Here is a 144,179-nt window from a genome sequence, read left to right as displayed (position 1 = left end):
AATTTCACAGCTCACATTCACCTGAGTGACACTCTTCATTGTTCTTTGATCCAACAACTGGTACCCAAACAAAGTAATCACACAGGCTCTTTCTTCTGTGATGTATACCTCCGAAAAGAAAAGAGCTTCATTTTTATAAAAATAACAAAATCCTTTAACTGCCTGGTCCCCTTGACATTTAATCATGATAGATTCAGTCTTCTGGATTTCTGTGGTCAGGAGTTTGACTTCAGCATTTACTGAAAAAAAAAGAAATTATTTTTTAAATCCTGAGAATAGTTTGTGAAACATACATTTCTGGAAACTCGTTGTGTACTCCATAAGAAATGGAATTAAAGCTTATATTTAGAGATCTTAGGATTAATTCTAAGTGCTGCATAGAGTTTCTTTCTTTCTTTTTCTCTTTTTTCTTTTACTTTCTTTCTTTCTCTTTTCTCTTTCTTTCACATTTTCTCTTTCTTTCTTTCTGTTTCTTTCTCTTTTTTCTCTCCCTTACTTTCTCTTTCTTTCTAGCTTTCTCTTTTTTCTTTCTTTCTCTTTTACTTTCTTTCTTTTTCTTTCTTTCAGTAAATATGCTTGTCTGTTATTAATGATGCACAATTTATTAGATATTCTAGATTTTCTATGGCTGTCAAAGAGCATATAGAATTTGCTGCTGACAGGAATGAGAAAAAAAGACATCTCCCTGTCGGGTACATGGCTTGTGTATATTTATTTATATTATATGTGGAGAGGTTTTCAGCTGTAGGTTACTGGACTTTTACAAGGCATCTTGTATTATAACTTTAAAAATTCCCTCTTCCCATTTGCATATTTTTTTCCTGTTTTACAGAAAGCTTTCACTCTAGATTATAATAGAGCTTTGAATAGTTACTTCTGAAAGTGAGTTACGTTGAAAGAAATAACCCTTTCTCATCCATAATAATCCATATCTTTTAGACTGCAGTACTACCAAAGTGGTCAAACCCTCCCCAACATCATAACCAACAACTATATAAATGTTGAAATGAGTCAATATTTATGTTAGTATTTACTTTCTGTTTTGCAAATTTAGTATATATTATAAAAAATTTGTGTGCTGAACAAAAGTGATCTCGAAACACATTAAGTTAAAAGTTAATACCTTCAGATATGGCATTTCTATTTGTACTTGCGTTATAAAATGGCTTTGAACTGTGATTATTAAAAGGATCTTGTTATACTATCCGCCCCCAAAAATCCTGCTAATTACAGACTGTAATTTAACAAAAGTGTGACTTAACTCGTTTGTTTATTATTCAACCCTTTAATTAAGTCTACATTTATAATTGGAATGATCCTTTTTGTTTTTATTTATATGCATGCCTGTAACATTATCCTTGATTTTTTGTAATATGCATATTTTATGCTCTACACATATAAAAATACAGTTTAATATTATGTTCAAATGAAATAATTTAATACTGTTATCATTTCAGATTATTTATATGCAGTACATTTGTTGAACTTGTTATTATTGTTGCTTTTTATTCATTTATCATCTGTTCATTTATTATCATGTGTTCACTTGCCTGTTATTTATTTTTTATTGATCTATTTAGAGAATACTTCATTTCTTTATCATGCCTTGCACTTACCCTGTTTATGAATACGTTGTGGTTCTGAGGAACATTGTTTCATGCCACCATACATGCTTCAATGCTGTGTATGTGTGGTATTACAATAAAGCCACTTGACATGTGACACTTGACACTTTATTTCTAGTGATGATCAAAGTGTTCGGGTGTTCGGTCCGAACACATCGCGATGTGTAATGTAAGTCAATGGGTGACAACCAGGCACCCCCTTACTCTGAATAGGGGAGGGTGCCTGGTACATTGGAAAAGGTCAGAAAGTGACAGAAACACCACCCAAATGGACTGGGAACAGCATGGGGACAATGTCTGGATGCATCTTGGACTCCCAAGTCGCTGCTGGGAACCAGTTTGTCCGAGTTGTAAGCCACTTTTACAGACTGACAAAGACACGCCCAAAAACCCCCAAAAAAGCAATTTTACAGGAAAACTGATGCTCTGAAACATTATTTGCCAGTGCCTGCAGGTGAGCTGACGCTCTAAAACACTGGCAACCGGTGCGCAATTTTTCTAGGGGCGCCACGAAAACTTTTGTAAACTATTTAAAATTGCTAGTGTTTTGGAACTTTTGGTTGATTAAAAAGATAATGTTTAAAAAAATATATATATGTTGGAAAAACTGATAACGGAACATTTACAGAAATGAAGTCTAAGAAACGCGAGAGACTTCAAATGATCGACAAGGAAATGCGCGTCTGTCTTTCAAAAATTGATCCTCGCATCAATCTCATATGTGCTGAAAAACGATCTCAACGTTCACATTGATTAAAGATTTATCCTTTGATTCCTTTATCAATAAAATGTCTTTCAAACTTGTAAAATTAACTGGTTTTATTGGCGATTGTCCATAGATTGTGTCGTCACGACTTTATTTATGTACAGTTCCTCAGGTGCGCCGCAAAAGAAAATTTTTGGACTTAGTGCGATGCAACTCGAAAAAGGTTGGCTTTCACTGGTCTAAAACATGATATGGGAGTGCCGGCAGGTGAGCTGACACTCCAAAACATTATATGCGAGTGCACGCTGTTTAGCACCCAATGACTGTTTCACAGGTTAATAACGACAGTAGTCGGGCAATTAGTTCAAAGCTGGTCATGTTATAAACTGCTGCAAGAAATACACCGAAGCAAGCCCGTGCTGACCCAGCCTGATGACATCATCATTAGCCGCGCCAGCCCGCTAGTTAACATCCCATAACATCTTTCCCTTCTGAACAAAATTGGCCATCAAGTGTATAACTAGAATTACCATTGATGCCAAGTAAAGCTATTATTATTATTATTATTATTATTATTTTTAAACAATGTAATAGCAACAATAACACACGAGTAGGAACAAAACAAATTACTGAGAAACAACTTCAAGAACAAGGGGGGGGTACATCACAAATTGACTCTGTTGGGAGGCCTGGACACCCGACCAAAGCGTGAGATGACGGTGGTATGCGGTGGCATCACTAACATCAGCACAGGAGTCATGAACAGAGGGTGTTGTTGCTATTGCAGAAGATGACTGCTCCTCCTCCTTGTGTTGCTCTGCCTTGCCATTTCCTTACGATTGACTGAAAGTTGACGAAGTTCCAGACTTTAAATCTGAATTTTGCATAGAGGACTCTGCAGGCCTCAAGTCCACCCTATTCCGACGATACAGTGAGCCATCTACTCCTACTAAGTAGGATCTCGGGGCTACCTTCTGCACACAGGATCCCAGCTTCCAGATGCCCGTTTGATCACCTGGTGGCGGCTTCATCCGAATTGCTTCCCCCACTAAGAGCTCTGGGAGATCTTTTGCACTGCGACCATAAGTAAGCTTTGCTATCTGTTTTCTCTGACGTAGTTTCTCCACAACACCTGTCACAACACTGGGCTCTAACAATGAATTGGTGACTGGAAGGGCAGTCTTCAAATGCCTGGACATTAGGCGCTGTGCTGGGCTACTGTCCATTGTTTCAGTTGGTGTGTTACGCCACTGGAGTATGGCAGTGCCATCACGCAGTGCTTTTTTGATCAGATTCTTTGCTAGTTTCACGGCAGCTTCAGCCTTGCCATTAGCCTTTGGGTGTCGTGGGGAAGATGTGCAATGTTCAAATTCCCATGCTGCAGCAAAGCGTCTGAATTGAAAACAAGCAAACTGGGGCCCATTATCGTGATTACTCTATCAGGCTGACCATACTGGGCAAACTGTGCCTTACAACGTTTGATGGTTGTTTCTGCAGCCAAATCAGGTAAGAGCTCTATCTCCCAAAAGTCCGAATAGTGGTCAGCCAGCAGCAGAAAATCTTTACCATTGTGATGGAAGAGATCGATGCTGATGATTTGCCAGGGTCTGGTAGGAAGTTCATGAGACATCATTGTCTCTTTTTGCTGCTCTTTAGCGTATTCATTGCAGACTGTACATTTGCTCACAAAGTCTTTAATCTCACTCTGCATGCTGGGCCAGTATAAGGTGTCACGTGCCTGTCTGTAACAAGCTTCTCCACCAATGTGACTTGCATTGATTTTGGGATAATCACTCTCTGACCTTTATAAAGCACGCCATTTTGCATACCGAGTTCTTCCCTGTATGGCCAGTATTCTCTGACTGCTAAGTTGGTGTCTTCTTTCAGGTTTGGCCAGCCTGTTAGAACTGTGGATTTAAGCGCTTGGAGGTTTTCATCTTTTTCTGTGTGCTGCCTTTTTTGAGTAAGGCGCTGATCCATGACATTGAGATAATCGGCCTGATTCACGTGTTCGAGATCGAACTGCTCCTGCTGTAGCGCACAGACTGAGTGCCATGCTTCACCTGAACCACTGTTCGTGTCCGCTGTAGTGGCTCTGCTGAGGGCATCACTCAAAAACATTTCAGGACCCGGTTTATATACCACTTTGAGGTTGTAATGCTGGAGGGCAAGCAGCATACTCTGAAGACGTTTTGGTGCACAGATAAGGGATTTACTGAAAATTGAGATAAGAGGTTTGTGATCCGTTTCTGCTATGATTTGATCTCGGCCATATAAGTAGTGGTGAAAACGCTGGCAAGCAAATACAATACTTAGGCATTCCTTCTCTATCTGTGCATAGTTTTGCTCAGCTGAAGTCAATGCTCTCAAGCAAAAGCAATGGGCTGGCCCTCTTGCATGAGGCAACAGCCAAGACCGTGTTGGCTTGAATCGCCTTGGATGGTAACAGGTTTAGACACATCATAGTATCGCAAAACTGGAGTTGTGGCGACAAGCTTCTTAATCTCTTGCACAGCAGCTTCATGTTTGGGAAGCCAGTGCCAAGTTACATCCTTGCTCAAGAGTTTCCTTAGGGGCTCACACACTTCTGAAAGACGTGGTAAAAACTTGCTCAGGTACGTGATGAACCCTACAAATCGTTGCACAGCTTTAGCATCTGTTGGAGTTGGCATTTCCATGATTGTCCGCACTTTTTCTGGATCAGCTTTTAAGCCACTGGATGACAAAACATGTCCATGAAAGCGAACTTCAGGCACTTTAAAGCGCAACTTCTTAACGCTAAGCCTCAGCTTGACCTTTCTGCATCGCTCCATGAAAGCAAGCAGCTTCGCGTCATGGTCTTTATTAGCCTCGACATCAGTATCACCACAACCTACAATGAGGATGTCGTCTGCAACTGGCTCCACACCCTTGAGCCCTGCCAACAACTCATGCTGCTTACATTGGTACACTTCTGGTGCAACACTAACGCCAAAGGGAAGCTTCAGCCACCTCTTCCGCCCCCAGGGTGTCCAAAATGTGGTCATGAAGCTACTTTCTTCATCTAGCTTACACTGGAGAAAGGCATCTCTGGCATCCACTAAGGTAAAGAGCCTAGCCTTAGGGAGTTTGTACAGTACATCCTCCAGAGTGGGCATAATATAGTGAGAACGTTGCAGTGCTTGATTCAGAAATTTTGGATCTATGCACACCCGCAATTTATCAGGCTTCTTCACGATTATCATGTTGCTGATCCAATCAGTTGGTTCTGACACTATGGTAATATGGCCATCAGCTTCATATTTGTCAAGCTGGGCTTTAACAGCATCCTTCATAGCAACTGGCACATTACGTGGGGAACATTGAACTGGCTGTACTAACCTGTCTAGGTTGAAATGTAAAGTGCCTGGGAGGTAATCGATTGGTCCTGTGAAGACATCAGCGTACATTTTAATCAAGCTACTGCAGGTGAGGGGCACAGATGAGGCACTGTCTATGAGGTGTATATCTGCTGGAATGGTAAAGCACATTAGGCCAAGCCTTTCACACGTTGAGCCTGACAGAAGAGGTTTCTGACTGCCCTCTACGATCTCAAACTCCAAACTATGCTTACGACCGCGAATGACACATTCTGTGTCAAAGAGTCCTAAGGAGGTCATTGTTTGACCCGAGTACAGTTTTAACTTGGTATTACTGGGACGTAGTTTTGCTCTTGGTGCTAATCTCATTTTGTCATTTAAGCACATAACATCACAAGTGGCCCCAGAATCTAATTGACATTGCTGTAGTTTCTTATGAAGCTGCAGTGTAACAAACCACTTCTCACCTCTAGCACCCATAGTGCCAATGCGTTCAGTAGAATAAACATCATTATCAGCACAGCTGCCTGCTTGGTTTACCTCTGGTTCAATGGTAAGAAGTTTACCTTCCATTTGTCTTCTCTTGCTTTTCAGGCACACTCTAGCGAAGTGGTTGGCTGTTTGATATGAGTTGCATGTTTTTCCATAGGCTGGACAGTGCTCCCTCCCACGTCCATGTGGACTGCCACAATATTTGCATGTCGGTCGATCTGTATCTGAACCTGAAAACTGACTTGCCTGCTTTGCTGCGGTGATGGGTGGTGACCTCCTAGTAATTTGCTTCGAGGTGGCATTAACACTATCCATGGAAGGTTTATCCAACTCCATCGACCTAAGTCTCATGTCAGTGAGCTCTGCCGATTGACATGTCTCCACGGCCATGGCCAAGGTGAGATCTCTCTCTCGTAATAACCGTCTGCAGGTTGCTTCATTTGTTATACCTAGCACAATTTTATCGCGAACAAATTCGTCTCTTAATGCTCCATACTCACAGGTGGCGGATTTTTCTTTTAACCGTGTAAGAAAACTGTCAAATGGCTCCCCTTCCTCCTGCTTGCAACTCCCAAATACATAGCGTTCATAAATCACGTTCTTTGTAGGTTTAAAGTGCCCCTCCAGTGCATTTAGAATAGCCGTTACATTGGACTGCTCTGCTGCTGAAAGATTCAAGTTGTGCTTGTACACATGTCTGCACTCTGCGCCCATGATTCTCCGCAACGTAGCCATTTGAATTGCGGTGTCCTTCCTATTAAGCTCGATAGCAATGGCATAATCTTCAAACTCTGACCTGAAAACATCCCAGTTTGTGCCCAGGTCGCCACTCATTTTCAATGCAGTAGGAGGCGGAATGTGTGTTGCCATATCCGCGGATAAGTGCGACTACTAACTTGAATTGATTCGAAGCGGTGCAGCCCTTGTCTGTGTTTAAGATGCAAAAGAAAATCAGTGCGTTTTTTAAATCTTCGGAGCAGTGGTTAAACTTCTGACACCATGTTTCACAGGTTAATAACGACAGTAGTCGGGCAATTAGTTCAAAGCTGGTCATGTTATAAACTGCTGCAACAAATACACCGAAGCAAGCCCGTGCTGACCCAGCCTGATGACATCATCATTAGCCGCGCCAGCCCGCAAGTTAACATCCCTTAACAATGACGTGTTCCGGCCATTACAGTGAGGGCAGTACTTACCTGTCCCTTTATTGGCTATCTCCAACTCGTGAAACATGCGGGGCGGAGACTGGAGCACGAACACATGTGGTGCTTGTTCGAGTAGCGCCATGCTCCGGGCATAGCGATGCTCGAGCCGAACACATGTTCGGCCGAGCATGCTCGCTCATCACTAATTATTTCCCAACAGCCATCATTTTTTACTGCCATCAACGCTGGTTCACACTGATCTCATAAAATACTTGGCCACTCATAAAGACATATCTGGTGAACCATAATGAGTAATACAAGAATTTTATTTTATATTTATATTTTATTTATTTAGCTCCTATAAAATGAGTATTCATGTTTTTTAGATCAAATTTATATTAAATATAATTAGAAATAATCAGTAACAGGAATAAATACATACATAAAAGAAATAATAAACCCAAATAGTGACCAATATGCATATGTCTCACACTAACACCATATTAGACATTTTTGCTAATAAAGGATTTGACTGGGGAAGTGTCTGAATCATAGTTTCTAAAGGTCCATTTTTTAATTTTTTTTTTATTATTTAGTAATGTAGGTGGCTATGAATGAATTAAATTCTAAATAGAGGTCACTGAGTTCTTCAAAGAGATAACTTCGGGAGCCTTCCAACAATGGTGGCAGCTACTGTACCCAAGCAGATGAACATACAATGGTGTACAAAGAATGCAAAGCCTGAGAGGCTAAGGAGAATCAGACTTTGTGGAAAAAGAAAAGTTGTAATTGACAACATCACACACAGTATGTAGAAGAAAGCTGGAGCAGGATCTAGAAGAAAGCTAGAACAATACATGTGTTGTGAAGCTTTGGCAATATACTTGAAAATTTAAATTAAAGCACTCAAAATTATGATGTGGGGCGGCACGGTGGCGCAGTGGTAGCGCTGCTGCCTCGCAGTTAGGAGACTCGGGTTCGCTTCCCGGGTCCTCCCTGCGTGGAGTTTGCATGTTCTCCCCGTGTCTGCGTGGGTTTCCTCTGGGCGCTCCGGTTTCCTCCCACAATCCAAACACATGCAGGTTAGGCGGATTGGCGATTCTAAATTGGCCCTAGCGTGTGGGTGTGTTTGTGTGTGTCCTGTGGTGGGTTGGCACCCTGCCCAGGATTGGTTCCTGCCTTGTGCCCTGTGTTGGCTGGGATTGGCTCCAGCAGACCCCTGTGACCCTGTATTCGGATTCAGCAGGTTAGAAAATGGATGGATGGATGGAAAATTATGATGTATAGTAGCATTCATTTCAAATTGGCCAGATCAGTTACATTTTGAATTGATTTTACTTTTTTATCTGATAGAAGTTATAAAGTTATATCAGTAGTACTAAGAAAGACAGAGTTGAAAGTCAAATTAAATATGAAAACAATGAAAATCTGAACACTGAGAAAAAAAATAACCTGTGTAAGTACCTGTAGCTTTTCTGATACATTAATTGTATGTGTTAGCTATCTTTAATTATCATTATAACTATAGTTTTGACCAAAATTAAACTCTTGGTCCAAGAAGGAATACTAAAGGATTCATCTGTGGGCTGAAGCTACCAGTAGGTGTTGGCAGAGTACATGCAGCATATGTCTGTGTAGGTAAGGACAAATAACATCAACTGTTTATGCGTTCCTCTTCCTGTTTAAAACACCAATATGGTGTCCTTGAAGAATAAGTAATTGATGTCCTAAAAATTAGGAGGCAGGCAAGTGACAAGCAGCTTTTATTTGAGTGTAATTGAGGTTGCAGTACTGACCGAGGACTAGTAAAACATATTTGCACAATGGTAGCCACTGTATTTTTGTAGTTTCCCCTGAGTCGGGTTATGAAATGTCTCAAACAGCATAAAGGAAGGGAGATGCTACCAGAGTTAAGTTTCATATGAATAAAATAAACTCAGGTAGTAGGATAGGTGGGCAAATATTGGAGCAACAGCAAATTATTGTAATAAGACACAAGAGGAAATAGTCTTACCTGTAATTTAGGAAAACATTCAATATTTGTTTTGTTTCTTTTCCTGTCCGGTGCAAGTTTGTGTATCTGTGTTGAAACACTTTCATAGTATATTTACATTACAGTAACGCCACCGTCCTAGTTAAAATTGAAAAGTTTCATCAAGTGAAGCTGTTACCAATATATGTTCTGTAATTAATCTTTACAGTTATTATTCACATACCTGACTGCTGCACTTTGACATTGTGATTGTCACTTCTTTCAGAGGTTGTACTGTTAATAATGGATTCATAATCACAACTGTAATGCAGAATGCCTTCACTCTTTAATTCCACATCACCCAGCAGCTCATCTCCTCTTGCAGTGAAGTCACATTGGTGGCTGTCTGAGCTCACTGATCTGAATGGCTCTGATTCAGCTTCTTTGTAGAAGTGGCACCTCACACCATAGACACACTGTGGAGCTAAGCAGCTGATTGTGTGTTCATTGCTCATCTTCTCAATGACATTGGGTGTAAACACCATTTTAGCTTTCTGGAGCTGACAACCAGTACTACCTACAGCACAAAAGCAAAAAATTATTCATACATGTGGGCTATGATTTAGCTAGACCATTTTTTAGTTCTTCTAATATTTTTCATGAAAACTATTTAGTTGAGTAACTGCTAATATAATTATTATTATTACTATTATTATTTTCTTCTTATTATTATTATTATTGGAGGATGTATTTAGCTCATTTGGTAATTTTTCTTGTGTGTCTGAATTGCACTATGTCTATCAGCACAATGGAGGGGATGTGATGTAGGGTAGGAAACAAGCCACAATAAGCCCTAAGGATGAATTAGATGTTGATTATGATACAAAACAAGACAATCATTCAGTTATTTTCTATGAGGGAAAACAGTCTAATGTAGGGACATGAATGACAGTCTTGTAGATTTTGAGCCAAAAGTTGGCTTGTGTGTAGTGCTGCCAGAATAAGCTCCAGCAACCTGCACTAATCCTTGAAGTTGATTAATTAGGTTTGTGTATTGTGTATTCAAAAATCATTTTTAATCTTCCTAAGAGCATTGTGAGAAATACACCTTGGCACACAGTCATTTTCAATACCTTCAAAGAGATTACATTAACTTTAAACTAAAACTAATATATCTACTAGTGGGATATTGTTATTAAGCAACCCTACAAATAAAGGAGTAAATTTAAAATCATATCAAACACAGTTTCCCTGAAACAATAGTAGTAGAATTTATGCTCACAATGAGTAGAAATCCACTCTCTAAGGGATGCATTCTTTATTATTTTGTAATAGATATGGATGAATAGAATTTAAAACTGTACGCTAAGGACAAATCATTAAGCTCAGAAAAAAATCAATTAGTATTTATATATTTTTGTTTACATACTGCATGGTAATTTCGCATTCAGCATTGTGCTGAATTATTATTGCTAGTTACTTTTTACATTATTTTAACTATATCTGTCATGATTAGGAGTTAAAAGGGGTGAAGCTACCAAAATGAACCACAAAAGTAGGCTGGTCCAGAAGATGTTCACCCCAAAGCAGCTTGTCCTCCCAACTCCACTGGCTGGCTTCGAACTAACTACGCCCAAAGATGAGAAAAATGGAGTTTAAGGTTTAAAATGTACTTTAAAGTCCCAAAATATCCTCTCAATGGAGATAAACTGGGATAACTTTAGCTTGCAGAGATATACTGAAGCAAAGACACTTTCTAAATGAAAATATTTATCAAAAAAAAAAAAATAGAAATAAATAGCATTGCCAGTATATTTATTAAATATTATTTAAAACTGTGCAGTTGTGAATCTGGTTAGGAATGAACATTGATTTGTGTGCATATAGAGGTACCCCATGCTGTTGGCATCTGAATCTGTGGACGTCATTGGTCATTTCATCCATCACTTAAGCTTTTACATCTCGAACTGACAGTGAATTCTAAACCCAATTTCATTAACAGCGAATGGTTGGCTTTAAAATCATGAGCCATTGGTATTTCACAAATCTGTCACCGTGTATTCATGGCTATTTACTGTATGGAGCTTGCTACGGATCTAAATAAAAAAGGTTCTTTCTGGATCCTTCATGTGGATGGATCTTTTGGGATCCAAAAATGGTTCCCCTATGGCATCCAGTATATTCATTCATCTGTTTTTCTGCTATTATTAACACGGCTGAAGTAGTAAGAATTCCCTGAAAAAAATATGCTTACAAAGTTTCGAAATGAATAGATGATATAGTCAGTGTGAGGAGATATCAAAAATAAATATAAAAGAAGAGCATATGTCTGGTGATCTTATTCCTTAATATGAGGATCTCATATATTAAAAAAGAAAAATGTGTTTGAAATTAAATAATAATTTTCTTAAAGTTTTTGCAAGGTATGACAACAGAGTGCACTGGCTAGATGTTTCTTACATTTTTTAGTTATTCCTGCAGCCTTGAACTGTCATATTATCAGGAGGAAATGGAGTTCTGTCACAGACAGTAAAATTGCATGTATTAAGTTGAAAAGTACACCATAAATAATATACATTCTGTCAACTATGAAGAAAACTGTGTTTTACACTTGCAAGAATGTGTCCATGTGGGTATTGTTGGTGTGACAAAAACTGAAAGGGTAATTGCTGAAAAACAAAGTTAAAAAAAAAATGACAAAAAAACAAAACTAAAAAAACCCGAAATAATTTAAATTAGAAAATGATGAAAAGCTAAAACTAACAAATATCTTAGAACTAGAAGAGCAATGCTGTTGAGTGACATAGCTAAATCTGGCATCTTGTTAAAGAAATTGTTGATATATAGAATTTATTAACTTAATTTACAATAATTTATGTATATAATTAATCTACAGTTATATCAAATAATTCAGTATATTCATGCACTTGAATTTACATACATGCTGCTTTATCATGGAAAGGCCTTTGCGGATGCCTCTCTTCAAAACATAAACCTCTTTCCATATGTGCATATTTTTCTTACTTTAATTTGCCCGGTGTTACACCTACCAACTTTTGTGGACATACAGTTCACAATTGCAATGCACTTGAACCCAGGACCTTACCATCAGTAGTTTCTTAAAGCTTCACATAGGTATGACTATCACTGTAGAATTCATATCTCCCTCACCTCTGATTGACCAAGCTGAGAAAGGAACTTGGCCCTAGCCCCAGTGGTTAAATAGAGCTAACATGCAAGCTGGGAAGCAGGCTTTGATACCGTTAATCTTTAAGCATTGTTTAAATATCTAGTCCCATAAAAGATAGCAAATAAAGTGCAGCTTGCTTGTTTAACTTAGAAACATCTTATGAAACCATGTGTGCATTATGGTGTTTGATTTAAACCAATACTTACCCTATATCAGCAAAAACATACACAACCAAGCAACCCAAAAACACTATAGAATTACAGTTTTGTTTTTTAGACTTTCAACTTAAAATAATTATCAAAGCAATCAGATAAATCTAAAAAGAAATACAAAATCATTAATAGACAAGGTACATTTTTCAGTAACCTAATAAGCTAATTTAACATAACAGCCTGTCTTAGGATATATTAAAATATTCACTCCTTTTGTGGAGTTTTTTTGCATTAATTATATCCAAATACTGATAACATTGAATACTAAAGGAGAGCAATTATATCACTTGCCATATCTATTTGCCTGCTAATTTACAAAAAAAACTTTATTTATGAAAAGTTAAACTATAAAAGACAACATTGCTCTCTTTTAGCATTTGGTGTCATTTGCATCCGTGTTTTCACTGGTCATTGCACAATCATCAGGATTTGGTTACAATTAAGATTGTAAACTCTACAGAACAGGATGAATTGAAAACAAAATGTCAAAAGAAATGTAAGCAAACAGTGCTTTACTTTATATTAAATTTTCATGAATTACATAGAAATACAGTACATGTAGGTCAGCGAACTCAACAATGAGAAAGTAAGAATACTTTCTTCAAAACTGCAACCAGTAGTAACCTTTAAAAACACTATGAAAGAATTTTGTTGTGACCATGTATCTTTAGGCAAGGACAAAATCTGCTCAACATAAAAATACTGACAAGCATAAAATCATCGGTTGAATGAGTATTTTTTCGAACATTTAATTTAAACTTCAGAGAAGGCATTCATACTGTGAGCTGGACTGTCTATAAAAACATTAGAAATGACACGATCCAATCTGTTTATTACAATGTCTTCAATAATATACTCAATGAAAACACTGTATCCAAAACATTATCCATTGATCTGTCCATTTTAAATCGTAAGGAAAGGAAAAGGAGGAAATGAAGCATTACCAACATACCTTGTCTGGGTGAGATCATGAAAATGATGTCCATGGCTGTAACAAGATCATAATATCATAAAATGTAAGACTGAATGAATATTTTTAAAAAATAAAAAGGGGATTATTATTATTATTAAAAAATAAATGTGTGGATACTTACTGTATAAAAATAAACTTTTAAAGTTATGCATAATAAGTTGTAGAGAGGCCCCCTTGTGTGCTGCAGCTCATTACAAACTGACCTCTGTGTTTAAGAAAGACTTTAATCTGCATAATTTGGGAGTCAAACAGGAAATTAGCAGATTGATCAGCAGATAATATTAAAAACTGTGCATTATAGACTTTGTCACAATTTTCAGTTATTTTTGTGCTTTCGTGCACACTGCAACCACAGGATAAGCTAAGTCGCAGCTCAATCAACAAATAGATTTTTCTGTGTTACAGCCAAGAGTTTATTTTTTCCTGACTTGTATTTCTTTATTTTATCATTGTTTTTGTTATTTTAAGTCACAGCTCAATTAGCAAATAGATGTTGCTGTGTTACAGCCAAAAGTTTATTTTTCCCTGACTTGTGTTTCTTTATATTATCATTGGTTTTGTTAGTTTTGAGTTATTATTTTTCTGTTATTTCTGTTAGTTTTGCTTATTACCTGCTCCCTCCTTAAAGTGGCTTCCATTCCTTGTTCTTTGTGAATCCAAAATGTGCTAGCTTCCTTAAAGTTTCCAAGTCTTGCCTCAGTTCTTTGCTTAAAATATTTTTAATCGGCATGGATGAATTTATGTGTTTGCCCTTCATTTGCTAGCCTTCAAATCAGTCGCCAACACTAAGATCACCCTTTATACTTGGCAGTAAATTGTTCAGTTTGACAAAGCTAACCATTTTCAGTTCTGTTTCTGTTATCTAATGGCTCAGCTCTTTCCTTTTCTTTCTTTTCCAAATAAATTAACTATTACTGACTTTGGGGTTCACTGCTAGCATGACTAAGTACATCCCTTAAACCACCATAAGCAATTGAAGAAGTATTTTTGCACAATATTTTAAACCATATGCATTTTTTACTGTTTTCTTTATCTGCATTTATGCATAAAGTCTGGCTTTTTAATCCAAGCCATCTGGAAAGAGCAATGTCTCACTTTCTTTAGTATACCTTGCTGTGCTCACATAAAATTATGTAAGAAAATACACTTATATTTTCGCTGTGCATGGCTGTTATTAGGTGGATTAAAATGGTGTTCTTCTTGGCAATCCATGAGAAAAAAATAAGTTAAAAAATGTTGTCCTAAAACAGAAAAATGCGTTGAATGGATGATTATGTAATTTTTGACATTCAACTTTTTAAGTGAAGTGTACTTAGTCAGCTTTTCAGGTTTGACAAAAAATACATGTTTGATGAGCAAAATACTGGTACTTTTCATCTACTGAGTATACGCAAATTGAGGAGCAAATTCAAACATCCTAAGATTTTTCCAAACAACCAGATACAAAATTTCTTTGCAATAATCCTTCAATAGCATCATTAAATGAATGGTCAAATATTAACAGGTAAAAGAAGTTGTACACTTTTGCATAATTTACTTCACTAATGGAAATTCCATACTTTGTTGATTATTATTATAATAATTAATACTTTTACTTGTACTAATACTGAATGTTAACTAGGTCAACAAGGTAAGTTAGTTTTCAATTTAGTTTTCTGTAAAGTTAATATTATTTGCTTATTTTTTTTTTAATATGGCTCTGCACGTCAGCAATAATATATCACTTTTATGATTTGCTAACTACTGTCTGCCTTCAGCCACATTTGCCATTTTCTAGTAAGCTGCCGTAGGTTTTTGCAAGCCTCTGTTCAAACTTTGACTTTTTTGAGAAACTATGGTGTAGGTCTTTAATCGAGCTTGCTAATGTAAGGTACAGGACTTTGGTGGTTTACTGCAAAGGTGCGTTAGCACAGCAGTGGTTTCCTGCATTATTTTGACATCTACAGTAAATACAGCAGTGAATACACAACATGTCAGTTATGTTGTAAAGCCCATTCTAGTATCACAGTGGAGGAGTGCAGTGCATTTTCAGATGTGAACTGCTGTTTTCCCCGTGTATCTCCATGTGAAACGAGCACTTTATGTATGTAGGCACTTTTGAGGAAAAATGGTGGCCCTATGCTGACCACTTTATCCCGGCCAATACCCCCAAGCCGCCAGGTCGAGCCCTCCTTGCAGTATGGAGGTCCCCAGAAGACCAGCAGGGCATCATGGAAAATGCAGTTTTTATACGCAGCCCTGCTGGATGCCATGGGGGCCACTAGGGGACGCTGCAGGGAGGAATAACAGATATTTTTTCTATGCCCCGGAAGCACACATGGACAAGGGGAATGACAGGCTTCCAGGGTGAAGAAAAGGACTTGTACCTGACCTGGAAGGGATTGAGAGTCATATGGACTGGGGATTGGAACACTTCTGGGTCAGGGAATATAAAAGGATTGTGGGAGCTCCCAGACGGCAAGCTGAGCTGAGTGAAAGAGTGGCACCGTGTCTGGGAGTCGGAGGATTGTTTATTGGATTAGTATTGTGATTTATATGAGTATTGTGGAGGAGAGGGTGCTTTGTGCACTGTGGCAATTTAATAAAGTCAACAATTGGACTTTTACCTGGTGTCTGGAGTCGTGGACAGGGGTTCAAGGGAGTGAGAGTGTCCCCTATCTGTCTCAATATATATATATTGTGAAGGACAGCCGGGTCCCATGCCCGGCAGGGACGCCCCTGCTGCTTATGTTCCGGGGGAGCCATCATGGGCACTCCAGTACCTCCCCTGGGACGCTTGGTGGCAGCCTCCATGGCTGACAGTGATTCCCCAACCACCTGCAGGGCTCCATGGGAGATGGATTCCTCCACAGCCTGGTTGGGCGCTCGGATGGCCGCTAGGGGGAGCTGCATGGACTCAGCAGCCTGGCTGGATGAATCTTCAGCCCCACCCGGAGGTGCAATTAGGACCAGGGGGTCAAGCACCTGGAACACTTCCGGGTGGGTTATAAAAGGGGCCAGCCACCACCACTCGAGGAGCCAGAGTTGGGAGGAAGGAGACGAAGCTTGTCTGGGAGGAGTGGTGGAGCGATGTGGAGAATTGTTTGTGTTTGGTGTTAAGTGCTTTTGGGACTGTGTTTGGGCTGTGTGGCACGGGGAAGACGTGTCCTACAGCCGAAGAAAACGAATAAAGTATTTGTGTTTTATACGTGCCTCTGTGTCGGGTCAGGTGCCTATACAGCGCCTTTGTTACAATATATATATATATATATATATATATATATATATATATATATATATATATATATATATATATATATATATATATATATATATATATATATATATATATATATATATATAAATATTTTTTTTTCTTCTATTTAACCATATATACATATACATCTTTTAGTAATCAACTTTAAAATTGGGTTACACATGCATTTTAAGGGGTAAGTTTAGAGATATGTAGTGGGATGAAGCAATGGTGTTCAGGATAATGAACTGTTTGTATGGCAAATCGAAGTTTTTGAGACTCAAAGACACTATCTTTTTAATGGATGTGAGCAGCACTGGGGCACCATAAGGAAGAGTCCAGTCTCCTATTCTCTTCACCCTTTATACCTCGGAAAACTGTCCAAAACCATACTGTGTAAGCAGAATAGACTTTTTCATAAATAAAAACTTGCATAATGCACATACGCACATACATTAATGGGGTAGTGGGTATTGCTGCTGCCTTGCAGTTAGGAGACCTTGGTTTGCTTCCCGGGTCCTCCCTGCGTGGAATTTGCATGTTCTCTCCGTGTCTGCGTGGGTTTCCTCCAGGTACTCCGGTTTCCTCCCACAGTCCAAAGACATGCAGGTTAGTTGCATTGTTGATTCTAAATTGTCCCTAGTGTGTGCTGGGTGTGTGTGTATGTGCCGTACGGTGGGCTGGCGATCTGCCCGAGGCTGGCTTCCTGCCATACACCCTGTGTTGGCTAGGATTGACTCCAGCAGACCCCCGTGGCCCTGTAGTTAGGATATAGCGGGTTGGATCATGGATGGGTGATAACACTTATGTTGTGGTAATTACAATTTTAAAAGTAGGTGGTTGGCTTTATTGCTGCCCAGTGTAGTAAATGTTGTAATTGTCCTTGAAGAGGAGGTTGTTATGGAGAACTTTACAATCCTATTTGGCCTACTTTATCCTCTTAACATGAACATGATCTCAAAGACCTTAAATACACATTTGATGTGGTCCAGAAAGTGTTCCTACACCTTGGAAATGACTACACTGCTAGAGTGCAATCTCTAAAAAACAAACTATTTGCAAATTTGATACGGATTTCTGTGTGACACTTCCAGTCAATTTCTTCAGTTTGGGCATGTATCGTGCAGCCGGGGCTGAGACGCCTCCACGCTGGGAGGACTGGGGAAGCAAGTGAGGCCAGAGCATTACCTCCCCTGGGACGCTAGATGGCAACTCCCCTGGGTTGCAGCAGTGCCTCAGACTCCCGTAGGGCTGTATGGGAGTTGAAGTGTGGTGCAGCCCTGTTGGGATCAGCAGGTGCCACCAGGGGGTGCTGCAGCAGGAGCTGCTGAACCCTTATGGGCAATTCTTCCGCCGCACCTGGAACTGCTGCCAGAAATGAGTAATTAAGCACCTGGAGCACTTCCCGGTACATTATAAAAGGAGCCAGCAGCCACTACTTAGGGAGCCAGAGTCGGGATGAGGAGCAACAAAGCTTGACCCAAGTAGTGAAGGAGAAAAAGGAAAAGAGTAAAGGAAGGGATTCATTGTTTGTGCTGCGCTTGTGCCAGGACTGTGTTATACTTATGGGTAATAGGGAAGGTGCTTCCCACAAGGAAAAAAGAAAACAAAATCAAGAGTGTGCATTGAGCTTGTGTCCCACACGTGTTTGTGTCGGGTTCGGCTGGAGGACCACAGGGCACCTGTTTTTGAAGAAAAAAAAAGTCAAATCACTGTTTTAAAAAAATTTTGTTAAATGGAATTGACTGTTAGATTGTCTGTTGACTGTTCATTTTCTAAATAAGTCTCTAAATCTTGATTCCAAGGAGATGAATTCTCTTTTTTGCTTGTTTGGTAATGACCTTGAGTTAAACAAGATGAATGCCACTATTTTTATTGCTGCACTATTATGATTGGTAAATTCTGCGCAACTATTTTTAACATAATTTTTTGGGTTAAAATGTTGTTCACTTGTAGTGTAACTTTCCTACTGCCTTTACATAAAGCATTTTTTCTGTGCAGCTTAAATGCACAGTAATATTGCAGCTGTAAAGTTATAAATGTTGATAATACTTTAAAATCATCTGTTAATAAAACATTCTACTTTTTCCTGCATTATTCAATAAATGCTATGTTAGTTTTAATTTGTAGAGGATAAAACTTACAGTTGTGCTTGGTTTTTGAGACTTGGTTTATAGTTGACTAAATTAAACAACAGTAGTTAATACAATACAGAATATATAATTAGAACAACAAGCTGGTTTGATGAGTACCAAACATTTAACTGACACAACTTATTAACTTGTTATTTGACCCAATGTGGTAAGGATGTCAACACAACCCAAAATAATCAATTTACACAACTTTAATTAGGCAAGCTAAAATTTTTGAGTGCAATAGGTCAGTAGAAAATTTAAGTTGGAAAGGACAATTTTTTTTACAGTGCACCTTTTCAGCCCATCTGAAATGCTGATTTAAAAGAATAACAATAATGTAATTTAAATAAACCCTGTGTTAGCCTTTGTCCACAAAATATTCAACTCCTTACTTCATCATAGGTTATTTTACATTTTTGTAATTTCTCGGAGAGACATTTCTCTAATGCAGTTATGCCCATATCTTAATAGGTATATGTCAAAACAACACGCAATATTCATGATGAGACCTCTCACATATTAGTGTGTTCAAGTGTAACTTTAGGATTGCTTGTTTCATATAAATATCACCACTATACTATACTACAAGGTCTCGTGTAACTGGAGCATAGAATCCTGACTATTTAGTATAATGCAGCTCAGTTAATATTTGGGTAGTAAATGTCCATCATGGCTTTAATATCCCCAGCTAAACTTGCATTTTGAAATTATTAAATATCTGTACCTATCACTTTATGCCTCATCAGCCTCCATTGTAAAGTGCCAGTGAGGACAAGATACATATTAAAATTAATAAAAATAAATGCTTAACTTTAGAACAAAATTTAATGTGTCATATATATGTATATACAGTGGAACCTCGGTTCACGAATGTCTCGGTACACGTACAAATCGGTTTATGACCAAAAAGTTTGCCAAACTTTTGCCTCGGTTCACGACCACACACTCGGTATACGAAAAAGCCAGTTTCCCTTTTGGTTTGTAAATGTTCAGTCTCTACCTGTGCATTTCCTGTGCAGCGAGCGAGCAAGCAAGAGAGAGAGAGCACGATACACACACAGGCACGCGAGAGAGACACACACACACACACAGGCACGCGACAGAAAGGCACACACACAGGCGCACGAGAGAGAGGCACACACAGGGGCTCCAGGCTCGCGAAAGAGAGAGAGAGCGAGCGAGACAGGGAGGGCTGGACGCATAAGGTAGAAAAGGCTTGTTTTGTTTTCAGTTCTGTTTAAAGCAATCGGTTCATAACGTGCATTGTGGCAATGTTACTTTTCTTGGTGGTTTATTAAATTACGAATTTTTCAAATGTTCATTTTTTTCCCTGTGCTTAAAACTCATTAAAAAAGTGTTTTTAGTGAGCGGTTCCTAGCACTATAGCGCAAACTATTGCAGTGTTAGTTTTCTCTGTTGTTCAAGGTTTTCTCAGTGTTATTCAATGTTTTTACATTTAGTTTACTATTATGCTGTGCATTCTGTGGTATAATTAACTATATTTGTGCTTAAAAACTAAAAAAATATATATTTACATACAGTTCGTACGGTCTGAAATGGATTAATTGTATTTACATATAATCCTAAGGTGGAAATTGCTTCAGTTCACGACCAAATCGGTTTAGGGCCAGAGTTTTGGAACAAATTATGGTTGTGAACCGAGGTTCCACTGTGTATATCTCTATATATATATATATATACTGTAGCGTTCTGTTCTTTATTGTAGAGTTCTGTTTTGCAGTTTGTGTTCTGTGATTTGCATCCCTCAGTTATTTATTCTGTTGTCCCTGTTATTTCTCATGTAATAGAGTGGAAGGTAAAGGAGGTTCCGGAGGGATGGGGGGGTGGAGCCAAGGCGGGGGGCGCTGGGTTGTAAGGAGGAGGGTGGAGACAGGAGAGAAGTTCGGTCATGTCGCTCTCGCTGTGAGATTGTTTTTTTGAATTCTGCCTGTTCGGCGTGGTTGCGGCCAACAGCAACCGTTTTTTTATTTAATAAAGAAAGAACTAACCAAGTGACCGTCTCGGATCGTCATTACGTCTGGGAAGACGCTACACTGGTGTCAGAAGTAAACACCGGCGGATTGTGCTCGGCTTTCGGGTGAGCTATCTAGCAGCTTCCAGCTAACCCTGCTATCACCGTGAGCAGCATGGCGCGCAGCGGACAACGCAGGCGCTCACCAAAAGTCAAGGAGGAGGTGGAGTACGGTGATAACGCTGATTACCGGGACGTAGGATAGACGCTCTCTGGGATACGGAGCACGTAGCTCGCCTGAGGCAGACGGCCAGGAAGCTAGCTGCTGACGCCGGATTCAGCGCGGGTTGGCGGGGGGGCGCGGGCGCGCAAATACTCACCAGGAAGGAGGGGAAGCCGAACGGAAACAGAAATGGCGGCCCCCTATGTGTCCAGCCGCAGATGAAAACGCCGAAATATTCTGGTAAGACTGACTGGGAGGCCTTTTATGCCCAATTTGAACTGCTGGCGAAGGCTGCGGGCTGGTCCGAAGACATCAAAGCACTTCAGCTGGCTCTGTGCCTCACGGATGATGCCTCGCGCTGTCTGCTGTTACTTAGCCCAGAAGAACGGGGTGACTATGAGGCCTTAGTTGGGGCCTTGCAGCGGCGGTTTGGACAATTTAATCAGCCCGCTGTCCTGCGCTCTGAACTAGCTAATAGACAGAGACTGACAGGGAGCCGCTCCGCTTTTAGCTGCAGAGATTGAAACACTGACGAGGAGGGCTTACTCGCACATGCCAGCCGTGGTGCAGAGCGAGCTTGCAAGGGACCAATTCATCCGGGCTCTGTCCCCGAGGGATCTGCGGGTACAGACGCAGCTGGCCCACCCTCGCACGCTGCAGAACGCTTTAGAGATAGCGCTGGAGAGGGAGCTGGTGGGAGCTACGGTTGAGACTGATGCCTTCACCTGTAGCCCTGTTGCAAGGGCCGTGGGTAGCGAAATTCAAGGACCAGAGAGGCCGGCGTGGGTCAGTGAGCTGACAGAGATGATTCGAGCTGTGTCACTCCAGCCCCCGCAGAGCGGCCGACCTCGCCGCGGAGATCTTGTCTGCTGGGCAGGGCGGCCACATCAGCGTGCGGTGCCCAAAGCGTGCTGACCGACAGGGAAACGGCCCAGGGTCTGCGTAGAAGGGACGGCGCAGACCCCTACTCATCCGTCCCACTCCGTGGGTCCGTCGGGGGATAGAGCCCACTTGCAAAGCCGGGAAAGTATGGCTCAGCTTTCCCCAGAAGCAGACGACGGCGCGGAATGGATCAGGGTCGTCGGCTGGACTCATGTTGGGGACTTCTGCCATGTCCCTATCACCCTGAAGGGGGCGCTCTGTGTAGCTCTAATAGATACGGGCTCCACTGCCACGCTCCTCAGACCCGACATGGTTCCAGCAGGGACGCAGTTGGAAGCCACATCAGTCAAGCTTCGAACTGTGACGGGGATTTAACTCCCATGCTGGGGTGGGGGCTGGTGAACATCCGGGTAGGTGGCCTAGTAGTGGACTTTAAGGTGTGGGTTGCAGCTGTACAGGATGAGTGCATATTAGGCCTAGACTTTCTAAGGGCAGCTCGGTGTGTACTGGACTTGGGGAAAAACACACTACAGTTCCCGGGGGGTCCCATGGTGCAGATGGTCCGACCTGCGCAGTCCCAAAGCTCACCTCCAGCGGCATCGAAAGCAGCGGGGACCCATCAGATGGAGGACTTACCCCTGCAGGTGGACCCGCCTGTCCCGTGCACCCTGTCATCCACACCAGGGGAGATGTACAGCCACAGTCCTTGGTCCAACAGCCGGTGTCGGGGGAGGCTGACAGGTTGACGGCGGTGAAAGAGATCTGGAGGCGCAGCTGTGATGGCCTGCAACCCGAGCAACAAGAGCAGCTGTGGCAGGTGTTGTGGGAATTCAAGGACATCTTCGCACTCTCAGAAGAGACCGGCCTGACACACCTGGTCCACCATGAGATCGACACAGGGACGCGCGGCCGATCAAGACACGCCCCCGCCGCCTCCCCCTGGCACATCAGGAGGCCGCTGACACGCGATTGAGGAAATGCTCAACGCAGGGATCATTGAGCCGTCCAATAGCCCGTGGGCTTCGGGGGTTGTGATGGTCCACAAAAAGAAGAGTCAGAAAATGAGGTTCTGCGTAGACTACAGGCCTCTGAACAGTGTGACTAAAAAGACTGTACCGCTACCCGCATAGATGAGTCCTTGGATCTGGTGTCGGGGTCATCGTGGTTCTCCTCATTAGACCTACGCAGCGGTTATTGGCAGGTCCCACTCAGCCCAGAGGCCCGTCCGAAGACCGCTTTCTGCACCGGGCGGGGGTTGTGGCAGTTCAAGGTCCTCAGCTTTGGCCTTTGTAACGCCCCAGCCACATTTGAGCGGCTAATGGAAAGGGTCCTGGATGCCATCCCCGCCAAGAATGCTTGGTTTATTTGGACGATATTCTTGTGCATGGGGGCTCCTTCGAGGCGGCACTGGGTTCGCTGAGGAGAGTCCTACAGAGGATAGCAGCAGCAGGACTGAAGCTGCACCCAGAAAAGTGCTGCTTCATGAGGAAGGAACTGGAATTTTTGGGACACAGGATCGGGGGTGAGGGAATCAGCACTTTGGAGGACAAGGTCCGATCGGTAAGGGACTGGTCGACGCCTACCAGCATCAAGGACTTGAAGAGCTTCCTTGGGCTGGCCTCCTATTACAGGCGGTTCGTTTGGGGGTTCTCCTGTATAGCTGCACCCCTGTTCCGCCTGCAGGGAAAGGGCTGTGACTTTGTGTGGACACCAGAGTGCGAGCAGGCCTTCAGCTCCTTGAAGATGGCACTGACAAACGCTCCGATCCTCACCCCCCCCGACCCCAGTCGGCCGTTCATCCTTGACACGGATGCCAGTGGTGTTGGGATGGGGGGTGCTGAGCCAAGTAGGGAGGAAGGGGAAAAGTAGTGGCCTATTTTAGCAGGACTTTCAACAAAGCTGAGCGGCGCTATTGCGTGACCGCAGGGAGCTCCTTGCAGTTGTTAAGGCCATAGGACATTTCAGGTACTACCTGTGCGGCCTCCCTTTCACCGTCCGTTCCGACCACTCTGCCCTACAGTGGCTGATGTCCTTTAAAGAACCAGAGGGCCAGATAGCCCGCTGGCTTGAGGAGCTGGCATCGTATTCCTTCACAGTGGAGCACAGGCGGGAACCCGGCACACTAATGCTGACGCCATGTCCCGACGCCCTTGTGTGCATGCGGGCTGCAAGTACTGTGAGAAGAGAGAGGCCAGGGAGGCCGAGATCAAGGGGGAGGAGGAGCAAGATGCTACATGTGAGGGGGGTGGACCGGTTTGCAGGTTGACTCAAATGTTGGACCAAACAGAGTGGAGAGCTCAACAAGGGCTAGACGCTGATCTACAGCCGGTGCTACGCTGGGTGGAGGCAGGCCGCAAACCACAGTGGGAGGAGGTGGCAGGGTGTTCTCCTGCCTCCAAAGGACTATTTGAGAAATTTGATGCCCTTAGGGTAGAGAACGGGGTACTGCAGAGGGCCTGGAAGGAGCCGGCCACTGGAGAGGAGAGGTGGCAGGTGGTGGTTCCCCCGGCCCTGAGGGACTATATCCTCCAGGCATGCCATGGTGCCACAGGGACTGGTCACTTTGGGGTGGCAAAGACTCTCCGTCGCATCAGGCAAGGGTTTTACTGGGGTCAGGTCAGGAGGGACGTGGAAGACTTCTGCCGTCGCTGTGACCTCTGCACAGCGCACAAGGGTCCCCCTCATCAGTCCCATGCCGAACTTCAGCAGATGGCAGTGGGAGCCCCATGGAGAGAGTCGCGGTGGACATAGTGGGCCCGTTCCCCTGTACAGATAAGGGGAACCGTTATATCCTTGTTGCAATGGACTACTTTACCAAGTGGCCAGAGGCGTATGCCATTCCAGACCAGGAGGCAGAGACCGTGGCTGATGCCCTGGTGGAGGGCATGTTTGCAAGGTTTGGAGCCGCAGAGACCATCCACAGTGACCAGGGAAGGAACTTTGAGTCGGCTGTGTTTTCAGCCATGTGCGTACGCCTGGGCATGCGGAAGACCCGGACCACACCATTGCACCCCAGAGCGACGGCTTGGTTGAACGCTTCAATCGAACCCTGGTGAAACAGTTAGCCATCCTCACGGCAGAGCACCAGCGGGACTGGGACACTCACCTCCCCTCGTCTTATTGGCCTACAGGTCTGCGGTACAGGACTCCACCCTATGCACACCAGCCCTGCTCATGTTGGGACGAGAACTGCACACACCACGGAGATGACCTTTGGGAGACCCCTGGCGTGCCGCTGTTCCGCCAGGGCCGGAATATGCTAGCAAGCTCCAGCACAGAATGGATTCAGCTCATGCCTTTGCCCGTGACCAGCTACAAAAGCAGGCATAAGACAGAAGAGGTGTTATGACATGCGGGCTAAAGGTCATGACTTCCAGGCCGGGATCTGGTCTGGGTCTATAGCCGAAAAAAGAAGGGTCTCTGTCCTAAGTTGGACTGCCACTGGGTGGGCCCTTGTAGAGTGCTTGAAAGACTGGGAGAGGTGGTTTATAGAGTTCAGCTCCCTCCTAGGGGAAGGCGGGTGGCCCTCCACAGGGACAGGTTGGCACCCTACAGGGGCACTGGTCAGCCTCAACAGAGCCCTAGGCGGCCCATGCCCTCTCAAAGGGACCGGGTGGCCACCACCCCCTTCCCAGCTGCTATTCCATCTGCTGACCCTTTGACTTCCCCCTGCACTGCACCCTCCTGCTGCGGGACCACAGGCACAGCCACCTGCGTTCACACCCGCAGGCCTCGGAGACTGAGAAGACCCCGGGCACCTCAGGGACTTTTTGTGGGACCCTCGGGGCGAGGGTCTTAGTGGGGAGGGAGCAGTGTAGCGTTCTGTTCTTTATTGTAGAGTTCTGTTTTGCAATTTGTGTTCTGTGATTTGCATCCCTCAGTTATTTATTCTGTTGTCCCTGTTATTTCTCATGTAATAGAGTGGAAGGTAAAGGAGGTTCGGAGGGATGGGGGGGTGGAGCCGAGGCGGGGGCGCTGGGTTGTAAGGAGGAGGGTGGAGACAGGAGAGAAGTTCGGTCATGTCGCTCTCGCTGTGAGATTGTTTTTTTGAGTTCTGCCTGTTCGGCGTGGTTGCGGCCAACAGGAACCGTTTTTTTATTTAATAAAGAAAGGACTAACCAAGTGACCGTCTCGGATCGTCATTACGCCTGGGAAGACGCTACAATACCATGTTTGTGAAGAAATATTTTTGTCTTTAAAAATACCAAACTTATCCTATACTAATCTTTTATGTCCTTATTTACTGCTAAACCCACTTTTTTATTTACTTTTTACAAATACATATTATTTCCTCACTGCCTACATGAAAACTGCAAATACACTCATACAGGCCTTTGCTCCTAGGTAGTAAGAAAAACAGCAAAAAACCTGCTGAAGGGAAAAATGCTGGAAAAAGACCTACTTTATCCCTTTGTGACAAGTATTAGGAGCGAAGTTAATGAAGTTTCACACGTAGACGAAATGCTGAACCAAACTCTTCTTAGTACAATCCACCAGCTCTCATGAAGTCCACACACAGTATACATTCTGTATGCCACCAAAGCAAAACTCCAATCTCAGTTCAGCTAATTACATTGAACTGTAATTAGCTCAATACAGATTGCTTGTCTGGGTTTTCAAATGAATATACATGTACAAATGCCCTGTATTTGAAAGTAATTGGTGAGTCAGTATCATGGCCTACATCATACCTACACCATAAAGACAAAAGAACACTCCAAACAACTCCAAAAAAAAGGTGATTAAAAAACACAAGTCATGGAATTGACACAAGAAAATATCTAAGACACTGAATATTCCTTTATGTCCAGTTAAATCAGTCACCAAGAAATGAAAAGAGTATGCCACAGCTGTAATCTGTATACAACAGACTGTCCGCAAAATCAGAGTAATCGTGCAATATGCCAGGGTCTTTAACAAGTCACAGCTTTATTTGGAAACAGAAAGCCAATGTTAACATATAAAGTATTTACTGAAGTCAGTGGCTGAGTCCAGATTTCCAATTAAGAATTTATGGCTTTTCTTAACAAAAGTTTTTCACTCACAATCCCCATGCAACCTCATGGAGCTTGAATGGGGGGAAATTGCAGTTTCTAGATATGCAAAACTCACAAAGACATGTCCACAAAGATGTAAGGTGTGTATACTAAATACTTACTTAGGGGGGTGAATATTTATGCAGTTCTTTTGTCATGTGTATTTTAATTTACACTACTATGTAGGGATCGGTTTTCACTTTGTCATTAAAGAGTCTTTTACGTTTGATCACTGTCAAAACAGTCAAATCATACCCACTGTATTTCAGTTTCAAATAATAGAACATGAACATTTCCAAGGGGGGTGAATACTTCTTATAGGAAATGCATTTCTGCTGGAATTTTACTAGCTTGACGGTCTCTGCTAATTCATTTGATTTTGTCTTAATGGCAGCATTTGCAAATTACATTATTATCTGAACAAACAAATGATATAACATTATTAAAACCATTTTACCTAATTTGGGAATGCATGAGGCTAGATCGTAACCTGGCAGTATTTGTATGCTGATATTTCTAAAATTATTTATATGAGCGAAAATTGCAGCGCCTGCCAGTGCTGACCCATGTAGAATTACATGTTTCACTAATTCACAAGCAGAAGCATATTGTTTTTTTGTGCTTAATTCATCTATATCCTTCAGTACATTTTTTTACAGAATTTCATTTCCTTAGTATTTGATCGTTTAAGTTTTTTTTATTTAAGTCAAAGAAAATATTACTCTGTTCTCCAGTAGAATCAAATGCTAATGTGCATTGATCCTTTTGTTAGTGAAGTACAAGGTTGCCTAAGTTAAATTTCGTACATTAAATTATAGCTTTCTAGCTGTGTCTAGTTCTTTATATTATCATATTTTTCATTAATACATTTTAGATGCACTTTATAATAATTGAACTATATGTACCAGTATTGGCCAAGTTATATTTTTCATATACTGTAATCGTACATTGCTTGCCAGATTTTAATGGCTTCTGAAAAAACATACATATACATAGGGCTGGGCGATAAGGCAAAAAAAAAAAATCTAGGTTTTTTCATAAAGTTTGACCGATTCACGATTTCGATTTCATTTTTTTTATTGTGTAACTAGTCAACTTAAAACATTACAACATGACTTAAGTAACATTCTCTTTATAAGTAACTTGAAAAACCATTTGGTTAAGGAACATTGTATTTTTAATGGCCATGCCATACATAAATTGGTCAACAAGGTGTAAATAAATGTAAAACAAATTCATGAGTTAAATATCTTTGCAGAAGATTTGAATGAAATATGAAAGTAAATATTGTGCAATTTGAATTAAACATTAAATACTTCTGAATATATAGTAAGAAAATAACCATTTTAACCAATGTAAACATTACATCAGTCAACTCAAAAAGTTATGCAAATTTTCAACAGTAAACAAAAAACAAACAAAAAAAAAGATTTGAAATAGCAGTTCATTGTACTTTGACAGAAATATTGTAAAGAGCTTTCTCCTTCATAACTGCAGAATATGAATCTATAACCAACAAACTCATGTTAAGTGATTGGCACTGTTATTACAAAAGCAAAACAATAATAATCATCATCATCATTTCAGCTATTAATGAAATAACATCTGAATAACTGCGATTTTAATGCTTGAATTATTAATCATACTTACCAATGGCATTGTGAAGACGATGTCCAAAGCACTGAAGATGGGTCCAGTCGTTCATCTTCATTGCTTTGATCATGTTCGTTCCACTGTCAGTGGTCACGCACACCTGTCGATCCTCCACAAGCTTCCAAGACGCCAGCGCATCTTTAAGCCCATGACCAATTATTTCCCCAGTATGATCGTCAGGAAAATAACATGTCTGAAGGCAAAAACTTTGCAGTTTCCATTCTGCGTCAACATAATGGGCTGTAAGGCTCATGTAAGGCTGAAGAGTACGACTACTCCACAGGTCAGTCGTCGTAGAAAAAAAAGATGCCCTTTCAAGCTGCTCCGCTACTTTTTCACGTGTTTCAGTGTACATTCGGGGAATAGCTACGTCTTTGAAATATTTGCGGCTCGGCAACTTGTATCTTGGATCAGCAGTGTGTAGCATTTTTATGAACCCTGGCTTTTCGATGGTGTATATGGGAACCATGTCCTTAGCGATATGAAACGCCACAGCATCTGTAATTTCTTTCCATCGGGGCGCCTTTTTGTCGTATGGAACAGAATTGGAAAATGATACCGCTAATGACATCTGGCGTTTTGCAATTTTAGGTGGACCTTTTGCACTTGGATTTCGCTCGTTTTCACCTCTTAACTTGAGCATTCTTCCCATTCAGCTTGGTGCCTTTGTCGCAAATGTTGGAATAAATTAGTGGTGCTGCCACTGCCGGTTGAAACTGACTTTCTGCATATTTTGCATTTGACAAAAGTTTGTTCGACGTCTGAACTCTCGAATCCGAACCATTTCCAAACCACAGAGGAAACGTTACTATCTTTCTTTGGCACAAGGTCATCCTGACGTGAAGAGCCGTCCATCTCTATGATATTATTTCTGTAGCCTATTACGTTCCTTCATAGAGCACTGTACTCACAGGTGAGAGGTTAATTAGGCGCGCCATCATGTGTTCGGAGTCGGACAAGCCTCTTAATTATTCTGCCATAGGTGCAATTACAATGTATCTAATTTTTTATTAAAAAATCGCTATACCTCGATTTAATAAAAAAAATCGTCTTAAAACGTAAATTCGAATTAATCGAAAAAATCGCCCAGCCCTACATATACAGTACATATAATCACTAGCTAATTAAATGGTATATGTGTGTGTACATGTATATACACTGTGAGTGGGAAAAAAACACACCAAAATGTTTTTCATCACATCTTCAACAATAGTCGGCTGATTTTGATAAAATTTGGAACATTGTATAAACTTGTGAGTAATTAATACAACTGTTGTTGGAAAAACATATTACATACACTTTGTATCAAACATTAAGTAAATCAGCCGACTATTGTTGAAGATGTGATGAAAAACATTTTGGTGTGTTTTTTTTCCACTCACAGTATATATAAATACACACACATAATTTATTCAATTGGTATTGAATCAGCTAGTGATTATATATACATGTATGTTTTTTCAGTTGTACACAAGTGGATTCAGAAAGTACAGACCCCATAACTTTCTACCCATTACATTCTTATAGATTTACTTTTAAATTGTTAGCTTTGCTATTTTTCCACATTAATAACCCATATTGAAAAAGTGAAAACATGTTTTTAGAATGATTTATAAATTTATTAAAAATCAAAAACTGAAATCTCTCATTCACATAAGTATTCAGACTCTTTGCTGTGACAGTCCAAACTGTAGTCAGGTGCATCCTGTTTGCTTTAATCATCCTTGAGAAGTTGCTAGAACTTGATCGGAGTTCACTTGTGGCAAACTGAATTGATTGGACATCATTTAGAAAGGCACACCTCCGTGTATAAGGTCCCCAATTAATGTTGAGTGTTAGGATAAAAACCAAGCCATGAAGTCCAGGAAACTCTCTGTTAGACCTGTGTGATAAAATGGTGGTGAGGCTTAGATCAGGGCAAGGGAATAAAACCATTTCTGAAGCATTGGGTGTTCCTATGAGCACACAGGCCCCAATAATTGTGAATTGGAACCACCAGGACTTTACCTGGAGTTGGCTGTCTGGCCAAACTGAGTTTCTAAGCAAGAAAGGTCAGGGAGGTGACCATGAACTCAACAGTCCTCAGACAGAGCTTCAGAAGTCCTCTGCTGAAATGGGAGAACCTAACGGAAAGGACGACCATCTCAACAGCACTCTATCATTCAGGCATCTGTGTCTCTGACTTTCCTTGAGTTGCCCACTTACAGCCCTTAGAACATTTATAGAGAGACCTGAAACTTACAGATGCTATCCATCCAATTTAATGGAGCTTGAGAGGAATTTCCAGTAAGAATAGGATAAACTGCCCAAATCCAGGTGTGGAGCACTTGTAGAGACTTCCCCAGGAGAAACAAAGCTCTAATTCCTGCCATAGGAACTTCTACAAATTACTGAACGAAGGGCCTGAACACTCATTTGGATGAAATATTTCAGTTTTTAATTTTTAATAAATTTGCAAACTTCTCTGGAAACAATTTTTCACTTTGTCATTATGGATTTAGTATAGATTGATGAGAACAAATTGCATAGGTATCCATTTAAAATTAAATCCACAAAAAAGCATACAGAAAGCAAAAAGAGATTTCTGAGATTTGAATACTTTCTCAATCCACTGCAAATACGGTATATTCCTTTAATTTTCTCAAAACATTACATCTACTCCTTAACTGTTATCTTACTTTAAAAATATTGAAAGAAAAGCATACTGTCCTATTAATATAAATACTGCAAAGTAACAAAATTAGAGTATTAGGCTAAACAAATGTGACTCTTCTTACTTTCCTAGGCATTTTTTTTACTTTATTTTGATGTTAATAACTACAGTATATGGCTATGATATAAACATATTTCTGTAAAGAAGCTTAGCTTTAGTAAATCTTGTGACAATTTTATTAGAATTCATTAATGGTTGTATGTAATACACGCTAAAAATAACAGTGCTTTAATATAATGGCAAAGAATAAAAATGTCAAAAACTTTCAAAAAGTTTTGTGACATCAGTGTAGTTTAGAGCAATTAGTCAAGCTTAACTAAACAAGCATTTTTTGTTTTGGTTTGAAGCTTTTAGTGTTATTTTTTTAGTGTTGATGGTCTGATCTTCTTTAGGCAGTTATGTATTTATAGATATAGACCAGTGTGTCTGATTTTCCCTTTGTTTTAGCAAAATTATCAGTTTAATGACTGGGTATAAAAGATCACTACCAGATGTTTAGCATTTTTCATCATGAAGAACATCATTTTTATATGCATCATTCCAGTTGATCAAATTATTTTGAAATGTAGACTTTTTTGAAACTTAATCTCAAAAACAAAACATCTGTGTCTAAAGTTATATCATGTTTTCAGACCGCTTAGTTCGCAGTTAACATGCTTGGGGCTGTAAGAGTGCATAAAGATATTTTTGTTTTCAAGTGTGGTCACCATTCTAATCTTAGAATTCTGTCTTTGATTAACAGAAAACCTTGCTTTTATATTATTTGCTTTTTACTACTGAAGTTAAAGTGTAAGTCTGACTGAATTTAAAAAGGCACTTATTATATTCTCTAAGATGAGGAGAGCAATTGCAAATAACTCTTACATAATATATTTATGGTAACTTGTGGGGCCCTCTTTTGTAACGTGTTATACATTTTTCTGTGGTTGTATTGAAGTTCATCTGTTAATTTCTATTCTTATAGCTAACTATGCTGCATGAATGAATACAGGTGGGAGTGCTATAAAGCAGAAAAACCATGTACAGCTTTAAATTCACTTTGACAGTTATTTTTATAGAAATGAGACTTCTCTCTCAGTATAGCTGCTTTATAGCCCCTATGTGTATGGCTTATCTGCACAATTGCATCAAGCAAAAAGACTTACTTAGTTGGCATAAGCAGATCAAATAGATGTCTTCAGACCTGAGCGTCACACAGAACCTGTGCCAGTTACCAAAGCTGTGCATAGCTCCTTAAAAAGTTTCTTAAATCCACAGTGTTCTTGTATCTTGTCAGTTTCAGTAGGAATGCAAGCATATTTTCTGAGTAAAGATAAAGATCTTCTGTTCTTCTGTTTTTCTGTGAAGCATACATCCCAAACCTGAATTCCTCTCTCTACATAGAGTTAAAAATGATTACACAAATGACTGATAATCTTAAAACCACTGTAATGTTTATATTACAAGATTATATTTTATTCCCAGGCTGATGCACATACTAAACTTATTTACCACCCATGGGTCTATAAATAAAATTGTTACACATTCCAAAAATAATGCGATGATAATTTGTTTTTAATATCTCTCCATAACATGATGGAAAAATTAAAAAGTTCAAATCAATAAGATACAAAGTTTAAATCCATGTGTAATGGTTTGAACTTGTGTCAGTTAATTGATTCCATGACTCAAACATTTCTTCAGAAATGTTTGTTTAAACACTAATTATAACATTAAAAACATATTAATTAGTAAAAGTTATCCTGATTCCTGACTGGTTAATCAGCATCTTGGTCTGTCAGTTTAATATAGGTCGAACATTTACTAAGGAAGTCTTTAGTATGTCTTTCATCATCATACAAGTGGGTTATATGACAAAACCATCATTCACTCATTTGTGTTAAACTACAGGTATTCAGGAAAATTATCTGTACACCTATGTTTTGAGCCAATATACTGTATTTCAGAATATTCTGACAGTACTGGGTGTAAGACAGGAAGTAATAATGTATAACATCAATGGAGATTACACTCACCCTTACACCAAAGTAAAAATGAAATAAAAGAAGACCATAAAATCAGTTGATTAAAGTGGTTTCTGTGATATTATTTGTTTCAATTTTCAAAACGTTATTAACAATGGATTACATGAGAAGCTTCTGATCAAAGTAAAAGCACCAAGAGTTCAAGGTTTGGGGCATAGATGAATGAAAACTGGGTTAAACACAGGCAAGAATATGTTATATTGTGAGGAAAGTCCAGAGAATTACTACTAAACAGATTATACTTTAAACCAGTAACGACGTACTGCCCGATAACGTGCAGTGAATCCACTTGACTTGAGCATTCCTAGTTCTCATTCTCTTTCACTCTATGTTTATCATTCGTGTGCTCAGAGGTTGATGCGCTTGCTGTTTCCTGAGCAGCTCTTCTTGTCTCCACCCCAGTGGCCCACTTGCTTCTCTTCTTTTGTCGGCATCTTTTCACTTTAAAACTGATTAAGTCAGTTTTTGTGTTGCAATTACTTAGTACGTTTCCCTTCATTTTTTTTTTTTTTTTAATTTTTATTTATTAATTTTATTACAATCAATACATAGCAATCAAGTTTTTACAAAAAAGAATTATGTTAAGAACAGATCGATCCCCACCCCTGAGAGAGAGAGCAAGCCAAACGGTGTAAAATTTAAGGCTTGTAAAATACCTAAATTAATAAATTCTCTGTGCTTTATAAACTTATTTTAAAATATTACTGATTAGATCCTGCCATGTTTTGAAAAAAGTCTGTACAGATCCTCTAACTGAGTATTTGATTTTTTCCAATTTTAAATAATATAACACATCGGTTTCCCACTGACTTAAAAGAGGAGAGTTTGGGTTCTTCCAGTTTATCAGAATAAGTCTGCGTGCCAACCGTGTAGTGAATGCAATCACAATTTGTTTGTCCTTCTCCAATTTAAGCCCCTCTGGAAGAACCCCAAACACAGCTGTTAATGGGTTAGGAGGGATTGTGAGTCCAAGGCGGTCTGAGAGGTAATTAAAAATTTTTGTCCAGAATAATGCTAATTTGGTGCAGGCCCAGAACATGTGACCCAGTGAGGCTGGGGCTTGGTTGCAACGTTCGCAGGTTGGATCATGCCCTGGAAACATTTTGAGAGTTTTAGTCGAGACAGATGTGCTCGATATATAATTTTGAGTTGTATAATTGTATGCTTTGCGCATATGGAGCTCGAGTGAATTCTCTGCATTGCTACTTTCCACTCCTTTTCTGATATATTAATTGAGAGGTCATTTTCCCAGTGTCCTCTTGGATCTTTGAAAGGAAGGGATTGTAAAATGATTTTATATATTGCAGAGATGGAGTCTAAGTCCTTGAGATTGAGCAATATTTTTTCCAGCGTGGATGAGTGTGCAAGATGAGGAAAATCTGGAAGGTTCTGTTTAACAAAGTTCCTGATTTGAAGATAGTGAAAGAAATTTGTAGCTGGAATGTTAAATTTGGAATGTAATTGTTCATAGGATGCAAAGACGTTGTCTATATAAAGATCTCTAAGCAAGTTAATTCCAAATTTTTTCCAGATATTAAAAACTGCATATGTTTGTGAAGGTTGAAAGAGGTGGTTCTCTTGCAGGGGTGCCACAGAAAGAAGCTTCTCCGTCTTAAAATGCTTTCTACATTGGTTCCAGATTCTAAGTGAGTGGAGCACAATTGGGTTATTAGTGTATTGCCGATAGCGTGTGTTTATTGGAGCGCAGAGCAGGGAATACAAAGAAGCACTGCAGGATTTTACTTCTATTGCGGTCAATGCCTGTGTATGTTCTTCTATTTGTGTCCAGGTTCTTATCGACTGTATATTTGCTGCCCAGTAATAAAACTGGAAGTTAGGCAGAGCCATGCCGCCTTCTGCCTTTTGTCTTTGTAGGGTCGCTCTTTGGATGTGTGGATGTTTAGAATTCCAAATAAATGAGGTTATTGTTGAATCTAATTGCTTAAAGAACGATTTATTAATGTATATTGGTATGTTTTGAAATAAAAAAAGGAGCTTAGGAAGAATATTCATCTTAACAGTGTTAATTCTTCTAGCTAGTGTGAGATGAAGGGTTGACCATCTATGCAAGTCTTGTTTAATTTTTTCCATGCAGACGACGAAATTTTGTTGATATAGAGCTTTATGTTTACTTGTGATGTTTACCCCGAGGTATTTAAACTGTTCTGCAATGATAAAAGGGAAGGTGTCCAATCTAATATTATATGCTTGAGAATTCACCGGAAAGAGTACACTTTTATTCAGATTAATTCTGAGACCAGAGAGCTTTTGATATTCTGTGAGTGCTGCTAAGACTGCAGGCACAGAATTTTCTGGGTCCGATATATACAGTACCATGTCATCTGCAAACCTTCATTTTTTACTTAAGCTGGCAATTAAATGTCTTCAATCTGCTTCAAGAATGATTAGCGAAGGTGGTAGGAAATGAGAACAGTGCCCATACACATACGCCGCATGCTGCATGCTGCGCGCTGCTGAGAGTTGATTCTACAATAAAATAAAAAAAGTAATAAAAATCACCACCCCGAAAGTGGATAGTAGACGTCACGTAGTATATGTGTACCACATTTCAAGTCAATAGGTCAAACAGTTTGCAAGCTATCGTGATTTAAAATCCTGGACAGACAAACAAACAGCCACGGTAGTGTATTATAGAAGAAGATATTTTAAAAAGTATATTTTAAAAGACGTAGGCGAGAATGGTCCTGTTCACGTCCATATTTTTCTTAAATTCTTATGTTTAAAAGTCATGCAGCCCACATAGAAATTGATTCATGGCATTTTGGAAATGAGATTTAGTAGAAACTGTTGAGGTCACTGTGAAAATCCTGTAAATAAAATTTTGAAAAAATTTAGATGATAGTAGTTTAGCTTCTAATTTTATTTGTTGGCCTATAGAGAGTGATGCTACTAGATTAAGACCAGTTGAAATGGGATAAAAATAGGTTGCTGGTGGTAATCAGCAAGGAGAAACAAATTGTGTGAATGGAAGGGCAGTTGAGATGACTGCATAATGGGTCACAAAAACTGATCATTGAAGAGAATCCATTGACTGCTGATTGAGAAGCAAGGCTGTAGCAATAGAAACAAATCTGAGGTTTACCTGAACAATCCTCTTACAACATCAAATTGAGCACATAGCACAAGAATCATTTAAAGATATTCATTATGCGAAAGAGCATCGAACTTCCTGGGTAAGAAATCAGACAAGTGTAAATATTTAATGTGTTGTTAATTGAAAGTTGAAATTTATTTTCATGTGTTCAGAGAACAGTAAAAACATCACCATGATGAGCAAGTATTAATGCTGTACATTTTCATGAACTAACATACTTATGATGTTATATGGGACAGTCATTTCTATTGCATATTTTAGGTTCATTCCAATATTTTTAATCACAGCACAATCTTTACAGTGCTTTGTTAGAGAAAACTTTTTGAACAGATCCAATGCGAAAGTTACTATTGCCATCTTTAGATTAATTTTCAATAAGTCTGAACATACTGTAGCCATTGTAGACACCATTCTGGGCAAATAAGAAAAAATGATATATCAGACTGTGAGGCTGAACATGACAATGAAGCTATTAGTTAAAAATGTTAGGTAAAAAACTCATTGGCTCTTTGGTTATTTCTGAGATTTTCCTTTTTAACGTTTCTAAGTAAGGTCAGCTACAATGGATTAAATACTCAGAACTTCAGACATTAGTGGAAAAGAGATAGAAACTTTTCTCATAGTTAATAGAAAATGACGGTCGGTGGTTCTCATGTCAAATTTTCCTTGAAAAGGAAACTTTATAGGTTGTATGGTTACCTCTGGCCTATTATGGGTTAGATAATGTTATTTGGATATAAATTATTCAATTTGTTTTTCTTTCTTCCAGTTACTGAAAATGAACACTTACTTTGCAATAATTTATAAAATATAGAATAGAGAAAAACAATTGATTACCAGAATACACTCATAAGCTCAAACAGGCTTAAATATAACCCAAAAACTAACCTGTTAGAACAAAAACCATAAATGACAAAATAAATAAAAATTAATACAAGTATAAAAAAGTAAAGAAAAAATGCAATTCAATATATCTTTTTAAAAATAAAAGTGTTTTTGAAAATGGTGTTAGAAAGAATTATGGTCACCTTTTCAAGTCATGCATGTTTGTTTATGTACAGTAACAAGGATACATTTCCTGGAAATGATGAATCTTACCAATTAACAAACAACTTTATGATTCACATGCACTCTTAAAAAAGATGACAGAGGGGAACTATTTTTGAGTTCCAAAAGATTCATCCATATTAAGGCTCCAGAGAGAACCTTTATTTATTTAGATCCATATCAGGCTCTGTATAGTAAATAACCGTGGATAGACGGTTATAGATATGTGAAAAACCAAAAGGTAATTTTCTTGCTGCATATGTAGGTAACACAGGCTAAGTCTAGGTTTTGTAAATCTTTTAGTGTTGTGCTTGATAACTTACCATACATTAAAGACTTTAGATTTCTTCTGCGTATTAAAAAGATTTTCAAAGCGCAACGAAAACCTGTCTGAATGAAACTGTGCTTTGTCAAGCAATAGATTTACGAAGAACCATGCAATCCAGTAAAAAAACGTAAAATGACATTAAAGCACCATTATTTTTAAGAATGAAGCTAACGGACATGCCATTTTTTCATGTATTTCCAAAGCCCTTCTTTAGAAGCCACTTTATGGACAAGTATAAAGTACTAGTTAGTTAACCCTGCCCCTTGAAATTACCTACAAAATAATAATAAAGTAATAATACATTTTATTTATATAGCACCTTTCCCATGCTCAAAAAACATCACAAGTCAATTGAAAAGCAATCGATTGACAATACTTTCATTATAACATGACACTTTATTCATAATGTAGAATTTTTTTTTTGAAAAATAATGTGAAGTTAAAACATCATTGTTATAACATAATATGACAAAGCACATAAATATACTGTATATTATAATCAGACTTTTTTTTTTCTCAAACAAACACACAAAACAAAAAATGCAAACACATCATACGAGAAAATAACATTTTTCAAAGGAAATAAAATAAAATAAAAACTTGGCACCCTGTCCAGGTATTGTTTCTACCTTGCGCTCAATATTTATTAGGATAGGCTCCTTGGAATAACTTGAGTATAATGGAATGTAAAAAAAAAAACCTCACATTTCTACTGAAGACAGCGGTAGTGCATTTTGCATAGAGGAAGTCTGTCAATACCATATGTTTCACCACATTGCAGGTTTGCTAATGTGCTGTATTGTACTGTCTTCTCCTTCGACTGCCGGTCAGGGTTATTTATGATTGTCAATAGGAAACCACAAACTGGATACCCGATGACACCCAAAAGCTCTCCATCAGCAGTCTCTCTGCTTCTTCCCTTTTCTCACTATTGAACTGGCTCAGATGAAGACATTGTAGTAACTACTAGGCCACAATATCAATAAAAAAGTTCTTAGTGACTGCAAATTCACCTGCATTTCAATCCAGAGAACCTTTATGGGAGGTGCAAGGAGACTCCAAATGGTTGGGTGTATAAATGGGTATTAACCCACAATTTAAAGTTAATAATGTGTAAGTGCTGGATTTATGAGCTGCTGATTGAGAAACAAACAAAGGATTCAATGGATGTTATTCTGTGTCAACTTTCTTTAATCCGGCCGTACTACCTCTACAAAAATATATTAACCCCAAGTTACAGTACTGTTCTTCGTTATTCTTTTTTCCTGCTTTTCCACATAACCAATTGCAAAACAGAAAATGTGTCCATGAAAGTAAAGTGAGCCGCCACCTTAGTATAATCAATCCATCCATCCATTATCCAGCCTGCTATATCCAATGATTCTTCAAAATTTCATAGAAATATTATCAACTTATAAACCTATTATTAACAATATAATTTAAATTAACTTAACAGTTTATCTCTAAGATGTAGCACATGCATTTCATCATGCACCACGTTTTTCATCATGAATGAATGAATCCTAGTATTTTAAATGTTGAGCTAACTTTCCTAATTTGAATTTAATGTAGTTTGTGTGATGACTGCTGCCCATGGATGCAGTTAGTGCAAAAATTGGTCTGCTTAAGAAGCATGTAGCAGTTAACAACTAGCTCACAGAGCCTGCAGGTTACGAAGGATTTAAACTGATATTTTAATGACAACGGTATTTGAGAAACACTCGTAAATTAATTACCGATCTTACGATGCAATTTACGATGTTCTTAGCATTACAATGTTTTTGGAAAACGCACCTCAGATTTGTAGCTATTAAATCATACTGATGCTCAATTTTACACTACTGGCAGATACGTAGCGCTAATGAGTAGTTTATTCTCAGATACTCATCAGTAAAGTTTGTGTTACAAATAGATATGGGAAAAATTATTTAAAAAATGCAGCAAAGCACTAAATCCGTATTAAAACAATAATATACTCGAAGTTTAAAAAATAAATTGCCAGAAAGTTATTCTTCCATCCATCCATCCATTTTCTAACCCGCTGAATCCGAATACAGGGTTACGGGGGTCTGCTGGAGCCAATCCCAGCCAACACAGGGCACAAGGCAGGAACCAATCCTGGGCAGGGTGCCAACCCACCGCAGGACACACACAAACACACCCACACACTAGGGCCAATTTAGAATCGCCAATCCACCTAACCTGCATGTCTTTGGATTGTGGGAGGAAACCCACGCAGACACGGGGAGAACATGCAAACTCCACGCAGGGAGGACCCGGGAAGCGAACCCAGGTCTCCTAACTGAGAGGCAGCAGCGCTACCACTGCGCCACCGTGCCACCCCAGAAAGTTATTCTTTTCAATTTTAAAATTTGGAAAATTGTTTTGGTTGACATTCAGAAATTTCAGGAAAGGCAGTAAAAAAAATAAATATTTACAGCTTTATCTTCATACATATGGCTTGAATTTTACACTTTTTTGCAAAGGCCTATACTTAACACTGCTATGATTTCAAGCTTAGTAAATCTACCTGAAGAAGGGGCCTGAGTTGCCTCGAAAGCTTGCATATTGTAATCTTTTTAGTTAGCCAATAAAAGGTGTCATTTTGCTTGATTTCTTAACTAAGATTTCAGTGAGAGAGAGGAAAACTATATTATATTCAGTTTAGTTAACTTATTTTCCACATGAATTGATCAATAATATAACATGAAACTAGTATTTGTTTAAAGAAATTGTGTAAATTGTTTAGCGTTACAGGAGTTCTTTAACATACAGTACATACTGATATTTTCTGAGATTTAATCTCATAATTCTAATTTGTACTAAAGCAAAGCAGTTTGCAATACAATCAGTGTGGCAGTTTCAAGACCAAGTAATAAATAGAATTAAAGTTACACCCACTCCAAGACTTGTCCTTGTCTTTATGCCTTGAATGAGTATTTTGTTAAATATAACCGAGTGCACTTTCTTTGACTTCTGGCTGCTTAGAGGAGTGCTTCAGCACCTAACAATAAAAAGAAAACATATCAGTCGTACTCTATAATAAAAGGGCAGGAAAATAAATTACAGTCTTAGGTAACTGGTACGTCGACATTAATTGTACAAATAATTACTTATTTGAAGTATAAAGACAAGTTTGCTAACTTTAAAGTGTTCCAACACATGACTCATCCCTATCTAGAAACCCAGAAACCTATCTAAAGGCACAAGAAGATGAGAAATATCACACAAATATACTTTATATTCTAATAAGTTATTGTAACATCAGTACATTTTGCAATACAGATGAATGGAACTATGTTATCTTTAAAGGCCATTTTAAAGGAAGGACCCAGTCGAGACTAGGATTAAAGTCATTTTTGTTGTGATCCTCTGGGATATCTTGAAGTAATATTCTAAAGTTTAATTAATTATTATTAATTTCTTCATTACTGCAATGACACTTTGAATTCTCATGGGTGTCATCATTTTGGTCATAGTTACTACAGCAATCATTGTTCACATCACTCAAGACACATGTTATGTGACATCATGATACCAGTGGTATAAAACATCGTGGCATTCAAATATATGGATTTCAAAATTAGCCTTTGGGTAACCCTAACAGTTTCCAAAAACTCTCCAACACCTACCGTATGTACATTGGGTAAAACAGTTCTGGTTTTACCAAGAGTCAGGATGCTTGGTAGTAAAGTGCTGTAGACTTCAGGGAAACTAAAATGTCTTCCTCTATTTGGGTAGATTCTAGAGTAGCTGAAAATTTTCATTGTTCAGGTCTACAAACATTTTTTTTTCTTACTATCAATGGAGACCCCATTACAAAAGGGTTTACTAAATACATTAACAACCTCCTCTTCATATGCACATTGGAATTCCTCATCATGGATGAATCCCATTTACTGGTATTCCTTGTATTACAACACATATGATGTTAGGGTTTCCAAACACCACTCTATATTAAATTAGAATGCCAATCAAACTATGACTTATTGACTAAAGGACTCAAAGTTCATGGAAAAAGTCCTACGATATATAGGTTTTACAAACTATTAAAAAATGTTTATTAAAATAATTTAAAAAATTATCTCAATGGTAGCTCCAATATGGCCCTCACCCTTAAGTTTGTCAAAGGTTTCAATGGAATTCAGACGTTCAAGGGGCTTTTGTCAAACATAAGCAAACCCTTAATCTCAAATCTGAGCTGATGCCTCAAGTATCAGAGTCTGAACTATTATAGCCTGAACAATTCACAGATACCAATACACTCTAACTTTCTGAATTATTTTTAAGAAGCTAAACCTGAAAAAAAATATTATTATATATTATTATTATATTAAAAAAGGAACTGTTTGCCATAAAGTTTAAAGTTGTTTCTGGAATAGTGGAAAAATTGGCTTGAGGGTACAGTGCATCCAATCAATATCTGTATTGAACATAAAAACCTAATTTACCACAAGACCATCAAACATCTCAGTTTAACATCTGAATACCATTCAACAAGCAGTAGTCAGACCAAGTCAGTAAGTCAGGATTTACAAAAATTTGCTAGATGCACTGTCAAATCTTCTCTCTGATTGATTGGATTTGCTTCCTTTTGCTAAGCTTTCAAAAAAGTTCTTTTAACTACTGCCACTAGGATACCACCCATTGAAAGACTTCATTGTTTTAAACTAAGGTAATTTGAAAACTAAATAAACCAATTTTTGGAGCCAAGTCTTCGTGATTATTTAAAAAACATTGAAATCAAGTGGTCTTTGGCTTAGGAGAACCTGTTGACAACTTGAGTCTCTGACAAGTAGTTTACTGAATGTAACCGCAAACTTGCTGTATATTTAAAAATTAAACAGAAAATATGTCTCTCAATGAGAAATGTTAGCCTTATGGTTTCATCCTTCACTGGTCCATATACTATTTTGAAGAAGGATGTGCATGTTTCTCATAAACCAGTATTCCCCAAACACTTTAAAGATTCATTCAATTTTTCAGCTTTTGTCTCAAGCTTTTTGTTAGAATTTCCTATGCAAAGGACAAATACCAGGCCACTCCAGTAAAAGTCGATAGTAATTTAGAATATCATTTTCAAGCTATTATTAGTCCTGGAGTATGGGACAGTTTTGTTCATTATCTTGTATAATGGCAAATATTTGAGGAAAGTTCTTGGTTTCTTGATTGTGATGTTCATGCTTCCCAGGCTTCTTTCAGAATTCAATAAACATTTTCCTACCAAACTAAATGAATGCGTTCTGAACTCACACCGTAGGAAAATGGCTCAGTTGAGTTCTTCTGGATAATTCTGGAATCAGTTTTGAATGCTTAATTATTGAATTAAATTGAAATCTTATTTACCAAAATGTCATTTTAATTTGTCATGAGCACCACCATTTTGTTGTTCTATCTGAAAAATGAGCCACGACAAACTACTGTTGTAAAACATGGCATTATATTAAATTTGACGTCCAAAATGCACACATATATACCCTGTACTGCAAATTGGTAGGGTATAAATCTTATCATCATCACCATCATCATTAACGTTATAATGGAATATATCAAGGCATTCACTTTTCCAGTCCTGTTTATGTTCATTAGTTGGCATCTATGCGGTGTTTTATATAACAATATTCTTACAAGTCTTCCTCATATGTTTTAAATCTGACACTAGACTATCCATCCATCCATCCTCTTCTGCTTATCCGAGATCAGGTTGCGGGGGCAGCAGCTTGAGCAGAGATGCCCAGACTTCCCTCTCCCCAGCCACTTCTTCTAGCTCTTCCGGGAGAATCCCAAGGTGTTCCCAGGCCAGCCAAGAGACATAGTCCCTCCAGAGTGTCCTGGGTCTTCCCTGGGGCCTCCTCCAAATTAGACATGCCCGGAACACCTCACCAGAGAAGCGTCCAGGAGGCATCCTGATCAGATGCCCGAGCCACCTCATCTGACTCCTCTCGATGCGGAGGAGCAGCAGCTCTACTCTGAGTCCCTCCCGGATAACTGAGCTTCTCACCCTATCTTTAAGGGAAATCCCAAACACCATGCGGAGGAAACTAATTTCAGCCGCTTGTATTCGCAATCTCGTTCTTTCAGTCACTACCCATAGCTCATGACCATAGGTGAGGGTAGAAACATAGATCAACCGGTAAATTGAGAGCTATGCCTTGCGGCTCAGCTCCTTTTTCACCACGACAGACCGATGCAGAGCCCGCATCACTGCAGATGCCTCACCAATCCGCCTGTCGATCTCACGCTCCTTTCTTCCCTCACTCGTGAACATGATCCCGAGATACTTGAACTCCTCCACTTGGGGCAGGATCTCACTCCCAACCCTGAAAGGACATTCCACCCTTTTTCGGCTGAGGACCATGGTCTCGGATTTGGAGGTGCTGATTCCCATCCCAGCCGCTTCACACTCAGCTGCGAACCGATCCAGAGAGAGGTGAAGATCACGGCCTGATGAAACTGAAACAGAAACTGGCTCTTGGGACACTAGACTATATTTCACCCATAATGTATCCTCTTGTATAACCAATTTAGGGCGGCACGGTGGCGCAGTGGTAGCGCTGCTGCCTCGCAGTTAGGAGACCCAGGTTCGCTTCCCGGGTCCTCCCTGCGTGGAGTTTGCATGTTCTCCCCGTGTCTGCGTGGGTTTCCTCCCACGATCCAAAGACATGCAGGTTAGGTGGATTGGCGATTCTAAATTGGCCCTGGTGTGTGCTTGGTGTGTTTGTGTGTGTCCTGCGGTGGGTTGGCACCCTGCCCAGGATTGGTTCCTGCCTTGTGCCCTGTGTTGGCTGGGATTGGCTCCAGCAGACCCCCGTGACCCTGTATTCGGATTCAGCGGGTTTGAAAATGGATGGATGGATAACCAATTTTATATTTCAAATGTCTTTTTTGTTCTTTTTTTTCTGTTTTATGTCTGTGTACCATAAGGTTATGCTCTCTGTTGTTGCTTCAATGTCTTTATCAGGTTCTTAGCTAAAAATGCTATCCTGCTGATCTTTGTCAAGTGTAACACAGATATAAATTGGAAAAATTGTTTTATTTCATGTAATTTTTGTTTATTTTTGGATGCTAAATTCAAAAATGAAAGCTATTTTTCTCCACCATGGAATTTTTTTCACAAAGCACATTTTTTAGCTGTTATTTATATATTGTTATAGCCTTTTGAAACTATAATAAATTAAATATTAATATTTTGTAATTACAGTTTGAATTTAATATGTTTTATTATTAATATTTATATTTAAACCAAAGTTTTCTTTTTATTTATAAGTTATTAACTACATTGAGCACCATTGGGACATATGCAAGGACTTGAAAGTTCTGTGTACCTTTGAGGGTCAGTAGTCACGACATATACAATTCCCATATTTTCTCTGTGATTTGGACAGCAGAGTCAACAACTTAAATTGGGTTCAGAAGGACTGTTCAGCTACAAAAATGCTACAACTTGATGCCAAAAATAGCATCAGTTATAGGTTGGTGGATCCAGATAAAGTGCTGCTACCACTCTTTCATATAAAGCTTGGTTTAATCAAGCAGTTTCTCAAAGCCCTATCAAAAAATAAAGCTTGTTTGATGTATTTGTTGTGAATGATTTTCAGGTTTGTCTCAGGCTAAATTGAAGGGGGTACTTTTGCTCTACCTGATATTAGAAAACAAATTTCTGATGCAGAATTTGATGGTGTGATGCATGACCTGGAACAAGTGGTTTGGGAATCATTCAAAGAAGTAATTTTTAAGATTTTAGGCAACAGGGGTCCAAATTGCATTGGTTAAGTTTAAAGAATTATGTTATAACATGAGTTTCAAAGTTTATGTTTTGGATTCTTACTTTGAATTTTTCGCTGAAAATGTTGGAGCAGTAAGTGAAGAACAGAGTGAGAGATTCCATCAGGTTTTTCTGGACATAGGAAGAAGGTACTAGTGACTTCAGGGTGTAAGTGGACTACTGTTGAATGATTCATAGGACACACTAGAAAAGGTGTACAAATGATGGACCACCAGACAAAACAACTAAGAAGTGATAAATACTGGAGAAGTTATATGTAAGTCAATCTACTAGATTGAATAAGCATTTTCATGGTAAATTCATTTAGAACAATATTGTATATATGAATAGATTTCTTAATTGTTAATTAAATTTATTTTCAATTTTGTATTTAAATATGAAGTGATGGAATTAATATAATTATATTTCTATTGTCTTCATGTATGTAAATAAAAAACTATTGACATATTATGCTACTATATTCATTTTGCAGACCTGTATAGCCTTCTCTGCAATAGAAAATCAAACATTTGGATTAATAGCTTACCTGTGTCTGTCCATTTCATTTTTTCCTGGAAAAAAAAAGTATACCTTTTTATATAGCCTACTTTATATAGTTAAAAAAAGAAAGAATGATATATAAATGTATACTGAACTAAGTCAACATTTTGGAAACAAATGTCCCATTGTGCTAGAAACAGAACCCTAGTAAAATCACATTTAATTATAAACTTCAGGAAAAGCTTCATTTCTTACAGTAGATAGTCAAATATTAACATATTCCTTATTTCTTAAACGTCAGTAGATGTTTCTTCTACAATTATTTTATGTGAAATGAAAAAAAACTTACTGCTGATATAAAATGCGTATAGATGAAGAGTGCCCATAGATAGGAAAAATAATCCAATAATCAAGCCCATGGTTATTAAGGCACTATCTAAACCTGAAGAAAGTGAGAAAATACACAATTTCAAAACATTACCAAAATTATATTTACTTCTAATTAAACATTACATAGAAAATAACTAAGAGTGGGGGGACATATTTATGCAGTTGTTAGGACTTCTTCTCATAGATCTATAGTTTGAGGTACACATCTTGGCCTGGGGATGGCATGGTGTCACAGAAGTAGCACTGCTGTTTAACAACAAGAAAACCAGGGTTTGTGTTCCAGGTAATCACTGTGTGGAGTTTTCATATTTCCCCTGTGTCTGTGTAGGTTTCCTCCAGGTACTCAAGTTTTTTCCCACGCCCCAAATACATGCAGAATAGGTGAGTTAGCATTGCTAAATTGCTCACTGTGCATGTATGTGTTTGTAAGTATGCACTTATTCTGTGATGGACTGGTATCCTGTCTAGAAATTGTTCCTGAGTTGCACCTTGTGCTTTCTGGGATATGTTCCAGCTTCTCTGCGACCCTATTCAGGATAAGCAAGTTTGATTATGGATGGATGATGAATCTTAGTCTGGTTACATTTGGTTTTGAGTTTGCAATTTCTTTCTGTGTTTTTTTTTTTTGTTTTGTTTTGTTTTTTTTACTTTTTCAAGGATCTCTGCTTTCTTGTATATCCTCAAATATATGCAGAGTTCATTAATTGACAATTACTACTTGTACCTTCATGAGTAACTGGAAGCCTGCTCTGGTATGATATTTGCTTAGTGCCAAATACTGCCATGCCAGGTAGTATCTTTATGTGACCCCAATTTTGTTGAAATAGGAGCGTCTGAAGGAAAAATTACTTAATTAATTTATTTGAAACTAAGCAGCTGTCATAACCATATACTGTAGATCTATCCATACATCATTCTAACCTGCTTATCTAACAACATCTGGACAAGGTATCAGCAAGTAGAATCTATGTGAGAAGAAGAAATTAAGAAAAGTTCTAAACAAGCAAGCTGTCAGAAGCTACTTAAATACTTAATACTGAGTAATGTAAATCTAACTGAAAAATCCAAACTAAGGTGAAAGGCAGAATATAGCCCTTCATTTGTACTTTATTCATGTTGTGAATATGGAAGGAAACCATAGTTCCTGGAGAAAACCAAGAAGGATATAAAAGTAGCATGAAAATTACATACGTAAAGTACACAAATATAAATCGAGCCCAGGCTCCAAAAGCTGTGAGGCATGAGTGCTAACCATTGTGCAACTGTGCAGAATACATTAGATTAAATTTACTGCATTTTCATATTTAATAAAGATGTTAAAAAGATCATTTAAATAACTGGCTTGGTGTATTATTGTTTATTCATGATAAGTTGCCATTACTTGGCCTTTACTCTTTGTTATATTAGTAAGTCAATTTCTGCCAAAATGAAGCTTTATAATTTTATCACCACTATAACCAAACAAAACCACTATAATTAGGAGGAAGAAGAAAAAAGCCATTTTAAACAAATGTGTTTTAAGTTTACATTTGAAAGATGAATATGATTTGATATTTCGGAGATCCGCAGGTAATGATTTCCAGTGCTTGGGAGCAGAACGGCTGAAAGCTCTGCTCCCCATGGTGGTTAGACGGGCGAGAGGGACGGTCAGATGGGTGGAGGAAGAGGATCTAAGGTTACAGGACGGAATGGCAACATGTAGAAGGTCAGACAGATATGGAGGTGCGAGGTTATGGATGGCCTTAAAAGTTAGTAGCAGAATCTTAAAATCAATACGAAACTTGATCAGGAGCCAATGAAGCTGCTGCAAGACCGGAGTAATATGGTGAAAAGATGGGATTCCAGTGATGATACGTGCTGCAGAATTCTGGAGAGACCAAAGAGGAGTGAATTGCAGTAGTCCAGCCGAGAAGTGACAAGACTATGAACAAGAATGGCAGTAGTATGAGGAGTGAGGGAGGGACGAATGCGATTAATATTACGTAAGTGGAAGTAAGCAGACCGGGTGATGTTATTAATGTGACATTGGAAAGATAGAGTACTGTCGAGGATGACACCCAGACTCTTGACCTGAGATGATGGGGAAACAACAGAGTTATCAATAATAAAAGAAAGATTATTGGTTTTGGATAATGATGATTTTGAACCAATGAGGAGAACCTCAGTTTTGTCACTGTTTAATTTAAGAAAATTTGAAGAGAACCAGGATTTAATTTTAGAAATGCAGTCAATAAGTGAGGGTGGTGGAAAAGAGGAGGTGGGTTTACCAGCAAGATAGCTGGGTGTCATCAGCATAACAGTGAAAATTAATGTTATATTTGCAAAAAATATTGCCAAGGGGAAGAAGGTAAATAATAAAAAGAAGAGGCCCCAGGACAGAGCCTTGGGGCACACCAGAAGTAAAAGCGGTGGGTTGGGATGTGAAAGTTTTAAGCTGTATGAACTGAGTGCGGCCTGAAAGGTAAGATCCAAACCAATCAAGTGGAGTGTGAGTAATGCCAATCAAAGATAATCTATTAAGGAGAGTGGTATGACAAATAGTATCAAAGGCCGCACTCAGATCAAGAAGGATGAGAATAGTGATTAGACCAGAATCAGCAGCCATAAGGAGGTCATTAGTAATTTTAACAAGTGCCGTTTCTATACTATGAAGGGGGCGAAAACAAGACTGGAACTTCTCATATAGATTATTGTGAGACAAGTGGGTGTGAAGTTGGATAGCTACTGTTTTTTCAAGAATTTTGGAGATAAAGGGCAAGTTAGAAATGGGGCGAAAATTATTGAAATTAGTAGGATCACAACCAGGTTTTTTTAATATTGGGGTTATAGCTTTTGAAAGATGAGGGAATAATACCAGTAGTAAGAGAAGAGTGAATGATGGCAGAAATAAGAGGGACTAGAGAGGGGAGGCAGGCTTTAACCAAAACTGTAGGCAGGGGGTCCAGCTGACAAGTAGATGACTTGGATTTGCAGATGTGATCTGAGATTTCAAAGGAAGTGGGAAGCTGGAAAGAAGAGAAAGAGTGAATAGGTGAGTGTAGTTCAGAAGAAATACAGAAAGGATCTGGACCAAGGTGCTGATGTATCTTTTGGATTTTTTCATTGAAAAAAGACACAAGAGAATTACAGAAGGCAGTTGAGTGAAGGTGAGATGGTAAAGAGTCTGGAGGTTGTGTAACATTATTAAGTAAAGAAAACAAAGACTTGGTGTTACCTGTATTACTAGTAATTAACTGAGTGTAATAATTAGATTTGGTTTGAGCTATACAATCCTTGTAATAGAGTAGATGATTTTTATACATCTCTTTGTGGACAAAGAGTCTGTTTTTTTTTTTGAAGATGGATGAAGAGGATGAAGATATCAGGAGTATTGTGTGATCAAAGAAACAAAGCGAAGATTAAAGGTAAGGTTTTTCAGACAGTAGAAAGATCAGCAATGATGTATAGAACTGAGTCATGGGCAGTAAAGAGTGCAAAACGAGAAGAAGTTAGATATGGCAGAAATTAGAATATTGAGATCAATGTGTGGATTTACAACAAAGGACAGAATAGGAAATGAGACAATCAGAAGTATAGAACAAAAGTGGGAGAGATATCCATACAAGTATATGAAAGTAGGCTCAGGTGGTATGGACATGAGATGAGGACAGACAATTAATTTGTGGGGAAAGAGTGATGGGAATGGATGCACAGGGAAACAGAAAGCAAAGGGGACCAAAGCACAAGTGGATGAATAAAGCAAAAGAAGATCTGAAGGAAAAGGACTTGACTGACAAAGAGGTGCAGGACCAAGCTGTTTAGAGGAGGCTGATCAAGTACATCAACACCACAATGAAGTGGAAAAAGAAGAAGAGGAAGATGAAGAAGAATTATGATACAATAAATGGGACACTAAAAAAATGTAGGTACACTGATAAATACATCTTGTGATTTGCTATTATTTGGGAATGTCAAACTCTTACCACTTTGTGGACCAATTGAATCACTCCATGTTGAGTTCACATCTTTATATTCGTACTGACACCAGTGCCTCTCCAATGTGCTGTCATTGTTCTTATTCAGCTGAAAAACAGCTGAGGTCTGATTCTCTTGTCCCTCCACAGTGTCAATGGGATCCTTCTTCCCCTCCTGATACAGGTAGAAGTGGACTTTGGTGACATTAGGAGGAGCTTTGCAGACAATTAAAGTATTACTTTTGTCAGTGAAAGATATCTCTGGTTTACGAATATCTGAAAATAATAATAAACAATATCTATAGACATGTATCTATATTTCATAAGGTCATTTCAAAGCTATAACAAGAACATACGCATAATCATAAATCACAAATTATAAAAATCTGATATTGTTCCCAATTCTTAGAAATTAATGAAAGATAAATAAAGAATTACACAGTTTAATAGAGTATCAAAAAAATGAGAATGAACAACAGCAATTTAGGTGGTTAATTTTTCTTTCATAACCTGACCATAGTAACAATCCTATGCTCCAGGTGCTGTGAGGCAGGAATACTAGACCTGGACCCCACACTGCACTCAGTGCTAAATTTAGTAAATTAAACCAAACTAAAATTAAATGTAGAGTGTAGCTGAAACAGCTCTTCTGTTCTTGTTAATTGATTACACATTATGTGAGTACTGAATCTTGCAATCACTAGATGCATAATCAAAATGATACAGGAATACTTTTGAGAAGTAAAGCAAACAATAACAGAAAAAAAGATATAATTTTGCAAAATAACGCAATACAATGGTGAAATAATGCAATCATTAATTGCAAAGTAACATACCGGTATTTAATATAAAATAAATTGATATCTTTGCAAAATAATACAATCAAAACATTTTGTAGTGGCCTTAATAGGCTTCTACAAGATTTTATAGTTGAAAAATTAGTTTTGTATTGTAGCATCAAGATTTCCAAGACTTCAAAATCAAGAAATATGGTTAGATTCAGTCATAAGATAGAATAGTCAAAAATCATTGAATTTTGGTCAATAATACACAATTAAGACAAATACTAGGTAAGAACAATAGCAGTGCTGTCTTATGGTGGACCAGTTTTAATTACAAATACTAGAGTACCTTACGTAGTGTTAATTTTAGTAACAGTAGCTTCCAAACACAATTCATCAGAATCTTAAAATGTCTGAATGCTGAATATTTCCTTTAATACTTGTGTGCAGCACGCCATAGACTAGAACCCATTCCATGATAGGTTTTCTCCTTGTACCATTTCCTGTAGGTTCTAGCTATGACATCTGGTTATTCTGATTTGAGCCTTTTTCTAATTGGCTCAAGTAATGTGGTTAAGTGGGAAGATTTTGGACTTCATACCTAAAGGTCACAGTTATCCACTGATTCTGAATAAGTCTCTTAACCTGCCTCTGATCCACATTTTAAAAATGTACATGTTAACATTTGTACTATATTGTTGTATTTTAAAGTACCATAGGAAAGGGTTCATAAGAGAAAGGTGTCATAGGGTTCAATCAAATGCAGAACAAGATATTAAGATACTGTTCAGATGTCACTCTTTGTTCATTCACATTACTCTCACCTTTATATGCAAGATACTTTGGAAATTACCAAAAATTGAGTTGGCTATAGACATCTTAAATCTTATTATTTATCCTGCAAAATAAATTTACTTTTATAAATTAAAATTGTTATTATGCATTCAGTGCTAAAAGTCAACCCAATTTGATTACTTTTTCCTAACCTAAAGAATTTAGTATCAAATTCAAGGTGTTGCCTTTCTCCACATCATATGATAAGATTGAAATGAACTTGCAAAATAATAATAACAATTCATTACATTTATATAGCGCTTTTCTCAGTACTTAAAGTGCTATCCACACAGGGAAGAATCAGGAAGTGAACCTACAATCGCCTTACTGGAAGGCAGAGTAGAAAGTGAGAACATCCACTGTTTGAGATGCCTTTAGCACTGTATCAGCATGGAAATGACCTCATATCAAAACCTCAAGCTGATACTGGGTAGCCTACAACAACAACCATTTATTTTTTTGTATAGCCCAAACTCACACAAGAAGTACCACAATGGGCTTTAACAGACCCTGTTTTTTGATGGCCCCAAGCCTTGACTCCCTAAGAAGACAAGAAAAAACTGCCAAAAAAACTTATAGGGACCGAAATGAAAGAAATCTTGGAAGAGGTAATTCAGAGAGAGACCCCTTTCCAAGTAGATTTTCAAAATATGGGGTAAATACAATACATAAAACAGAACATAAGTCATCCTCTTCACAGATCTGGATGGCCAATCTACTGTATCATTACCATCTCAGGAGTAAAATACAATAATGCAACAGTAATAGTACAAGCTACAAAGCAAAATGCAAGAGTAGATTATATGGCACATCAGAAGATTCCTTCCCCTTACTGGTCATTCCACAGCTAAGTCAGTGCTGGGTTTAGATATGTAATTTCAGTTGTTCCGAGTTATGGCAAGCCGAATTAACATTTAGAGATATCTCAAAATTAATTTTAAGATATCTGGAAATGCATTTTAGATATGTCAAATTGAATTATAGATATCTAAAAGGTCATCTATTTTAAGATGTCTAAAAATCATTTTATGTCTCAAATAGATTTCAAGATATCTTGAAATGATATGCTGTACATTTTGAGATATCTGAAATGCAATTCAAGATATCTTGAAATAGGTTCCTGTGCATTTTGAGATAATGCATTTCAGATATCTCAAAATGTACAGCATATCATTTCAAAATGCACAGAAAGTTATTTTAAGATATCTGAAAATATATTTGAGATCTCTTAAAATGCGCAGGAAGTTATGTTGAGATATCTCAAAATGTATTTCAGATATGTTGAAATGCACATGAAATTATTTTAGGATAATCTTAAAAAGCATGTAAGATAACTTAAAATTCAATGTAAAATTAATTTTGTGATATTTTAAAATATGTCTCTGCTCCATTTCAGATATATTACAATATTTTTCTAGATATCTCAAGTAGTATTTTAAGATATCTAAACTACATTTTAAGATATCTTTAAAAAGACACATAATTATTTCAAGATATCTCAAAAGCATTTCAGATATCTACAATACGATTTAAGATATATGAAATACATTTCCAGATATCCCAAAGCAGCTTCCTGTCCATTTTCAGATACCCCAAATCCATTTTTCACATATCTCAAAATCACTTCCTGCTCATTTCAAGATATCTCAAATACATTTTAAGATATCTTATATTAAACAGGAAGTCCAATTGAAAGAATAGGCATTTTTACAGGAAATTATTTTGAGATATCTTGAAATGCATTTAAGATACCTTAAAATGCATGTTAGGTCCATTTAAGATATCTGAAAATTAATTAGATATCTTGAAATGCAGGCATGGCTATTTTCAGATATCCGAAAATGTATTTGAGATGTCTTGAAATCCATTTGATATATCTCAAAATGTATTGCATATGTCTTAAAATGTAAAGGAAATTATTTTAAGATATCTCAAAGCGAGTTTCAGATATCTTAAAAAGTAAATTACATTTTAAGATATCTGAAATTCATTTTGAGATATCTTTAAATGTTAATTCGGCTTGCCATATTAAGTTTATATTTTGTCAGAGTCTCACTGCATTAATGGCATGTAAAGCAGACACTAAGTAACTGATGATCATGTTGCTTTCTCATTTTTCCTATGATTATCTCATTATCAATAGTTGAATCATGGCAGATTTTTCAAGATTCTGGCCAATAGTGGTGAGCGACCTCCACTGTGTTGATTTCACCTCAAGTGCTCACAAATATTGCTGAACTTGGTGAAATGCATTGAAGTCAATGGGGAAGGACTAGCTGAACTAGATTTGACTGGATTATATATGTACAATCATATTTAAAGTATCCCCGGGGGCTAGGAAAACGTCTCCTATTTATACTGGACTGATTATTGTGCCAACTGCTGGACAACCTTGCCTCTGTGAGACCAAAGAAGAAAGAATGCAGTCAGAGGTACACAGTCATATATTTCAAAATGCCAAAATTGTAGTCAAAAGTCAGGAAAAATATGTTGGTCTTTAAAGGCAGAAATTCAAAGTGGCATATCACAATTGAAGCCACTGGTTTGTTCTGTTTTTTAAAGTCACACTGAAGGCTCTTGAAAATCTCTGTGCTGATGCTTTGCACTTTTTTATATCAAAAAGATAGAAATGCCTTGTAAAGAGTGATAAACCTTTCGTTATTATTATTATTATTATTATTATTATTATTATTATTATTATTATTATTATTATTATTATTATTATTATTTCATAGTCTCCTGTGTTGTGGAGAGCATCAGGATCCTTCACAGTTTGTTTTTTATCTCCACATGGCTAATTATGCCTGCATAGAGCCTGCACCTCCTTCTCTTATACTGACGTAGAACTTAAAGACTGACCTGCACATTTGTCGAAAAGCAAAGATGACCTACTATTCATGCTGTATATGTTTTATAAAAATACATTTTTGAGAACCTGCATTATTTACTTATCTGTTCAATTGTACCAGTAAGTACCACAGTGTCTGTAATGCAAATGATTGGCATTATATACCTGGGAGATGGTCCCATCCAATGCTGGCTGTTACAACGCCAGGGGATGTCGGACTGGCCTTGCAAAGAATTATTGGGCACTGGCAAAAAAAGTTCTCCTAAACCAGCCAAATTATCAGTGAATAATTTGACAAACAAGGTCGAATGCGAATACAGAAAATTACCTGTGAAGTAACGCTTTGGAGAAATTCACTGATCAACCCTGCTGACCAAGTAGCCTCTGAAAGAAACTTGTTTTGAATTCTAGCCCTTCATAAGTAATTCACTTGCACCAAAACATAATTAATTAGGAATGTTTTCAAGTCTCTATTATACTTGTAATGGAGTAAGTGCCAAACAGTATTCCAATGGGGAAAAATCAGTACTCTGCTAAAGTCACATCATAATAAATAATTTTCTACTACTTTGTCTGGAATGACAGATAAATGGATATTTCTTCACTACAGTGGAGAAAACCTATTTGCAGAATTACACTGACTCTAAAGAAACTGAATTTCTCAAAGTAAATACTAAGTGGCAAAGTTTCTGTTGCTTTGATATCACCTTGGATAAAGTATGAGAGAATGAAATTTGTGGAATATCCTAGTGGTTGTAATACTTTTGCAGTGACAGCTGATAGACACTTTAAACACCAGGGGGTGCTTTGGCTCCCCGAACACCCAACACAAAGGCTCAGACACAAGCATAAAAGGAAAGAAGGAGTTTTATTTTGGGGAAACTCTTCAGGTAAGTGTTTCCCACCACAGCCACAAGTACAATAAATCTAATAAGCACACAGCAATGCTTTTCTTTTTTCTTTCTTCTCTCTCTCTTTGTCACTGCCACAACACCTCCACGCAAGCATTATCCTTCCTCCCAGCACTGGTCATTGAGTTGTGGAAGGCAGCCCCTTTTACCCTATCCTTGGAAATACTTCCGGTAATATGAAGCTGCAGCTCCAATGCACTTCCTGGAGAGGTTGGAGCTCTAAGAAGTAGGGATTCCCAAATCCTGCAGGTCCCCCTAGCATACCCCATGGGACCCAGCAGGGCTGTCCCCCAGGACTACAATACCCAGCATGCCCTGTGGGCACCCATGTGGAATCCCAGCTTGGGTTTGCTGCCATCTAGCATCCTGGGGGAGACAAAGCCCTGTGTAAGCTGCCTAACTTTGTCCTTCCAGGTTTATGGCATCCTGGCTGGGCCAGGCTGCTAGCCATCCCTCATCACACTCAACTGTAGACAAGGTACAATTTACCAACTGCAGGCCAAGTTTAGCAAACCAATCTTAACCTAATATGAGATGAATGAGATTGTAAACTGCACTCAGTTGTTTGCAGCAGTTGAATTATCTGCACAATGGAGGCACAGATGCAAACTTGTTAAGAGTCCCTTTCACACCCTTTCACTGGCCTGTGTTCATCATTGCTTCAGTTTGAGTAGGATGCAAAACAAGTAGGGAAGAAGACAAATGCCTGATGTCATGTCTAACATGATCTCCATTTTTCAAGTATTGGGCTCATTCACTGGCCTAAACACATATTTTGCATTTGTCCTTTTTGTGCTGTGATCTGAGTCCACATTTACTACTGTTACTTAAGTGAAATGACTAGCATCAGTCATCTCAATGAACACTTTAGCAACATGCCATAGTTTCCTGCAGTTTTTAAATCATACTGTCATGGTAGGAGTCTTTTCGTACTAAACCTTGTGACCTGGGGACCCACATCTGCCACATGTAAGCATTGTAGTATACTGATCCATTCCATCAAGCCCTACATTGATATCCAACCTTGTATGCAAGGTTGGACGGAATTCACATCTGCATAGTTGCTGCAAAATCAAAACTACTGGCAGTACCCTGCTGCATTATTTCTGCATCAGTAGTTATGGACTCAGATATACTAACAATTGCATTTGCTTTCTTTTATATAAGCAGCTCTTTCAGACAAAAATGTTGTCTTTTATGGCGTGAGCTAGTGTTCTACACTAGCTGGACTCTTATTATTCCTTCTTTAAATGTCTTAAAGTCATAGTTAATCAACAGCTCTCAAGGAAACTATGTGTCATCAGTCCTCCTTGAAGCTGGATTCATTGGAGAAACTTGTAGTTCTCAGGGCAAACATTTACGATAACTAAAATGTATCGAGTGCTTCTATAGCTTCTTCTTAGTTGACATCCTTCTAAGGAAATTTGTAAAATATGTCTTGCCCCTATGCTCCATAGCTTGCATTTTGACTTCTAACAGTTTCTCTGTGTGCCTTGTAAATATTATTATCAAAAACACATGACCACACTGTGAAAGGCATTCGAAGCTCAAGTCAAAACAGAACAAAAATGACAAATTTCCAGAATATTTTCTTAAATAATTTCCATATTGTCCTTCATACTCACAATAATGGAAAAATATGTTGTTAATTTTACATTCATTCCCATTGGACTCTACAACTGAGCTTCTTATATACCTGTATAAACCTGTAGCTCCACCTATTGGACAATACCATTTACCCCATACACAAAGTGGGTTTAATTTATTTTTCACCTGTACTCATGAGAACAATGCAGCTGAGTTTAAAGTAGGTTAAGTCATCATCACCAATATGTGCAATTAAACTCAAAATGTAACAAGAAGTCAGTAGTACAGTCTGACTTAATTTAATTTTTTCCTTCTGGCTACTCCCCAAAACACCTGTCAGATATCATTACTCCCATTCTCTCCATTTCCATGTTATCATTTTCTTTATCTCCTTCTGACAGTTAAACACAGATATACTGTAAAAGTGGCTACATAAAATAAAGTAGTGAATTAGATGCAAGCATAGAACTGAACAATTAAAGATTTATTTGCTTCATTAACTTTGATAGAGCACTGCAAAAAAGGGGATAAAAGACAGAAATATGCACGAGATAACTTTTAAAGATTAAAAATTAAGCAGAAATTCATTTACCATGGACAATGAATAAGTAAAACATACTAACCCTCTAGAAATCATATGAAGAAAAACTAAAAATCCATATTTTTGTCACTATGTCAATTTGTAACATTCGGGAATTTTGTACTTTCACGTTGTTCTTGTTATGCATTTGAGAATTTTTTCTTTACTAAAGCTCATCATTTGGCACAATTACGAAGTGTCATGTCTAGTTTTGAGACCAATCATTGATGTCCCAAATGTAATATTACAATTAAAAATAGTACACAAGAAGACAAGAAGAATCTGCCAGCAAAGTAAAACCAACAATATTTTAAAACTCAGCATTGATTTTCTGCAGTAGTTTTTCACTCACCCATCACCCTTATGCTCATGTACTCGCTGTACTGTGAATGCATCTCAGGGCTCTGAGTCACAGTGTAGTCACAACGTAGCTGAACCGTAGTTTCCATTCCTGTAGCTCCACTTTCTAGCAGCTCATGGCCCATTACAGATCTTTCACAAATGTCACTGTCTGTTTTTGCTGATACAAATGGGTTTGTGTTATTACCTCTGTAGAAATTACACTCAACATTGGAGAAGGTTCGAGGCAATTCACAGGTTAAATCAATCTGATTCTCTTTTAGAGTCACATAAGGAGTTACTGCCAGTTCTGGCTTTCCAAGATTGCCTGAAATGAAGTGAAAAGTTATGAGCAATATTAATAACCATCTAAGTTATAATTCTTGTGGCATGTAATAGCTATCCATCCATCATCCAACCCACTATATCCTAACTACAGGGTCATAGGGATCTGCTGGAGCCAATCCCAGCCAACACAGGGCGCAAGGGAGGAAACTAACCCCAGGCAGGGTGCACATACACACACCAAGCACACACTAGGGATAATTTCTAATCGCCAATGCACCTAACCTGCATGTCTTTGGACTGTGGGAGGAAACCGGAGCACCCGGAGGAAACCCACGCAGACACAGGGAGAACATGCAAACTCCACGCAGGGAAGACCCGGGAAGCGAATCTGGGTCTCCTAACTGCGAGCCAGCAGCCCTATGCACTGTGCCACCATGTAATAGCTACAGACAGAAATGTAGTTTTTAAAATTGTATTATTGCACAGTATCTAGTTACATAATGGAGACCCAATGCTTAACCCAGTACCATATGGAGAATGTTTAGAACTAGGAATCCTAAAGGAGAGTAGATTACCAAGAAAAATCTACTGACATATGGTGTGTGACGTATGGGTTGTGTTATTTCACAAGTTCTTATAAAGAACGGCACAGCCAAAATAACACTTTAGTGCAAAAGACATTTATTTACAAAAACAGTCAAAGCAGAACAAAAATAACAAATATCCAGAATATTTTCTTAACTAATTTCCATATTGTCTTTCCTACTCACAATAATGGAAAAATATGTTGTGTTCTCTGTTTTATATTTTTCTTTTTCTTCACTCATCCCCATTAGACTCTACAACTGAGCTTCTTATATACCTGTATAAACCTGTATCTCCACCTACTAGACTATACCATTTACCCCATACAAAAAGGGGGTTTAATTTATTTTTCACTGTACATTGATGATTAATTAGCCACATCAAAGCCTCTTTAATTAGCCTGATCAAAGCATCTTAACTCAAAATACTACAAATTAAAAAAATTTAATGTGCTAGATTAATATTAAAGGGCATAAGAATGATAACCCTGTAGTTAGTATATTAAGAGATTGTTGTGAATATCATAAAAATAATGTTAGTTTTGAATGGTTGGTTCAGCAAATGTTGGAAAAATGGGATTAATGAGTTTTCAAATTAGACCAACAGTGGCACTCTCAGTAACCCCACCGTGGCTGTTTCTGCTGATAGTAGTAGATTTTAGGGTATATGATTTCTTAAGAGCAAATAATTAAGGTGTGTCTGAAAATATGGTAGTAAACAAATTTATTAATTGAAAGTATTATGGAATATTAAGGATGTTTACAGATGAAGACAATTTGACAGAAAATACAGCAACAGCTTTTGTGTTCCGGAACTACAAGTGTATATAAAGAAAAGACTGTCTGATTATTTGTCATTAACAACTAAACTGGTAACCATTATCTTGGGTTTACAATGGATGGAGGGACTTTGTTCAAATAGGGTATTTATCTGTTCTGATTTATTTGCTGTTTTGCAGAGTATTAAAATGTGTCATTCTTCTTAGATGGCTGGTTTACAATTGGAAGTGACTCAAACATTGTATTGGTTGCAGAGTATGAGTTCGTATATCAGTTAATTATGGGTTCCAGCACATAAAGGGGTCAAAGAGACTGAAATAGTCGATGATTTGGCTAAAAAAAGCTACTAAGCATCCTTTTGTTGATTTACTGGTAACATATAAGTTTACTGAGATTGAAAATTGATGAGATGTGGCAAAAATGTTGCACACTGATGTTCAGGAGAGACATACGTACAGAATTCAAGAAACAGTTGGATCCATTGAAAAATGGGGCAAACCGAGAAAGAAAGAAATTAAATTAACATGCCTCAGAACTGGGCACACTAGGTTAAATAATACACTATTCAAGATAGGACAGCATCACAGTCGAGTATGTAGATTTTGTAATCAACAAGAGACAGTTTAACATATTTTATTAGGGTGTGAGGTTCAATATATTAAATATTTGGGAACTAATAATTTGAGACAGCTATTATATAGGTAAGGAGAAGAGTTTAAAGTTATTCATAGAGCCATATTCTGTTATTAAAAAACTATAGGACTATCAGAAAGCATTTAATTGGGCAAAACAAATTATGTCTGCTTAGGCACTTCTGATAATATTTAGGTGAGATTTCTTGTTTTTTAAATCCCTTTTCTTTATCACACTCCAGTCCATTTGGTGTCATTAATGTACCATAAGTTGGTTTACCAACTGACATTAAATTGAAGAAGAAGAAGGTCTCAGTTTGACCAATTGAGGACCCAACAATGGAGCAAGAGACAGGAAGTGTGGCAGCCATGAATGGAAAAAGAAAAACATTTATAAATACACATAAATACAAATTTTATTACAAAGATATATTTACTCATTTAAAGAAAGAAAGATAAGAGCAGGGCGGCACGGTGGCGCAGTGGTAGCGCTGCTGCCTCGCAGTTAGGAGACCCGGGTTTGCTTCCCAGGTCCTCCCTGCGTGGAGTTTGCATGTTCTGGGTGGCACCCTGCCCAGGATTGGTTCCTGCCTTGTGCCCTGTGTTGGCTGGGATTGGCTCCAGCAGACCCCCATGACCCTGTATTCAGATTCAGTGGGTTAGACAATGGATGGAAGATAAGCGCATGCTTAAGAAATGTAAAAATTGATAACATTTTTACTCCTATGTTAAATTAATAGAATACCCACAGTAGCTGTTCTGAGTGAGCACACTCAAACTAGCATCAGGTATAATATGCTAAAAGATATTCTAAAAAAAAGAACAGAAATAAATTAGATTATAAAATATATAAATATTTATAAATTAATGCTTTGTGAAGCCTGTGACAGAGCCATTTGTCACACAGGGAAAACATACACACTCCACATAGATGCACCATGGTTAATTCCTGATAATGGTCAGTATCCATTATTAGATTTTATCAAGTTCTTACTAATTCATAACCAAAATTCATAGATTTTATTCATAAACGTGGACATTTTTAATGGTCCTCTGTGATTTTAAATAGGGAGGATGAAATGTCATGGCAAACATATGACAAACATGCTACATAATTGGCACTGGGATAAGGTCAAAGTAACGTTTTTAAAATTTCTAATGATAAGAAAAAAAGAAACAAAAAGTAATTCATTTGATAAAATACAACTGATAAAGGTATTTACTAAACAAACATCCACAATCCCATGCACAGTTGCAGACTTGTTAAGAGTAACTTTCAGACCACCATTTTTCTTCACACAGTGAACCAACAGGTGTGCAAATTAGATTACTAAATAGTGTGGTAGAAAGTAGGACTTTAGGAACCTCCAAAACGTGATGTTATTTGGGAAAAATTAAGAAGATAGGATTGGTTAGCTTTTTTTTGGTTTGAATGGCTTGTTCTCGTCAAAAAATTTCTGATCTTCCTCGATAAGTGGAAAAGCAAGTTTTCGCTTAATCTTGTTCCCACAAAGACTTCTTAATTAAAAACAGTTACTTATTTTCTTTTTTCCACTTATTCATACAGCACTAGAAGGGGATTACCCAATATGGGTGGTTGTGGTTATACTTTGTATATTGTGGTTATATCACATGTAGCAATGTTGATCCACATTAAAAGCAATGAACACCATTGTTACATACAACATGACTGTGGCAGCGAAACTATAACTTGCAGTGCCCATCAGTTCAAAATATAACCCAGCTGCATCACAATGATATCAAAGCGTAATGATAATTTTACAATGACGCAGCATATGGCATTGTCCTAGATTAATATATCCTGTTTATTAATATGTGTTATACTTACTGCTCAGGTGCCTGGAATTTAAATGCAGGGTCTGTGTCTTTAAGCAGGGTTTTCACAGGTGCTTATGGAAATTTAGTTAGTTTTCACATGATTTTTTTGGTTTTTTTTTGCTCTAGAAATTTTCCTGTTGACTTTTGAATCTTTTTCACCAACATCATCAGCAATAAGACCCTTTAGCAAACTTCAGTAAACTGCAGAGAAGATTTTCTCTGCCATCTGTTACAAGGAGCAGATGAGTATTTGTGCCATCCCTGACCCATAGTGCTCTTCAGGGAAGAGGAGTGCCACAGAAGATACTAAAACAACTTCTGAATACTGTTGGTAGGACTGTTTTGATAAATCCTTTGATTTGAAATTGGTTTGGAAAAGGGGCATAAGCCACTACAGTTTACTGATCATATTTCATTATTTACAATAATGCACGTGGAGCATGTCAGACGGTTTATATATTGTCTGCCAGAGTAATTTTGCAGGCATACTTCTTACACATTTGTTGTGTTTGTAAATAATTGGGTATATTTTGGTATTTTGTAATATATTTAGATTATTTCAACATTTCCGTTGTGGGTCTGCCTTAAAAGGTGGCAGAGGGAAAATATAGTTGGATTTTGTTATTGGCCAAATTTCACCCTTTGTTAAATCATAGTAACTGAGCTGTACAAAGATATTTTTGTGACCTCATCATTCCTCTAAAATTTGGCAGTTGTTTTAATTTTAATGAGCCAAAATAAATGCTTATTAAGAATTTTAAAAATTATTCAGAAAGGAAACTACAACTTCCAAAACCTCAATTCATGCCACATGCCACCAACATTTTTCTTAGTTATTTCCAAGTTTTATTATTTTATATTTTGTTTATTTGTTTTATGGACTATCATATGCCATTTTTCTTGGTTCTTTCTTTCTCTGTATACTGTAATCTAAAGCTAGAATTACCGCTACATTGGAATAGCAATCAAACTGATAAAAACTTTGCCAGAAACAAACAAAAAAATTATTTCCATGTGCTTTCTGTTTTTTATGTGTGAAAGAAAATTACAATAAATGGAAAGACTTTTATGTAATGCTGTTCTTCTCCTTCACCACTAGTAGCTCTAGGAAGGCATTAAAACATAATCAAAACAAAAAAACTAAAGACGTGTCCAAAACACACAAGCATACAAACTCCCTCAAGCTCTAGTGTCCTGATAAACACAGTTTGGAGATCTTTCTGTTGCTGTCCTGTGTGTTAATTTATTATTATAAAAGGCTGCAGTTAAAGAAACTAATACAAAAACATATTTTCTTGACCACTCACCTTGAATCCTTACCGTCACCATATTGCTGTGTTCAGAGGTCCATTTCCCAGTTTTGGTTATCAATTCAATTTCACAGCTCAGACTTACTTCAGTAGGGTTCTCCTCAGATCTCTGATTCAACAGTGCCAGCCCAAAAACTGAAATTACGCAGGCTTTACCATGGTGGTTGTATGTGGCTTTCTGGAATGAAATTTTGTTTTTATAAAATATGCAAACTCCTCTTCCTCGCCGATCCCCTTCACATTTAACCATGACACTGCCTTCATAGAAAATTTCTGATGTGTGTATATAAATATCAGCTTTCACTGCAAAAAAATAAAGAAAATATTTATAAATCCTAAATCAACACTGTGTAGAATAATAATATAAAGTAACATAACTTTCTTGAAGCTGCTCATTCTAATTTAGGTTAATGGGGATTTTTGGGCACTACTGGGCACAAGGTAAAAACTGATGCTAGACACAGTTGCTGTCCATTTTAGGGCACATTCACATGGTGCCAATTTAGAGTTGCCAACTATGTGCACATCATCTGAAAATGTCGAAGGGAAATTGGAGTGCCAAAAGGAAGACCCTCACAAACATTGGAAGAATGTACAGACCAGAGTTATTATAGTTTTGACTTTTTTTGCTAGTTTTTATTTTTATATTACTTCAGGTCTTAATTTTAGTTTTAATTTAGTTTTAGTTAGACTTCATGCCATATTTTTAGTTTCAGTTTAGTTTTTATTTCACAAAGTCATTTTTATTTTATTTATATATATATTAGTTTCAGTTTTAGTTTTAGTAATTATAGTATGGTTAAAGCAATTTTGTGGAGGTTAATTTTGTGCCACAATGCGAGAACTGTAGACTTAATAACATTTATTTAATGTCAGTAGAAACCTATAGGTATGTCCTTTTAAAAAACACAAAAATAAACCCAGATACTGAATTTGAACTGACTGTGGAACACACTGCAGTTTTGCATGCAAAATAGTAATCCTAATTTAAATGGTATAATTGAAACAACAAATGTTTCTTTCTCCTTTGCACAATTTACTAAAGCCCCACCATAACAGTGATACAAAACAGTCTGACTGATTCAATTATACATCTTTCTGTTAATTTTCAAGAAAACTCTGGGCTCTAGAGAAGTGGTCATTCTGTTTCGCAATCCAGATGAAAACTGTCCACAAACTGAAAATATGCGTTCAACAAATGCTTGTGAGGCCGGGGCACACACAAGGACCAAAGCCACAGGGCTAAGTTTAGGATACACAGCCACCCTGGCTTGCCAGAACTGAAGAGGATTTCCAGTAAAATCCCCCTGCCTAACCTCCTCCTGATATTTCTGCATTTTGTGTGGAGCACTTTCAGATGGTCAAGGCTGGTTTTCAGGGTTTAAGCTTATTATTTTATTAGCCAGGTACTTGTATTTCTGAAGGACTGTGATGTTTGCTGAAACTGCTACTGTTTGTGTAGACTCATCTTGTTGTGCTTCTATGGTGTGATTGTGTTTCGCTGCCTCAGTCAATACAAATAACTCTGCTGTTCTTTTCAAAGATATTAGTTCAGGGGACTGTAGGGTTACAGAGACAGTTGGATCCATTAGACATGCGGCTGCAGGGACTGGATCAAATTGGTCACTAATGGGATCTAACAGACATGTAAAACGGCGCAAACACTTAAGAAGAGCTTGTGCCAAATTTTTCTCTCCACTAGTTGACTGGAGATGTGCCTCCAGGTTTAGCAGGGAAGGTATCACCTCTGACAGAGACTGGCTATCTGTTTGAAGCTGATCTGTGTGCATGCCAAATGGCTCCAATACTTTAAGTTGGTTTTCCAACTTGGCCCAATCACTGGTCAACAGTGTATCTATCCCGAGTTCATCAAGAACCTAATTAAGTGTAGCTTTAGTTTCCAGAAGTCGCTTCAGCATGTCAAGTGTACTGTTCCACCGTGTTCAGCCACACTTTTACAAACAAACAGAGAATAATGTTATTCTAATAAAAAGGTAAGAAGTTTAAACAAAATAATCACTTATTCCTAGTGCATCATAGAATAACTAAATGATAATTTTGGTCAAAGCCACTATTATTATTATTATTCACTATTGGTGTAAATTTCCCCTTAGGGTTAATAAAGTATCTATCTGTTACCACTGTGGTTGCAGAATTTTGTTTTGTTCAGTTTCACAGTCAAAGAGTCATCTTACCTCTGTAACTGATCTCATTTAATAAGCTGGCCTTATTTTCTCTTCTCATATTCAGAAAAGCTTTAAAGTGTGATTTTTTTTAAATAAAATATTTATTAAATTATTACTGTGTACCATACTATGTACCAATGCCTGATGCAGTCTAATAAAAATTTTCCAAATTTAGTTTTATAATTTGTATATTGACACCAAATCTGGAAAATAACTGCTCAATTAGTCTTGTAAAAAACTTAAAGCTGCATTGAATCATTTGAAATAAATAATAATTTTTATTATTTATTTTACACCCAGCCTCCAGAATCATCTATTAAGTTTAATCTATAAATATAACACTACAAAATAAATAATTGTTAAATATGATAATTTATTACTATTTTACCAAGACTAATTAAAATGTAATGTGCTGTATAAATGTGCTAATGTGTTATATTATTATAAAATATAACAGACTAGAGAGGCAATGGATACATATTGGATGGTTTGCTGACCGTTTATCATACATGCCACAATCTTGCTACCTGAAACAAAAAGTATTAACCATTTCTTTGATACGTTGTGTTGCTGTATTCATTTTATGTACAATGAGCGCATTTATTCGTGCAGCACGTGGCATGCTAAATTTGGGATCTAGAGAGGAAACAAATTTTCTGAATGAAGGCATGTCACACAGCTTAGTAGACATGCCAGTGTCAATAAACAAGTTTACTTGGGCGTCCTCGCGTTTTTGTTGTTCAGCTGAGTTCGTTCCCCAATTTGCTGTCCTCTGCAAACACGATGTTAATGTCTGCTGTCTTGTATGATGTGTACTAGAACGTGCATGTATACTCAAATTGCACTTGCTTTTCAGCCTTTCTTTTTCTTTACCCAGAAATATGTCATAGGCTAATTTGTGATAGCTATTAAGGTGCACTTTAAGGTTTTTTGGGTTTTTACCTTTAATCTGTACAGCACACAACGCACCCTGCTCCAACACTATGCATTTACTGTTGTTGCTTTCAGCATTTTATTCGAAAAACTCCCATACGGTGCTGTGTCGTTTTCTTCCGGACATGTTGATCGAAGATACCCACTGGTCTGATAAAGTTTATATGCTGAATTTCATCACCTACAGGGCAGGACCGGAAGTTTATGAAAATGCAAAAACGATTCAGCTGCATTCTTTCAGACATGATCACGAAAACTGTTTTTTTTTTTTAGAAATTATTATTTTATTTCAGTTAGTCTTTAAGCTACTGTAATCGTTTCGTATCGTTTTAGTTTTTCATCTCAGTTTTGTTATTTATTTTATTTCAGTTTACGAAAATGTTTTTTCATTAATAGTTTTAGTCTTCGTTTTCTTTTTAGTTTACGATTATTACCTTGGTACAGACTACACATGGTCAGAGTGGCTGCAAATTTCCAACCAAAAAAGTTGAATTTACCTCTGTACCAGCACCCCCACCCCCAGTGTAGAGTAAAAAAATCTTAAAACTGAGGAAAAGTGATGCAGGGGACTACGTTGGACTTGACTGTGAAACACAACTGGACTTTTTTTTTTTACAATATTAAATATAGTATACACACAATTAAGACATTTATTTTTTTTAATATTTCTTTAATTACAAAACCCAGTTTGGTTGTTGGGACTCCTTCATGCTAAATTCAACATAAAATGGAGGTTGTGCCTGAATGAGTATGCCCTTGTCACAAATATTTCTATAATTTGGAAGGGTTAGTGTATTTCGGTCTTCCCCCAGCTTCTTACATCAGTTAATAATATAGGTGCATTCCAGAACTTTAGTTTGTTATAAGTAACTTTTGTTATCATAGACTGATGTACCATAGGAAGAATATGTGATATGGATATGTACTGTATTGCAAAGACCAGGTTATGGGGCATTGTTTAATTGTGTCTGAATCTGTCATCTTCTTCCTTAGTCACCTTCCAACACTTCTGTCCTGATCTTCCATGGCTCCTTCCATGTGGCTCCATGGGCTCTCATCTGCCTCATGCACTGCCTGCACACTTACACTACCAGCCCTGCCTCTTGCCTGACAGGTGTTTGAGCCAACACCATCTGTCTTATATTCCCCAACTATGTTGTCCAATCCAAGCAAGGATCCTTAAGCAGATTCGCCAGTGGGCATGCACCCATGCCAAATTGTTTTAGCAGAAGAGAAGAAGCTCCTAAAGGGTTAAAGGTGAGTGATCTCTATCCGTACCCTCTCTTTCATGCTCTGTGCCAGGTACTTTAATTGCTGGGTAAAACCCCCAATGATTTTGTTGCATATTATTTCTTTTCTAAACCTTCTGCCCTCATTATAATCTGAATTTAGTGTCTAAAGGTATTGCTTTATATTATTTGACATACTAGACAAATAGTATGTATCACTTTTTAAAAATATCAAAATAAATTCACTTACAATAACTTTGCTTTCTACAGCACTCAAAATATCAATGACAGACAATAACTATTCCATACAAGGAGGTTGCACAATGGCTTCCACAGCAAGAGCTACAGCATATTTTATGCTGACTTCGTTATAAAGAAAGATAATTCTCAAAGGAATCACTGTGCTGGCATTCTTTGCCTTGATTACACCTTACTTTTTGAGTAGCACTGTAATGGTTTCTGTGATAAGGATTGAAGAGTCAGACTATACATCATTATCCTTTTTTTTTTTTTGCTAGAGAAGTCAAACAATACTGAAGAAAAATCATCTAACTCAATCACAGCTAGGGGTGCATGACCCTCAACACCTTTTTTATTGCCTAAAGAAGAATCTCAGAGCAGTCAGTATCCCAAACTCTCTTTTTTGGTATGATTTTTAATAATTCCTGCCAAATGGGTTTACATACTTCTTAATAGATTTTATTCCAACTTTGACTTTATCTATTGATACATTCTAGTTATATTACTTTAGAAATGTTATTTGTAAAAAAATAATTGTGGTAAATATGATTATTGTAAGTAGATGCAAAGAGGGACTGTCTTTCAACCCTGGAGTGACAGATATTACAGACTAGCCCACCTCCACTCTGGCTGCAGTGGCATTATTACTAGGCCACCATGGTAACTGACAACCAAATAAAAGAGACATATTATTCCTAAATAAGCCATCTCTTGCTATTTTCAATGCAGTCATGTAGGTTTTTGTCCAAGCAAGTGTCATATTTACTGAGGAACAAGAAGTTGCAATGAAGAGTATTGTCTTGTAGAGTAAGGTAGGTAGAGCTTTGTACCCTCAACAGTTAAGGCCACACTTTCTAATCACTTTTTTTATCACATCCACAACATGCTCTGTCCTGGGGATTGTCGGAGATAATAACAGAGAAAACAGATTAAGATCTATGGACTGGGGACATGTAAAGTAATCAGAGCTTGTAGTACCCTTCTCTAAATTCTTTTAATCTGCCTGAGTATCACTTGTTATTGCCTCTTATATACTCAGAAGGTTCAGTCCTCTCTGGCATGTATCCTGCAAGTTAGCTAACTTCCTCCCTTCCCACAGTGCAAGCCTTATCTTTATTAGCAGAGAAATTAAAAAATTAATAGGACTAATACATAGTGTGCACTATTATGTGCCATGGCTAATTATAACTTACATAATACATGATGCTTCTTAATAAATGGAATGTATTATTCCATGTCCTACCATTGATTATTTCTTCATATCCTGCAGTCATATTAATATTTCATACTGGTCCTATAATTTCTGTAATATTGAAAAATACCCACCAACCTTCATCCTCTTATCACACCACAATGTTGCACAAGCCGTGTTGTTTTACCTTCTGTGCTGCCTCCTGCTCCTGCCTCATCAGCATCACTGGACTGACACTACTGTATGTGCCTGTTGTTGCTCTCCCTAGGCATTCATAGCAGGAAGCGTTTCAGTTGGTTAATACTTGCATGTTGTACATTTGCAAAACATTTTCCTTTCTTAATAGCATATACAAAGCCTAAATGCTAAGGACTAAAGCTACCTACTAAAGCAAAGTAAATTAGTGAGCTGATGTTTACAGTGTTCACATCAATGTCAGCTTGATACAGCATGTTAATAAGTCTAGAAACTCTGTGCATTTTAGGTAAAATGGCAGACTAAAGCCTATCACATTTGATACTGTAGCACGTGCTACTGAAGTCATGAATCAGTGCAATGTTGTAAAGTTAACAGATGACAACTTTTCTCACATTCTCTAAATAAAGCTTCATACATTGTTCTGCATTCTCCTTTTTTCACTCAAATCTTGCCTTTGCAGCACCACCCCTCTTTTCTCCTTTACCTTTGGTATCCATTGTAAAATAGTTAAATGAAGTAAGGGGGTTAAGAAAACGAATGAATGGTTTTTATTTCCTGTGTTTTTTTCTAGTTTTATGGGGTGGCGACCTTCGCCACCACCACCTGAACAAAGCACCGTGTCCCTACATTGATGGATTAAAGGCCAGAAGTCCACATGACCGTCATCATCAAGTTCTTCCATGAGAACCCTGAATACCATGAGGACCGATTGAGGTCATTTACGTTAGGTAGAATGCCTAGAGGGGGCTGGGCGGTCTCATGGCCTGGAAACCCTGCAGATTTTTTTTTTTCTCCAGCCGTCTGGAGTTTTTTTTGTTTTTTGTCTTTTCTGTCCTCCCTGGCCATCGGACCTTACTTTTATTCTATGTTAATTAGTGTTCCCTTATTTTTAATTTTATTTTGTCTTTTTTTCTCTTTCTTCATCATGTAAAGCACTTTGAGCTGCATTATTTGTATGAAAATGTGCTATATAAAAAAATGTTGTTGTTGTTGTTGTGTGTGGGGTTGTACCTTTTGGGGAATGGTTGCCTTATTTTGCCCTAGAATGAGCTGCAGATGGTCCACTTTGCACTACTTAACAAAGTCCGTCACCAGGACCTTGTATTCATTTTTCTGCCCACTGCTGATACACTCAACTGGCTATGCCATTACAAAATTTCTGAAGATGTCATGATTCAGTATTGTAATTTAAGTCTGAGGTGTACATGGTAAACAGGTAGGAAGCACAGTTCCCAGAGGAGCACAAGTGCTACTCATGGCCATGTCTAATACATACTTCTTAAGCCGCACAAACTGTGGTCCATTAGTTAGGTAGTCCATTATCCACAACACAGTGGAAGTTTCAGCCAGCACCAAATGGAGTTTCTTCCCTTAGCAGCCTGGGCTGTATGGTGTTGCATTCATTAATGAAATTGAAAAACCTGATCGACATCCAGCTACCATCCAACTACAGATGTAATCTTGGGTTGCTGTTGGAAGAGGTGTTGGAGAGTCCAAAAGAGAGTGCTGACCCTGTCATCTGTATGTGGATCCCAATGCCCCAGTGCAGTATTGGGAACATTGTGCTGTAAAAATGTTATTTTTTTTGTATGAGATGTACAACCAAGATCCTGACTCTCTGTGGTCATAAAAGATTCTCGAGCATCCTTCATGAAGAGTAGGGTGTTTCCTGATGCTGCACGCTAAATTGTCCACCATGGCCTAGTTATTCTGGCCCCCAATCATCCCCTATCTGTAATTGTCTAACTGTCTCTCTCACCGTTCACCACCTAATGGCTAAGCGCAAAATGGCTGCCATTGCATCAGGCAGGAGGGTGTTATACATTGGTGATGGCTGAAATGGTAGAGTTAAGTAAAGTGCTTTGAGTATTGAGAAAGGCGCTATATAAGTGTGCAGAATTGTTATTGTACCACTTGTGGTAGGGCCATATTTTTATGGATATTCTAAATGTGTGTGTATTTATTTATGAGAATTTGAAAAGGTATGCATGGTAGTTTGGTCAGCCCAAAAATGTTACTGGCCCACAGGGAAATATCCCAATGGCCATTTTGCCCCAGATTTTAAGTTATCTTTGATGAAAGGATTACCTAAATGTGCCATAATACTAATAATAAAAGTATTCTCTCAAACTAAGAAAAAACTGTATCACAAGCATTTCTCTTATTCAGCTCTGTTAGAAGAATCTATTAGAAAGTTTATAACAGGTTTATATTTTAATTTTTAAAATCAAGTTTAGAGATGGCATCCAGCAGGTTGGTACCTCTTCTCGATCAGTGTTCCTCATTAAAAACTGGACCCTTCCAAACTTTCTTCAATGAGTGGACCCAAACAACATCTCAATAATACTTATCACTACCCAAGTGGCCTTATTCTGGACAGGTGGTTACATGAGAAAAAGGTCAAACCTGCTATATATTTATGATCAAAGAGAAAGGAGTATTTAAGATATACCGAACAATAAAAGTATATAATAGACACAGTAAACTTCCATAACTGTAGCTACATTAAAAGGAACACATTTTATTTATTATATTAATTATTTTATCATTTTTTTTATATAGATATTTTAAGATGTTTCTGCCTTTTGCTTAATGTTGTTGTTACCGATTTACACATTGCCAAAAGATTAGTAAGTAACTTTAAAGTAAAGAAATCAAACTGTAAACATACAGGTTTGACTTCAAAAACCTCTTGATCCATCCTACATAAGTATTACTCACCTTCCCTTTTGATCACTTTTAGACTGTCACTTCTGTTGGAGACTGCACTGGTGATAGTATCTTTATAATCACAACTGAAATATAAATCTTCCCTCATTACGTCCATGTTTTTCAAAAGCTCTCCACCAGTCACAGTGAAATTACACTGGTTACTATCAGAGCTCATCATATGGAAAGGTTCTGAATCATCTTCTTTGAAAAAATGACATGTCATACTTGACTGGCAAAGAGGTGCTGAACAAATAAAGCTGTGCCATCTACTTTTGATCTTGATAACAGGAGGTATGACCTTCATGTTGGGCTTTTCAAGACCACAAGATGTGTCACCTACATTGCAAAAAGAAAGGTTTACAGTAAGAAATTACACTATAATATCAATTGTGAATTTCCCCTTGGGATTAATAAAGTATCTATCTATCTATCTATCTATCTATCTATCTATCTATCTATCTATCTATCTATCTATCTATCTACAGTATCAATTGTTAATTTAAGTTGGTTGTGTCTTCATAACTATAATACACCGATAATGATTGACAATAGTAAATTATATGGACAAATCATGTAATTCGGCTAGATCTAGAGTTAGTGAAAAAGTAAATGTAGGCATGCAGTCTGTGGTATAGTATGTTTAATGTCTCTGTGACCGTTGTGGTCTATGGCTGGCATGTCATCCCGGCCAATATCCCCAGGCCGCCAGATGGAGCTCTCCCTGCAGCATGGAGGTGCCCCGGATACCAGCAGGGAATCATGGATTATTGAGTTTTCCCCTACAAACCAGCTGGATACCCTAGGGGCCAATAGAGGACACTGCAGGGAGGCCCAGAGAGTCACATGTGCCCTATAACCTGGAAGTGCGTCATAGGCAAAGCGACAGAGGAAGTGATGTGCTTCTGGGGTGAAGAAAGACTTTTTATTTGACCCGGAAGTAATAAGGAATCGTGCACTGAAGGACTGTGGGAACACTTCCGGGTCAGGGAATATAAAAGACTGAGAAAGACACCAGAGCGTTGAGCTGAGCTGGGTGTTTATTGTTGTTTATTGAGTATTATTATAATGTTTAATGTTGAGTATTGTGGAGGAGAGGGTGCTTTGTGCACTGTGCAATATAAATAAAGTCTACTTTTGGACTTTTATCTGGTGTCTGGCGTCTTGGACAAGGGTTCAAGGGAGCGATAGCGCCCCTATCTGTCACACCGTATATGCAGTAAGCAACTAGGTTCCAAGCAGTTATTGACCAGATCATCACATTTCTTAACTGGGTTTCTCTGGACACTCCATTTTACTTCCACAGCCCTGATTTTGCTTTCTGTTGGAACTAATCTAACACAACATGGGCCTGGAATGTGCTGATGTATATGCGTGTTTGAGTATATAATGGTATTCTCTGATCAATTAGCTTCCCATCAAGAGCTTTTTTCCAGCAATAATAAATTTTGACATACAGTTATATGATTAAATGAATTCTTATTTTTAAATATTTAGTAAGCATATTCTAAAAATCATCTCAGAGTCCCTGATGACTAGAAAGTTACCAATATGAGTACAATCCACCAGGAGGGAGGCAAAATGAATACCACTAACTGAAGACTAATCCTCCATGCTTTCAGCAATTGTAAGTTTATTAACACAATAATCTGAAAGGAGATGTCTGAAAATATTTTTCTAAATGACAGTCAACAGAGTTTATCTGAGGAAGATCTTGTCAAACTAATCTGTTAAAGGATAAATTTGGTATTTTTGCAGTCAGACTTATTTTCTCACAATCATGGTATATATTAATTTGTCATACAAAATTGTGTTTTAAAGTCATGCATAATTTATAAATTTTAATAAATAATTTAGATTGTTCTTGCATTTCTTAATAGCAAAAATAGGTGGCGAAGTCAAAAAAGGATTAAAACTTACAGAAAACATGATGTTTTCAATTATAAAAGGTTACTGAGTCTTGATCCGCATCTTGGCATTATACACAAATTACAAATTAGTGTATTCATATTGTTTAAAAAAAGAAAAAAGCCAAACATTTTTTGTGAGATCCAGCCATTTTAAAAAGAAGGTTGGTTGATCGCTTCACTTTGCTGATTTTCTTTCTCTGTGGCACCCTGCGGCCAAAGGGGTGTTGATTCATTTTGGAAAGTCATTGCCAAGAACTGTAACTGACATTATTAAATGTCTCAGATGTGAAATGCTATCGCTGTTCTGTAGAGAACTGAACAATAATCACTAAAATGTTACACTTATGATAACACAAACTCTTTCACTGTAAGGAAGCTTATTTAATCAATCTGACGACTGATCCTGCTATTATTACAATGTATGTATGTATGTGCTTTAGGGAGCGAAAGATCAAGCATCCGCATAGCATGTTATGAAGTGATACGAACTGAATAGATTTTACAGGCATATGTTTAGGTTTAATCAGATCGAATTACCATAAATTTAGTACAGATGTTTTAGCACAGGCAAAGTAGTAACACAGAGCTTTCATTCCTGACTCACAGCACTTGGGTGTACATGGAGTTTGCAAAGTAATTACATCTTAATTGCTATCCATAAGTGTCAGTGAGCTTACACATTCAAAAATATTTTCTTCGGTTCTTTTAATATCTTGTCCTCAACAAGAGCGACTCACCATCATTAAAATATTCAATAATTGATTTGTAGTGGTTCGATCCATTTAATTGTGGTTGAGCTCATCGCAAACTTTGCCTTCTTCATTTTCTGAGCATTTTTTATTGTGTATTCACATTACATGCCAAAGAAATTGTGACATGCAGGTGGCTTTTATTAAAAATACTAGCAAAATACCCGCGCTTCGCAGCGGAGAAGTAGTGTGTTAAAGAAGCAATGAAAAAGAAAAGGAAACATTTTGAAAATACCGTAACATGATTGTCAATGTAATTGTTTTGTCACTGTTGTGAGTGATGAGTGTTGTTGTCATATATATAAATATATATATATATATATTTACACACACACACATAAACATATATATACATATCTATACATATACACATATATATACACACACACATATATAAACATATATATACATATACATACATATCTACATATATACACACACAGCTATTTTGTATCAGTGCAATATGCTGCTTGTTAAAACAGATAACTCCCGGTCTTACATGCAAGTCTGCGTGGATATTATGAACGTATCGTATTTGTTCAAGTTCTATTTAAATTTTTAATAGAAGGAATTTTTATTTAGTCGACAGAAATATCTTTGGTAGGAATGGTAAAAACAGACAGGAATATTATTCGTGAATAAATCAACTCAAACCTTAAACAACTTATAATATTTTGCTCTCCATAAAAATATATCCTGTCTAAATTATACAAGTTAGAAATAAAGTAAACGTTAAAAGAACAAACATTCAAATTTCTTTACTCTTATGTAATTTTATATAAAAAATAAACTTAGATTTTAAATATCCCAAAAGATTTTGCTCTCCATAAAAATATATCCTGTCAAAATTATACAAATTCAAATATGAACATGCTGCATAACAAAACCTGGAAATATAAATAAAATGTGTTCCTTTCAGCAATAACAAATCAAATCATTCAGTTGTCTTTGCTCATATGTCATTTTAGAGCTGGACGCCTGACATCTTTTTTTGGCAACAAGTTCGTTTCTGTTTGGTGTGAGGTTCTGTGTTGTGGAGATTCTCAGGATGGATTGCAGGTGCTCATCAGTGAGGCGACTCCTGTCTGCTGTTTTGTTAGTCTTTATCACTGAGAAGAGCTTCTCACACAGATATGTGCTACCAAACATGCACAAGGTTCGAGCCGCATGTAGACGGACTTTTTTTGTTCTTCAAAGTCACCAAAGCGCCGTGCAAACTCAGTGTGCTCAGTTTATCAGCAAAGTGCGTATTTGGGAACACCGTAGTGACGACTTGGTTTAACATTACTTGGTAACAGGGAAAGTGGGGCAAGGTGCACTGGTGCATTTGTGTCTCCCATAAAAGCAGCTTCACTTGAAATCACTTTGTGATTGTGCACGGGTAAAACGTCCGCTGAAGTGTCAGATTCTTATTTAATTATGCTGCTTTCTGTATCTTCTGCATTGCATTTAGGTTACCCTGATGTTTTGTCTCATAGTGCCGTCTTAGATTAAATTCTGTAATTACAGCCTCATTAGCTCCACAAATGAGACACACGGGTTCAGTAAACATATACTCAGCCTCCCATCGGTTTTTAAAGGCTCTATTTTCAGAATCAACTTTTCTCTTCAGCATCGTGTGAGCTAGCTTCGCAATAACTTGCAGCATCATAAGCTAGACTTGATTAATAATACGGTAAGTGTTCGGCAAGGGAGCTGAAGCGCTGCATTATGGGATCTGTAGTTTATTGTGTTACCAGCGCTTCATATACCCGGGCCATTAATAACAATAATACAGTATATAAAATGATCTCGCCTCTCGTCTTCTTCTTTATCTGAGACCTGACACACTGCATGCACAGGTTTTTTTTACACTGTCTTCCTTTAGCGGGACATTGACTTTTTCCAACGTGTGCTTTGTTTTGGATTTATGAATATACTTGTATGTATCAGACGCTTCATATTTTTTGCTGCCTTTTCAATTGTGCAATTCGGTTTTTGTTCAGCGCTCTTTGGAACTGTTGCTTTTATCTGTGCACTGCGCCAGTTCACGTGAGCGCTCGGTGTACATGCATCGAAGGTTCCCAGCTGTGCTGGTGCCACCTCGTGCGATGTCCATGGCTGTATTTAATGTTACCTTAGTCCTGGCACTTAAAACTTTCTCTCGCAGTTTTGCTGAGTTTGTGTCAAACACCACCCTGACCATCTCATCTTCCTCTCCATAAGCACAGTTCTTCACCCGTGAATATTTAGTGGGAGTTTGCTATTGGATTGCCGCTGATGGACGGCCTTATATGGGCAGGCACTAAATTACAAACGCCAGCGGAAGCCTTTATATGAACTTAATTTAAAGTGTAGGTTTACATCGTGCTTTGTTTCCGAAGTAGCAGAACTCATGAATATGGTTGTATATGTCACTCGCTCGCTTCTTATTGTTTCGCTGCCTTCTCAATTATATAATGCATGTTTTCTTCAGCGCTTTTTGAGGTCTTCCTGGTTTTCTATGTACTGCGTGATTACGTGGGAGGCGTGATGATGTCACACGAAACTCCGCCCCCACTGCGTTCAAGCTCATCTCCATTACAGTAAATGGAGAAAAACAGCTTCCAGTTATGACCATTACGCGTAGAATTTCGATATAAAACCTGCCCAACTTTTGTAAGGAAGCTGTAAGGAATGAACCTGCCAAATTTCAGCCTTCTACCTACACGGGAAGTTGGAGAATTAGTGATGAGTCAGTGAGTGAGTGAGTGAGTGAGGGCTTTGCCTTTTATTAGTATAGATAATGCAGTGTAATTGGTTCAGTTCAAATTTATTGTTATGTGTACAATTAAAGTCTTACTTGCACTGTTCGCCATGATGCTGTAACTTGGTGTAAATTTCTCTTTCTAGGTTATGTAAAATAACAACGCAACATAATAGGAGTAAAGTAGGCACTAGGAAAAAAATGATCATATGATCTGAGCTGTCACCTGTCTGTCGTTACATGCCGTGACAGAACACAACTATTGAAGAATCAGTATTGTAAAAGAAACGCAGGATAATAAGTAAATTATAGGTTTGTGAAGGGAGGTTTGTCATAACTTCATCGCTTGCTGATAGAAATAAGCAAGCAAAAAATGTATCCTTAACTCAAGAAAACAGTATCAAAAATAATGTGATAAAATATAATATGTCCACTTTACTTTTGGGAAGTGGGACATGCATGTTTTATTGAATCAAATGTTTTGCTATTTCAAAGTGGACATATTTTAGGAATATTTTTTCTGCACTGGGACCTTAATACTCATTGATTATAAAATGCAACAGCAGGCTGGTTATTTTTTAAAATTCATAAAATAACTCTTACTTTAGGATATAAATTAATGTGGCAAATATTGTAGAGAAATAACTTTAACTTGAAAAAATAATAAATTTAGACTTTAAGAACATTTGTGAAGTTAAGAATTAAGTTTCTTGGAACTTTAAGCTAGAATTATTTTTTTTCCTTATTTGCATTCATCTTATTGATTTTAATATAACATTAAATTTGTGAAATTTAATTACAAATACTAGAACGCTGGTAATGACTTCCTGAAAGCAAAAGCTTTGACAGTTTACTTTGTGGCAGCTGTCTCATGTTCCAGACAATGCTCTAAACAATAAAGAATAAAATTATACTGTTGGGATATATGTTGAAGTATTGAATATAAATCGAGAAAGGTAATGTTCAGATTCTGTAATACTAATATACTAGTATTTGTACTTTGTACCATACCACAAAAAATACACAGCATAAGTAACTCTGGTAGCTATCTGGAGAAGAATATCCAACTGCCTTTTTTCTCTGTGTTTTTGTAAATTCTTGATTACAGTTTAATTGAAGACTTGTAGGAAATTCCATTTAGATTTTTTTTTTGTTAGATGAGTGCTTTGTTTTGCACTGGAGATAAAAATCTTTAGGCAATTATAAACATTAAAACATTTGTACTGTGCAGAAACACACAAATAAGCAAAATACACTATAATTTTTATAAGAGCTAATATTACATGTAACAAATTAACAAACTGATTTTGGATACTCACGGAGAACATGCCTAGAATGATGTTTATATAAAAAAAGTTTGAATAAATAAGAAGGAAAATGCCATGTAATTGTGCATTACGTCTGAAACACAATATTACTAATATATGTATCAGTAATGTTTATGCAAATATTAATTTTAACATGAAGGCAACAAAAAACCAAACATACCTCCAAAATGTGATGTGATGTAAACGGCATCAGCAGCTTAAAAATGCAACAAGAAATTGACGTTATGAAAAATTTCTATCTCTGAACTACTAACTCATAGCTATATATGCTGATACTTACCATATAAAAAAAGAAGGATGAAACAAGTCATAGTAACCTTGAGAGAAACACTTCGTCTGTCATAGTCCACTACTAATCACTGTTAATATTCTAAACAGACAGCACAGGTAGAGGTCAAAACATGGGAAGTTGGCTTGAGATATTATTAGAAGTGAATATCGAGAATTGGTCAGTTAACAGAAGTGAGATGGGACCCTTAAAAATCAAGAACTAGCAAAGGTGAAGTAAACGGAACTGAATTCTCAGCACATCATACATTCTGGTAACTGAAAGGTTTGCCAGAAAGACTGATTTTACTTTGTTTGCAATTTGAATCTTATGCGCAAATACGTTAAATACTTGACATTGGAACTGAAACACATGCCTAGAGTCAGTCACAACAAAAAGACTTTATTTTAACAGTACATGGCTTATTCCAGGACACTGAGCAGACTACCAAAACAAAGAAATAAATCAGTAGGTTCACTGAAAACACAAAAAGTATTACATGAGAAATATACAGTGCATATTAAAGTGCTAAAGATAAGAAAGTAAGAATCCAATAATAATATAACTGCCAGTGAAAGATAAACTCATGCATGTTGTCCAACAGACCTAAGCGTTCTTGCTACCAAATATCTACCTTTGAGTTTAATAATACATAAACAAAATTATCCAGGCATAGGTTGACAATAATGTGGAACAAAACAGATAAGTTTCTGTTCACATGCAATTTTGCAAAACTAACACCAAAATTCTTTCCACATGTGATTGAGCAATTGCAAAATGCAAACTTGCTCTACAGGAAAACCTGGTACATGGAAAGTCACTGCTGCCAAAACCCCGCCACCCCACCATCATGTAGTAGCTGGATAGATAGATAGATAGATAGATAGATAGATAGATAGATAGATAGATAGATAGATAGATAGATAGATAGATAGATAGATAGGGTCAGAGTACAGGAAGGTTGTGGAGGACTTTGTCTTGTGATGCAGGGGCATCAACCTGTAACTCAACCTCAGCAAGACAAAAGAGCTGGTGGTGTATTTCTGGCGTACCAAGGAGACTCTGAGACCAGTCACCATTCAGAGGGAAGACAAGGAAGTGGTGCAGAAATACAAGTACCTGTGGATTCAGTAAACAACAAACTGGACTGGTCTGACAACATAGTGGTGCTATACAAGAAGGGCCAGAGCAGACTGTACTTGCTAAGCAAACTCATGTTTTGTGATGTGTGCAGCAAGCTGTTGGAAAGGTTCTATCAGTCCAAAGTAGCCAGTATGTTGTTCTACACCACAGTCTCCTGGGAAAGTTGAGCTCAAGAGAAGCACAGTGCCTGAACAAACATATATGAAAATCTGCTCCATCACAGGGTGAACCCTGGACACAATGGAAGCTGTTGTGGAAAAAAAGATGGTGGCGAAACCTGATGCCATCATAAAAAAATCCCCTCCATCCCCTCCAGGAGGTACTGCCTTAGAGCAATTTTAGCCTCAGACTCATTCCACTAATTTATGCAAAGAAGCACTTATGGAGGTCTTTTCTGACCACTGCTATCAGACAACTGAATGCTTCATCCTGATGTACAAGTTGAGTATATTTTTAAATATCTGCATAGTGTACGTATATCTATGTGTGGAGACTGGCCCGGACACAGACAGGCAGACACGTTCATTTTACCCACCACATGTTTATTTACAGCTATTTACGGTCACAAGTGCACCACAAAACCCACAAGTCCCCAAAGTCCTGGTCACAACAATGCCTTACTTCAGACCGCCTCCTTCTCTCCTCTCAAGCTCAGTCCACTTGGCTCCCAACTCTCGCCCCTCTCTGAAGGGGGTTGGGTGTTATTTATCTTCTTAGGAAGTGAAGGCTGGGGACTGTCAAAAAACAGGGCCTGTTAAAGCCCACTGAAGCATTCCTTGCATGATTTTAGACTATACAATAAACAAACTGTTGTTTTTGTTATCAATTAATTGATTGATTAATTGATTGGCTGTATTATCTGTCCTGTCTATATCTTTGCTTTTTATGTTTCTGCTACAGTATGCATCTGAATTTCCCCTTGAGATTAATAAAGTTTACATTTAAGATACTACCCAGATACTGTACATCAGATTTCCTTATGGTTAGAGTGAGAACGCTGAAATAAAAAGCCAGTTTCCAACAGTTGCTGATTGGATGAAAGACACTTTCATTTACAAAATCAGTATCTTCTAACAGGTATGTTATTCTGTCCATTGTAGTTGTCATCCCTTGAATTATAGGTCTTTGTTCTTGCTTGAGTCCATTTTGTGACTTCTGGCCCAAGAAGTCTGTAGAGGGGCGTCTGGAAAGATGCCAGCTCAACATCTGAACATCTGAAGTCCAGAAAGATCCCGGTACAATCTGGAGTTCAGTCAATTAGTTTGGAATGCAAGTGGAGGAAGCTGCAGCGAGCGGGATGCCTGCAGCCCTATTAAATCTGTTTTCTTTACAGGCCTGGTGTACCATTAAAGCCTAGCAGAATGGGCAATGCCCACTTTGTCCAATGTCACCATGTGCCTAATTAGTTGATTATTACCATATTTACATTAGCTATGACATTAAAATAACTGAGCAAAAAAAAAGTTTCTTTGATCGTATTTAAGTAAGATAGTGCATCTGTTGGGGGCCACCCCTTAAATTCTACCAAATGTCATTAATACCTCAAGTTCACATTCACTGAAGTTTTGCTTTCTGTGTTTTTCCATGGTTTGTAGTAAAGGCATCACACAGGAACATTGCCAAGTTTTTTATAGTATTTAATCATGAATATTAAAAAAAAAAACATTTTTTAAGCCATACATGGTTACTGGTGGGAGGTAACAGCTAAAAATATGTGCACACATACATAGTTTTAAGTTAATTTGGGATTTATAAAAGAGCTTGGTATGGCAGGTGGCCTCTGATTTTTTTTTTTTTGCGCATGTTTTTCATTGCATTTTTAGTGTCAACAAAATTTTAGTATGGAATCTATGCAGGTTTTTATACATGAAGCCCCAGCAGAAAAACGTGGTCAAAAGAGTAGTGAGGGACATAATAAGAAAGTCAAAAGCACTAACATCAAAACAAAAAACTGAAACTATACTCAAAAAACAATTACAAATTCAGTACAAATCAAATTCAATAACAAGAGCTTGTTCAGAGAAGCTTACAGTACATCCAGAAGCTAGAATGAAGGTCAAATCGCCACAAAGACCTTCGATGCAACTTGCAAGGTCAGATCTGTAGTAACTGATCATCACATCTCAACGATGGCACCACAAAATGGAAAAACAAAATGAGGGTGCAGTACCCAAGAATTATAATGGTTACAACATTGACTAAGAGGACAAATTCAAAACAGGAAATAAAGGTAAATTCTGACTGATTGTGCCAGTACTCACAGATCACTTTCCATCAGAAAAAATGTGTATGTATATATATATATATATATATATATACACTAATAAAAGGCAAAGCCCTTACTGACTGACTGACTGACTGACTGAATGACTGACTCACTCATCACTAATTCTTCAACTTCCCGTGTAGGTAGAAGGCTGAAAATTGGCAGGCTTATTCCTTACAGCTTACTTACAAAAGTTGGGCAGGTTTCATTTCGAAATTCTACACGTAATGGTCATAACTGGAACCTATTTTTCTCCATATACTGTAATGGCCGTGGGGGGCGGAGTTGCGTGTCACATCATCACGCCTCCCACGTAATCACGTGAACTGACTGTGAACGCAGTACGTAGAAAACAAGGAAGAGCTCCAAAGATCCCTGAAGAAAAACGCATACAAGCTTATTCATAAGTGCAGCTACTACGGAAACAAAGCACGGTGTAAACCGTAAGTTTAAATTAAGTTTATAGACACGCGCCCGCTGCCTTTTGTCATGCCTTCGTTGAATACTTTATTTGCGAGATACAAGTTTAATGAGAAGACATGAGGTATAAATGAGACTTTGGATCACTTTGTAATGGAGTTAAAATTGCTGTAGCAAGAAACTTTTAAATGCCGGGTCTTAGCTAACATTAAAGCCGTGGACATCGCAACATCACACAAGAGAGCTGCTCATGTGAACTGACAGAACGCAGTACGAGTGATCACTTCCATGCATCAAACCTGTTCAAAAAAACGCATTATACAATTGACAAGGTAGGAAAAGAATATGCTCCGAGCTGAGCTCCACAGCTAATGCGGTCTTGTGGAAGCAACTTCGTCACGCTGCCACCAAATACTCACAGAAAAATCCACAAGTTAATACACACGCTGTCTCTAGAGTTTCTCCACACTCAATGTATTCTTTGCTTCCCCGCTACACCCTTTGATCTCCCATTTCAATTCAAATGCCTCCAATTTCCAGTAAGGCTCTGCTTCGCGATGACAAGTAATAAGTCTCAGGGACAGACCCTACAAAAGGTTGCCATTGATTTCAGGCAAGATTGCTTTTCTCCTGGACAACTATACGTTGCATTCTCAAGAGTGAGCTCGCACAGCTTCGTCATATTACAACCGGAGTGCTGAACTGACAACGTGCCATATAAAGAGAACTATAACAGTTGTGATAAACGAACAATAAAACAGCAGAGAACCCGTGGATTAAATAAAAAGGCAGCTTCCTTGGCGAAGCAAGGAAAAAGGATGGCCTTATATGTCGTTCGTTTATAAAACAGCAGAGAAGCTGTGTAAAGGCTGCTTCACAAAAAACCAGCGGATCGCCTTATATGAGCAGGCAGTCAGCTATAGAAGGGAATCAATAAATATCTAATACAAACAAAAAATAGCGTACAAGCTGTGGATTAAATAAAGGATATAGGTACCTGAACAGTAAAGTAAAGTAAGTCTCAAATAGCTACACAATAACTATAACAATCGTAATAAGTGAACAATAAAACAGTACAGAACCGCGAAGCAAGGAGAAACAACGGCCTTCTATGGCGTTCGTTTATAAAGCAGAGAGAAGCTTTGTGAAGGAAGCTACACAAAAAAACAGCAGAGCACCACACTCTTCATGTATTCCTCGCGTCCCCTTTATACCCTCTGATCTCCCATTTCAATTCAAATGCCTCAAATTTCCAGTAAGGCTCTGCTTCGCGATGACAATTACTAAATCTCAGGGACAGACCCTACAAAAGGCTGCCATTGATTTGAGGCAACATTGCTTTTCTCCTGGACAAAACTATACGTTGCATTCTCAAAAGTAAGCTCAATGCACAACTTGGTCATATTACAACCGGAGTGCTGAACTGACAACGTGGTATACAAAGAGATCCTTAGCAGATAGTTATTGGTATATTTGTGTATGTGTGTATGTATGTATGTATGTGTATATACTGTATATATATATATATATATATATATGTATGTGTATATGTGTTGTCACAGACGGCTGGGGTTCTTACCCGGCCAGGATGCCTAAAAGGACCAGAAGGGGGCAAGAATAGCTTCCGGGCCACGAGGGGGAAACCGCCCTGAAATAAGTAAGGACCAAGAGAAAAGATTATAACCCATTGGGACCCGAGGGCACCTTAAACCTCGTGGGACCTAGAAATAGTTACTTCCGCCACACTCGACAAGATGGCGGAGGAACCTGCCAGGGACGCCCGGAGTGCTTCCGGTGCAAAGGGCAGCACTTAGGCCACACCAGGAAGTGCTGCCGGATGGACGTCATCAGCCACCTGGAGCACATCCGGGCAGGAATAAAAGGGGCCGCCTTCCAGCAATCGGGGAGCTAGAGTCGGGAATGGAGCAGGAAGAAGCTCCCAGGAGGAGATTGGCGGCCAAGGACAGAGATAGACAAGAGTTCATTGTGGTAATTGATTGCTGTGTGCATCGTGTGTTGTTCAGGACTTTATTCCTGTGTTTATTTAAATGAATAATAAATGTATGAATTTTATAAAGATGTGGTCTCCGACTTGTGGTGTCCGGGCAAGTCTCACAGTGTATATATATGTATATTTATCTGTATGTATGTATGTGTATATGTATATATGTATATGTGTGTGAATGTATGTGTGTATATGTATGTGTATATATATGTTGATATGTGTATATATATGTAGATGTGTATATGTATATATGTGTATATATAGATATGTGTATATGTAGATATGTATATATGTATATGTATATATGTTTATATGTGTGTGTGTCTGTGTGTGTGTGTGTCTATATATATATATATATATATATGACAGCAACACTCATAACAGTGGCAAAACAATTACATTGACAATCATGTTACGTTATTTTTAAAATGTTTCCTTTTCTTCTTCATAACTTCTTTAACACACTTCTTCTCCGCTCCGAAGCGCAGGTATTTTGCTAGTGTATATATATATATATATTGTGGAATGTGGCCGTGTAGTTTATCCCGGCCAATACCCCCAAACAACCAGATGGAGCCCTCCCTGCAATGTGGAGATGCCCCGAATTCCAGCAGGGCATCATGGACCTTAGAGTTTTCCTTCACCGCCCTGCTGGATACCATGGGGGCCGCTAGGGGACGCTGCAGGGAGGAACAGAGACTTGTATTTTACATATAGCCCGGAAGTACTTCCCAGTCACGAGGACGGAAGAAATAAAGTACTTTACGGAAGTACTTTATTTCTTCCGTCCTCGTGACTGGGAAGTACTTCCGGGCTGAACAAAAAAGAGGAGCTTTCACCTGACCCGGAAGTGCTGAGGAATCACATGGACTGGGGGATCAGAAGCACTTCCGGGTTAAGAAATACAAAAGGAGTCTGGGAAATTCCAGCAGTGGGCTGAGTTGGGTGGAAGAGTGACTGAGCTGCTGGGAGGTGTGGAGGATTTATTATTGTTATTGTGTATTGTTTATTGAAGGAATAGTGAAGGTGAAGGTGCTTTGTGCACTTTATTGTAAAAATAAATTTATTTGGACTGTTATCTGGTGTCTGGTCTGAGGGTTCAAGGGGACGACAGCACCCCCTATTTGTCACAATATATATATTCATGTTTTAAAGAATAATTCTTACTAATTTACATTTGTAAGCTGATTCTTCAGATGCTCAATAGCTAGAGTGACACTTCATCAAGGTGCTTAATGGTTCAAAGAAAAAGATCATCTGTAAAACATTTTTAGATAAGTTAATGTAATAAAATGTGTTGCAAACATTATATTTAACAAAATATCAGCATACAGGTCTGATTTAGGCTAAGATAAATAATTATTTGATAGGCACGCAACGAAAAGCCAACCTGGAAAAAACCTGTATTGTGGTGGTGACATAATGGGAAGCAAGTACATCCTTGTGGTTGGAATGGTGGTTTTAAAGTTACTGTTCCAAAATACATGTGCACTAACATTAAATGTGTAATATTTCCCAATAAAAAATGCCTAAAAAATAAGAATCAGAACTCAATTTGAATTCTGTTACACATGTAATGATTGTACAGTATTTGACCAAATTAAAATGGAATTTGTTCAGGGGAATGACAGGAAATGTCACAAATAATCAAGAGAACACTTTTTGTGCCACAAGTCTCATATCCAAAGAAGATGTACACAAAATGTCAGAATTAATCTATTAAATTCAATACTGAGGCAAGGAGAGTATAATCACTAAACAGAGTCCATGAAAATCCATCCATCCATCCATTTGCTAACCCGCTGAATCCGAATACAGGGTCACGGGGGTCTGCTGGAGCCAATCCCAGCCAACACAGGGCACAAGGCAGGAACCAATCCTGGGCAGGGTGCCAACCCACCGCAGGACACACACAAACACACCCCAAGCACACACTAGGGCCAATTTAGAATCGCCAATCCACCTAACCAGCATGTCTTTGGATTGTGGGAGGAAACCGGAGCGCCCAGAGGAAACCCACGCAGACACAGGGAGAACATGCAAACTCCACGCAGGGAGGACCCGGGAAGCGAACCCGGGTCTCCTAACTGCGAGGCAGCAGCGCCACCGTGCCGCCCCCATGAAAATCAGTATGTTATTAGTCTGTGTACTGATGGGGAGTACAGTATATACTTAATTACTGTGGTTTAGCAGGGATTATAAATGAAATGTCTGGTATAACTGATAGTCTTTTTCTCCATTGCTTTAAGGGTAAAGATAAAAAATTTGTAATGTTACAGTGCTATGGAAGGAAGCAATCACTTATACTCACTTTCCATATTCCCCATCTAATATGCTAGAAATTGAGCCTACTTTTTTCTCAATACTTAAAAAAAATAGAACTACACTTGTCTACATATCCCCAGCACATAATCACCTATAAGTAGTCTTTATAATTAACAAACACTGCATTTTGAAAATGCAATAATCTAACTTAACAATTTAAGGAGTTCTAGCATCCATCCGTGCAGTCAATCTCACACATCTCTTCAATATAGTAATAAGAGTAATAAGAGTAAAACATTTGCTATCTTGTTTAAAGATGCAAACCTTTTGACAACAACTTTGAGAATTTCCTTTGCAGAAAAAAGAATGTGCTGATGCACTTGATGTTTCTTGCTGTGGCTGTGCTGCTTTTTTGATGTCTACTCTGCAAACTCGTGGAAAAAACAAGCTGTAGCAAATGTTAGAATGGTGTCCAGAATTTGACAAATACAAGTAAAAATCGATAGTGTAAATAAAATGTAATATGTTGAGCATTCTTACTTTGCAGCTCAATTGTCATTAGTGTTTTGTTGCTAGGTATACATTTAAAAATGTTCATTGAGCCCTTTTCTAATAATATTGCCATACTTTAAAAATATATATATTAATGACTGCTGTTTATGGTAACTCTACAGAAGTTGATAATGATTAGCCTTTAGTAATTATTTCTCAAATGAGGTTCTCATACCATTTAAGGCAAAGATGACATGATGAGAACAATTATTCAAGTAATCAAATAAAATTGTTACCAGAACCAATATGGTTTGGAGGTCATGACAATCTTACCTACCCAGCCACAAATGAAACCAACCTCCTACTTAGACTATGGATTATCTGCAGTGCATCTGTCTAGACACAGAGAAAGATAAAGAAAAGTATTCATAGCCACCACAAAACAACTAGGGACCCTTGTAGGAAGGCAGTACATGTTCTTCTTCATATTTGGTCAACAAAAAAATCACCATATAATCTCCAGGAAAAAGACACACTTTCCTTGATGCCTGATACTGATTAGGAGAAGGGAGATACTGCAACTGCCATAATTCTCAGAGCTCTGTTTTTTCTAAAGAGAACATAGCGGCTTTAACAGCAATTTCAGGCAAATTTTCATATATATTGAGCTTTGACTTGGAGTTATGTGAAGCCAAGAATAAATTTGTCTTTGACTCTGGGCTGGATTTCTTGACAATCAGCCTATTGAAGGGGACTCTGAAGTTCCAAAGTGGAACTTCCCTAGATCTACGGAGCCACTTGGTCTAACATCAGTTTCTAACCATACTGCTGAGCTTTTCTAGATCTGAAGATTGTACAAGTAGAGTTTGAGATGAATGATAATGGAGTAACCCACACTTAGCAGTATCAGCTATTTTGCCACTTCACGAGAAGATATTGGATGACACACTTGGGGAAGCACTCAAAATTTAAAAATGCTCCCAGTGCAGTCCCCAGACAAAGCAGGAAGCTATGGACAAGATCCGAAGAAGCTGAAAATGGATGAAAACATGCAGTCCAGAGAGGCCTAAAAAGTATGGTAGTTGGCATTTCTGCATTAATGACCAGAGACTAAATATTCACACTATGAGAAGGACATACATTTCAGTTATCAGTTCATTAACTTTTTTTCTGGATTTCTCAGTTCCGTTTGCTCAACTTGACTTTCTAGTCAGAGAAAACCATGTTTACTACCAGCAAGAGCAGTTCAGGGTTCTGTCATTTGAACTCTGCAGTGCACCATTGACTTTTGATAGGGTGATGGACAGGGTGCTGGCTGATGTATTGGGTACCCAGTGCTTTGTCTTGATCTATTGGTGCTGGTATAATTTAATTTTCTTTCTTTCATTTTTCTGCTGATCAGTTTGAAGTTTTCCAATATATATAATTCATTTAGGAAATTATTTTGGACATTTGATACTGTTTGTATACTAACTCGCAAAAGGCAGGAGAGTAAAACCAAAAAGTTACTCAGAGAAGCAAACTAAGGTAAAAACTGAGAGATCTTCCACAGAGCCAAAAAGAAAAACTGAAAATCGAGAGCAATAAATTTGTCCTTGCAGCAAAAAAATATTCAACTTAATCAATTTACTTTAATGGAATTAGACGTCAGTTAAAGACAGCTACAGCTCCAAACCAAGCAAACCACATTCTCCTCTGAACACCAACTTAAGAGTGTTCACCGATCTCCTGCTGGCCCCTGTGCACTCCTGCTGAAGTTCTCTCAGTGACGCTGCCACAGGTTTATCCCAATAATGTGTTTGTTTATTGAACAACAATAGACAGCAATACTACATATTAAATGCCAAACGATTTCACTTTCCCATTTTTTCAGGTCACAGGAAATGCCTCAAGAACTAATATGAACAAGAAAGAAGATGCAGCCACCTTATTCTTTTCCCAGAATCTGCTTAAATAAAGATGAAGTAAGAGAGGGGTGGCATGGTGGTGTAGTGGTAACACTGCTGCCTGGCATTTGGGAGACCTGGGTTCAATTCCTGGGTCTTCCCTGTGTAGAGCTTGCATGTTCTCCCTGTGTCAATGTGGGTTTCCTCCTGGTGCTCCGGTTTCCTCCCACAGTCTAAAGACATGCAGGTTAGGTGCATTGCCTATCCTAGATTGTCCCGTGTGTGTGCTTTGTGGTGGGCTGGCACCGTGCCCAGGGATTTGTTCCTGGATTGGACCCTGTGTTAGAATATAGCAGGTTGGATAATAGATGGATGGATGGATTAAGAGTTTAATTTATTGATTGATGTACTAACTGAAACCCACTGGTATTTCTTACACAGTTTCATCAGTACAGGTGTGTATATTATTAACATTTATATACAAAACATAACTTTAAACAGCGACTGATTGAGCTAAAGTACCCTTGTTGCCTTCTGTGCTTAGTTACACTTGTTTGAACCGCAGAATGATGAAGTGTCTTCTTCAGTTGCCTAAATCCAAAGTACCTTCTCCTCACCTGCAGTCTATGCACTTTTTATGGAGATGCCCAAGGGGGTGTCACTAAACTTCTTCTCTAATATTTTAGTGATGATATTGCTCTTGATAGTCTCTTTGCTGGCCCTGACATCTGGTAGAGTAGAATAGTATGTTCAGTAGAATATGTTTTTAATGTCGCAGAGCATTTCTACCTGTTTAATTGTATCTTTAGTCAGTGAAATATTCAAATGTACATACAGTACATAAGAATATATGGAGAGACAACAAGACGGGAAAAAGGGAGAGACTGCTTACATGTCATACTTTAACTAAGCAGCTTATGTGATATGTGCCAAGGCAGAAGACGACTAAGTATTGCAGAGCTGATTTATGACTTTTGTTGTATTTATTTTTATGAATTTTTATCACTGGTAGAAAATACTGCCTTTTTAATTAATTTAATTTATATTAGACATGGACTGAGTTTTAAAGTCAAAATGAAGAAATGTAAAATGTTTGAGGTAGGTCACACTGGAAAGCACTTCTCTCACAGTGGCCATATTATGAGTTTGTGTGTGTGTGTGGGGGATGCACAGTACAATAAAATATTATATCTCAACTATTAGCATGAAGAAAGCAACAGTAGTTGTGTACTTCAATTGTAAACCTAAATGATAAATTAAGTAAATGAGAGAACAGTTGTATTTTTCATGAAAAGAAGCATTAATGTCTGCTTTGGCACAATAACACCTTTTTATCCTTATCACTCTTAAAACAGCATGCAGCTACCACTCATTTCTTCCTTTTACCTTCCTGCCAGTTAAAATCAGTTCCAGATCCTTATTTCAGTTATGCCTCTGTGGTTTTCATATAGGGTCATACAGTCCTTTTTGTAGTGTTTATGAAGACCTTTACAGCAAATGGGAGCTTTACTTTCTTCTTCCTCCTTTCATTCTGTAAAATGCACAAAGCTATTGTCACATATTGACAAATTAAAGAGCTGCAGTTTGTGGGTATTTATTGAAGGAAAAATACTTCTTCAAAGATGTAACATCATTGTCTGCCTCTTATGACTTTACAACTGTGGATTGTAAGATATTATTTTACACGGTCGCCATCTGGTGGCCACGAATAAAACATACAATCCATGCTATTTGCTGTATAAGAATACAAAAAATTAAGTTCAAGTTGTTGTCATTATATTTAAATTTTTAAGAATGTCTTTCACAGGTTACTGACAATAGAGCAATATCAACAACAATAAATACAAACCCAAAGCCATTGCAGTATAAAAAACTGCTTTTTTAAAACAAAATTAGCAGCAGACTTCTTGCTTTATGTCTTGCAGACCTCGGTCAATACTTAAAATGAAACATTTTCAGATTTTAAATTTTACATGCAATTATTCTTTTTATGCTAGACAGAAATTAATTTAACTATTTGTATCATTTTAAATGTGCTGTTTGTATGAGGGCAGATTACTGAGTAATGTAAGTTACAGACTGATCCAGATCCACTTAATTACATTTACAGTTTTGAAATCGATTGAATTCAAATGTTCACATTTAACTAACAATAATTTAATAGTTGTGTATGTCTGAGATTTTAATATAGCTTTTAAGGGCATTTGTTGTCAAAGTGAAGACTTTTCCAGTTCTCCATTTGTATTCAATTCATTCCCAGGTCACACAAGTTTATATCTTTTGGATTTTCTGAAAAAAAAAAAAAAATACAAATAAAAAAAAAAAATTTAAACTAGAATTAAAAGTCCTGATGTAACTATGAAGTAAGACACCTTGAGTTTTCAGACGATTGCCATACAAGAGGGAAAGGGAAGGCTAATCTCAACACAACAGGAAGAGCATTTCTGATAAGGAGGCATATGTTTAATTGTGGTATAAGAGCGGGGTATCTCTAGGAGGTGGTAGCCTCTCTCAAAGATGCAGAAGCTACCAAACAACCAACTCAAGAAGTGGGAACTTTAAAAAGATGATTGAATCTGTTCATGATGAGCAGTAGAAGCTGCTGCATATATGTGAAAAACCATTAGTAAGAGTATTTACTGGGACATCAACAGAACAGAAATGTATGTTTTGTATCCTACATGTGGTGATAGAGAAGTCCTATGCACTTAAAGTAGGAACCTTTGTCAGATAAATATTTAGGAAAGCCAGGATGAGCATGCAATGATAGACCCTTGGATCAAAGCTACAGTGCATTCAAATGTGGCTAGAATGTAGCATCCTTGGATGGCCACTGAATGATAAAGGTGAGTCCTAGGTTGTTTATTTTCTAGTCATTAATTTTCTGTTTTGTAAATCTGTTTCAAAATGCTTCCTGGTTTTACCAGTTCAGAGTATATTAAATTCTACAACTCTCCATCTGTTCATTCTTCCATATATCCAGTTAATCAAAAATAAACCAGACATGAATGTGGACCCCAGTCCATAACAAGGGATATTTACACACTTGCCAGCATTCACTTGCATTGGACTGGGTTGTAAGAGGAAACACACACACACACACACACACATATATATATTAAAACTTTGCAAAGTGGCTCCCTTGAGGTTGGAAACTATTTGCATAGTGAAAGACCTTAGGCTATGCTTCATTCTGAAAATTTCCCCCTTGGTGAACTTTATTTAGTCATCGCTCCTGTGTTTTGTTAGGGAAGTGTCCCTAGGAGGCATCTTGGGACTTGCTGAATTTTCTCCTGTTGTCTATCAAGATGTACTCATTTTGAAAGAGAGATTTGCTCCAGAGGCACAGAATCTCACACAGTGTGTTGCCTTCTGGTTGCACAGGTAGAAGACCTTCCAGGACAGGTGGGTCTAGCTATCATTTTCCATGTTGGAACAAATGTCATATATTAAAGCATGCTGTCAGTTCTGCATTCTAATTTTAAAGAGTTAGGTGCCAATGTGAAGAGCAGAAATGACAAGGTATGAAGTTTAGACAGTGACACATGCCAGTCCAAGTATGACTGAGGAAATTAGCAGGCTTAACGTGCAACTCAAATCTTGATGTAGGATAGAAAGGTAAAGGTTTATGGGGCATTGTGGCACTTTATGGAAAAAATGTGATCTTTTCCACTGTGATGGGTTACATTTAAACCAGACTTGCACCAATGCATTGGGGAAGAAGATTTATAGTTTAGTCTAGGATTGTTTAAAATAGGGAAGGGAGGAGCAGGAAGTTTAGGACAAGCCAGGTTTAGAAGTGTACATGAAGAGACAAACAATAGTGTAAAAAACAAATATACATAGTAATGTAAATTCAAGCCCAAAGTTTAAGTCTGAAAGTAAAATAAGTAGCACATTAAAAAAATAAAACAAGTGAGTTGTAGTTGTATATAGCTGATTATGATACTACAGCAATAGCAGAAACATGGCTTACTAACAAGGAAGGGGTTGAGTATAACATAGATGGTCACACATTTTTATGAAGGTTAGGAAAGGGAGGTGTTGCTTTTTATGTAAAGCAAAATTAAAATGCATGTCTTCTTCAGATCGATGATGAGACACGTCTTAGTGAGGACGTCTAGATTCAGACAAAAAGTATTAAGTACGGAGGCTTTGTTTCAGGAAAGTGTTATATACCCCCCAATGCAAAGTTATTTCAATGCACATCTTTTTAATGATATTAGAAAGGAAAGTTTTTTTTTTTTTTTGCAGTATTATAGACACGTGAGACTTCAATAACCTAAATATTAATTGGGGTAACCATGTAAATAGCTTAGCACAAGAGCAGGAGTTTATAGTTGTAATCAGTGACTGTTTTTAACACAACATGTAAAAGCACCAACACAGAGTGTTATCTGTCTAGATCCAATATCTCGTAATTACCAGAACAGAACTGATAGTGTAGAGGTAAATGAACCACTAGCATCAAGTGACCATAATATTACACAGTTCTCAGTGTTTTTTAAGAGCACAAATCCAAAGACTAAAACTATTAAGTTTGACTTTGGTAGGACAAATTTTAAACTGATGCTGCAAAATCTAAAAGGGATAAACTGGGATATGTTTTTAAGTATGGAGACGGCTGAGGAGCAGCTGTTTTATCAACTTTTTACATATAATGCAGGACAGATACATTACAAAATTTGGAATTAGTAGGAAATTTTAAAAAAACTTTGCAGTTGGTTAATAAGGACCTGGAAAAGAAGCTGTAAAGGAAAGGTCAGCTCTAAATCATATGGTGTACAAGAGCTGCTTGGATTATAAAAAGATGAAATCTAAGAAATCAACAGGACCAGGCAATAGTTATTCTTGAGTACTTAAAGAGGTTATTTTTAGGAAGTCACTGAACACTGGGGAACTTCTTAATTAGCCAATATAATCCTGTTATATAAAAAGGGTGACTGGGAAGATCCTAGTAACTCTAAACCAGTAAGCTTAACATACATCACAGGTAACTTGTTGTTAGGAATTATTAAGGAAAGAACAGGAGTGTTAGTGAACAGTTAGCATAAGTACAGATGGGGAGCAGGCGCATGTTTTACATGCTAGAATTCTATTAGGAAACAACAAAATAGTATAATCAGATTGGTGCATTACATATTATTTATCTTGATTTTCAAAAAGAATTTGATAAGGTCCACATGTGAGGTTAGGTATCAAACTGAAAGAAGTGGGGGTTCTTCATGTAGTGCGTAGGTGGGTGCAGAATTGGCTAAAACAAAGAAATCAGAGGATTATGGAGCAAGAAGCCTATAAAAATTGGCGGATGTGTCCCGCAGTGGTCAGATCTGGGGCTGTTGCTGTTTTTAATACACATGAATGATCTGGATAGGAGTATAAATAGCAAGCAGTTAAGTTTGTAGGTGATAGCCAGTTAGGTGGATTGGCAGATAATGTAGAATCCATTGAATCATAATTGATAGACTTGAACAGCATTTAGGCTTGGGCAGATTTGTGGCAGATAAATTTATTGTAAGTTAATGTAAATATTACAAATAGGAAGTAAAAATGTTAGATTGTATTACAAAACGGGAGGTCTGAAAAATGAAGGCACACCTTATGAAAAGGATTTAGGACTCATTGTAGATTTGTTACTATCAATTGCCAGACAGTGTTCAGAAGCCATTAAGAAGTTTAAAAGTATGTTAGGTTTTATACCATGACTAGACATTAAGCCCGTTACAATAACGGGCGCTAGAACAGTATTGCATAAACATTATTAGTAACAGTCTATATTAAATGGCAAGGGACCTTGACCTCATTCTGTTTGTTGTCTTAATTTTTTTGTTAAAAATATTTTTGCAAGAAGCCTAAAGTAAAATAATATTAAAAATAAAATAGAAATGTATATGACAATACAGTAAGTATAATTAATATTGCCTTAGTGTAAAACTTTATAACAATCTGTAATACACAATATCTGAAGAAGATATTTAGGAAAATGTTTTTATTTTTTTACCACAGGAAATTTTTCAATAAAATTTCATTATAAAAAACATTTTTTGTAAACACTTGTTTAGGACCATCTACAACATTGACAACAACATCTGTAAAACTTCTAACTTTTGATAATGCAACATATAACTGACCGTGGCTGAATACTAGTTCTGGCAAGTAAATGGCAACTTTTTCTAAGGTTTGCCCTTGAGCTTTATTAATTGTTATGGCAAAGGCTAATGTAACTGGAAATTGTCGCCTTCTTATGGTAAAGGGTAAATTAGTAGAGGATAGAGCCAAATCAATACGGGGAATATTCTGACGCTCATTTTCTTTTTTACAATCGATCTATTTGCTTGTATTTTTCTTTGTCTTTCAGCCTTTCTTTTGTTGATATTTACTTGCTGGGCTGACCGTTCTTCCAGGAGATGTTGCTTATATACGATTTGAGTGTCTGTGTCTTTTGTCTTACTTGACATGTCCTTTTTTTTGGAGGGGGCATGTTGTTAGTAGATAGTTAGTAAATATGCACGGGGCAGTATGTGTGGCGTCTCCCCAGCAATGGATTTTATGTGCGCGGCCGCGACTACCCAATCACCACTCTCCCCAGCAACGCTGTCCTTTATTTGGTTATCATGCGTGGCCGCGGCTACGCCATTCACTGTGTGCCCAGCTTCCAGTGTGTGTGTGTCCACGGTCTCCCCAGCAATGATGTCCTTTCGCACCGAGCCTCGCGCATGCGCACTTCACCAAAAGACACACACACACAAACACCTGGACGCACACAGGGGTTTTATTAAAGAGGAGATTGCAAGTCCAAGGATGTTATGCTGAAGCTTTGTAACACACTGGTAAGGCCTTGTCTGAAGTGCTGCATACAGTTTTAGTCTTTAGGCTACAAAGAAGACATAGCGGCACTAGAAGAAGTCCAGAGAAGAGTGACTAGAGTGATTCCGGGACAACAGGGGATGAATTATAAGGAAAAATTAAAAGAAAAAAAAGATTATGAGGAGAGATGATTGAAGTGTTTAAAATTATGAAGGGAACTAGTACAGTGGAGGAATCGAGTCGTGTCATGTCAAGTCAAGGCAGAAGGAAGGAAGGAAGTAGAGAGAGAAGAAGTGCTGTGTGTTGGATTCTTGAGCTGTACTGTACTTAGTGCTAGTGGGAAACAGGTGGAAAAGGTTTCCCACTGAATAACAGCCTTTAATTTTATGGCCTTTGTGTCTGTGTTTGTCATTCCAGATGACTGGCCAGCAGGAGTGCCCCCTGGTGGCTCACAAGACATAAATCACAACTCTCTTGTGTCTGATTAAAGTCTATGTCAGTGGTTCCCAAACTCAATCCTGGGGACCCACTGTGCCTGCAGGTTTTTGTTCCAACCAGATTCACAATCTGTGACAGTAATCTTTAACATCGGATCTAATTTAATTAGCTGGTCTTTTTTACTCTTCTCTTATTCTGCATTCAGAAAAACACAACAGTATGGTTTTTATATTTATAAGACATTTAGAAATATTTCTATTTTTTTCTCAAGATATAAATGCCTAACTCTATTTTGTAGTTTTCCTATTATTTTCCTTTGTAGTTTGCTCCCTTTATTTAACTTTAGCACAGCAGACACCTGGGATGATGAAAGCAGAAACGACTTCAGTGTCAGACTTGCTAATTAGTTAATAATCAATTAAATATCCAGAACACCTAGAAAAGCAGAATGAAAATTAGGTTGAAAATACTGTTAACGATTTAACAAAAAACAACATATTCCCCATTTAACTGATTATTACATTTTAATAAAAATCTACCAAACTTAGTTTGTAGTTTTTACAATGACTCCAAAACACGTAAACTAGGAAATAATGACCCACTTAATTAGGCCAAGAATCCAATGAAAAACCGAAGTTGGTTGGAACAAAAACTTGAAGCCACAGTGGGTCCCCCGGATCGAGTTTAGGAATCCTTGGTCTATTAGGAGCAATAAGTGCTTCTTAGAACAAAAACCTGCAGCCACCGCGGCCCTCCGGGACTGTGATTGAGGACCCCTGGTCTATGCTATGTTAAAAATGGATACTATTGCAGCACACTGGTTAAAAGTGACACTGTAAAAATGTTTACATATGCGTAATAATAATAATAATAATAATAATGCATTTTATTTATATACCACCTTTCCCATGCTCAAGGCGCTTACGTAAGAAATTATATACACTTTCAGATAATATAGAGTATTTAAAGCTTAATGAAACTTGAAGAACAGACAGAGGGTATCATCTTGAATGAAAATTTAAAGTAATAAATATTGTGTGAAATGTTTAAAATAAATGTCGACATTTTTACCTTGATGCAGCTTGATAACAGCTTCAGAGTCTTTGGTGGTAAACCTGGCTCTGAACACTGTCTCTGTGGAGTGTACGTGTTCTTTACATATCTGAGGGACTTTCATAACACAAAGAAGGGCATACTACATGAACTGGCAACTTTAAGCTGACTTAATAGCTATTGAAAAGAAACTAACATTAATGTCTTAAGCTTCAGTCAAGAATAATGCAGTACATTCAGCAGGAAGACCACAAACAACCAATGCGGTGTAAGTAGTCAGGCATCCTGTAATAGTTCAAAATATTAGACACACACAACTGTACACATTCAGCTCTTTGAAAGATCAAAGTACAACAAAATTAATTGAATAGAAAACATTTAAAACAAAGTGACACTGCTACTACCTCACAGATCCAGGACACTGGGTATGAATCTAGCTCTTCACTGTGGAGGTTGACAAATTCTCTCCTCCAATTCTTCTCTCTCATATCCCAAAATCAGGTATTCATTAATTCATTAATATTTTGTTTTCTTACACTTTGCTTTTCCTTGTGAGAGTGGTGTAACTGTCCTGTCAAGGAAGAAAATACAGTAAAGTGAAAAAATACTTTCTTTCAAAATGTCAGATCCAAAGGTCAGTATTTCAGTTGGGTTGCAGCACAGGCAAAGCTCATGTGTTTTTTATACCCAAACTTGGCTAAAAGGCCTCAGGAAATGAACACAACTTAACGTATGAAAAACAAAACCAGAAAATCAGACACCAGTATCATAATTCTCTGACTATTTTTTTTCTCCTTGTATTTACATTTCATTCATTTATGTGTGTGCTTTATTTATTTTTAAATGGCCCATCCTCATTTTTGTTTATTTGTAGTTCCCACCATTTTGTACTATGGTAGCGGTTTCACATCTGTGGTTGACATGGAGAGCAGGAGAGGTTGCACAAATTACATCATTGGTGTTATGTAATAAAAATCAGCAAAAGTGAAAAGTTATTATCCAAATTTGATGACTTCTGAATAAAAAATTTGTGCTTTTGTTTTCTTTATTTCTTTTTTTTTCAGTTCACTACTTCTGACTTGTTGCTTCTGTTTTCATTTATGGCCCTTGGGTACAATATGGTTTCAACACTCTCTCTCTCAGTTTTCTGGATATGATTTCTTGACTGTTTCAATAACTCCCATCCTGGTCATTCCATTCAGCATGGTTGCACCCCAGTGTTACATTAACAACTTCTTCTTCCACAGAATTTCACCGACACTCCCATGCTAGTCAGGAGATATAAACTGTTCCTTGTGAAATGTTTCTGCTTCTGAAAGACTACAGAACATCCAAATATAAGCCTAAACCACTTCAAATAGTTTATCTCTTTTTGATCTTTAATAGCAACAGATTTACTCTTATGTTCCCATATTGCTGAAATCATTGCAGAGACTAAGCACAGTAACCTGGTGCGAAAATATAATTTTGACAGTTGTACTTCTTAATCTCATTGTTTTGGTTACCACCCAGAGCTTGTGACCATTGGTAAGGAGAGGGATACTGTATAAACTGATCAGTAAATGTAAAGGTTAATCTAATAATTTAGTTCCCACTTTGCCACCCTGGTTTAAAACAAGTCTTGCAAAACTTCTATAGATCCAACATTTTATCCTCATTTGTGAAGAAGACTTCAATGTGCTTGAACTACTCCACCTGGGGCAACTGCTCGCCCATTACCTGTAAGGAAAAAAACACTTTTTTCAGGAGTGGATTTCAAAATACTAAATGTCATCCCACCAGCATCACACTCGGCTGGGAGTCATTCCAGGGTGTGCCAGACATCAGAGTCTGAAAAGGCTGAGAAGACATCATCATCTACACCATTTATGTTCCAAAACTGGAAAATTGCCCAAGCTGCAGATGAGCAGTTCTGATATTTTGTCTATGAAAATCATAATCAGGAGCAGAGAGAACAGGTAAAGTCCTTTCCAAATTCTCATTGAAAAAATCCAGAGACCAAATGAAATGCAGAATTGAACCCAGAAACCTATAGTCTTGTAAAACCTTCCACAAGATATATGTCCACAGAACGCAGATACAGTATTTACCTGCCTTGCAAAAGAGTCACCTTGTTTGATGATCAGACTGTTCTGATTGGTATCTCATCATCATACAAAGTTGTCATAGAGAACTGCCTGCCATAGAAAATGTTTGTATTTACTAGGTTTGAAAATTAACATGTTCTGGGGACATTGGTTTCTAATCAGCATACAGTGGTATATGTACTGATAGCTGACAACAATACTATTGTTTAACCAATGAAAATGTGTTCACACTATTCTTAAGCAAAAGAAATTGACATGTACCATTGTTTAATCGATTTCCATCTTGATCTAGGCAGAGACTGAAGCAGTCATATACTTCGGGGCAGTGTGTGGTTTTAAACAACAGTCTGAAGGGAGAGAATACAAGCAGAAGGGATGAATCAAGGCCAGAGGATAGTGTGAGAGGACAGGTGATGTAGACACGATCTGCCGAGAATGTTGTCAGTATCACTTCCACAGAGCCCAAGGACACAGTTGGAACACTGAATGTTGTGTTAACTCCACATGAAACCTGGACTTTGCACCACCAATGGCCGTATCCTCTACTCCTATGTTTTAGCAGACTTTAGAATGTGGACTGTGTGCTTTCTTTTTAAAAAGATTTTTGCTAATGATTTTTTTAGATTCATCTACTTTTATCTTCTTTGCGGATTTTATATTATCTGGTGTAATACAAGTTACTGTTTTTTTTTTCATGAAATTGCTGCTATGTCTTTCATTGTGTGTTTGCTCCCCTCCCAATTTAAAGAAAGCTGTGTACTGTTAACTTTAAATATCAAGAGTTCCCAGACTCTTAATAATACTGGGTGGTGTAGTCGGACATTTTTACTGTGTTTAGGTTAGATTACCTGTAAATGTGACCTAGACACAAATTTAAAATTTAGGAACGGCTTTCTTACTACCACTTGCCCTGTCAAACCTGCAGCAGAAAGTCTCCTCTTCACATTAGATGCTGAAACGTGTTTTTTTTTTCAACCACTGTTAAGCTGTTCTTGAAGCTGTTGTGCTGTGAAGTGCCTATCACGCAAGCTGGTGACCCTTATGATCGAGTTGTGAAATTGGGTCTGCCAGATCTCTTCCTATCAGAGTCCTTCTAGTTTCCAATTGTCTTTGGATTGTTTAGGGCACCATATTCACTTGACTCTGATTTTCTTTATGCAATTTCTCTAAATGAAAGACCTATGCTTTCTAAGGGTAATAATGCCCTGTCTCATTTCATTTGTTAATTGCCATTATTACTGGAATATACAACTTTGTACAGTATATCATTGTCCAAGTAGTACTTCAGAGGCTGTAGTAACACAGTCTGTGTCAACTGTTCTTTAAGACAGAGGATTTCTAAGTAATCAACAGAATTTACTTTAATTTCTGCAGATAGGTTGTAACCTATTAGTTGTTCCCTGAAGAAGGCCCATTTCTATTATTGTGAAATTTCCTTTTTTTTAGTTTTTGCAAACCTAAATTATTAATCTAAACATCTTGCAGTTTACAGTTTACCTTTTCACCATTTTGTGACACCCAAAGATGGAAAATGTATATACACAAAACTGTAATCTCCCTTAAAAATGTAAATGTGATCAGGAAGGAACTACACAAAGCAAAGCCCAATTAATTTTAAAAGTATTTACAAGAAGAAAATAAAATAATGTAAATACAAAAAGAAAAAAAGTACACCACAAACCCCAAACTGTTAAAATACCTCCACCAACAATACTGCAACTAGGAGATATATATATCTATTCTTATATACAAAAAGAACATGTTTACAAAACAAACCACAAGCCGCTATGCTTGGTATACCTTGAAGGATAAACTACACCGGCCACAATGTCCACATGACTGAATCCAAAGACATTAAGTGCCTTTAATATTGTGGAATGAAACTTATAGCCAATCCTGTGTCACGCCACTTTCTTTCCCCAATAGTGGCTGATGGCATTGCATTCTGCGCATATGCTATGCCTGACAGGCGGATTACCACACATTTTAGGTCATTCATTGCAGTCCAACTTATTACATTTGAAGAAAAGCTTGCAAAACTGTGGTGTTCTAAAACTTTTGACCAGTAGTGTATTCAATAGTACTGGCCATTTTATTACTACCATGATGTATTGTTCACAAAATGCATCATAGGTGAATTGGTCATTTAAATTACCATAAAGTAGGAGTGTCAATGTGTTTCCCGAAATTGATGGACTCTTGCGTAGTACTGATGGAATAGACTCTGACCCCAAATGACCTTGATTTTATGTAATTATCTGGATCTGAACATGAATGACAGTATGGTATTTAATAACAGAAAATACAGTGGGATGCAAAAGTTTGGGCAACCTTGTTAATAGTCATTATTTTCCTGTATAAATCGTTGGTTGTTAAGATAAAAAATGTCAGTTAAATATATCTTATAGGAGACACACACAGTGATATTTGAGAAGTGAAATGAAGTTTATTGGATTTACAGAAAGTGTGCAATAATTGTTTAAACAAAATCAGGCAGGTGCATAAATTTGGGCACCGTTGTCATTTTATTGATTCCAAAACTTTTAGAACTAATTATTGGAACTCAAATTGGCTTGGTAAGCTCAGTGACCCCAGACCTACATACACAGGTGAATCCTATAATGAGAAAGAGTATATGTTTTTAATCAGCTGACCTTGGTAAACTCGCTTATAGCTAGTGAGCTGGTGTATGTAGCAAAAATATATTTCATGATCCATGATCCATGATGTTGTCCTTATTCTTTAGAAGTGTGTTGATGGTTGAACGGTTCATGTTATATGAAGGAGTGACATCAACCATCTTTTCGCCTCACTCTACTCTCTCACTTATTTCAACTTTTGTTTCCATTGTTATCACCTGGGACATTTTAGCAGTATATCACCACTTCTTTTACACTTAATTCTGGACATCTTGGGATTGGAATAAAGAGTGTTAACTCAATGTAAACAGAGATACAGCCAAAAGCACAACCATATGTAGAGGATGCACGCACGTGACTGAGACTGCAAGCAATAATAATGTGGGTTTTGCACTCCACCTAACTTACGTGCTGCTTTGAAATTTGAAGCTACAGCACATTTTTTTTTTATTTTTCACTTATTTATTGGATATCTTTAAAAGTTTGTTACTTGAAGCTTCATATGTAGGGGACTTACTGTAATAAAAAGTTAACTTAATGAAAACAAAACAATGTACAAAAAAAGTAAATCAAAATGATCTTATAAATCTGAAGATCCTGAGGCTTACCAGATGTAAGGTAACACAGACAGTACAGGTCCAAAGATTTCATGATCCAGACTAGTCAAGGCCCAACGTTTTTGAAAGATGTGGCTGAGCTGAAAAATGGCTGGGCTTAACTTAACTAGTATGGATTGATGTCTTCAAGTTTAGTCTGGTTTTGTTGCCTTGTCATTTCATAGACACACTTGGAGTGCTGATTGAACTGTCTAAACATTTTCTTAAACATAACCCAACAAGAGGAGTATGAGACCATTAAAGAACACTGCATCTTTCCATTATCAGGAAACACTTACTCCAGGAATGGCACATGGTGCAGTCTTGTATTAAAAAGGGTCCTCAACACCTTAGTCTGCCTTTATACCACAGAGTCATCATGCGGAGGGCAGATCATCACTTGATTGCCTGCCAGTTTTACAGTTGACCGCATCTCTCTATATATAAAAATCCAACGTCTGTCTGTCTGTATGTCTGTCCGCTTTTCATGAGAGAACTACTTAACGGATTTAAATCGGGCATTTTTCTATAACATTTACTTGAACATTTCGGTTGACTTTGTAACTTCTCTCATCATTCTAAGAATCATAGTTCATGTGCAGTAGTGATATATTGTGCTAATCCCAGACAGAGGGCCAAAGTGGGAGTGTGATGTCAGGAATGGGTAGCCGGGAGAGGCCCTCCTCACTCACATAACACCTCAGTTTGAATTGCTCTACCTCCAGCCATGTGTTGGAGGCATTCCTTGCAAAAAACACAAGATCTCCAATCATAAGGGGTGATTTGACAGGTGGACCAGATTGTCAGATTCATCCTTGTCACAGCACTGAACTACTGCCAACTGTATCAACTGTAACAAGAGTATGAGACAGAATACAGTGAGTTGATCATACATAGCACAGTGCGCTGGCTGTCTAGAGGCAGGATGCTGGAGTGGTTTATAGCTCTCCTACCTCAAATCTGGGAATTCCTGTTAAGAAAAGGCAGGGATGAGCCAGACCTAAAAAATACCAAGTGAGTGCTTAAGCTGATCTTCTTGACAGACACCTGAACTCAATGAATGTCCAACTCCAAGGAAGAGAGTAACGTCCAAGTAAATATAAAATAAATAAAAAACGAAATAATCAACTATAAAACAATTTCATTTCATGCAAGAATGTTTTACCCTTTTGATTTTCTCTATTTTTGTACATATGTTTCCATTTTATTTTACATTATTAAAAGTAGTAGATTGATTTTGTTTTTCCTGCATTCTACTTGCAGAGAGCATGATACAGTTAGGTCCATAAATATTTGGACAGAGACAACTTTTTTCTAATTTTGTTTCTGTACATTACCACAATGAATTTTAAATGAAACAACTCAGATGCAGTTGAAGTGCAGACTTTCAGCTTTAATTCAGTGGGTGAACAAAATGATTGCATAAAAATGTGAGGCAACTAAAGCATCTTTTTAACACAATCCCTTCATTTCAGGTGCTCAAAAGTAATTGGAAAATTGACTCAAAGGCTATTTCATGAGCAGTTGAGGGCAAGTCCGTCATTATGTCATTATCAATTTTGCAGATAAAAGGCCTGGAGTTGATTTGAGGTGTGGTGCTTGCATGTGGAAGATTCTGCTGTGAACAGACAACTTGCGGTCAAAGGAGCTCTCCATGCAGGCGAAAGAAGCCATCCTTAAGCTGCGAAAACAGAAAAAACCCATCTGAGAAATTGCTACAATATTACGAGTGGCAAAATCTACAGTTTGGTACATCCTGAGAAAGAAAGCAAGCACTGGTGAACTCAGCAACGCAAAAAGACCTGGACATCCACGGAAGATGAACAACAGTAGTGGATGATCGCAGAATCATTTCCATGGTGAAGAGAAACCCCTTCACAACAGCCAACCAAGTGAACAACACTCTCCGGGGGGTAGGCGTATCGATACCCAAGTCTACCATAAATAGAAGACTGCATGAAAGTAAATACAGAGGGTGCACTGCAAGGTGCAAGCCACTCATAAGCCTCAAGAATAGAAAGGCTAGATTGGACTTTGCTAAAGAACATCTAAAAAAGCCAGCACAGTTCTGGAAAAACATTCTTTGGAAAGATGAAACCAAGATCAACCTCTACTAGAATGATGGCAAGAAAAAAGTATGGAGAAGGCGTGGAACAGCTCATTATCCAAAGCATACCACATCATCTGTAAAACACGGTGGAGGCAGTTTGATGGCTTGGGTGTGCATGGCTGCCAGTGGCACTGGGACACTAATGTTTATTGATGATGTGACACAGGACAGAAGCAGCTGAATGAATTCTGAAGTGTTCAGAGACATACTGTCTGCTCAAATCCAGCTAAATGCAGTCAAATTGTTTGGGCGGCATTTCATGATACAGATGGACAATGACCCAAAACGTACAGCCAAAGCAACCCAGGAACTTATTAAAGCAAAGAAGTGGAAAATTCTTGAATGGCCAAGTCAGTCACCTGATCTTAACCCAATTGAGCATGCATTTCACTTGTTGAAGACTAAACTTCAGACAGAAAGGCCCACAAACAAACAGCAACTGAAAGCCGCTTCAGTAAAGGCCTGGCAGAACATTAAAAAGGAGTAAGCCCAGCATCTGGTGATGTCCATGAGTTCAAGACTTTAGGCTGTTGTTGCCAGCAAAGGGTTTTCAACCAAGTATTAGAAATGAACATTTTATTTCCAGTTATTTAATTTGTCCAATTACTTTTGAGCCCCTGAAATAAAGGGATTGTGTTAAAAAAAAACTTTAGTTCCCTTACATTGTTATGCAATCTTTTTTGTTCAACCCACTGAATTAAAGCTGAAAGTCTGCACTTCAACTGCATCTAGTTGTTTAATTTAAAATTCATTGTGGTAATGTACAGAACCAAAATTAGAAAAAAATCTCTATTCAAATATTTATGGACCTAACTGTATATGCTGTCACGGCCTTCCAAAATAAAAGCATCATAATGTTCACCCCTAACCAGATAAATTCTTTTGTTTTTCACAGGTGAGAGAACTTACCACACATGATCACACTGACCTTTGCAGTATTTCAACTAGAAAGCCTCTGTAGAAGTTCTGGAGTAACTCAGGCAGGAGCTTGAGTCAAGATACAAAGATGTACATGTCTAATAGGCATTTTGTGGACCGACTGTGAAATGATTGCATGTGTTAATATCATCTCTGACCCTAGTCATCACACTCCTCTCTTCTGATCTTGCAGCAGTTGAATATGAAATAATAGAACTGCAGACCCATGAGATCCTCAAAGCAGAGTTTAAAGTAGGTATATAACACTTCTGGAAGATGGTCTCTGACACAGAATGCCCTGCTGTGAAGCAGTGTGTGTAGAAAGTAATGGCATTTTTTGTGAGCTCATAAATATATGAATATTGTAAATGGAAAACAAAACCGTTGAACATTTTGGACCTGTGTGTTATTTCCCTAGAATGTAATTTTTGATGACCTGAAAAAAACTTTTGCAACAGGCAGATTTATTTTTAAACTACCCAATGTATATAATACGACAAACCACGTGATCAAAAGTACCCCTGCGTGGATTAGGTGTGTGCTGAGCACGCAGGATGCTGCTGATATTTTTTGTTCATGTAAATAACTGCACAGATAACCATCAAACACAGTATGCGGCCGTCCCAGGCAGTTTTTAGCTTCACATAGTTATTTAAAGTTTGTGGTTGATCTCTTACTGCTGCATTCAATTTTAAACATACATCAGAGATGCGTAAGAAATTTCTTTTAAATGTTATACACTTTCTGAAATTCTTCTGTAAACTGTGTTAGCAGTAGCCTCTTGCCTTGATCACAGATCCAACTCAGATTCTTTCAAAGCAACTGGGTCCAATTCCTTATCACCTGCTCCTGTTGATTTAAACAAAGACAGAATAAGAATTAGACCATGTCATTATTTTGTGGCAACAAGCTCTATTATCATGTAAAACTGAGCATGTTTACAAATTTGTAGCATCTCTTCTGGGTTTAAAGCTGCAGATAGACTGCAGCATTAACTAGTGTTTCTTAAATGGACTGGTGCACATCAGAAGGTTTGTCTTATTTCATAAGAACATACAACATCATAATTTGCTTAGGGAGCATGCAATTATGATAGGAGCTACATGTTATTAAAACAGATCATCATTACATTCTTTAAAAATTTTTTTATAGGTTTACAGGGTCATTATTATCATTTATACAGAGTACAGTGAGATTTTTAACTTGCATGAGCTAATCAACATGCCACACATTGCCAACCTTTGCCATGACTAGCGAGTATGACTACCTTACTGTCTTCCATACCTGAAACAAGCTCTAAATGCATTTGTCATAACCTAGCAGTATAACAAAGAGTAGACAATGATGTAGACACTGGTGAGGTAAATGATTATTAGGCGATCCTGAAGCAGTATGTAATACGAAATATAATATGCCATATGCACAGGCATTACCAAAGGACTACCGCTGGCATCTTCCCACTAACATTGTGACCAAGTTAAACTACATAAATCTTGGCATAATTATCACATTAGCTTGACAACTAATATATAGTGGATGTGCTTGAAGGCTGCATGCAGATTGTGTGAATGTTTCTTCTGCAGGCTTGGAAGAAAGCCATTTTGTTATTGTGACTACACAGACACACGGTGTGAGATAAATTAAATGGTGCTGGAACTAACCATGTTCAGCAGAGGTTTAGTTGATTTCACAGTACATATAGAACATCAACATTCAGTAAGTAGTCCACAAAGGAAGAGTGAAGAGATGAGCAAGAGAAGCACTACATCCTTCTTCCCAATCTTTACTGTACAGTATGATTCCATTATGAGGAGGAACACATGGTAAGGATTTTATTAACAGTTTTAATCATTTTTAATATGTTAGTTTTCCAGTTATTAATGGTTTTGTTTAATACATTTTAGTTTTTAGAAAGTTTAAATTTTAGTAATTGTTTAGTGTAGTATTTAATACATTTTAGTGTTGTAACATCCTGATTTACTGTGTTTCACTTTTGGATTTCTTGCATTGTTCTTCTTACTTTTTTATTATTATTCTATGCATTATTGTCTGACTCCATCATATTTTTGGCCAGCAAAGTTGCTTTGGATGAACTAGAAAAAGAATGCAAAGTTTAACCTGGCAATGACCCTGCTCTGAATTTTGACTTTGACTTTCCTGTTGAGTATTAGGCTTGGTAAAAGAATGTCCCAACTCCATGTAACAGATCTGTGCCTGCCTGACACTCCAACTTTGTTTGATGTTTGATCTTTGCAACTCAGAGCTGTCTCAGATATAGAATTAATCTTTGGATTTTCTAATGGATGCCAATATGCCATAAGATTCCATAATTATATTGGATGAGGAACCATACCTTACCCAGCTAGGAGGCCATAATGGATGGACTGAATAAGTGGAGGTGCAACCCAGTCAGGATGGTGCTAGGTTTCTATCCTAGTCAAGGTGGTGATATGATGGATGGACTGGCAAAGACTGGACAGTTTATCCACCACGGCAAAAGGTGGCTTTGCTACTCTGGTATGATCCTAGTTTGAACACATGCAGGGTTCCATCGGACATGTTATTCAGAAGGGCAACACTGTTGGAATCCCTGGGTCCCTACTTTAAGAAACTATCTCATGAGCCATAAGTACCTCCATTATGCTCTGTTATGACATCAGAAGTACTCCTGGGGCCAACATAAAAGTAGGTATCTTGCCTCACTTAGGAGTGTCAGCAGAGGAGACAGACAACACTCACCTACGAGGAGTGCAAGAAAGGAAAAAAAAGGATTGTGCAGTTTGAGAAGAGCCTGTTAAAGTAACATTATTCAGTAACTACTTGTTTTTTTTACCCAGGAACATTTGTCTGTGGAGTTCTGTCTGAGGTCTGGGACTTGGTGGCGCCTACTAGTGATCTCACCTTACATCACCATGACACCTGTGACTTTTTAAAAATTATGTTTAAAATGGGAAACATACATGCTAGAAATTCATAACTAAAACATAACTGCAGCAAGTCCTGGAAATTTGCTACAACTTGGAAAATACCTTGATTTTTTGTTTCAAACATATCTAGTTGCTAGAGTGGTTAGGCACAGTGACATATTGTAGTTACCGTATATACTCAAGTATAAGCTGGGTCTTGAAACACGAAAAATCGATCATAAAATCAGACCCTGACTTCTACACCTGTTCAAAAATGTGACACTTAATTTTTTTCTTTTTACATATTCTTTCCTTTTCCAATCTCGCATCAGTTTCTCAGCTGTATCGAATTTTATTGTAGCAGCACAGTTACCAATTTCTTTCACTACTTCAACGATGTTAAATTAAAAACCAGCGTCATATTTTCTTCTGATTGAACGCCCCATCGTAGATAAGGGATGCTCTTACGACAAAGGTGTATGAGGGTGTGAGATACAAAAAACACAAATCAGTGCCAACGTTGCTTCGGAACAGTTCGGGTATTAATGTGTGGTCACGTAGGCACAATAGAGAAAGAGAGAGAGAGTGGTCGGTACTGATACAGTGCATTGCCGGATCCACATAGAAAAAAAAGGCAGTGTGCTCCGTGTTTACCATCTCAGGTGGGCGTTAGCATACCATAATCTCTTGGAGCAATAGCGCGAGTTTTCTGCATTTGACTTATAAAACCAAAATTATAAAACACCAGAAATTATACAATAAAATCAAGTCCCGACTTATCCGCGGGAGAACTTATCTGCAAGTATATAAATGTAAATGCAATATTAGTATGCTTAGAAATACCACATGATTACCTCAACACAGACAACTGACAAGCACACTCTCATCACATGTATGCTGACATACAAGTATTTTCACTAAATAAATGCTTGTTTGTTATATGCTGTTTAATATGTACAAATATAAGAGAAAGCAGAAACCTTTTAACAAAAAAGCCCCATGCAAATAATAAAAAACACTGTAAAAATGCAGTCTTATTATTTATAATGATTTCATGTCCAACTACTACTTACGAAGAGAAGACTTTTTTGTGCGTTTGGATTCTGGAAGCCTTTGAAGCTGTTGCCGCTCCCTGAAAGATAAAGCAAAACATTGGTACATAATTTTAGAACATCACTGTAATTTAACTCAAGAATAGTTGCATTAAATGTGGGGTTTAGAGCTTAAAACATTGTATTTCTTTTTCAATTCCCATCACTATGTAGCCATGAGAAGATCTCTTAACATTTGTGCATTTGGGAAATACATTCACTGAGGAAATTATTAGGAACACATGTAAACTTGCTTATCCATGCAATTTTGTAATCAGCCAATCATGTGCCAGCAGCACATTGCATAACATTATGCAGAAGCTGCTTAGGAGCTACAGTTATTGTTCACATCAAACAAAAGAATGTGGAAAAAATTGTGATCTCAGGGATTTCCACCATGGCATGATAAATGTGTCAGTCACGGTGGTTTGAGTATTTCTGTAACTGTTGATCTCCTAAGATTTTCTTGCAAAATAGTCTCTAGAGTTTACTCAGAATGGGGCAAAAAATAAAAAAATATTCAGAGAGTAGAATTTCTGCTAATGGAAACATCTTGCTGTTAAGAAAGGTCAAAAGAGAATGGCCACACGTATCCCAGCTGAAATGAAGGTCACACTATTTCAGGTGAGCAGAAAAGCACCTCAGAATGCACAACACATCAAACCTACAACAGCAGAAAACTTTGTTGGGTTCCATTCCTGTCAGGCAAGAACAGAATGTTGAGGCTGCAATGGACACTGGATCACCAAAACTAGACTGGAAAAATGCCACACGGACTGATGAATCTCAGTTTTGGATGAGGCACACAGATGGTAGGGTCAAAATTTGGCAAATCTGCTTTGTGTTAATAGTCCATGCTGATGGTGGTGGTACAATAATGTGGGTAATGTTTTCTTGGCACACTTTAGGCCCATTAATACCAATTAAACATTGCTTGAATGACACAGTTTATTTGATTAGTGTTGCTGACCATTTGCACCCCTTCATACCTACCTTCTAATGGCTACATCCAGCATTTTAATGCACCATGTCACAAAGCAACAGTCGTCTCGAACTGCTTTTATAAATATGACAATGAGCTCAGTATTCTTCAGTGCCCTTCCCAATCAATGGAGCTGAATCCAGTTGAACACTTTTGGGATGTGGTAGAATGAACGATTCACACTATGAATCTTCAGATATTTCATGAACTAATCATATCAACATAAGCCAGAATCTCAAAAGAACTGATGGTGTTTTGAGAGGAAAATCAAGCTTTCCCAGAATTAGTATAGTGTTCTTAATAATTTTATTATTGAGTGTGCAACTATGTGGCCAGTTTCTCTAGTACAGTTATATAGTATCAAATAGGAACACCTGCACCCCCACCCTTTTGTCCCAAAAATAGCATGTATTAAATAAAATATAGATTTAACAATCTACTACAAATATTCATTAGAGATGGTGGTTCATGTTAGCTCAATGGCATGATCCATTTCATGCATATCTTTCATCCACACATTAATTCTGCAAATCTCCCCTTCAATCTCATCCCAAAGATGTTCCGCTAGACTTTGATCTGGACACTTTGTAATTCACTGGAGTATCAAATCACATTCATATTTGAAGAATTAGCTTGAGCTGATGACTGCATTGTGACATGGTTCATTGTCCTGCTGAAAGTGTTAATTTCAAAAAGGGTTGACTGTGGACAATAAAGGATGCTGTTGTCAATTTCCAAGGCAAGAAACTTAATCTTTTATTAATGAATGATCTAACTGAGAAAGCAGAAAATTTAATGGGAAATTATAACAGGCAGTAGTGTGAAAACAAGGAAGGTAAATGACAATGCAACAAGTTCAAAATGAAAGAAAAGATTCTTGGTTAGGAATTTGAATTACATGTTAAATTCAAATTAATCAAATAAGCCATACCAAAAGCAAAGTTGTTTCTGCTTCCAGTTCTGCCTTGTGCTCTACTTTAGTTCCTGGCTCCTCCCACTTGTGTCTGTTGCTATGGAGATCAGATGGTTCTTTACTTAAGTAGTTTGCTTTCTATTTGTTGTAGCCCACTTGAACTCCCATTGTTTTGTCTCCATTTTTGGGTTTTCTAGTACTGTTTAATGTTTTGATTCCCGTTTTTCCATATTTTGATCTTTCAACTTTTTCTTAACTCTTGTTTTCATATTTGCATTTTTTTTCCCTAGAATTTCTTCTTCTGTATGACCTTCCACCTGCCTCATGGCTCTGCTCTTTGGAGTTGTTTGAATAATCTTTTTTTAATATACCATCACACTCCATGAGAGACACAGCCTGATCTGCATTGCAATAATGATATGCATGGTCAGCTGGAGCAGCTTGTTACCCAGCATTGTCTTGTGCAGCTCATGCCAGCTGGAGAACTGACACCAGGAGTCCTGTATGGGCTTCATCTTGCCTCTGTCAGAGAAGAGACTAACTATGGGACTGAGAGTGTAGAGATCACAAATGTAATGGACATGTGAAACCCAACCATTAGATAGATAGATAGATAGATAGATAGATAGATAGATAGATAGATAGATAGATAGATAGATAGATAGATACTTTATTAATCCCAAAGGGAAATTCACATTAGCCTACCATGTCACTCTGATTCTCAGTTTCCTGTTTTCATGTAGTTGCTTAACTCTGCAATTCATTCATACAAGCATATATTTTACATCAAAACTGAGGAACAACTTATCATTTTATTTTAATAAGCCAACTATTTTATCATCTGCTTGTATGATTTGTGAGCAACACAGTTTTAACTAGATTAAAGTATACTGTGAAATAAGTAAAGGGTAAACAGACTACAGAGCAAAAACAAAAGTATATGTTATGTCTTCTGCTGTGACCATTTTGTGCATATTTGGAACTATTCAGACATGTCTTGTTCGAAAGGAAAACTTTCAAAACACCTACCATTGTTGCCTCCACCTGTTTTTGCCTGAAAGTGAAAAAAATGTTGAATTTATTAGTCAATCTATCAATTTCTCATAAACAAATGCAGGTTAGTTCAGAAAACTGAGGACTTTCTAGAAATTACATTGGTGCTTTAGCTTTTAGCTTATTTATATGTAAATAACAAATACAGCAACTGTTTTAGCTACTCTATTATTGTTATTTCAGACTGCAGTAGAATGACACAAAGTAGATACAATATGTCTGAGAATCACATGAACCAGAAAAATGTATAATAAAAATCCAGGTTTCAAAATTAGATTGAGAAATGGGCAGTGCAACCTGGAGCCTCAAGAATTTTCCCCACCCCCACATTGCATTCACTTCAGTAGTATTTCTTGTAACTAAATATTTAAAAAAATAATAACATAAACAAATAAACACACATTGCAAACTTGACCATAACTTTTAAGATCAACTACAAATACTTTTTTTAAAAATAATCAAAACCTGAAAGTGAATGCTTTGAGGTATCTTCAGTCTCTTATCTGCATATCAAAACAGCACACGTCTACATTTTCTGAAGGCACAGTCACCTATTAGGTCATCACAATACATCTTCTGTACAACATATGAGTTGATACTGTTGCTAGCCAAGTTGCTTATATGTTCTTATGACCTCAGGTATGTCTTGATGAGCTTAAATTTTGAAACAATGGGAAATCAGAAGGGTTACTGCAGTCCAGGGACAACCCATAGATTTGGACTTCAGTAGTATTTAATGGCAAGGATATACCACTTTGTTAGTTTACTTTATAAATGAAGGCTTAATCAGTAGCAGTAATAATAATAATAATAATAATCAGAGTAATAAAAGTCCAGGGTATCAGTGTGCTGTTACTCTTTGTTACTTGATATATCCAACAGTATATTTGCTACTCTTACTAGCACTAATGTATAACATACTACTTCTAAATTAATAACTACTTCTACTACTACTACCACTACTACTACTGAATGTGCTTAATAAACTTACTTAATGCAGTAAACACAGGGTCAAAATGACACTGAATATTTAGATATTTGGAACATGGACATGTGACACTTTTTCACTCAATATAAAACTTACACAATTATACTTTGCTTCAAAATCAGACATTTGATTTAAAATGCAAATTTGTTTTTATTTGTTAAAATATGTCTTGGCAAACATGATTAAGCCTATACAGTATGTTGCCCATAAACTGGATTAGAATGGATATGTACAGTAATCCCTCCTCGATCGCGGGGGTTGCGTTCCAGAACCCCCCGTGATAGATGAAAATCCGCGAAGTAGAAACCATATGTTTGTGTAGTTATTTTTATATATTTTAAGCCCTTATAAACTCTCCCACACTGTTAACATTATTAGAGCCCTCTAGACATGAAATAACACCCTTTTAGTCAAAAGTTTAAACTGTGCTCCATGACAAGACAGAGATGACAGTTCTTTCTCACAATTAAAAGAATGCAAATAGATCTTCTTCTCTTCAGGAGCAGAGAATTTCAGAGAGAGAGAGAGAGAGCGCTCGCAAAGAAAAGCAAACAATCAAAAAATCAATACGTGTGCTTTTAAGTTTGCCGCGGCATTTTTTAGAGGAGCGTCAGTATCTTCTAAGCAAGCAGCCTTTGTGCAAACAGCTCCTCTGCTCACATCTCCTCCGTCAGGTGCAGAGAACGTCAGAGAGAGAGAGAGAGCGAAATTAAAGCAAACCATCAAAAAATCAATAAGTGTGCTTTTGGAAGAACCGCGATAAAGCGGCATTTCTTAGAGGTGCGTCCGTATCCACTAGGCAAACAGCTTCTGTGCAAACAGCACCTCTGCTCACAGCCCCTCCGTCAGGCACAGAGAATGTCAGAGAGGGTGAGAGAGAGGCAAAGACAAGCAAACAATCAAGCTTGGCACGGGATGGATATCTTATAGCATTGAGGAGTTTTAGTTAATATGTAATACATGCTCTGATTGGGTAGCTTGTAAGCCATCAGCCAATAGCGTCCCTCGTATGAAATCAACAGGGCAAACAAACTGAGGAAGCGTGTAGCATAAATTAAAAGACCCATTGTCCGCAGAAATCCGCGAACCAGCGAAAAATCCGTGATATATATTTAGATGTGCTTAGAAAAGTATGAGCCTCCAGTACATTGGTGGCATCCAGAGGCAGAAACCAACTCATCCACTACAGGCACAGCACAGTAAGTTCATTGCATGTAAAAGTTTAATGTGGTATTTTAGTAATTTGTTTTTTACTCATTTTAATTTCTGAAAGTTTTTCCAAGAGTAATTAATGAATTTGGTTCTGTTAAGGCGATAATATGAAGAAAGGGGATTTTACTTTTGTCAGACAGAGGAAGATCTGCTATTGTGGACGTGGAGTTTTGGTAAAGGGAGTAAAGTTCTCTAAAATGTTTAAAATGTTTGCCTTCGGTAGCTGACATTCACATGACCAAATTTGGAAGTGTGTCTGCCACATTATTCCCAGAACAGTACAGAACAGTCACACAAACACCCAGCATGCTAAAAAAAACAGAAAAAACAATAACATAATGTCATGCCATTCTCTGTCTTAATATATCATGCACACAACTGCTTTATAAAAGTACAAAATGTATCTCATATTAGTAAGGAATATAAGATCAAACAACTGTTCAGTTGAATAGGTTTTTGGATACTTTGCTTGTTATCTAATTTTCATACCCTCTTAATCCAATTCAGGGCTATGGATGTTCAGAGTCTATCTTGGCAGCTTTGGACATTACAGTCACTCAGAGCCAACGCAGAATTACCAATTAGCCTAACCTGCACATGTCTGGGCATGTTGGAGGAAAACCAGAAATACCCAGAGGAACAACGTGCACAGACCCAGGGTAAAATAAGTAGACTCCACACAGACAACATGTAGGCACAAGTCTCAAATACAAGGCACTGGGTCAATGAAGCCGCAGTGCTAACCACTGAACCATTCACTTTGGTTTGTTGTCAGGTAAAACTGGAAACTCATAACTCCAAGTCCAAAACTGACACTGTCTGTCATCTGGTTTACACTTCAGGGTCAGTTCTCACTAAATTAACAGTTCACAGGACAAATTAACACGTCATACTGATACCGTACTGGATTTGTGGTGAGAACAGGCCAGTAGGAGCCCCATCAAGAAGAAGTAGACACTGACGATAATGACTCGGATAAGGAACTCCAGAGTAACACCTGAAAGAGAAAACTCTAATCAGCTTTTTGTTTAGTTATAAGTTGAGTTAATGTTTGTTTTTAATAAACAGAGACTGCCAACTAGCAAACAAAATAACTTACTTTTCAGTATAAGGATTATGTTAATTATGTCTAAAATGACCACATAATAGCCACCAGTAAAGCTTATGAACTTTAAGCCAAATGACACTGTGTTACGTCAAGCAAATGCAAATGAATGCAGCAAAATCACAGATTAGAGCAAGTTTTTAAATGCCTCATCATTCCCTGTATTCAGATCCATGGCCTGACACTCTCAGGCCCTCTCAAAAGAGTGTATGAGTAAATGTTTAGCTTGCTACTTTAAAAAATGTCTCTGAAGCTTGGGAGGTTTCTGCGGATGTATACTGTAAACAGCAGGGGTAGTGACTTTGCAGCTCTTCTTCACACACAATTGCATTTTCATATAACATCTTTTGTAACTGAAAAGCATATTACCACTGACACTAACACAACACTAAAGGTTTTTTGTTGGCTTTCACCATGACCTGGCCAAATTACCTCATTCTCTCCAGATACAGAGTGAACCGAAAGTAACTTTAACAATGGATACAGTTATTGCATATATTTTGTAAAGTACTCACACAAAGTTTTAACACTGTGCTGCTCATTATGCAATTCTCCTGAGAAGTTTGTGGATTTGTATAATTTGAGCGCTACTATCAATGACACAGCTTATATTTTTCTCATCTATATTCTCATAATTGTGACAGTACCTACACTTTTGAAACAACTGGATGCTTTCAGTAAGGTTCTCCATGCTTGGTAATCAAGCACTCAGGTGCTATAATTTCTAGATTAGTAACTTTCATTTGCAGTTAGTCTCTCTTTTTGATTCAGAATAATATAATCTATTTTCATCTTCATAAGAGACTGGGTCTGAATACTAGTTTATTTGCTGTCTGTGTGGAGTTTGCATGTACTCTCTGTGTTCAGCTTGGCTTTTCTTCTGGTTCTCTAAGAACATCCTGTTTCCCAAATACCTTCTGATGTACAACGTTTAACTGAATGTGAATGCATGTGGCTTGTGATGGATTAGTATCTCATCCAGGATTTGTTGCAGATCTTTCAGAATACGCTTAAGGCCCCTGCAACCCTAAAAGAGATTCAGCAGGCCAAAAAATGTGGTTGATGGATCATTTTAGTACTTACAGCATTCTTTTCATTTGTATTTTTTTTTTTAATCTTTACTTCCTTAATTGTAAAAATTTTCAAAGGTTGAGATGTTAATTTGGCCTAAAGTGATTAATTTATTTCATTTGCGCAAGTGCACTTGTTGAATAGCGGTTTTAATAACATATCTTTTAAGTAAAAAACACAAACACAAAAGCATGCTGTACAATACACAAATTCTTGCCTAATTTAATTGGACATGTCAAAACAGAGAACTAACAGTATGTTTTAATGAGTTCTGAAAACTGTGAAAATGAAGAATTGTTCTTTAGAAATTGATTGGATTCAAAATTGCAGTATAAACTATGCTTCACAGAGTATTCCAGTGCTGTATTTTAAAATGATATAAATGTATAACAAGGCTGAATATCAGTGTAAGACCAGGTAGTTACTTGATATATATTCCTCTTGGTAATCTTGATACTCATTAAACACTTTGTGGTCACTGATTGCAGATCTGTGCCCTTGGTATTCATATACACAGGAGTATACAAGTGATGCTCTGCTCCCATTTCTTGGAATTTCAAAAACAACTGAATGATCCGTCTCCAATGCACTCACTGTAGCAGTAGGCTTTTCAGTCCCATTTTGGTACAAGTAGAAGACAGTCCCCCTAAAACTGAGAGGGGCATCACAGTGAATGAAAAGTTTTGTTTTACTCTGAAAGGAGATTTTTGGTTTTGGAAGCACTGAAAGAAAAATTATAGAAATTACAAGTTATTAGATACATATTTTACATAGCTATACTCATTGTATATTTTTTATACTAATCAAACATAACACAATAAAAACATCTATAGCACCTGCATGTGTTGATTCCTGTGAAATATTAAAATAATATTCAATATGAATTTAGCTAATTATTAATTTAATATTAATTTAGCTAGCACTACGACAAATAGTGAGATTCATTGTGAAATATTACCAGGAGCGGACTGGGTCTCAAAACCGGCCCGGGCATCCTTCAACGAGTGAGGTGACGAGGTCGACCCATTCAGCCCATTACTCATTGTAATTTTCTTATAATTTGTCATGAGTACGCGGCTCGCTACTTGCTATAAGCCTATGATATGAACTCTATCTAAACTGTTGCCAGACTTAATCTGTACACGGTTGTTTAGACACAACTTAAAATTTGATGACCTCAAAAAGATTCCTTCTTTAATGTCAGTGAACAAGTACGTTCGTTCAGAGACAAGAGACAAATACAAAAGAACTAGTCTGTTCACTGCAGTAATAGAAGCATTTTTGCAGTAGCTAAACTATTTTTTTCAGAAGTCAATGTATATAGTTGTAACATTTATTTACAGTACAATGATAGAAGGAGACCTTGGTGCATACACAGAGTAACACACAGAAGTCAAAAGTTATATAAAGTAGAAATGATGAAAATGTTAACTACAGGGATGATTCACAAAAGTGCAAATAAACAAAAGTAGTACACCACAGAATCCCTATAGACCCTGACATCATTTTCCTCTCACTGGATGACTTGTTTCAGCTTTGACTCACCTGGACTCAAGCATGGAGGAGGCCTTAAGAAGTTAAGAAGTGCAGTAAGAAACAAGAATGTATGTTAATCTTTGTTACATTTTGACATACTTACTCAAAACAACCACTTTGATGGAGTTGCTGAACAGTGATAATGTAGCGCTACTCTTGCTCTCCATGTAATCACAGCGTATTTCAAGCTCACTCTTTGCTGTATCACCCTTGTCTTCTAGTAGCTCTTTTCCACTCAGAGACAACAGGCAGTGGTTTGCTTTGGATGTCACTGACCTAAATGGCTTGGATTCATTATCTTTATAATAGTTGCATTGAGCCTGCTCATGAAAACTTGGCATATTGCAGGTCATCTCAGTTGTTTCATCACTCTGAAAAACTGCAGGAGTCACATTAAGCTGGGGCATTCCAAAATAACCTGAAAGAAGATAAATGAGAGGCTTTTAAATTGATGAGAACATCATATAGCTAATCAACAAACTATTTATAACTAAAATTAACTTAATACAAAAGCATTAGATGGAATAAACTATGTGACACATTTTTCACATTGATATGATTTATCTGCTGTGGTTTATGAATAGAGTTAGTGGACTTTTGTTAGTTTCTGAATTTGCCAACTCATACTTTGACTTCCTGTATGCCTAGATGCAATTTTGACTCATTTCTCAGATCCCTTCATGATGTCATTTTACCCCCAAATCACATACAGTTGTTTTAAAATAATGAAAAACACAGTTACAATTGTTAGAAAATGAGAGCTGTTGAAGAAATGCTTTTATATTTTTTATAAAAAATTTGTGAGAGGTGTAATGCATGACTTCATCAATATGTGATTTAGTCAACTATAGAAATAAAGTCTCACTGACAGATCATGTATAATTTAAAATCACACTCATCCTATTTACAATTATTGATAAGATGCTAATTAAATACATAACAAAAATGTGCACTTTAACATCAGAACAAACTCGTCTAACTTTAGGAAGTCAGTGACTGATATGCAACTTTTGAAGGCAAGAGTGATAAATAATGGCACTTAAACTAAACTCTTTTAATTGAAAAACACAACATTTAACAAAGATACATTTATTTACTCTACAGTTGGGAAGTGTGAGATCTACGTAAATGGCATTTCTATGCCCTATTTTTTGGTGCAATTATTTTTTCTGCACATTCTATGGCAGATGATTACAGAGTTTTATTGTTGCAGCTTCAAGCATATTTTTTCATGTTCATAGCTCAGTACCCTAAATAAGACAGGCAATTGATTGGGTAAAAAAGTTTGTGAATGGCAAGATGACTCAGTGATTGGTGTCTTTCCCTCACAGCTCAAGGCTTGGTTTTTGGCCAGTAATCTGTGTCAGTGTAACACTTCCTTGTTTTCCCTCCCTCCATGTGACTTTGGTTTGGATTCCAAGGATGGGATGTAAGATGAGTGAAATGTTCCATCATTGGTTGTTTCCTATCCTCTCCTTAAACTTCTAGAATAGGCTCCAGCTTTCCTATATTGGAAAAAAGCAGGTTACAGCAAAGTCGAGTTTTCAAGAGTGTCACTAACATGTACAGGTATCTCAAAATGAATGTTAGATATGTTAAAATGCCACTCACATTTTAAGATATCTGAAACTGATTTCCAGATATCTCAAACATTTTAAGATATCTGCTATACATTCTGAGGTATCTCAAATGCATTTCCAGATATCTCACAATAACTGTGTGTTCACTTATGATATCTCAAATAATATTAATTTGATGATATCTCATATTTACCTAGGAAGTATTTTAAGATATCTGAAATGCAATTACACTATACTAGGCATCTGAATGAAAACAGAGGCAATTTTGTAGGAATTTCAAAATGCCTAAACACTTATTTTAGGATATCTCAAAGTGATTTCCAGTACAATTGTCTATGTTTTCAGTGGGACTTCCTGTCGCTTTTAAGACATATTGAAATCTACTTAAATATCTTAAAATATATTTAAAATATCTTGAAATATATGTATTTTTCATACCTTTAATTCACTTCATAATATGTTTATTGCATTTCCAGATATTTTAAAATGCATTTTGATATATCTATAAATGTTACTTTGCCTTCCCATAGATATGCATATAATTTAAAACTTTAATCTACTTTGAAATTTAATAGTTACCTTTTCGATGTAAATAGACCACTATTGAAAGAGTGATGTGCTCAGTGAAGGGATTTTTTTAATTATTTTTATATTACAGAAGATAAGGAAACCAAAAGTTGTGGAGTTTACGTTGAAACATACTGTTATTTAAAAACAGATATCTCTCCATACGTTACTGGATTAAAATATATCCTCTTTCATTGTATGACATCTACTGTATGTTTAAATAAGTAAGAAAGTAAACATAAAGGAGTTGATTCCTTAAAGGTAGGACAAAGCAAAGATTTTACAGGCATGACTCAGCCTGTCTGAGACAAAGGAGTAGTCTACGGCTGCATTTGAGGCTCTTCAGAAAAGAATTTGGTATCATAGGAATCACTTGGAGCAACAACTGCTCTAAATGAGGGGTAGACAAATAGAAAAAGATATTCTATGTGTTTTGCACCATTATCTACAGTTTAAGGTAGATAACACACCCAAACATTGCTGGGCCCAATGATATTCATATCCAACCCACACACTGAAACAGGGTAGTCCAGTTAGTCTGCATGTCTGTGAAGAGCTCAACCAACCTTAATAAAAGGATAAGTGTCTGTGTGTCTGTTTGTATGTTCATCCAGGTTGTATAGAACATTAAACACTCTAGACAAGAACAGGCCATTCAGCCCAACAAAGCTCGCCAGTCCTATCCACTTATTTCTTCCAAGAAAACATCGTTGTCCCTAACGTCTTACTGTCTACTATACTACTTGGTAGCTTATTTAAAGTGTCTATTGTTCTTTGTGTTCTTAAACTTCCTAATGTTTGTGTGAAACTTACCCTTAAGTTTCCAACTTGATGAACTCATTTTAAAATAACAGTCTCGATCTACTGTACTAATTCCCTTCATAAATTTAAACACTTCAATCATGTCACCTCTTAATCTTCTTTTGCTTAAACTGTAAAGGCGCAGCTCTTTTAATCTTTCCTCATAATTCAACCCCTGTAGCCCTGGAATCAGCCTAGTCGCTCTCCTCTGGACCTTTTCTAGTGCTGCTATGTCCTTTTTGTAGCCTGGAGACCAAAACTGCACACAGTACTCAAGATGAGGCCTCACCAGTGCATTATAAAAGGTTGAACATAACCTCCTTGGCCTTGTACTACACACATCGTGTTATATAACCGAACATTCTGTTTGCCTTCTTAATGGCTTCTGAACACTGTTGGGAAGAGTCCACTATGACTCATAAATCCTTCTCATAAGGTGTACTCTCGATTTTGGGACTGCCCATTGTGTATTCAAACCTAACATTTTTACTTCCTATGTGTAATACTTTACATTTACTGACATTAAATTTCATCTGCCACAAATCTGCCCAAGCCTGTATGCTATCCAAGTCCTTCTGTAATGATATAACAGATTCCAAATTATCTGCTAATCCACCTATCTTGGTATCATCTGCAAACTTAACCAGCTTGTTACTTATATTCCTATCTAAATCATTTATATATATTAAAAATAGCAGCGGCCCTAGCACTGACCCCTGTGGAACACCACTCTTAACATCGGCCAGTTCTGATGAGGTTCCTCGCACCATCACCCTCTGCTTCCTGTGTCTGAGCCAATTCTGCACCCATCTAAAAACATCACCCTGAACTCCCACTTCTTTAATTTGATGCCTAACCTCTCATGTGGCACCTTATCAAATGCTTTCTGAAAGTCCAGATAAATAATATCATAAGCTCCACTTTGATCGTATCCTTTTGTTGCCTCCTCATAGAATTCCAACATGTTAGTAAAACACAACCTCCCTCTTCTGAACCCATGCTGACTGTTCAGAATAACTCCTGTCCTTGTCATGTGTTGCTCAATCTTATCCTTAATAATTCCTTCCATTAATTTTCCTGTGATGCTTGTTAAGCTTACTGGCCTATAGTTGCTTGGATCTGCCCTGTCACCCTTTTTATATAATGGGATGATATTTGCCATTTTCCAGTCCTTTGGAATCTCTCCAGTGCACAGTGACTTCCTAAAAATATGTGTCAAGGGTTTATATATGTACTCACTAGCCTCCTTAAGAACTCAAGGGTAAATATTATCTGGTCCTGGTGATTTGTTTGATTTCATCTTATTTAATCTGAGCAGCACTTCTCCCTCTACAATTTCCAAATCTCTCAGTACCTCCTTATTAGTCCAATTTACCTCTGACAGGTTATCCACTTGCTCACTTGTGAAGACTTTAGAAAAATGTAAGTTTAGGGCATCTGCTATTTCATTGTCTGTATCTTTTAATTCCCTTTACTATTCCTGATGAACTTGACCTCCTCCTTAACTGTTCTTTTACTACTAAAATAATCTCTTAGGGTCTTCTTTCACCTTATCTGCCATATTCCTCTCCAACTGTCTTTTAGCCTCCCTGATATCCTTCTTAATGGTTGCCCTCATGTTCTCATATGCTCTATGATTCACTTTGCAGTCATTAGTCTTATATGCCTTATAAAGCATTTTTTTCCTTTGCAACTTCTTTTTAAATCTTTATTAATCCACTGTGGAGTTTTTTTTAGTTTCCTATTAATTCCAAATTTAGGTATGTATCTGTCCTGCATTACATGTAAAACATTTTTAAACCTGTTCCACTGCTCCTCGACTGTCTCCACATTTAAAAGCTTATCCCAGTGTATCCTACTTAGACTTTGTCGCATCTGCTCAAAATTAGCCCTACCAAAGTTCAACTTAACAATTTTAGTCTTTGCATCTGTACTCTTACAAAATACTGAGAATTGTATTATATTATGGTCACTTGACCCTAGTGGTTCAATCACCTCTACACCCTCAATTCTATCCTGATTATTACAAAATACTAAATCCAGACAGGCTTCACACCCATGTTGGTGCTTTAACCTGCTGTGTTAAAAAACAGTTGCTGATTACTTCTAAAAACTCCTGCTCTTGTGCTCCTCCATCTGCAAGGTTATCCCAGTTAATATTTGGATAATTAAAGTCCCCCATGACTATAATATCTCCCTGTAAACTTGCCTTTTTGATATTACTAAAAAGATGTGTTAAAATTACTGTCTGAATTGGGTGGTCTATAACACATTCCTAAAATAAGACCTCTTTCCCTAATATTTTCCAGGTGAAGCCACATGTATGTCTCTGTCAATCCAAAAGATGGTGCGACACAAGCATTTTTACATAACAAAATACATCGCATTTGACATCCCAAAAAAGTGGCACATCAGAAACATTAATATTCATTTTATGTTTCCCATACTAGATTTATTTAGATTTCAACCTGCCTTATATGGATAGCACAGATAGTACAGAAAAAGGAGAACATTTAAACTCAACACGTCTATGCTAAAAAGACATTTGTAGTAATAAAATACATTGCAGTTGTCATTCCAGAAAGATGGCACATCAGAAACATTAATATTGCTTTTACGATTTCCATACTAAATGGCTTTACTTGTGCATTACATGGTGCACTGCAAACATTAACAATAAGGTCTACATTGATTTATTTAGATTTCAACCTGTCTTAGATGGATAGCACAGCTAGTACAGAAATAGGAGAACATTTAAACTCAACATATCTATTGTGGTCCCCGGCCGGGACGCCCAGGAGGACGAGAGGAGGGCTTGTGCCTCCTCCAGACTGAGAGGGGGCGTCCGTCCTGGTTATGCTGGAGGCCTCGGGTAGAGGGCTTGGAAGCCCAGCCCTGTAGGGGCCCGTGGCCACCGCCAGACGGCACCCCAGTGCCTTATTATCCCGGGAGCCCGGGGGAAGACGACAGGGGACACCCGGATGGCTTCCGGGTGCGCAGCCGGCACTTCCGCCACACGGGGGTGTGTCCATGGGAGATTGCTGGGAAGCAGCTGGAGCCCATCTGGGTTCCTATAAAAGGGGCTGCCTTCCTCCAGTCAAGAGTGGATGTCGGGTGGAAGAGGACAGAACTGGAGAGAGGACGGGAGGCGGTCGAGAGAAAGGCAGAGAAACTGTGTGGCCTGGACATTGGGGGAATCGGTGCAAGAGGCACTGGGGTTTGTGAGCACGTTAAATTTGTAAATATTGTAAATAAACGGTGTTGGGTGAAACAACGATGTCCGTCTGTCTGTATCCGGGTCCAAGTTCACACTATGCTAAAAAGCCATTTGTAGTAATAAAATACATTGCAGTTGTCATTCCAGAAAGGTGGCGCATCAGAAACTTTAATATTGCTTTTACGATTCCCATGCTAAATGGGTTTACACGTGCATTTCATGGTGCACTGCAAACATTAACCCTAAAGTCTACATTGATTTATTTAGATTTCAACTTGTCTTAGATGGGTAGCATAGCTAGTACAGATATAGGAGAAAAAACTCAATATGTCTGCTAAAAATCCAATATCATTAATGTCACATATTCTTACATCATATCTTCCATATATGCAGTTTTATTTTTTGTTTTATTTGTAATTTAAGGAGTTATGTTTCAAATTTGTAAAAACAATTGGTGTAAATTTATCATTTGTATCCTCTTTGTAAAGGTTTGTTTATATTTATTTATATTTTGCTTCATATGAGAACTTTCAAAATGAGGAAAGGATCATTTTTATTTCAAAAGTATAGAGTATAAATCTGAAACAAAAGTCTACCATTAAGTAAACTTAATTACTGACATGCAGTCAAGAGTTCTTATATAAAGCTGCATTTAGTTGCTATGTTTAGAACTTAAACTAAAACACACATACATTATTGCTTTGATAAGCAGTTACATAAAGTATTTTAAAGATATCGATTCTTTTTACTAATGTATACATTGATCATTTTGTATGTAAGCTCTGCCACCTCTCATTTGAGCACAGGATCTGTCCATTGCAATGAATTATCACTCCTAAACATTTAATTTGGTCTTTTAAATGGGCAGATGCCCTTGTTATTTCCTAATTTGACTATAGCAACAATTTAATATTACTCAATTAGTAATAGTTGCTTCATTAAATAATTTATTTTTAGGTTTAGCTCTTGGTTTTAGTTTTTCTAACACTTTCTCCCACTTTTTTTGGTTTTGTCCGATTTTTCTTAGGTTCCACATTTTTTCAGTAACTTCTGAATCTGTGTGTCGTTTTAATTTTAGGCTTATATAATTTGTTTATGAGAAGAGGTTTAAACCAAATTACCTGTTTATTGTTTTCTGCTAAAATTTACCCTGTTGGGATCATAAGGCACAAGCATGATATTTGTGCTCACTTTCAGGCACTACCACATTATGTACTTATTTATGTCTTTTGAGTGGGGAAGGTGGGTTTATTATTATTATTCTTATTTTGAACCTTCATTCAAGTTTAAAAGACCTGATTGACTTGAAGGTTGAAGGTCAAAAAAGATCAATCTTTTAGCTTCTTGTATCTTTAATAGGACTACTTTGTAATGTAAAGAATTAATTTACTGCAAGTGGAAGTGAAGAAAAAAACAGAAAAAATATTGTTGGAATATCTTAGAAATATTGTAGAAATTACTCAAAATATCCTACAGATTGAAAAAATAAACTCTGGCTTGATATCTTAAGTATTATTGCAGTATGTCATCTGAACAAAAAGTTAAAAGGTATGTAGAGTAACTAGTTATTCCATGTATCTACTTATTTTATGGGACCACATTTTAATTATGAGTACTGTGAGGCTTCAACATAGTCTGTCTCTAACTGGAAAAATGATCTCTGACTTCATACATTGATTAAATGGTGATATTACATTATTTGCATACGCTGATGAAGAAGCAGCAAACAGGAGTAACTGGTAAATGTTTGCAATTATAGTAGGATAGTCAGTTATTCCAAAGTCATTAATGAAATTTATACAGTATTTTTATGATTTTTACGGTTGCATAAGGTTACAGCTATTCTGTTACCATCGATCTAGGCTACCTTTCATGCTTGTGGATTAAGTACAGTGCTACCCACACAAAGTTTTGTTATTATAGCTGCTACAGGATCATTTTTCTTTTCACTCATGTAACAAAGGTTCAATATTTTTAGAGAAATAGAAAATGAAAAAAAGAAAGCCTGCTAAAGCAAAATTTCTATGTTTTCACTGCACCTCAGGCATGTATTTTCCCAAGTAAGTCCTGCAGGCAGGTGTTGCCACAATCAAATGTCCCCCACAATACTGATTTGCATGAAACCACTCCACATCTTAATCCCATCAGTAATAGCCTCTCTCTCTCATGTCTCAAACTTAATATATCTAGATTTCACATCAATTATTCCACTCAAGGCTGAAGAATTTTCAGTTGTCCAGTAGCGTAAATGATCTGAAATCAGCTTGTCAGCCATCAGTATGTTGCTGGCATTCTTGTTTATTTATTATGTCATTTCTGCCTGATAAATCAAATTTTCTTAATTTTGCAAATTCATGATAAACATAGATGTACAATCCTATCAGATTTGAAACTCTCATAAAATTCATTTGAGCAGTCAAATAAAAAAAATTTTTTGCCCATAATGAGGAAGAGAAAATGATTGGTATTTAATAAACAGATTTGTCATGGAGGTTTTACAGACATTAAGAAAATCTACGTTAACAAAATACTCTTGTTAGGCATACTCACTTGTGCTTTCTATTTCAACTTTCTCCATCTCGCTGCGTGGTGATGTAATCTTCTTTCCGTTCACAATAACATCAATGTCACAGCTCAACCAGGTGACACATATACTTTCATTACTTTGACGACATTCAAGGTGTCTCGGATTCACCTTGATGATGCACAGTTTTTTTTCGTCATCATAGGGCTGGGTACTGAAAGGCTCACTCTTCCAATTGTTGTAGAATTTACATTGCTCAATTCTATCAAAGTGAGTGCCCAGGCACTGAACAAGAAAATAATTTCCTTTCTTAAAAACAGATTGACGCATGGAAATCTGAGGCTTTATGATTTGACCTAGGGAGAAGAGCAAAAGAAATGACATCATGAGCAATAAGCAAGAATTTGTTGACTTACAGTTTTGGTTCAAAGAATGTTTAAGGCTTTGATAGAACAAATCAAATATTATGAACTATTAGGTCATTCACTTTAATTTATCCAAGCTATTCTTTGTCTTAGCTGAAAACTATTATGAATAATAAATCAGATATGTAATGAATAAAAGAAGAATCTTACTGTGGTCATAAGTTTAAATTAGATAGCAGAAAAGAATGAGAATCCTGCTGTCAGGAGAACATAGATAGATAGATAGATAGATAGATACTTTATTAATCCCAAGGGGAAATTCACATACTCCAACAGCACCATACTAACAAAGAACAATATTAAATTAAAGAGTAATAACAATGAAGGTATAACAGACAGACTATTATAATATATATATTGTATAATATTAACGTTTAAAAGGCCCCCTAGGGGTGGAATTGAAGAGTCGCATAGTGTGGGGGAAGAACAATCTCCTCAGTCTGTTAGTGGAGCAGTACAGTGACAGCAGTCTGTCGCTGAAGCTGCTCCTCTGTCTGGAGATGATCCTGTTCAGTGGATGCAGTGGATTTTCCATTATTGACAGGAGCTTGCTCAGTGGCCGTCACTCTGCCACGGATGTCAAACTGTCCAGCAGCGTGCCTACAATAGAGCTTGCCTTACTCACCAGTTTGTCCAGGCATTAGGCATCCCTCTTCTTTATGCTGCCTCCCCAGCACACCACCACATAGAAGAGGTCGCTCGCCAAAACCATCTGATAGAACATCTGCAGCATCTTATTGCAGATGTTGAAGGACGCCTGTCCTTTCTTACACAGAGCATCAGTATTGGCAGTCCAGTCCAATTTATCATCCAGCTGCACTCCCAGGTATTTATAGGTCTGCACCCTCTGCACATAGTCATCTCTGATGATCACGGGGTCCATGAGGGGCCTGGGCCTCCTAAAATCCACCACCAGCTCCTTGGTTTTGCTGGTGTTCAGTTGTAGGTGGTTTGATTTGCACCATTTAACAAAGTCCTTGATTAGTTTCCTATACTCCTCCTCCTGCCCACTCCTGATGCAGCCCACGATAGCAGTGTCATCTGCAAACTTTTGCACGTGACAGGACTCTGAGTTGTATTGGAAGTCCAATGTATATAGGCTGAACAAGACCGGAGAAAGTGCAGTCCCTGCGGACCATAATGTCATACCTGCAGTTCCCGAGATGTACATACTGAGGTCTGTCTTTAAGATAGTCCACGATCCATGCTACCAGGTATGAATCTACTCCCATCTCTGTCAGCTTGTCCCAAAGGAGCAGAGGTTGGATGGTGCTGAAGTCCAGAAACATAATTCTTACAGCACCACTGTCTCTGCCCAAGTGGGAGAGAGAACGGTGTAGCATATAGATGATGGCATCCTCTGCTCCCACCTTCTCCTGGTATGTGAACTGCAGAGGGTTGAGGGTGTGGCGGACCTGTGGCCTCAGATGGTGAAGCAGCAGCCTCTCCATGGTCTTCATCACATGTGACATCAGAGTGACAGGCCGGAATGAGCGTGTGGTTGTACGTAGCTCCCTCACTTAGTTTGTAGTGAGGCTGAAGCAGAACCAGGTTATGATCTGCTTTCCCAAGCGCAGGTAGTGGGGTGGTGCTGTCTGCGTCTTTAACGTTTGCATACAGTAGGTCGATGGTCCTATTTCCCCGGGTGTTACAATCCCCATACTGGGAGAAGGCAGGTAATGTTTTGCCCAGTGTCACATGGTTAAAGTCTCCAGCAATTAGCACAAGCTCCTCAGGGTGCCGTCTTTGTAACTTAGCAACAGCAGAATCGATTATGTCACCCGCTATCTCCACATCCGCCCGAGGAGGGATGTAAACAATAATAACAATGACATGTCCAAACTAATAGGGATGCAGACTTATGGCCAACAGTTCGATGTCCCTGCAGCAAGTGGAGATTTTAATGTTTACATGTCCAGAGTTGCACACCATGTATTGACATAGAGAGCGACTCCTCCTCCTTTCTGCTTCCCGCAGGTACTTGCACCTCTGTCCGCTCTAACTGTGCTAAACCTGGGTAACTCCACATTAGCATCTGGGATGTTAGTTGTTAGCCACGTTTCACTAAAACACAGCAAACTGCATTCTCTGTAGGTCCTGACATTTTTCACACTCATATCATATCATATCACACTCCTTTAACACTAAATAGGATACATCTTTGCTTTTCTAATACTTTAATAAAGGACTGTCTTTGTTATATTTTTACATGAAAATAATCAAAATAATTCTTAAAGCATTTTATCCCACAGGAATGCCATATTTTCAAATGTTGAACTTTAAATTTGTTAACATTTTAATAGAACCATTAAACTAAATATTAATATACAGATTTACATTTTATTTTACTTGACCACATGGACTAGAAAATGGGCCCAGCAGCTCTGTGGTAAAGCAGGAGTGAACAAAAGATGGGAGTCCATTGCAGCAGCTCTGTTTTTCAATATGCACTTACTGTTCTGGTACTCTATGTGCCTTTTGCTGAGTGTGCTACATACTGGAGAAGTGAGAAAGAATGTAGTTTGACTAAAGAACAAACATTCTAACTGCTAAAAGTTTTAAAAGTTTCACACTTCAAACATGCTGTGGTATAAAAGAAGATCATAAAAACTGTTCCTGTGCTGCAGAAATGCACCCACTTTGTTATCTATGAGGGATCAAGCAGCACATAGGCAGTTATCTTTCTGAGGGGAATTACAAAAGCATCTATTTGTAGATAGATGGCTCTGATGTATCCAAGAAAAAGTGTTGTACACAAAGCCCTACATGATAAATTCGAAAGTTGTTTCTAGTATTAAATGCAGGAAAATGTAACTATTTCTGATTAGAAACTATTAATAGTCCATGTGAGCAACTAGTAGTGAACATCACTAGGCAAAGCAAAGTAAGCCCTTCTTCCAGTTCTGATGCAGCCATTGTCTTGAAGTAGATATAATATTATTAGTTCCTATTGACCAGATGCTGTCATAAGTAAAAAGTTATTTTAATTACTTTGAGATATTTTGAAAAAATTAAGGTAATAACCCCAATAAAGAAACAATAAAATGTTACATATATTTTGTATTATTTGTACCATGCACAATTTAATTCTGCTTTTCCTATTTATTTTTTAACTTTTAAAGCATGATATTCATTCAATAATTTAAAGGGATTCTTTGTTTCATTTTTAAAGTGTATTTCATGTGAGCCCAATACTTTGCCTTATTTTAGATCAAAGAGATATCAGTATTTACAATGTTACTGTGTTACTTGCTCCACCATTGCTGCAGTTTTGGGTGATTTTAATGTTTTCAAGCCAATGTTTAATTCTAAAAATGAAAATGGATGCAATGGTCATATTGTTAAAAAAAAAGTGTAAATGTGTCCTTAGGTGTGCTGTTTGAAAGATTATATCTTCATTAATTAATCCCTATAATAACTCAGCTAAATTAAATGTATAAATATAAAGTTAATTTCCACTATAAAGCCAAGTATTCTACAATTAGTATGTTAATGTTTATAGATAAAAACCATCAAATATGAAGCCTGCTTGATCTGTTTAAGAGTTACATGGAAATATAGGTATAGAGCAGCTAATCCATTTGTTTTTTTAACCCCACTTATCTGATTAAGGGTCTTGGGGAGCAGATGTCTATCCCATAAGCTTGTCCAGAGCTGGCAACAAACCATTGTAGAGCCCTCTCACTCGTACTCAGCTATATAGGGCCAAATTAAACTAACATATATGGTTTTGGGCAAATAGAGGTAATTGGAGAACTTGTAGAAAACCTGATATGAACAGGAGAACAATATAAAAACATTTTTAAAATGTGCTATAGGCAGTGCCCAGGCCGGAATTCAAATCCAGAACTATGGAGCAGTACTAACCACTGCCACCATGTCATCCTTATAATTAAAATGAAATATAAATTACACATAAATATTCACAAAAAACACACAATGTTGAACATAAAAACAACCTGCAATTTGTACATAAAATTATATTCAGACTTTTTTAAAGCATCCAAAGGATTTTGGAGGAAACAAAACTAAACAAACAAAATGTTATTTCCGGAATCCAATTGTCCTTGAAAAGAACTCCATTTGAGATGTCCTGAAATGCACTTAAGAAATCACATAATGGTATTAGCAGTCACATTCATGTTTCACTACACTGGCACAAGTTTGATTCCAAAGGTAAGAGTGATAAACACTGCAAGAGGAAATTTCCAAATTATTATTGTCAGCTTTTTCCATCTTCTTCTTAACATTTTCCAATGGGATTGCAGGATGAGATAATCACTGTTTCTATATTGATGAATGTTAGCATGATTGTTATAGGTCTGTCTATTAAATAAAGAGACTGTGTTTCTATCTCTTAAATAAAGCAGTGAGAACTGATTATGAGCTCTTGCCATGCCGATTTAAACCTGTTCAAACATGCATGACAAACAACACTCTCTGCCTTTTAGTTGTCAGTCACTGTTTAATGCAGTTGTGTTTCCCCTTGTGTGCTGGAATCATGCTAAGATTAAAAGTTGAGCTATGTGTCAATTTGAAATTTTTAATAAAATTGAAGAAAACACCAATGGAATCTTTTCAGATGCTTACTGAGGCTTATGGGGAAAACTGCATGTCTCTTTTTTGTTTTCCTAAATTGAAATCAGGGCTTAAAGGAACATTAACTCTCATCAGTGGATGCAGTAAAGAAGAAAACGTCAGCTCCGCACCTTCCATCAGTGGAAAACAAGACTGCATCAGTGCGTAATTGGGAATGGGGAGTATAATGAAGGGGACAAGCATTAGAATTGTTATATAAATAAAAGTGGGTCAGTCTTGTTATTTGATAGACAGACCTTGGTATTGCTTTCCTTTATTATTTATTTAATTCAATTTGGAATTATGCAGTGAAAAGGTGCTATTTGAGAAACATGTCCCATGCATAAGTATATTTCATAAAGTGCATAATTCAAAAGTAACATTTGACTGGAAATTTTGCATTGCCTTGAGAACTATTTCAATGTTTAGTACATATCCTCAGTTTCTAAACTGCTCTAGATAAAAGCATCTACCAAATAAGGAATATTAATAATAATAACCAGTAACAACATTCAATGGCTGGCATTACAAAAAAGCTGCACATGTTTCTGTGGGTTTTCTCTGGGTGTTTAGGTTTCCTCTCACAGTCCAAAGACAAGCAGGTTACATGAATTGGCATTGCTAAATTGGCCCTTGTGTCTGTGTGTTATGTGTTCGCTCTTCAATGGACTGGCACCCAGTCCACGTATTGTTCCTGTCTTGCACCCACTGATTGTTGGGATAGGCTCCATTAAACCTGCAACCCTGCCCTGAAAGAGTGGAAGATGGATGGTTGGATGGATAATTTATCTGAAGCATTATTTTTATTATATTAGTTATTTGTTTTATATAATGGCTTTATTGTAAATTGATGCCAAAACCAAACCATCCAAAAAACACAGCTAATGGTATTTATTTGAGAATATGGTCAGATTGTAACAGGTTAGCTTACCACATTAAAAGTGTGTTGAGCCAAAGCATTCAGTTCACTTACTTATTTACTAAAGCAGAAGATAATTACAGCATGTAATACAAAGTCAAGAGCTCTGTAAATAACAGAATAATGGTGGAAATGTATCTTAATTATCAAGTAATCTTTTTTCTAGATAGATAGATAGATAGATAGATAGATAGATAGATAGATAGATAGATAGATAGATAGATAGATAGTACTTTATTTGTTCTAAGTGGGAAATTTGCCTTTTCATAAAACTGCACCTACCTGTTTCTGACACCAAAAGCTTAACTCCTTTGCTACGTGGGGAGCGGTGAATACCATTTGTATAATCACAAGTGAAGATAAGAGAATCTCCACGCTGCACATCTATTCCACCCAGGATCTGCTCCATGTTCAAGACCAGCATACATTGACCAGTAGAAGGTTGCGTTGATGCAAAGGGAATCCCGTCTTTCTCTCTGTAGATCTGACAAGTAATACCTACATCGATGTCACCTGTATTACAGTTTACATTGTAAAGGCTGCTCCTCCATGAAATGACATTGGGCCTCACATCCAGAATGGGTGTTTTTAAATCTGTTTAAAAATATAACAGAAAAAAATAACATATATAACAGGGGTGGCCAACTCCAACCCTGGAGGGCCATAGTGGCTACAGGTTTTCAATCTATTTTCTTAATTAGTGACTAGTTTTTGCTACTACTTAACTTCATTTAATTTATTTGCTATTTAAGACTTAGGCCCTTTAAATCAGGGCTGAGCAACTTCAGGCCTGGAGGGTTTTTATTCCAACTCAACTGCTTCACGTGGAATCATTCATTGATGATGATGCATTTATTTCTCAAGTGACAGTTTTCTGCTTCATTTTTGTTGTCCCGCTTGTTAAGATTTTGAACCCTTAACTGCTTATTTTAGTATTAAACAGCTGTATTAATTGTTTTAATTACTCCTTATTAGCAATAAGATGCAAATGATAAAGGAACCAGCAGCTCTACATTTAGTCTGTCTCTATTTCCACCTGTGTCTATTCATTATTCACTATTTGGTTTAATTAAGGACTCAGAAGGAAACTAAAGAGAAAGAGAAAAAATAAAAATTGCTCATTCATTTTAGGCTTCTTATCACTTGGATGATACCATTAGAAAGGTAAAAAAAAAACCTATGATTTATTAATGAACTGTTATGGTAGAGTTAAAACACTAACAAGCCATGAAAATAAATAAGCGCTGTTATTGGTGAGGGGGCAGCATGGTGGCGCAGTGGTAGCCCTGCTGCCTCGCAGTTAGGAGACCCGGGTTCACTTCCCGGGTCATCCCTGTGTGGACTTTGCATGTTCTCCCCGTGTCTGCGTGGGTTTCCTCCGGGCGCTCCGGCTTCCTCCCACAGTCCAAAGGCATGCAGGTTAGGTGGATTGGCAATTCTAAATTGGCCCTAGTGTGTGCTGCTTGGTGTGTTTGTGTGTGTCCTGCGGTGGGTTGGCATCCTGCCCGGGATTACTTCCTGCCCTGTGTTGGCTGGGATTGGCTCCAGCAGACCCCCATGACCCTGTGTTCAGATTCAGTGGGTTGGAAAATGGTTGGTTGGTTGTTATTGCTGAGGATTGGCTTCTAATTAAGAAACTAGGTGGGAACAAAAACCTGCAGCCAGTCTGGCTCTCCAGGATGGGAGATGGCAACCCTGATATATAATTTTAAAAATATATAACATAATCAACTAACTCAATCAACTAAGGAAGCATATTGAATCAGTATCATTGCTGTGTACACTCTTTACAATTTACTACTACAGATTTACTACTACAGCCTCATTACATCAGTCTCCATAGTGGTCGTGGCTTCTGTATGGTTCTTGCTTATCTTCTTTTCTGTCTTTCCAGCTGTACTTATGACCATTTAAAAACTTGCCAACTGCTGACATCCTGGTGATATCCAATGTTCCACGAAAGTGTGGAGACTTGAACATTATACAATGACAAAAATTAAGACTCTTCATCCACTGAGCTTCACTGGTCATTGAGCTTTAGGTTTCTTTGTATGTATCATGGATTTCCTGGAAGCCAAGAGTACAGATGTCCACTTTCAGTGTGACTAAAACAGATCTCAGGAAAGAATATATAAGCAAGCCGAAGATGTGTAAAAAAAGTTGCTTTTAATAAGAACCAAACCCACAGGGAAAAATTATAAAATATTATTTGGAAAAAATAAGTAAGGGGTGAGGTAATACAACTATACAAAAATTTAACGAAAAAGAATAAAGAGAACTAAACTATCCAATGAATAAATAAATGCTTGTTGCAGTTGCTCAGTTTATGTATTGTTACAATTAGTTTTTATTTTGTTATATTGTATTAATTTTTGCATGTTAAAAGGAAAGAAAACAATAATTTTCCTAATCCTTTACTTTTATTTGAGGAGCTGAGTGATAGTGCAGAGGACAGGGAAATCAAATTACAAAGAGAAGCAAAAGAATGTGTAAGGCTGAGAAGTGGGTGAGTAAACACTGCTTGCTTCAGTATTTTGCCAAATTAATTATAGCATTCTAGGTTGAGTACAAATGAGGAAATGAGAGTCAACCGGAGTAGCTAAAGGTGAACTGTGGCAGTCTCTTCAGTTTAAGAATCTCAACTTTTTCCTCACAAAAATCAGTCCAAAATTTCCTTGGGTAATAATATGGTCCAGTTATTGCTCTGGTGTTAACTGAACATCGAAATCTCACTCTGGTACTATGGAATATTCAATAAATTAGTTGTGGAGAATACTGCCACTTAGGATATGAATATTTAAAGTAAATAAATATCCATGCATGGATATGAAATCTGCAAACAAAAGCTAAGCCACCTTGTACTTCTTTCCAACATTACTCAGATCAATCACTTTTTCTGAGACATGCACAATTACAGTAGATGCGATGGGTGCAGTGCTATAAGGGGTATTTTATCATGCCGAGTAAGGTAATTGTGTGTTGTGAATCAAATCACCACTACTCTAGTTAGTGAAGAGCATGAAAAGCAAAAGCATGTCATGACCATGGTAAAGAGGTGCTTCCCAAAAATATGAACAATGCCAGTATCACAGTATCAGCAACCGCTTTCACTTTATGCTATTCTCCATCACACCTTTCAGCATCACCAAGACAAAGGCAGCCAACAATACCTATGTGGGACTTTTGTTTATTCTTTTCCTATGTAAGTCTCTACTGTCTATCTTAAAACTGTCCTAGACTTGTTAAAGGCTATGCACCCCTTCCATGTGCATGACCATGTCCTGCAATTGACTGATCACTGTCAGTCTGCTATGGTCTCTGCAACAATAGGATTGAAACATACAGGTTCAGGAATTGAAGGCCAGAATTGTTTGAGTTTAACGTCACTGAGAGTCTCTCTCAGTACCAGTGAAAATATAGTGCACTGCTTTCCTTGACAACAATACACAGGGCATAGACAGACATACACACACACACAGACATGCTACAGTTACTGTCCATCCATTCATTTCTTGAACTCATTTATTTACAGTGTGTTGACAGAGGGAGCTATCCCTAAGTAATATGATAACCTGATTTTTGTCCTGTGAAGAAACAGAACATACAAACTCCATCAAGTAGGTATTTTAACAAAGAATCAGACTGAAAATCTATGTGACTGAGACAGAATCCACTGTGTAATCGCATTACTAATGTGGTACTCTAAAAAAATAAGACAATATAAAACACTATATTTAAGATAATTCCCACTACTCTAATTTTCTTCTTTCTCACACCAGATATTAAGTGACATTTATCCCTCCTAAAACTTCTCAAATATAGAGGAAAATGTATTTTAAATGTTTCAGTACATGATTGTATTAATCCTTCAATTATACTTAAACCCTTAAGGCACACATCAAAGCCATAATGAGTCCACATGGGTACACATGAATTACTTTTCTGTTTACAAACCTGGTGTGTATTAGAAGATAAAGAAAGGGTTTTGGAAAATATATTCTTTCTAATAATATACCGTAAATGACTAGCAAAATACCCGTGCTTCGCAGCGGAAAAATAGTGTGTTAAAGAAGTTATGAAAAAGAAAAGGAAAAATTAGAAAAATAACGTAACATGATTGTCGTAGGCTTATTTTAGTATTAAGAGTGCATTTGATGATTGTAAAGAGTTTAATTTATGATTGTAAATGTTGTATATGAGAATTGCATATTTTTAGGATGTAAGGATCTCTTTGTAAACTACATTTGCAGTTCTGCCCCTAGGGCTGTAAAATGACCAAACTGTCTGCTGAGCTTAGTCTTGAGCATGCAACGCACAGTACAGTTGGTCATGTGAGAAGCAATCTTGTGTCAAGTCAATGCCGGCCTTTTTTAGAGTCTGGCCCTGTGACTTATTTCTTGTCATAGTGAAGCAGACCCTAACTGGAAATTGGAGCCGTTTGAATTGAAATGGGAGGTCAGAGGTTATGAGAGGGATGCAAGGAATAAATACAGTCTCCCCTGAGCCAGTTCCAGTGAAGACAGTTGCCTCAATTAGGTTCTTGTGCAGAGATTTGATCTGAAGCCTGATGCCGTTACAAAGTTTTGGTGGTCATACGTTTCATAGTAAAGTGGTGGAGTAAATGAAAAGGCAGGAGACACCAGCAGGAAGACGTGAAGCAAGGCAAACAATAACAGGCTTGAAGTGGAGGAGTAAAGACGAAGGGAGTAGTGAGCACGACGAATAGCTGAGGAAAGTAAGGAAGTGAGTGAGGAGTCACATAAACGGGGGATGTCGTTAATGTATATAGGCAGAAAGCCAACCACATGGTAGGTGCACTGACAGCGGCCGTGCAGACAAAGGAAGGGGGACCGGGGGCGGCCCTTGTGCATCTCTACCGTGAAATAAATCATCTGTTAACGGAAATAAAGAATGAAAGAAGAGGTCAGTTCCGAAAGTTCCTTATGGCATAATGGTGAGAACCGCCAAAAAGAAGACGTTATTTTTGAAAGTTCGTTAGGGGGCACATCGTGAAATGAAACATACTTAATGCTTGTAAGTACAGTGTAAAGGATGAGCATGGGAAATTTGGGCTTCCTACGTATATTGGAAGTCGCAGAATTAGTGAGGAGGGGTTTTCACTATCTATATATACAGTTTAGGGGTACACCCGTACACCCTTGGTTGTTGCAATAGGACATGAAACATACCTAATTTTTGTAAGAACACTGCAAGGAATGAGCACGTGAAATTTCAGCTTCCCACCTATATGGGAAGTGGGAGAATTAGTGCTGAGTCACGGAATCACAGAATTTAGAAGAATAAAACAACCTGAAAACCAGCATAATTTTATTATAGAAAAGGTCACTTTGCAGACTATTTTGAGCTAGTGACACTCTTGAAACAAATAATGTTACTGTTTTTTTTATTTTATTTTATACATTTGCACCCATTTTGGGCACTAATGCCAAAGACTCATATTCAAGGGATTTCAGGCTCTTTAAGCTGCCCGGTAGTGTTGTCACACCACGCAAAAATCCTTTAGTGAAAAATGACACTTTCTACCACCAGAACATTACAGATACATTTTAAGAACTATTGTTCATATTTATTTTACCTTGGTCATGTTGAAAACAAATGTACAAGTAACTGGAAATATACTGAGTACTTTTCGCAAGATGTCTGTTACCAGACAAGTTTCTATATTCATTGTTTTAGTCAGTAGGCTTATCTCTACACAATGAAACTTGATTTCTAAAAAAATACACTGATTTCTAAAAGGTTTTAGGTTTGATAAATGTAATCTTTTTAATTTCAGCTTTTAAAACAATTCATAGATCATGCTGTAGGAAGGCACGGATTGAGTAGAATGTATACAGAAGCCCACAACACGGATTCAAATTGGAACAATTCAATTGAGCCTTAAAACTCTGAATAGATTATACCAGAAGATGAACCTAGGAATGGATGTCACCCTGAACTCATTAGAATGTCTGTAAAAAAACTAAAGACATTGACAGGAGACATTATATATAAAGGTGTCCAGTATTGCACTGTTGCAGGAAACACCCAAATGCTACAAGAAGGTTTAGTTTATTATAACGCATTTACATGAGAATGCTAACATGTTGCAAAAGGTTTTAATTATTTGAAGGTTATTCAGATCTGCTGGCAATTTATTATTGGTTAAAACAAAAGTATGAGAAGAAGAGTTATTTGTTCCTGCAAAACTTCATCAAACAAGATACATTTGAACAGCAAATCACAAGCATGCACTAGCATCACAGAGGGGAAGCAGACTTTCTTCATCACATAAAATATTGTACATTACACCTGCGAAAACTGGCTACTTACCCAAAATGTCTTTTATGTATTTGCTTATTTATTGTTGCAAATAATGTTATTCTCCCATCCTTTACTGAAATCTCTTAATGCATATACCGACTGCATCAGGAACATAATAGAAAAAGACAAGCTAAACACTACACACAAATAATTAATTTCTCTTTGTGGGTGACTCTTGCTTCCATTGTTTGCTGTGGAGTACCTACCTCGATAATGATTTTATGTATAAAGTGTATTTCTGCAAAGTGCATGTTATTAATTGCAACTTGTAATAAATCAAAACATTAACTTTCTTTTAGCAGGACCATCGCCTTAAACTCTCTACATATAAAGCAAACTAAGCATCCTTCATGAATACCCTGCATAAATATGTCATTTTAATATTTCATTTCATAATACAGTTTTACATTAAACTTTTTTGAAGTTTTTTTAACCACTCTAATTACTATGGAATGTCTTTCAATGTTGCTTCTAAATGGAATCAGTTTGAAATGGGTTTATTTAGTCCGTTTAGGACTCACAAAAGCAGTAAAACAACAGCTTTGTTCAATTCAGTTTGTCTTCCCATTGTCCCCATTGATAAAAAGTTTGTGTTGGATGCTGAAAACATTTACTTGGTGGTTTTTGGGACTTAATCATGCCATGCCAACCCACTACCCATATGCCATAGCCATAGCGGAACCATTTTTGGTTCCCAAGAGATCCATCCACATGAACGTTCCAGAAACAGTCTTTCTTTATTAAGATGTGTAGCAGGCTTCATATAGTGAACAACCATGACTAGATGGTAACAGATTATTGAAATACCAGTAAGTTATGATCAGAAAAGGACTCTTTCTTACAATAACACAGGCTAAGTCCAGGTTTACTTACTCTGTAGTTAGTCTACCATACATTAAATTATTTTTTCTACACATTAGGAAGTTATTTCAAAGCAAAAAGAACAAACTTCAAATGCAGAAAACCCTTCCTAAAATGAAATGGTGCTTTGCAAAGCAAAAGTTCTACGAGGAATAACGCATGCAGTAAAAAATCATAAAATGTCATTAAAAGAAGGACTATTATTAAGAATGTACCCCAGTATTTCAGATGATCCCGTTCAGTTTTGGCCTGGAGTAGGGCATCCTCAAATATACACCTATCTAGTGAAACACATGGGTTTTGAGATGAAGAAGGAAAACTAGAATTCTCTCTGAGAATAAATAAAAATAAATAAATAAATAACAACTTGCAAACCCCACACAGATAATTCCTAGTTTGAGATCTGAACCCAGATGTATGAAACAGTGTCCCCTACTTTGTCATCCCTTCTAACAGATACCCTTGATTTACAGTTATAACTTAATCTCATTATAATAATAATCTCTATAGTTACACAACAAACTGATTAATGATTCCGTCAATGTCAATAGCACCTTGCACCAATTAAATTATTATAAATGTTTAAAGTACAGATTCAAAGCAGCATTTGAATTCTCAAAGTAGAAAAATAGAGATATACATACCCTGGGAATATACATTGATTTTAGCAAAACCTACTGTGAAATAAAAAGAAACAGTTTATTAAATACTGAATGATTTGTCAAGCATTATTATTTTTATTATTATTAGAATTAGTAGTATTAGTAGTAGTAGTATAGTCAATTTGAGCTATTATTATTAGTAGTACATTTGAGTTATTTATTATTATTATTATTAGCAACAGTATTGCAGCAATCATAGCTTTAGCAATAATTATTTTAAATAAATGTGTACTCACAGGTCATGATTATCAAAAACAGATTAAACATTTTCCTTCAGTTCAGTATTTCTTTGTGCGTGCTAAGATTAAACGCAATTCAAAACTAACTCTCCTTTGCTTAGGATCATATCAAATCCTCGCAAGGAGAAGTGAAAGTCCCAGTTCGATATTTTAGTCAGAGCTGGAGTTGTGGTGATAATGATTATGACATATATTTAAAGAAAAAAAAATCGAAGCCGAAAAAAAGAAAAATAAATGATAACTTGAAAAGCACACAATGTCTATTTTCACTGTGTAGACGTCCAACTACTGCATGTTTCTTAGAAGGGTCCTCAGTGTTGCCTTTTAAGTTAAGTTTTTAACAGTCTCATATCACGAAGGGTGTTTGAAATTGACTTGCTTTCAGTAATTAGTTCTATCAGATCACTCGTAATCCCAAAATGTGCAAAGAACAATCACGCTGCCTTTTGCAGGTTGTATGCGGCTGTTGCAATCTTGAACACACGAAGTGCGGTTTTAAATGTGCTCTTCTGAGTCCTATAATTACCGCTCGTCTGAATTAGAACATCGCTGTAGATGAACTTCAACGGCGTCGCAACTGCAGAGCGGTACCTTATTTGATTTGCCGCCTCGTTTATACGGTTTCAAGTATGTTTTAAAGGAAATCTACACACGTGTGGGTGCAATGTTTTTATTTTTAGTATAATACAATTAGAAACTATATCGAAACAAAGGCAAAACGCAATTAGTATTTCTGAGGTGATCATGATTTTGAATAATCCCATGCAGTTGTTTTTCTTAGTTTGTTCACAATTAAACTGCAATAAGATACTCTAATTAAAGAAGGCTGCAAAACGTTTAATACTCCTAATTCAAAAAACATCAATCAATCAATCAATAAAATCTTTACGATCTACTGTTCCCTTTGATTTTAGCAGAAAGGCTTCCACCCAAATTATATCTATAAGTTTAACGTGACATAATTTAGGATTTTCTCTAAATAAAATTTTTAGATAACTATTCCTAACTAACTTTTCTAGTATTTGCTGCTAGTTCGATTTAAACAACAATGAAGCTTTCCCAGATACTTGAAATGTCCATTTTGTTCTTAGGCATTTTTACTACCTGATGCTGCTGTAACTGTCAACTGATTTACAAAAATACACATCAATATGCACATTATTAACATTTTTATATTTTTCCTTGTAAAAGAAGTGATCTAACTATTCACGATGGTGATGATATCAGACCTTCTACTTCTGCTAGAAATGTTGGTGCCCTTTTTGATTCCTCCCATTTTTATTCTGCTGTGAATCTTTACTGTAGAATGACATATAGTTGATACTACAAAATGTACTGTTTTAGTATCTAAACTAGGATTTTTAATGTAGCATGGCACAAATAAACATTTTACCATAACAGATAGAAATACATCTTCATATCTTTAATCATTCTTGAGTCAGATTGAAGACTTAAATGCCAGCGTAAGTGAAAAATTAACAAAAACGTACTAAGTAATTGTAACACAAAAACTAACTTAATCAGTTTTAACGAGAAAAGAAGCCAATGAAAGAATAGAAGAAGCAGGCCACTAGGGTGGAGAAAAGAAGAGCTGCTCAGGAAGCAGCAAGCACATCAACCTCTGAGCAAACGAATGCTAAACGTATAAAGAAAGAGTATGGAAACTATAAGTCAAGTGTATTCACTGCACATTATCGTGCAGTACACCGTTACTGGTGTCAGAAGGGGACCTTGTTTTTTTTCAATTTCCTGGATAATCCAGTTACTCATTGTGACATGGCTGTCTGCAGGATGTAAGTATTTGCTGTCTTGCAAAGGAGTTGCTATTTTGAAGTTTATGGCTGGTTGAGATTTACAAACAATACCACATGTGATAACAGAACTGTCTCCTTCC

At 37.4% G+C, this 144,179-nt stretch overlaps 3 protein-coding genes across 4 annotated transcripts in view; all 3 read right to left on the bottom strand.

Annotated features, from left to right (window-relative positions):
* The window catches only part of LOC120539811, a 40,572-nt gene extending 26,742 nt beyond the window's left edge, over positions 1 to 13,830 (bottom strand). For both annotated transcript variants that reach the window (XM_039770193.1, XM_039770192.1), the window contains exons 1-4: positions 13,775 to 13,830; positions 13,633 to 13,668; positions 9,523 to 9,855; positions 1 to 239 (exon numbers count right to left, since the gene is read on the bottom strand). The exon at positions 1 to 239 is cut by the window's left edge and continues 67 nt beyond it. In XM_039770193.1, coding sequence (XP_039626127.1) covers positions 1 to 239; positions 9,523 to 9,855; positions 13,633 to 13,668; positions 13,775 to 13,805 — 639 coding nt within the window. In that variant the 5' untranslated portion in view covers positions 13,806 to 13,830. The remainder of the gene's footprint in view (positions 240 to 9,522; positions 9,856 to 13,632; positions 13,669 to 13,774) is intronic.
* Positions 13,831 to 40,350: 26,520 nt separating this feature from the next.
* On the bottom strand, positions 40,351 to 79,668 carry LOC120539516. The gene is made up of 9 exons (XM_039769648.1): positions 79,619 to 79,668; positions 79,499 to 79,534; positions 72,639 to 72,965; positions 63,937 to 64,242; positions 58,520 to 58,834; positions 50,635 to 50,901; positions 46,632 to 46,724; positions 46,329 to 46,353; positions 40,351 to 41,020 (listed from the first exon to the last, which is right to left on the bottom strand). Exons 1-9 carry the CDS (start codon positions 79,647 to 79,649, stop codon positions 41,014 to 41,016), a joined length of 1,407 nt encoding a protein of 468 aa, XP_039625582.1. The 5' UTR covers positions 79,650 to 79,668; the 3' UTR covers positions 40,351 to 41,013.
* Positions 79,669 to 106,608: 26,940 nt separating this feature from the next.
* On the bottom strand, positions 106,609 to 142,043 carry LOC120539515. Its single transcript, XM_039769646.1, has 10 exons — positions 142,029 to 142,043; positions 141,600 to 141,715; positions 134,482 to 134,793; positions 128,304 to 128,633; positions 119,692 to 120,006; positions 118,478 to 118,774; positions 116,781 to 116,873; positions 113,653 to 113,677; positions 110,711 to 110,769; positions 106,609 to 107,580 (listed from the first exon to the last, which is right to left on the bottom strand). Exons 3-10 carry the CDS (start codon positions 134,621 to 134,623, stop codon positions 107,522 to 107,524), a joined length of 1,320 nt encoding a protein of 439 aa, XP_039625580.1. The 5' UTR covers positions 134,624 to 134,793; positions 141,600 to 141,715; positions 142,029 to 142,043; the 3' UTR covers positions 106,609 to 107,521.
* Between the last annotated feature and the right edge of the window lie 2,136 nt (positions 142,044 to 144,179).

This window comes from Polypterus senegalus, chromosome 11 (assembly GCF_016835505.1).
Source record: "Polypterus senegalus isolate Bchr_013 chromosome 11, ASM1683550v1, whole genome shotgun sequence".
In the NCBI taxonomy this organism is placed as follows: Eukaryota; Metazoa; Chordata; class Cladistia; order Polypteriformes; family Polypteridae; genus Polypterus; species Polypterus senegalus.
The sequence above is the reverse complement of the archived record's forward strand: the minus strand, read 5'-3'. Positions and strand labels throughout refer to the sequence as shown.

What these genes read in the sequence shown, in the direction of transcription:
- LOC120539516 (XM_039769648.1), bottom strand. Translation starts at nt 79,649, where the DNA reads ATGACTTGTTTCATCCTTCTTTTTTTATATG. An exon ending in CATCACATCACATTTTGGAG is followed by an intron (nt 72,966 to 79,498) that starts GTATGTTTGGTT and finishes TTTGCAATGTAG; the next exon opens with GTGACACATCTTGTGGTCTT. An exon ending in CATGAGCATAAGGGTGATGG is followed by an intron (nt 50,902 to 58,519) that starts GTGAGTGAAAAA and finishes TATTATTTTCAG; the next exon opens with ATATTCGTAAACCAGAGATA.
- LOC120539515 (XM_039769646.1), bottom strand. Translation starts at nt 134,623, where the DNA reads ATGCTGGTCTTGAACATGGAGCAGATCCTGGGTGGAATAGATGTGCAG. An exon ending in GCTTTTGGTGTCAGAAACAG is followed by an intron (nt 128,634 to 134,481) that starts GTAGGTGCAGTT and finishes TCTTCTCCCTAG; the next exon opens with GTCAAATCATAAAGCCTCAG. An exon ending in CTGTTCTCACCACAAATCCA is followed by an intron (nt 113,678 to 116,780) that starts GTACGGTATCAG and finishes TTTCACTTTCAG; the next exon opens with GCAAAAACAGGTGGAGGCAA.